Source organism: Cupressus sempervirens, chromosome 8 (assembly GCF_028749045.1).
Source record: "Cupressus sempervirens isolate cs-2001-9-10 chromosome 8, ASM2874904v1, whole genome shotgun sequence".
Classification (NCBI taxonomy): Eukaryota; Viridiplantae; Streptophyta; class Pinopsida; order Cupressales; family Cupressaceae; genus Cupressus; species Cupressus sempervirens.
Genome location: NC_143125.1, coordinates 560098227 through 560242405, shown reverse-complemented (window position 1 = coordinate 560242405; position 144179 = coordinate 560098227).

Below are 144179 nucleotides of genomic sequence, written 5' to 3'. Positions count from 1 at the left end.
TAGTGGTTAAAATAATGAAACCTTGGAAACAAAACACAGAAAAGATTAACACAACTATTGTCAATGAGGTGAACTTTGTGCAAATGAATAATTTTTTATGATTCATACAATGATATTGAGAAAGAGTAGATGGATATCTCTATAGTGAGATATACGATTCTTAAAAATTTGAAACTTGAAGATATTGAAGGCATTATGAATCAAAAGTTCTATGAGAAACTTATAGCAATGAAGGCACCAGTTAATGAAGAAGATATGGAACTCTAAAAATCCATGATAAGAACTAAGTACAAAAATAATGATGAAGGAGAAATCAAGAAATTGATGGACAAAATAGCACCTTACTTATGAAGTAAATATAAGGCCATTTTTATTTATGGAAGGTGAGAAGAATGGCATACGAAGTGAAACAAGTACAGTCACCAAAAAGATGATATTTGAGTTAAAAGCAACACCTACCACTGTAGAGAAAACTTTGGAAGTGTTAGTAAGTTGTGATACAATACAAATTGATCAAATAAATGTTACTATTAATATTGATGATGTTTCTTTTGAAAGTTTTGATCAGCCTAAGTCCCATTCTGAAAGCTTTCAAGATTAGGTAAAATTGATTGAAGAGGAGAGAAGGAAATTAGAAGAGGAAAATAAAAATAATTGAAGTAGCCAAGCTAAAGTTACTTGAGGAAGAAAAGAAAGAATATGAAAGAAAATGAAAAGAAGAGAAGGAAGAAGAAGGGAGACAAACAAGAGAGGCAAAAGAGAAGAAACTAAAGGTAGATGAGACTAAAGCATCTAGCTCATCCATGCCACTATCTCTTGTCAAACTTACAAGTGATGATGATGATTAATCTAACTTGATCTCATCTGCGACCAAGTTGATTGAGAAGAACAAGAAATTCAAAAGTCTACAAAGGACATTAATGGAGGTGACCAATAGATTGCATAGCACTCTAGCAGCCAAACATATAGAAGCAGACCCCAAACAAAGAGTCAAAACTATAGTCAAATACTTTGGTGGTGAATTTATAGATTTGTTAAGTGTTGCAGAGTTTAAGGCTCTAATTTCTCATGATGCTAATATTTTTAGCATGTTTTGTAAAAGATAAAGAACGATTTGTTGAGTCTTAATACTTTTATCAAGGAACTCTAAATATGTCAACAAGATGTCAAGGTACTATACATCAAATGTACTTTATCTCAAAAATTGACTAAATATTTGGATAATAATATTGAAGGGAAGCTAAGTAAGATAGAAGCTCTGACAAATCAGTTACAACAACCCCCTACTAGAGTTCATCATTTTGAAAGACAAGTTGTCAGTGTTCACATTAACATTAGGAAACTACAACTTTAAAAAGAGAAATTTTGAGAAGATTATCAAAATTTAGAATTATATAGATCTAAAACTATCATCTCTTGAGAGACAATTGAAGGAATATGTTAAAACAAAGGACACTTATTCCAAATTCATATATTCTGACGTTAATGTAGTTGTGATTGCATCATATGCTTATGTGCTATTCCCACTATTTCCAAAGAAACCAAGGACACATGTGAGAAAGGTATGGATAGTCTAAAGGAAAATTTAGATGAGTGCATGAAGATGATATTAGCTTGAGGTTGTGAGACAAAAATTTTGACAAGTGTTGACAGTTTTTTATAGTAGGTAGACAGATCTTTTTGAGAGTATTATTTTGGACATTTTGACCTTTGTCATTGATGTCAAAGGAGGAGAAGATGTATGAGAAAATTTTAAGTAAGTAATGCATTTTGTAGTCATATCAAAATGTGGAACATTTGTATTGAATGAAGATGGAGCATTTTTAATAAATGGTAAGTGTAGTAATGTCGTAAGTTTTGGTCAAGTATTGATACTTAACCAATTTTCCCTACTTTGTTGCCATCAATGCCAAAGGGAGAGATTTTTGAAAATTGGCTATATGTAGATGATGCAGGAGCATCCAGAGGTATAAGGGCAATCCTGTGTCACCCAAAAAAATGTACTTAGACTTAGTTTCTATTTTATGTCTTTGCATTTTTGGATACCCATTTGGCTCAAATAAAGGTTCCAACTCTCATAGTTCAACTATCAGTGCATTTAAAAATCTCAAAAAAATAGGAGCATGCAATTTGACCATCATTTTGGTGACCTAGAAGGTGTGACTTGGCCAGATGAATGTAATCAAGATTTAGAGCATTCTAGAAAAAGAATCAGGTTAAAAGGCCCCACGGTTTGAAAGTTATTGCAGTTTTTCGGGTTTTGGAGACCCCCTAAGAATGCTTCAAAGTCAGGTTTGGGGCATTAAATGACCTCGAAAAGGGTTGAAAAATGGGGGACGAGCAAAACTTGTCCATAGGGCTATAGAGCGCTTCGAGAGCTTTCCGAAAATGTAAACGGTTCATCAATCGGAGTTACGGTTCAAAAGTTATGCCTCCCGGAAGTTCGGCTACCGTTTCTAGATTCTTCTAGAATTGCACCGACTTCTAACGCAGCTTCCGGAACCTTCTATTTTGTCGGTGGATGCCTACTAGAACTTTCTAGAATGTACTCCTAGTCCTTAACCCTCCGGGGTCTATTTAAGGAGATTTCTGGCATTGTAAAAGGCAGTTCGGATTGGAGCTTGAGAGGAGGTGCTAAAAGGAGAAATATTCTCCAGATTTATGCTATTGTAAGCCCGCAGGGCATGTTTTGAGTTTATTTTCTCTGCACTGTTGTACCAGCTTTTTTTTTTAGTTAATATAATTTCCCCTTTCTATTGTGTCTATTTTGGTTGTTGGGTTGTGTCCCCATCAGTAGATATGTAAATATTGTCACTAATAGAAACACATGATGTACATGCTTGTAGAAAACCTCAAAAATAAAGATACCTAGCTTTTTGGTACTTAGAAAAATGTCTAAGTATGAAAATGGTTTACAATAGTCTATTGTTTGTATGCAACTTGTTGATGACATCATACTATGAATAGAAAGGTTACATGGAGGAAAAATGAAGTGATTTTAACATGTGGTTAATGTCACTTGTAGGAATACATACTTTAACACTTATTATATAAGTTCTAGTGAATGCAATTATGTGTTTATTAGACATGAACAAAGAGCAATATTTGAAGTATAACATATTTATATGATGTTATTTTTGAGAGACAGGTTATATGGAAAAAATATGCATGTTGACGATGATGTTTATAATTGTAGGCATCGGTACAAGTTATTTTTAAAAAGTGATATTTAAGATCTACCAGTATAACTATGTATAAATCAACAAAATATAAGGCAAAGGAATTGTTTTATTTGCAAAATAATTAATTGAGAAATTAGGGATGACATCCTATATGTTTACTCTATGTTGCATAGTTTATTTTGGTCCTAGCCAACCTAGCAACAATTTGTGAAAAGGCATGGTATTTATGAAAAGACATCTTGCAAGGTTAATTAGAAGTTGTGCATGAAAGCTATGAATGCGAAGTTTTATATCATATTTAAGAACCAAGTTTTCGATAACCTAATTTTTTGATCTTAGATTGAGTTGAGGTTAGAAATAAACTAGAAAGAAGTTAGAACATCTATACTTCTATATTTGAGGAACTTAAAGGATAAATTACTTGGTTAGGCAGTGAGCTTTTCTTCTAATTAAAAGTACATGTTTTGGCAATGATCTCTACTTGAATACATTGTACAAATTCTAATAGGGTTGGAATCTCCTAATAGGGATTCAAAGTCTACTAACAAGGACTGTTATGTACTAAATGTGTTTATAGACTCCCAACAGGGTCCATCCTCTAACAAGGAGAATATATATATGTGTGTGTGTGTGTGTGTGTGTGTGTGTGTGTGTGTATGTGTGTGTGTGTGTGTGTGTGTGTGTGTATGTGTGTGTGTGTATTTATATGTATGTATGTATATGTATATGTATGTATGTGTATGTATGTATGTATGTATATCTTTGTGTGCATTATTCCCACCAGGGTTTTCCCTTCGCTAGGGTTTTCCTAGTTAACAAAATATGGTGTTACAAGTTCTCTTTGTGCATGGTTACTCTTACTATTCATCATTACCTATCTACTTTCTTATGTATGGTTCAAAGTAATAAATAATATTTAGTTGGTAACAAAAGATTGTAGAATACTAGCTCACCACCCCTCTTAGTATTCACTAATTCTAACATATGGTGTATAAATGAAAAATGTACTTAGACCAAATAAGATATTGATCTAATATAGTGTATTGTTTATCTACTTAAGGCTGCAATGAAAGGATATATGGAAGCTAAGATTTATAGAAGGCTATGTAAAAAATCATATTTTCCAAGCTTGATAGAGAAAATAGGAGGAGCCAAGAAATCTTAGTTCAAGCCAAGCAAAAAATAAGTATGTGCTGAGAAAAAGTGAAAATCAGTACGTGCTGAGAAAAAGAGAAAATGATAGTATGTGTCTAGAAATACAGAAAAATCTTTGTGGATGTCAGGAAACTGAGTGTTGATTAAGCATTAAAGGCTAGTTATTTCTAAGTGACAACATAAAGAGTTTAATCAAATATTTGATGAATGTCAGCCGATAAAGTGGATTTCTTGAATTGTGTGAAGTGTGTAGAAGATAAGATTGATGAGATGGAGACACATAATTCAAGATAAAAAAAATTGAGATGAACCTAATGAGGGTTGTAAGAGAAGTTTCTAGAGGGAACAAAATAGAAATGAGGGAGGATTCAATGAATCTAACCTAACTCTACGCTAAACCATTTTTCTAGATTGAGTTGCAAGAGATCTAAATTTTGTATTTAAGGAGATACAAAGCTAAAAGAAAAATTCCAGGGTTAGCAAAAAGACAAGGAGTCTTAAGGTATTGCTTCACATGGTGGTTGAATGAATGGATCTGTAGTTAGCATACTAAGAAAGAAGGCTTAAGGTGATGATGTTGGATACAATTGTCTAATTGTTTGTTATCTTTGATGTTACACAAATATCATATCAATTTTCAGTTAGTGCTTACTAATCTCACTTGGTTAGCAAGATAGTTTTCCCTTATCTACTGAGTATTCTTAAAGTTTACTCTATAAAGACAGTGTCTATCGAGCTCACTTGGGTGTCAGAGGAGTTCAAGCAGAAAATAGTGTTAACCAAGTTCACATGGTTAATGAAGGAAAGTTGGTTAGAGTTAGAGCTAACTAAGTTCACTCAATTACGAAAGGATTTTTGCAAGTTTGCAATGTTAACCAAGCTTTTGTTGGTTAACATAGGAAATATTTTGAGAACTAGTTTTTACTGAGCACGGTCGGCTAATAAAGGATTTTGTTGTTTTGGCATGAGAAGGTTAATTATTTTAAGTATTAGTTCTAGCCAACTATGATAATGATTAGTGGTCATTCTAATTTCTATTGATCTGACTTCACAATCTCAAAGGTATAAATAAAAGGTCAAGCTGAGATTTCTAGTGTGTGTGCAAATGTGGTGATTAAATTAAGAAAGAAAGAGTGGGAGCAAATTTAAAGGATAAGCACGTATCCTTGTAGAGAAGAAAAGTGTTATTTGATTAGAAAGGATCAAGTATGAAATAGAATAGAGATCTGTAATCAGAAATTTAGTTACATCATAATTAGGTAATTTCATTATTACTCTCTAACCATTGTATTATTGATCTAAAATCTCTTAATAGAGTTTGTTTAACAACCAATTGTAAATCCTCTAACAATGTGACCATTCCATTGAATTTTTTTAAGACCTCTTGCAAGGCCACTCCTAAAAGGGTGATTAAATCCTCTAATAGGGTCACACATAACAATGTGTTTTCTAACCTTTAACAAGGTTGGCTCCTAATAGGGCTCACTTCAGAAGAGTGAAAAATATTGACTAGTTATATTGGTGGGTTTTTCCATATTGGGTTTTCATGTTAAATCCTAATGTCTCATGTGTTCATATTATTTCTCTTATGCATGCAATTAATTACTATCAATGTTTTAAGATCTATTAAAAGTAATTCACACTTAGCATTTACCAAATAACAACAACAATCAATTTTCTCAATCTAAATTTTATTGTTGACATCTAAGGGATCTGGGATTTATTTTAGTGGGAACTAATTCACCCCCCCCCCCCCCCCCCTCTTAGTTATTCCTTCTATATTTCCAAAAATTGGTATTAGAGTGTTTGGTGCTTATAGGAAAGGTTTCAAGGACCTAAGCTAAAGATCAAGATGTCCTATAAGAGAGAGATTCCAAAGCTAAATAAGGAAAGCTTTTCAGCATGGTAGGGACTTGTGAGACTTCATCTAGCCTCCATTAATGATTTTGAGCTTGAAATAGCTTGAGGAAGAATAGAAAACTCCTACTGGTACATTATTTGTTGGAGATCTTGCTGAGAAAAAGAACCATAACATCATAATGATTGATATTGCATCTGCTCTTAGCTATGGTGAATTTGATGAGATCATAGATTGTAAAACTACTTTCAATATGTGGAACAAGCTAAAAGACATATATGGTGGTGATGAAAATGTAAGGAGAGCCAAAGTATAAATCCTTAGAGGATAGTTTGATCAGATGAAAATGAGAGAAGACAAAAAAATTGGCAAATATGTGGAAAGAATCAAAGCTAGTGTTAATGCAATCAAAGCTTCTAGAGGAGAAATCAAGGAAGAAACTATTGTAAGTAAAGTTCTCAAAATATTTCTTCCTATCTATGCAATTAGAGTATCTACTATTCAAGTAAAGAGGTCTAATCCAAATCACAAGTGAATTTTGGATGCCTTAGTAGGAAGATTGACAGGCTTTGAGCTAGACAACTTTGACAATTATGTTCCAACCTCCAAAAACATTGAGTCTACATTTGAAGCTAAACTTTCACTCAAAGAGAAAGGCAAGAAAATAAAGGACATTTAATCTAAAAGTGAAGAGGAAACAAAGGAAAGTTTTGATAGTGATCGTGAAGTTGTTGAAGTTTTACTTGCAAAGAAATATTCTAGAGGTAGAGGCAAGTACAAAGGGAAAGTTCCTTTAACTTATTTTTCATGTGAAGAGATTCGTCATATTGCTACCTAGTTCCCAAATAGAGAGAGCAAGGATGAGAAGAAAAGTCACAAGTAAAAAGGCAAAAATGATTTCAAAAATCACAAATTATACAAGTACAAAGGTAAGAAGACTTATTTTATGGCTAAAGATTCTAATAAAAATGAAGATGAGATAGCATACATTGTTGTACAAGATGAATCCAATGAAGAAGAAGATAAGATGGAGCTTATCTTTCATGTTACTGAAAATGATACATGCATCATAGATTGTGGATATTCACATCATATGACTGGAAAAAAATTAAATTAAATTTGAATACTTTGAACATTATGACACTATGATGGAGGTAGTGTAAGGTTTGGTAACAATGAACCTTGTTGCATAAAAGGGAAAAGCCAAATATCTTTAACCAATGAACTTGTATGTGACAATGCCTATTGGGTTGAAGGACTAAAACATAATCTGCTAAGTGTATATTAGCTAATAAACATTGGATTCAAGGTAAAATTAATGCATGGAAAGGCAAGAATACTAGATGACAAAGGGAATCTAATTTGATCAGGCAAACAAATAAGAGGTAACCTATTTTATCTTGATGTTGGTGATTGCTCATGTTTTATTGCTCAAATGTAAGAAAGTTGGTTATGGCACATAAGACTATGTCATGTAAAATTTGATAATGTGATCAAGATAAGAAAATTCAAAAAAGTAAGAGGAATTCCTAGTTTGAAGAAACTAGATGTTGGATTATGCAAAAATTGTCAGATTGGCAAAATCAAAAAGACTAGTTTTAAGAGCAAAAACTGTCAATCTAAAGATGTCTTGGAAAATGTGCATACTAACCTATGTGGAACCATTGGAATAGAAATTTATAGTGGAGAAAAAATCTTTATTCTTTTTTTTGATGACTATTCTAGAATGATGACTATTATGTATCTTAAAGAAAAGTTAGAAGCATTTGAGAAATTCAAATAGTATTCGGCAAGAGTAGAAAAATAAATAGAGAAAAGATTGAAATGCTTAAGATTAGACAGAGGTGGTGAATTCATCTCTAATAAATTCAATAATTTTTGCATTGAAAGAGGAATTAAAATATAGGTATCAGCCCCTGGTACTCCTAAGTAGAATGGAATAACTAAAAGAATAAATAGATCCATCATGGATTATGCAAGGACTCTAATGATTGAAAAGAATGTTGCTATCAAACACTAGAAGGAAGCCACGAGCACTATAGTCCATACTTTGAACCAAGTTTAGTTAAAGAAGGACTCACATGAAACTCCCTATGAATTATGGTATGGCTACAAACCCTATGTAAGTTATGTAAAAGAGTTTGGAAAAGGCAATTTTGATGTGAAAGGTGATGAAGGTATATTCTTAGGATATTCTTGTAAAAGTATGGCATATAGATGTTTGGATTTGTCTACTCACAATATCATAGAAAGTGCACATGTGAGAATTGATGAGTTTGCAAAAAAGATTGAAGAAGGCAAAAGGGAACCAAAAGATTACAAAAGATTTGTCTACTTCAAACTTGATACATTTCCAGGAACATTTGACAATAAGGAGACTTCACCTCCCAAGTCTTCCTCAGCCACCAAGTTGCAAGAAGTTCAAACTAAGTTATAGAGACTCAAGTCACATTTTGAAGCTACTGAGTCTAAATGACCTGAGCTAGAAGTTGAGATTCAAAATGTAGACACTACAATTCTTTCAAAAGGAAAAGAACCTATATTGGACAAGTATGTCAAAAGGCATCATTCACTTGACAAGAAGGTACTATGACAAGAAGTAAGCTCAAAGGTACATATTTACTTGCTAACATTGAACCTAGAAGTATTAAGGATGTATTGGAAAATGAATGTTGGATTGATACTATGAATGAAGAAATAGAACAAATAGAGAAGAACAAAATTTAGACCCTTGTACCTAAACCTAAAGATAAAAATGTGATTGAAAAAATTTTGGATATTTAGAAATAAGTTGAATGAAGATGGACAAGTATCAAGAAACAAAGCCAAATTAGTGTGCAAAGGGTATTTTCAAGAAGAAGGATTTGATTATCATGATACTTTTGTTGTTGTTGCAAGATTAGAAGGTCTTAGGACTCTACTTGCATATGCAGCTCACAAAGGATTCAAAGTATATCAGATGGATGTTAAATTTGCATTTCTCAATGGTATTCTTGATGAAGAAGTCTACATTGAACAACTAGAAGGTTTTGTTGATCCAAACAAAAGGGACAAGGGTTGCAAATTATACAAATTACTATATGGTCTGAAGCATGCTACTAGAGCATGGTATGAAAGCTTACATAGCTAACTTATACAAATTGGTTTTCAAAGAACTAATGATAATAGTAGTTTTTATATTAAGGAAGGACCAGATAAAAAGATTGTATTGGTAGAGATATTTGTGAATGATACTCTATTTATAGGGAATAATGATCTATGCAAAGAATTTTTAGAAAAAATGAACAAAGAGTTTGAAATGTCCATGTTTGGTGAGATAAAATTCTTTGTTTGATTATAGATACAACAAAACAAGAATGGTATCTACATTACTCAATCTAAGTATATCAAGAAGATACTCAAGAAGTTTGGTATGGAAGATTCAAAACTAGTTGGAACCCCAATTTGTACTAGACTAAAGCTTACAAAAGATGATGACTCCAAAAAAGTAGATCAGACCTTATACAAATCAATGATTGAAAAATTATAGTATGTAGTTCACACAAGGCTTGATATTGCCTTAGCAGTTGGGATAGTGCCAAGATTCTCAGGAAACCTAGAGAAAATTACATGATGACAATCAAAAGAATCTTGAGATATTTGAAAGGCACTAAAGACTATGGTTTGTGGTACAAACTTGGAGGAAACTTAGATCTAAAGGTATTCACTAATTTTGATTGGGCAAGAAATCTTGATGATAGAAAAAGTACAAGTGGTGGAGCATTCTTTCTTGGTAAAAGGTTGGTATCTTGGACAAGCAAGAAGCAAAATGACACATCCTAATCTATAGTAGAAGTAGAATATGTTGTAGCACCAGTAAATTGTTCTAACATTGTTTGGTTCAAACAAATATTGGAAGGTATGAGGGTTGAGATCAAAGAACTAGTTGTCATATTTTGTGATAACACTAGTGCAATCAACATATCAAAGAACCCAATGATGCATTCTAAAACTAAGCACATTACTATAAAATATCATTTTGCTAGAGAATTGGTGCAAGACAAAGAAATCAAATTGGAATATGTTCATACAAAAGAATATATTGCTGATATATTCACCAAGCCATTACCTAAGGATGCATTCCTATATCTAAGAGGTAAGTTATGGGTCATTCCCTTATCTAAAGCTCACTAAATGAAGTTTTTGTGGTGTACCAATAAGAACCAAGTTGGAGATCAATCAGTTGATGTAGCATAGTCAAAGAGAATATTGCATATGAATCAGTACTCAAGGTACATTGATACTAATTTGGTATGTTTTGTCTTTGGCATGTGTTGTCAAAGAGGGAGAAGATTACTATCATCTCTTTCTAAAATTTGTCTATATCTTTCTGAGGGAGAAGTATATTATCATAGAAGTTATGTAATTCCTTCACAGAGGGATATTACTATATTAAAGAAGAAGTTTTTGTGAAAATTCTAAGAGGGAGAAAATTTCTTTCAGAAAAAGTATTGTTCTCAAATTTTATTGTGCTATGACATGTTGTGTTGCCATTAATTTCAAAGAGGGAGATTGTTGGATACAATTATCTAATTGTGTATTATCTTTAATTTTACACAAATTTCATATGAGTTGTTAATTAATTCTTACCAAGCTCACTTGGTCAATAAGACAACTTTTCCTTGTCTACTGAGCATTCCTAAAGTTTACTCTAGGAAGACAGTGTCTACGAAGCTCACTAGAGCATCAAAGGAATTCACATAGAAAAATAGTGTTAACTGAGTTCACATGGTTGATGAAGGAAAGTTGATCAAATTTAGTGCTAACTGAGTTCACTCAGATACCAAAATATTTTTGCAAGTTCCTAGTGTTAACCAAGCTTTTGCTGGTTAACACAAGAAATCGTCTCAAAACGAGTGTTTACCAAGTAAGGTCAACTAATAAAGGATTTTTTTGTTTTGGCATGAGAAGCTTAATTATTTTAAGTATTGGTTCTAGCTAACTATGGTAATGATTAGTAGTCATTGTAATTTGTATTGAGCCAACATGACAATCTAGAAGGTATAAATAAAAGGTCAAGTTGAGGTTTCTAGTGTGTGTGCAAATGTGTTGATTAAATTAAGAAGGATAGAATGGAAACAAACATAAAGGATAAGCAGGTATCCTTATGGATTAGAAAAGTGTTATTTGATCAAGAAGGATTAAGTATGAAGTAGAATAGATATTTGTAATCAGCAATTAAGTTGCATAACAATCAAGTCATTTCATTGTTACTCTCTAACTATTGTAGCAATGATCTAAAATCTCTTAATAGAGTTGGTTTATCAGCCATATGTAAATCCTCTAACAAGGTGATAGTTCCATTGAATTTTTTTAAAACCTCTTGCAAGGACACTTCTAAAAAGGTGATTAAATTCTCTAACAAGGTCACACCTAATAGTTTTTTTTGTAACCTTTAATAGGGTTGGCTCCTAATAGGTCTCACTTCAGAAGAGTGATAAATAGTAACTATTCACCTTGATGGTTTTCCCATATTGGATTTCCATGTTAAATCTTGGTTTCTCATGTGTTCATGTTATTTCTCTTATGTTTGCATTTAATAACTGTCAATGTTTTAAGATCTACTAAAAGTAATTCACACTCAACATTTACTAAGTAATAGTAGCAATTAGTTCTCTTAGTCTAAATTTTATTGTTAACATATAAGGGATCTGGGATTTAATTTAGTGGTAATTGATTCACACCCCCCCCCCAAGTTACTCATATATTTCCAATAGATGAATGTTTGAAGGCTGAACAAGCTATTAGAGATGAAGGAGATTGAATTCCAAAAAGAATGTAGAATTAAATTAGAGATCTAACATCTACAAGTGAGGTTTTTTTATTATCAGATCAAGTTTTGTTGCTTCTTTCTAACAATTGTATCAGTCTAGATAAATCCTTTGGAATAAGGATGACCTAATAGTCATGAGTAAATCCTTTAACAGGGTGATATTATAATGGAATTATCTAAAGTCCTCTAACAAGGCGTAATCCTAACCGGGTGATTGAAATCCTTTAGCAAGGTGACATTTAACATTTTGTATTGTATTCTTAAAAAAGGTTGGCTGCTCATAGGGCTCACTTCAAAAGAGTGGAAATTTGTAGCATGTTACCAGTGCTTTTTCATAAATTGGGTTTCCATGTTAAATCCTTAGTTATTTTATTATTTTATTACTTTTTTGATATATAAATTTTGATATAAAATTAGTTATTTTTTTATTTTATTCTTACGTATGGGCTTTATGTTTTCTCATTCTCTTGCTCCTTTATTTTTTTTTATTTTTACTCTTTCTATCACCTTTGTTTCTTGTTACACTTCTTTCTTCTCTCTTCCTCTTTTCTATGCATATGCTTCTTCAAGGTTTTATTTATTTTTATTTCAATTATTTTTTAACAATTATTTCTATACTTGGTGTTTTTTTTTAAACTTCCTCTCTCATATATGTATTTGCTTTCTATATCCTTTTTATTTCACTATTCTCATCTTTTTATTTCTATTTTTTTAATCCATTTACTAGTGTTCTTATTGTTGAGACTTTATCTTCTTTCTATATTTCTTGGTACCTTTTCTTCTATTTTCCTTTGTCTCAATTTGTGTGCCTTCCCTCCTTACCCTCTTTTTTTTTTAAGGAGTATTAGTGTACTTCCTTACATCTTTTTTCATTGTTGGGCTCTCTCATCCACATGATAGATCATTGAGTATGATCTAAAAGAAACTTCCACAATCTCATCCAGACGCCTAACACATAAGATCATGGATTCCAAAAATTTGTTATCATTACTAAAATATTACAATTTGTTCTTGTGAGAAACTAAAATTAATGGATTCTCATCCATTACTATACACACAACAAAAATACACATTTTTTTCTTTTTGAAAATTGAAATAAGGAGAGGGGAAAAAATTCATGAGGAGAGATGTAATAGTAAAAGTGAGGGAGTTGGATCATCATATGGGAAGAAAGAGAGATTATAATAAAAATATGAATAGATCTTTTGTAAGAGGATTAGGGACAATAATGATAGAAATATAAGTATTTGTGAATAAAAAATGAATTCACTTACTCTAAGGATGAAGCCTATTTTTTTGTTGTATTTCTTGTAAACCTGTGGACTCAAACAAGAGAAGAGATATTTAGGACATAGTATAGGTGAGTGATGAAGTTAAATAAATTATTACTTTAGCTGGTGTTATCTCCAAAATAATATATCAAAGCATGAGGTTTGATCAAATTGAGATAAATATTGTAAATAAAGTCTCATAATATAAATAACATTTGAATTGTGTCATATTGAATTTCATTAGCATTGGTATTTGTGTTGGTATTTGGTTAAAACTCATTTGGACTAACAAAACCAATGAGTTCATATTAATTAGTATAAGAGCCAAGCAAACTTCAAGGACCTAGAGGTGTAAATCCAAAGATTATATGAATAAAAAATTGTACAAAAATGTATATGCGAGAGAAAATTATGGGTATGATTGTATGATTTGAGGTAATAGAGATTACTCAAACAATATAACCTGCAATATATATAATCAAGCACAAAGAAAATTGGTTTCTAAAGGAGGTAATGTTGGCCTCAACTCATAATGTTTTAATGTGTGTAAAAGAGTCACATCACTTGTTGTGTTGTCATTCATGTCAAGTATTAATTAGTAAGATATTATACTATTTCAGGAGAGTGTTTTTTCATTTGATTAATATAGATGATTTGAAGAAAGTATGACGATGAAAGAGTTGATATGTGCATGGTATTCAATGAGCACTTGATTGAGTTACATCCTAACAATGGAATGCTAGTTTGAATATAAAATCATATAATGTTTGTGAAAAAGTATTGAAGGTCATATAGGTTCAAGTTATATCAACTCAAATGCATGGTGAATAAAATAACACAATATTAACCAAGCTACTACACTTTTCACCAAGTGTTTGGTGAAGAAATGTTAAATTATAGTGTTGACTAAGTAATTTCAATGTTAACCAAGTGATGTATTCCTTGAGTAGAGTTGTAATGTTCACCAACTATGAACATGTTAAGAACATATTTTATATGAGGACAACATTTGGTGAAAATTAAGAATGTTTATGAATTTCAAAGGATAAAGTCAAAGTTAGTTATGAGATCTATGACTAGAGAAATGCAATGGAGATCTAATGGTAAAGATCTAATAAATCTAAAATGTAAGAAGGAAGTTTGTTTTGTGAGTGACTAAATGCTATAAATTTGATATCTATAATCATAATTAAGTGGAAAAATCTAGAAGATTTTGGAATGGATTTTTTTCTATTGAATAGGATTAAATTTTTTATTTTTTTTCTGATGCTAGTATTTTTTATCAAATTCTTAAAGTCAAAATAGGACACATTGTGAACAAATCATAAAAAGTGTGGAAAGATCAAGTAGAGGAAGTGCTAACTTAAAGTGTGAGTATATAAATCAGTCAAAAAGAGATTAGAAAGAAGAAGATGGAGAAGAGAAGATATCTGAAAAAGTATGGTAGTTCTAAACCTAATCAATCAGTTTACTACAACTTTCTTACCATTGTAGTAGATAAAATATCTTAACCAAGTGGACCTAACAATTATTTGAAATCCTAATAGTTATTTTCTTGAATGATGCAAGTTTGATGATGGAAACAACTATACTACCACTAGAGAAATCTCCTAGACAAGTTGGCACTTGGACATGGTGGTGATGATAATGTATTGAGAGAAAAATAAAAAGAGTGAGAAGAAAATATTATGATAACATGATGAAAATAGGTGAAAATGTTGTGTAATATGTGAACTAAATCAAGGAAGTTGTAAGTGTTATTAAAGATGCATGAGAATTCATCAATGATATTGAAGGTACATGTAAAGTTCTCATAGCTCTCTTACCTATATGTGCTATAAAGCATGTGCAATTAAAGAATTCAAAGCTATGCCTAGTAATGATTTCATTGTTGATCATTTAGTTGGTTATTTGACTACATTTGAATTAAGTAAATTTGATAATGGTATTCCTACAATTAGGAATGATATCAAGACCTAACTAACAATAGGTGGTTTAAAAAATGAAAAGAGTAGTAAAGATGAATGTGAATCAGAACTAGGAGATGATATGGATGATATTAAATAATTGTCTACAAGGAGATTACCTTGGGGTAGAGGTAAATTCAAGAGTAACTGCCTCTAATATGTTTTAAATTCAATGAAGTAGGTCATATAATTTCAAGATGTCATAAAATGATTATGAGTGACATAAGTAATAAGAAAGATCCCAAATATAGAAAGAAAAAATCTTATAAGGATAAAGAGAAGAAATAATGCTATATTGCTAAAGAAGAGCAGACCAAGTCAAGGTATGTGCAAGATCATGGTCAACCAAAATATGCCCTTGAGTAGCAATGAAAAATAGCAAATCAGGGTTATGTCAACTTGGCATGCAATTTTCAACTTCTTATGAACTTTCTATCAAAAGGTTGAGAGAAAATAATCTCCAAGAAATTGAATTTAGTTTCTAAACTACTAGGCCTTATTATAAAAAAATTAAAATTGAGTAGTCAAAATTTTGATTTTTAACACAATAGTACAAAAAATTTAGGACAAGAATAAGTGTTAGATGTATGTATGACCACCTTAATCAAAATCAAAAGATAATATTTTTCAATAAGATTCAAGATATAAGTGTTCAAAATATTATGATAGGATAAATTATTGAGAGAGGAGGGGTAAATCAGTAACTAATAAAACCTAATCCTTTTTGGCAATTACTTCTAATGTAATTGTATGCATGAGAAATTGAAAATATTAAAGCATTCATAACACTTTTTGACACACAATTTGGTAACCTAGAAACCTAATGCAAGAGCATCCTCTATTGCCTTGTTATCCTATTTATTTTTGTTCATTATACATGTTGATGCTGAGTTCTTGTAGCTCTAATGGATGCCAAGTTACTGTAGCTCTAGTGGATGCCGAGTTACTATAGCTCTAATGGATGCCAAGCTATTGTAGCTCTAATAAATGTTGACTTACTATAGCTCTAATGGACGTCGAGTTACTATATCTCTAGTGGATGCTGAGTTACTATAGCTCTAATAGATGTTGAGTTACTGTACCTCTAGTGGATGCTAAGTTACTGTAGCTATAATGGATGTCAAGTTACTCTAGCTCTAATGGATGTCGAGTTACTATAGCTCTAATGGATGCCAAGTTACTATAGCTCTAATGGATGTCGAGTTACTATAGCAATTTAGAGTTGACTGAGTATTCCTTCATGTACCGAGTTACCAATTGTATGAAAAGTGAATCTTCATGTACTGAGTTACCTAGTGTATTCCAAGTGACTCTTCATGTGCCAAGTTACCCAATGTATGGAAAGTGACCCTTCATGTGCTTAGTTTTCCTACTTATGTTGAGTGTTAGCAATTGGACATGATTTTTGTGAGCTAACTTGCGAGATTTATTTCGATTGTAACATTTATGTTAAGATCTTTTCTTTGAATATGTCTAGACCATTGTTTGGTTGGACTTCATCTTACGTAATGTTCTAGAATGATCTATAAGCCATTTTGGCAAGTATATATAGAGTGTTTAGGTTCAAAGTTAGGCAAGTTTTATTGAAAGGGAATTGTAGAGAAGAACTAGAAAGTGCAAATTTTTAATTGGATCTTTGAATGTGAATGTATTTTTATTTTTCCATAACCCAGAAGGCCTTACAACTAGACATGTATAAAGATATTTTAATGAATGAATAGAAGTGTTTCACTCTTCTTCGTCCTTTGGTTATTGTTCTTTGTGTTCAATTCTATTGTGTTAACTCCTGGAAGGTGATTTGGATAGTTGGGTGTGCCTTTGGCCCTAGTTATTCACCCCTTCCCTGTATCAAGTGGTATCAAAGCTTGAGGTTCATCCTTGTGAAGATTGGATTGTGTAGAATCCTAATTTGGATTTGGTTGTAGGGTTGTAGATCTATATATTTGACCTATAACTAGCATAGGGTTATGATCTTGTAGGAACCTAATTTGTAAGGATGGTTTGTGGTAGAGAAAATGCTAATAATGCCATATTGGATTAGTTGAGACAAATTATAGTCAGATTAGATGTTGTAGAGACAACTCATAGGAGAGAAGCACATCTTGATGATATAAGTGATGATGAAGCAGCAACACCAAACCATAATTTAGAACCTAAAGAAGATCAAGATGAGGAAAGATTATTGTGACTATTTTCTAGGGAAAATTCAAAGCCTACTATAGAAGTTGTTCCTTATGATGAAAAATTAGATACCAATGCTATGTTGGATTAGATCTCTGATATGTAGAAATTCTTTCAATATGAAAATACTCCTAATAATAGGAAGGTGAAGATTATAGTTACTAGGCTAAAAGGTCACACTTCACTGTGGTGGGAGCATTTGCAAAATGATAGACAAAGAAGAGGAAAGGAGAAGATTAGAACTTAGCCAAAGATGGTGAGTAAGGTAAAGAACAAGTTCCTTCCTACTGATTATAAAGTTAGCTTGTTGACAAAGATGCAAAATTTAAAACAAAAGGACATGACTATGAAAGAGTATATTGAGGAATTCTATAGATTAGACATCAGATCTGGACATGTGGATGATGATGTTGAGAAAATTGCAAGGTACATAATTGGATTGAGATCTAGAATTTGAGATTAAATAATTTTTGTGAAGTTGAAAAGTGTTGAAGAAGCATATCAATATGCCTTGAACGCTAAGGAGATCTTAGCAAAGAATCATGAACAAAGACAAAGAGGTAGAGGTGGTAGATTCTAGAGAGATAGAGGTGGATCTTATGGAGGAGGTGGTAGATCTAATAGTTCTATGCATGATAAAGGAAAGTTTGAATAGAGGAATGATGACAAAGAAAATATTGAGTGGAAAGGTGGTAGCTCATACTAAGGAAGAGGTAATTCCTATTCTAGAGGTGCTTTTCATTGTAATTTTTTTAGATGTGGTAAAGAGGGACACAATTTGTTTGAATGTAGATACTCTAAAAGTGGGCAAGGTAATAGAAATGTTGTGATTCAAGGAGATGATGAGGGTTCACCAAGTGAACCTAATGCTAGAGAAAATTTGATGGTGAGAAGAACCCTATGTAATAAGGGAAGTGATGAGGAACCTATTTGAAGGAGAAGCCTTTTCAAGAAAATATGTAAGATGGCTAGAAAATGCTGCAAAGTGATCATTGATAGTGGAAGTTCTACATATTTGGCATCAAAACAGTTGGTTGCAAAGTTGCAATTGTAGAGGTTGAAGCATCCTAAACCTTATCATGTTTCATGGATCAAAGATGAGCATAAGAAATTGGTAAGTAAATAATGCCTTCTGAAGTTCAAAATTGGACATTAGTTTAATGAAGTTTTGTGTGATATTATGCCCATGGATTGTTGTCATATTTTTCTAGGTAGACCTTGGCAATATGATATATATGATGTACATTATGGAAGATTGAATCAATATACTCTTTGGGTAAATGAGAAGAAACAAACATTGCTACCTTTGATTGAAAGTCCATAGGAAGTCAATTGTACCACAATAAAACTTTGTATGGTTAATGGAAAATAATTTGAAAAGAAAGTGAAGAAGAATCAAGTCTATTTTCCATAGTTCCTAGAGGACCAAGTGTTGGTAGTAATGACCGAGCAATAGAAGCTAGTAATGACCGAGTGATAATCGATAGTGATAGCCAAGTACCAGTAGTAATTACAAAATTGTGAAATGAGTACAAGGATAGTATTGTTGAGAATATTATTAATGGTTTGCTGCCAATGAGAAATATAAGTCATTGTATGGATCTAATTCCTTGAGCTAGTTTTCCAAACAAAGAAAAATACAAATTGACACCTTCAGAGAATGAAGAACTTAATAGACAAGTGCATGAGTTGTTGCAGAAAGGTTTGATTAGAGAAAGCTTGAGTCCATGTGATGTACCTACTATATTAGCACCTAAAAAGAATGGAGAATGTGTATTGATTCTAGGGCTATTAACAAGATCACAGTGAAATATAGGTTTCCTATGCCAAGGATGGATGGCATAATGGATTGTTTGAGTGGAGCAAAGTATTTTAGCAAGATTAATTTGAAGATTTGCTATCACCAAATTAGAATCGGAGAAGGTGATGAATGGAAGATCTCTTTCAAGACAAAAGATCGTTTGTTTGAATGGTTGGTTATGCCTTTTGGTTTGACTAATGCACCTAGTACTTTCATGAAGTTGATGAATGAAGTTCTAAATTTTTTTTTGGGTAAGTTTGAGATTATTTATTTGCACAATACTCTAATATTCAGTAAGACTAAGGAAGAACATCTTGAGCATATTATAAAATTATTACAGAGGTTGAAAGAGGAAAAGTTGTTGATTAATCTGAAAAGTGTTCTTTTATGCAAGAGGAGATTGTGTTTTTGGGATTTGTGATTTTAGATGATGGATTGAAGATGGATCCTAATAAGGTTAAAGAAATTTTGGAATGGACTACACCTGAGAATGTGGGTGAGGTAAGATCATGTCATGGTTTGGCTAGTTTTTATAGAAAGTTTATAAAGAATTTTAGCGCTATTTGTAATGATATGACTAAGACAATGAGGGGAGATAAAGAAGAATTCAAGTGGACACATGGAGACAATAAGAGTTTTGAGACTTTGAAACAAAAGGTTATTGAATTACCTATATTGGCTTTGCATGATTTTAACAAAGTATTTCAAGTTGAATGTGATGCAAGTGGTAATGCAATAGGAGTTGTATTAAATCAAGAAGATAAACCCATTGCTTTCTTTAGTGAAGAGTTGAATGATGCTAAAAGGAATTATTTTGTGTATGATCAAGAGTCTTATGCTATTATTCAAGCATTGAGGAAGTGGAGACAATATTTGATTCCTAAGGAATTTGTGTTGTATAATGATCATAACGCTTTACAATACTTGGGAGGTCAACATAAATGGAATTAGAGAAATATGAAGTGGGTTGGATAATTGTAGAGTTTCACATTTTTTATATAGCATAAGAATAAAGTTACTAATAGAGTTATTCATGCATTGAGTAGAAGACATTCTTTGTTGACTAAATTGAAGGTTGAAGTTCTTGGTTTTGATGAAATGAAAGAGTTGTATGATGTTGATCTTAATTTTTATGAGGCATGGAGAGAGTGTAGAGCACCAAATCTGATAAATCACATAAATAAGTATGATGAGTATTTCATTCAAGAAGGTATGTTGTTCAAAGGCATTCAGTTGTGTATTCCTAGAAGTTCTATTAGGTTGAATCTGATTAAGGAAAAGCATAGTGGTGGATTGGCTGGACATTTTAGAATTGATAAGAAATGGAGTTTGCTAAAAGAGAAGTATTATTGGCCACAAATGTATAAGGATGTTCAAAAATTTGTAAAGAATTGTGGAGTTTGTCAAAGTGCGAAAGGAGTAAATTAAAATACTAGTTTGTATACACCGATTACTATTCCTAAGAAACTTTGGAGTGACATTAGTATGGATTTTCTTTTTGGATTACCTAAGATAGTGAAGGGGTATGATTCCATATTTGTTGTAGTGGATAGATTTTATAAGTTGGCTCATTTCATAACACATAAGAAGACATCAGATGCTGAGCATGTTGTTGAACTTTTTTTCTAAAGAGATTGTGAGATTGCATGGATTATCGAGGAGTATTATTTCTAATAGAGATAGTTAGTTTGTTGGTTACTTTTGGAAGACTTTGTGGAACATGATAGGTACTAAATTAAAGTTTAATTCTACATTCCATCTACAAATAGATGGGAAAAAAGAGGTTGTGAATAGAAGCTTAGGTAATTTGTTGTGATGTTTAGTTGGGAATAAGCCAAGTAATTGAGACATGGTATTGGCACAAGCTGAATTTGCATATAATAATTTCATGAATAGGAGTACAAGAAAGACACCTTTTGAGATTTTCACTGGAATGAAGCCTAGATGAGTATCAAATTTGAGAGATGTTGCTGGTGAAGAAAAGAGAAGTGCTACAAGAGAAGAATTTACTAATTTTATGGAGTCTTTGTAAAAGGATGTGAATTTGAGGTTGGAACAATGTAATCAAAAGTGTAACGAGAATGCTAATCAGTCTAGAAGACACTGTAATTTTTAAGTTGGTGAGGAGGTGATGGTTCATCTAAAGAAAGGAAGATTCCCAATTGGAACATATAGTAAGCTAAACATGAAGAAATTTGGACCTTGTAAGATCTTGAAAATTTTTGACAGTGGCAATGCTTATGAAGTTGAGTTACCTAATAACATGGATATATCTCCTATATTCAATATTGTTGATCTGTATAAGTACCATGAGTCAGAGGATGAAGTTGTTGTATAAACAAATTTATCCTAAGAAGCAAATTAAACAAGTTTAATAGATATTGGATCATAGAGTTGGCAAGAGCACAAGAGGAAAAAATTACTATGAATATCTGGTGAAGTGGAAAAATAGGCCTACTAAAGATACTTCATGGATTTATCAATCTTAGTTCGATTCAACTCAAATTGTGACATCTCAATGATTTAGGAGAATCATTTCTTTCAACTACAGTTGTCTAATGTAGGACCATCTTGAGTTGCCTTGTTATCCTGCTCATTTTTGTTCATTCTACATGTTGATTTTGAGTTACTATAGCTTTAATGAATGCCAAGTTACTATAGGTCTAGTGGATGCCAAGCTACTATAGCTCTAATGAATGCCAAGTTACTATAGCTCTAGTGGATTCTAAGTTACTATAGCTCTAATTGATACTGAGTTACTATAGCTCTAATGGATGCTGAGTTATTATAGCTCTAGTGGATGCTGAGTTACTATAGCTCTAATGGATGTCAAGTTACTATAGCTCTAGTGAATGCCAAGTTACTATAGCTCTAATGGATGTCAAGTTATTGTAGCTCTAATGGATGTCGAGTTACTATAGCTCTAATGGATGTCAAGTTATTGTAGCAATCTAGTGTTGACTGATTGTTTCTTAATGTTTTGAGTTACCCAATGTATGCCAAATGACTCTTCATGTGCCAAGTTACCTAGTGTATGCTAAGTGACTCTTCATGTGCTAAGTTACCTAGTGTATTTTGAGTGAGCCTTCATGTGCTGAGTTTTCTTTCTTATGTCGAGTGTTAGCATTTAGATGTGATTTTTGTGAGCTGACTTGTGGGATTTATTTTGATCACAACATTTATGTTAAAATCTTTTTTTGGGATGTGTCTAGACCATTATTGGGCTGGACTTCCTCTTATGTAATGTTCTAGAATGATCTATAAGTCATTTTGGCAAGTATATATAGAGTGTTTAGGCTCAAAGTTAAGCAAGTTTTTTGGAAAGGGAATTGTAGAGTAGAACTAGAAAGTGCAAATTTTTTGTTGGATCTTTGAATGTGAATGTATTTGTATTTTTCCATAACCTAGAAGGCCTTACAATTTGACATGCATGAGGATATTTTTATGAATCAATAAAAGTATTTCACTCTTCTTGCTCCTTTGGTTGTTGTTTATTGTGTTTGATTCTATTGTGTTATCTCTTGTAGAGTGGTTTGAATAGTTGGGTGTGCCTTTGGCCCTATTTATTTCATCTTTTACCTATGTCAAAACCTTCCAAATAGAAAGTAAAACTAGGGTGGAGATGATACCCATAAGCTTTATTACTATAATATAGAGTTGGCCTATTAAGGCTTACAATGATCACTTCTAATGACCTACCGTATTAAGAGCAATAAGGACTCCTAGGTCCATCTTGCAAAAGGATTTACAAATACACAATGAAGTATGCACTTTATAAAGATATTTACATGAGATTGTTAGGTCTACCTTGCTAAAGGATTTTTCTCATCCACCTATCAAGATGAAGCAATAGTCAATTTCTGATCCACAACTTGGTTTGCTAAATGCGATTCCTCTAAGTGTAGAAATCACCTTGCTATGATAGATAAATCTTTCCTGCTCCTCATAATATTGTAGCTTTTGTAATTCACTCTTATGTGCTTAATTCATTTATTCCTTTTTCTTCCATTGGATATGATACAATTGATTACATATATAAAAATCCTATTAAAAAATTACAAAGTTGGCCAGAATACAAGTTTATATAAAAATCACAAAGTTGGCCAAAGTGTAGAAACTCAAGTTCTGAAGACTAGATTGGTGAGGTTCTGATACTTGACATCCACTGTCAATGTTCAATGTCTTGATGTACTCAATAGATGTAAAATCTTGGTCAACATTACATTCTCTATGAGCTTGGTATAAACTAAGTGACTTGGTTAACACCAAGTAGCTCAGTTAACACTAGATTTCTATCATATTAACTATGATCTCGGTAAGCATTGTAAGACTCAATTGGCACTGGTATATTTAGTATACACTGAGATACTTGGTTTACACTATTGATCAACAACTTTGTACTAACTACTTGATGCAAACTAAAATTTGTCCAAAGGACATGGTGGCAACTCTAGAGCTTGGTAGTAATTGAAATGCTTGGTTAACACTGTTAAGTATATAAAAAACTTGGTAGACGCTCACAATCTAAATAAGTGTATGTCACTAATAGTAAACATGACTATAATGTCAACAATCTCCTCCTTTGACATTAGTTATAAAAATACTTGTAAGCCAAAATTGAATTAAAAAATCTTGAAGAACATCTTAATTCATCACCTTATTTCTCCAACTTGGTAAATTATACTCGTATTGAGATTTTTCAAATTGATTTTGTAAGAGTTATACATGCATACAAAATAGAGTATAATGCTCCCCCAATTCATAATATATAATATACTATACACTTTTTCATTTTTGATATATATAGCTTTTCTTCCTTTCTATACACCTTCTCCTCCTTTGTACAATATTCATTTTATATAATTTGAAACCTTTTCCCCTTTCTCTTTACATCTTCTCCAGTCTTCTCCCCCTTTTTGACATTAATGCCAAAGATTAATTCTATATATTTTATATAGTAATGCCAAAAAATTACACAAAATATGAATTTACCTTCAAGATAAGTGCCAAAGTCTTGTCTAAATTCTCTTGCAACACCTTGCATGTGTGTAATGGAATCAACACTTTTACTACCAATTCTATCATATGGTCTACAATGGAGAAGTTATTGTCATCAATGAGAATTTTTGCATGTGTAATTTGCTTTTGTAATGCATCCATGTTTGGGAGAATCAAATTTTGAATATATATCAATATAGCTCTTATTCTTGCCTCTCCTCTTAGTAATTATTCCTACTTCTTTGTTAGAAATCTGATCTTGTTGAGGTGGTCAGAGCTAGAACTCAGGTCAAGTTGCAACTTTTTTTCACTTTCATTCAAATCCTCATAGATTTTAGAAAGATTATCTCTTATTTTTTGGTGAAAATTGATGTATCGTAGAGTTTAGCAAAAAGTAAAGATACATTGTTGTAGGAGGTTTCTAGTGAGCCTAGAATAATAGATAATTCTACTTGATGAATAGCAATTTGTTGTGCAATAAGTTCCAAAAATTTATTCTCAAACTTATTCTCAACTCTCTATAAGAATATGTGCTATCCATTTAAATCTTTATTAAATATCTAGATTTCCTCTACCAACTAGTTCAAAATTGGTTTAGAAGTATCAACCTCTATGTGTATAGCCTCTACAAGGATAATCTTAGAATCCTCAATTATTTTGAATTCCTTGTTGCTTTCGTCTCTAAGACTCTACTGCTTAGCTTTATTTTGAAGAATTTCACTAAAAAAATGCATTTGATAGGGATTGAGATTAGAGATGTCCCAATTAGGAATGAAAATCTCCTCATCAATATCTATGGCTTCTTCCATCTCTTTTCCTTCTTCCAAAAAATTTATGGTTAGTCGAGGCTTGGTCTCAACTATCCTTGCACTTATTAGTTGCAAAGTAGGAATGGAAACAATTGTAGAAATGGTAGGATTTGTCGAAAATGTGGATACTACACTTATTGTTGAAATAAAAATAGAACAAATACCTGGTGTAGACAAAATTGATGTAGAGGGAAGTGATTGTAGCTTGGTAGATGAACTGCTATCCACTTCTATCAATGAAGTGTGGAGCTAGATAGGTGCAAACTTTGATTGAGTGACAGTGCTTTCAATGCTGGTCACAATCAATCTTGCTAAAGCTTTCTCTAGGGTTGGTCTTTTCAAATTTTTTCTTGGAGAATGAGGAAGGGACGCTCTGAGTGCTACAACAATCTTTATTGGGTCAGTCTCCTTAGTATCTGGTACATCTAGTAAGTCTTCCTTGGTAGCTTCCTACCCTTGTTCCTTTTCATCATCCACATTGTCAAAATGTGTCACCTCTTCATTATCAATCTCTTCATCTTTCTCTTGAACATCTTCATCATCCTTTTCACTTACACTAAATACAGAATCACTCAGCTTGTGAAGAAGATATATATTCTTCCATGAGTTTGTAGTGTTCTTCACAACATGGTCAATGTTCTTCAAAGATTCCTTTACCTCCTTGACTTTTGAACTTTGAATGAGTTGCCTCAATGTCTACTCATATATATCTTTTGCGATTTTCATGGCATTCTCCCATCTTGGCTAAATCTTCTCCATTAAAGAATTATGAATCTGCTAAGCTAGCAAATTTGGTGAGTACTTCCACTTACTTATCTTGGATACTAACATATCTTCTATTTGCTTCTGCTCCTCCATCGTCCTAGATTAATACTTTAGTGCCATTAAATTTTTCATGCGAGATCCTGATTCTAATTCTTTCATCTTTTCCTCAAAGGTCGGTGGAGACCTCTTGAAGATTATGTCTCCTCCTTCTTTATCTACTTTCTTCCTAGATGATCTCCTTGTGAACATAGTAGTAGATGTCTTGATAGGCTTTGTAATAATTACCTTAGTGTCAAAGTACAAACCTATGTCACCTTTCAGGCTAACTTATCATAATGACATAATTTTGAGTATTTCTATCTAAAATTCAATTTTGTTCAAATATATGATCTAGATAAATTCAGTATAGCTAAGTTATATATGGTATCACACTTTTCCAATTGGAAATATCTATTAAATACATGCTTTATACTAGTTTGTACCCAATTAGTAAAGAAATATAATTATTACAAAAAATGATGTTTCAATAACTCTTACTATTTTTTATGATGTATTTCTAATAACTCATAAACACCATTTTATAGAGCACAAAGTCAAAAATATTCACATATAAAATTTATAATGTTTTAAGTAAATATACTATATTATAATAATAAAAATCTAGAAGCACACATTTTAACACTTGAAGAGATGTCAATTTTGAGAAACAAAAAAATAATTAAATCATATAAAAAAATTAAAAGTTATATAATGTTTTAGAGGAAATAGTCCTTTTCTAGAATGCATATTTTTTATCCTTGTTAGAATAGATTTATTTTGAAAAATGTGGTGGGAGATAATAAATATCAATTTCAAGTGAGTTAAACTTTGAATGATTATAAAAGTTATAATATAATTCCAAATCCAATTTTTATTTTTGAATATTCTAGATATATATGTTATCTATAACATAGTCTGAGATCAAAGGGAAATAAACATTTTTCATATAGTTTTGTGGTGGGAACTAGACCCCTAAATTTCAACATTTTTCAGTAACTAAAAAAATATCTATAAAAATTATGAAAATGTATCAATTCTTATTCCAAATAATTGCTAAAAATTATAATCCTAAACTTGATCAATTTCTACAAATTTTATTAGTTTAGTCCATTTTCAAAATTTAATAAATAATAGCAATTGTATATCATTGAAGGTGAACAGTTACATTTTTGTCAGCCTTTTCCTTTACAAAAGGGTAACACAAGTTTGTGCTTTGACCCCTTACCTTTCTTCTTCAATGGATTTTAATCCTTTGATTTTTCTTCATCTTCTACTTCTTCATCCTCAATGTCATCTCTTTTTCCTTTGGTCAATAGAAGAGAGGTGTTGATTTTTAGTTTTGTAATTCTCTTCTTGTCCTTGTTGACTGCTTGAGGAAGTTTGGTTTCTAGTTCCATTCTAGATTAGGTGCTGAAGTATGCAACTTTAGGGTTAACACACTCATTTATCAATGTGTCAATTATTTATTTGGTTTCATCAACATTTAGCTCGTATCAAAGAGGTTTTACTTATACTATTATTGGCCTAACTACCTGAGTGTATACTTTGTCACTATCAACCATGAAATAGACATCATCTTTATAGTCATCAACAAACTTCCTTGGAATCTTGAATTTGTTATTCATCTTTTCTTTTCCTTCTTCCCAAAGTTTTGTGGTTGGTCGAGGCTTGTTCTCAACTATCCTTGTACTTATTAGTTGCATAGTAGGAATGGAAACAATTGTAGAAATGGTAGGATTTGTTGAAAATGTGGATACTAAACTTATTGTTGAAATACCAATAGAATAAATACTTGGTGTGGCTAAAATTGATGTAGAGGGAAGTGCTCGCCTCTTCTATCAATGAAGTATGGAGCTAGATAGGTGCAAACATTGATTAAGTGCTAGTGCTTTCAATGGTTGTCACAATCAATCTTGCTAAAGCTTTCTCTAGGGTTGGTCTTTTCAAAAAATTTCTTGGAGAATGAGGAAGGGAGGCTCTGAGTCCTACAACAATCTTTATTGGGTCAGTCTCCTTAGTATCTGGTACATCTAGTAAGTCTTCCTTGGTAGTTTCCTACCCTTGTTCCTTTTCATCATCCACATTGTCAAAATGTTTCACCTCTTCATTATCAATCTCTTCATTTGTCTCTTGAACATCTTCATCATCCTCGACACTTACACAAAATACAGAATCACTCAACTTGTGAAGAAGATATATATTCTTCCATGCATTTGTAGTGTTCTTCACAACATGGTCAATGTTCTTCAAAGATTCTTTTACCTCCTTGACTTCTAAACTTTTCATGAGTTGCCTTAGTGTCTACTCATATATATATCTTTTGTGGCTTTCATGGCATTCTCCCATCTTGGCTGAATCTTCTCCATTAAAGCATTATGAATCTGCTAAGCTAGAAAATCTGGTGAGTACTTCCACTTACCCATCTTGGATACTCACATATCTTCTATTTTCTTTTTCTCCTCTATAGTCCTAGATTCACTTCAGTGCCATGAAATTTTTCATGCCAGATCCTGATTCTAATTCTTTCATCCTTTCCTCAAAGGTCGGTGGAGACCTCTTGAAGATTATGTCTCCTCCTTCTTTATCTGCTTTCTTTCTAGATGATCTCCTTGTGAAAATATTAGTAGATGTCTTGATAGGCTTTGTAATAATTACCTTAGTGTCAAAGTACAAAGCTATGTCACCTTTTAGGCTAACTTATCAGAATGACATAATTTTAAGTATTTCTATCTAAAATTCAATTTTTTTCAAATATATGATCTAGATAAATTCATTATAGCTAAGTTATGTATGGTATCACACTTTTATAATTGGAAATGTCTATTAAGTGCATGCTTTATGCTAGTTTGTACCCAATTAGTAAATAAATATAATCATTACAAAAAATGATGTTTCAATAACTCTTACTATTTTTTATGATATATTTTTAATAACTTATAAACACCATTTTATAGAGCACAAAGTAAAAAATATTCACATATAAAATTTATAATGTTTTAAGTAGGTATAGTATATTATAATAATAAAAATCTAGAAACACATATTTTAACACTTGAAGAGATGTCAATTTTGAGAAACAAAAAAAATATTAAATCATTTAAAAAAATTAAAAGTTATAAGATGTTTTAGAGGAAATAGTCCTTTTCTAGAATGCATATTTTTTTTATCCTTGTTAGAATAGATTTATTTTGAAAAATGTGGTGGGAGATAAAAAAATATCAATTTCAAGTGAGTTAAACTTTGACTGGTTATAAAAGTTATAATATAATTCCAAATCCAATTTTTATTTTTGAATATTCTAGATATATATGTTATCTATAACATAGTCTGAGATCAAAGGGAAATAAATATTTTTCATATAGTTTTGTGGTGGGAACTAGACCCCTAAATTTCAACGTTTTTCAGTAACTAAAAAAATATCTATAAAAATTATGAAAATATATCAATTCTTATTCCAAATAATTGCTAAAAATTATAATCCTAAACTTGATCAATTTCTACAAATTTTATTAGTTTAGTCCATTTTCAAAAATTAATAAATAATAGCAATTGTATATCATTGAAGGTGAACAGTTACATTTTTCTCAGCCTTTTCCTTTACAAAAGGGTGACACAAGTTTGTGTTTTGACCCCTTACCTTTCTTCTTCAATGGATTTTCATCCTTTGCTTTTTCTTCATCTTCTACTTCTTCATCCTCAATGTCATCTCCTTTTCCTTTGGTCAACAGAAGAGAGGTGTTGATTTTTAGTTTTGTAATTCTCTTCTTGCCCTTGTTGACTACCTAAGGAAGTTTGGTTTCTAGTTCCATTCTAGATTAGGTGCTGAAGTATGAAACTTTAGGGTTAACATACTTATTTATCAATGTGTCGATTATTTATTTGGTTTCATCAACATTTATCTCGTATCAAAGAGGTTTTACTTATACTATTATTGGCCTAACTACCTGAGTGTATACTTTGTCACTATCAACCATGAAATAGACATCATCTTGATTCTAATTCTTTCATCCTTTCCTTGAAGGTCGGTGGAGACCTCTTGAAGATTATGTGTCCTCCTTCTTTATCTGCTTTCTTTCTAGATGATCTCCTTGTGAACATAGTAGTAGATGTCTTGACAGGCTTTGTAATAATTACCTTAGTGTCAAAGTACAAACCTATGTCACCTTTTAGGCTAACTTATCAGAATGACATAATTTTAAGTATTTCTATCTAAAATTCAAAAATTTTCAAATATATGATCTAGATAAATTTATTATAGCTAAGTTATATATGGTATCACACTTTTCTAACTGGAAATGTCTATTAAATGCATGCTTTATACTAGTTTGTAGCCAATTAGTAAAGAAATATAATCATTACAAAAAATGATGTTTCAATAAATCTAAATATTTTTTATGATATATTTTTAATAACATATAAACAACATTTTATAGAGCACAAAGTCAAAAATATTCACATATAAATTTTATAATGTTTTAAGTAGATATACTATATTATAATAATAGAAGTCTAGAAGCACATATTTTAACACTTGAAGAGATGTCAATTTTGAGAAACAAAAAAATATTAAATCATATAAAAAAAATTAAAAGTTTTATGATGTTTTAGAGGAAATAGTCCTTTTCTAGAATGAATATTTTTTATCCTTGTTAGAATAGATTTATTTTGAAAAATGTGGTGGGAGATAAAAAATATCAATTTCAGGTGAGTTTAACTTTGAATGATTTTAAAAGTGATAATATAATTCCAAATCCAATTTTTATTTTTGAATATTCTAGATATATATGTTATCTATAACATAATCTGAGATCAAAGGAAAATAAATATTTTTCATATAGTTTTGTGGTGGGAACTAGACCCCTAATTTTCAACATTTTTCAATAACTATAAAATTATCTATAATTTTTTTGAAAATATATCAATTCTTATTCCAAATAATTGTTAAAAATTATAGTCCTAAACTTGATCAATTTCTACAAATTTTATTAGTTTAGTTCATTTTCAAAATTTAATAAACAATAGCAATTTTATATCATTGAAGGTGAATAGTTATATTTTTGTGAGCCTTTTCCTTTACAAAAGGGTGACACAATTTTGCGCTTTGACCCCTTACCTTTCTTCTTCAATGGATTTTCATCCTTTGCTTTTTCTTCATCTTCTACTTCTTCATCCTCAATGTCATCTCCTTTTCCTTTGGTCAACAGAAGAGAGGTGTTGATTTTTAGTTTTGTAATTCTCTTCTTGCCCTTGTTGACTGCCTGAGGAAGTTTGGTTTCTAGTTCCATTCTAGATTAGGTGCTGAAGTATGCAACTTTAGGGTTAACACACTCATTTATCAATGTGTCAATTATTTATTTGGTTGCATCAACATTTATCTCGTATCAAAGAGGTTTTACTTATACTATTATTGGCCTAACTACCTGAGTGTATACTTTGTCACTATCAACCATGAAATAGACACCATCTTGATTCTAATTCTTTCATCCTTTCCTCAAAGGTCGGTGGAGACCTCTTGAAGATTATGTCTCCTCCTTCTTTATCTGCTTTCTTTCTAGATGATCTCCTTGTGAACATAGTAGTAGATGTCTTGACAGGCTTTGTAATAATTACCTTAGTGTCAAAGTACAAACCTATGTCACCTTTTAGGCTAACTTATCAGAATGACATAATTTTAAGTATTTCGATCTAAAATTCAAATTTTTTCAAATATATGATCTAGATAAATTTATTATAGCTAAGTTATATACGGTATCACACTTTTCTAATTGGAAATGTCTATTAAATGCATGCTTTATACTAGTTTGTAGCCAATTAGTAAAGAAATATAATCATTACAAAAAATGATGTTTCAATAACTCTAACTATTTTTTATGATATATTTTTAATAACTTATAAACACCATTTTATAGAGCACAAAGTCAAAAATATTCACATATAAATTTTATAATGTTTTAAGTAGATATACTATATTATAATAATAGAAGTCTAGAAGCATATATTTTAACACTTGAAGAGATGTCAATTTTGAGAAACAAAAAAAATATTAAATCATATAAAAAAATTAAAAGTTTTATGATGTTTTAGAGGAAATAGTCCTTTTCTAGAATGCATATTTTTTTATCCTTGTTAGAATAGATTTATTTTGAAAAATGTGGTGGGAGATAAAAAATATCAATTTCGGGTGAGTTTAACTTTGAATGATTTCAAAAGTTATAATATAATTCCAAATCCAATTTTTATTTTTGAATATTTTAGATATATATGTTATCTATAACATAATCTGAGATCAAAGGGAAATAAATATTTTTCATATAGTTTTGTGGTGGGAACTAGACCCCTAATTTTCAACATTTTTCAGTAACTAAAAAATTATCTATAAAATTTTTGAAAATATATCAATTCTTATTCCAAATAATTTTTAAAAATTATACTCCTAAACTTGATCAATTTCTACAAATTTTATTATTTTAGTTCATTTTCAAAATTTAATAAACAATAGCAATTTTATATCATTGAAGGTGAATAGTTATATTTTTGTGAGCCTTTTCCTTTACAAAAGGGTGACACAAGTTTGCGCTTTGACCCCTTACCTTTCTTCTTCAATGGCCTTTCATCCTTTGATTTTTCTTCATCTTCTACTTCTTCATCCTCAATGTCATCTCCTTCTTCTTTGGTCAACAAAAGAGAGGTGTTGATTTTTAGTTTTGCAATTCTCTTCTTCCCCTTGTTGATTGCCTAATGAAGTTTGATTTCTAGTTCCATTCTAGATTAGGTGCTGAAGTATGTAGCTTTAGGGTTAACACACTCATTTATCAATGTCTCAATTATTTCTTTTGTTTCATCAACATTTACCTCATATCCAAGAGGGTTTACTTATACAATTCTTGGCCTAACTACCTGAATGTATACTTTGTCACTATCAACCATGAAATAGACATCATCTTTATAGTCATCGACAAACTTCCTTGGAATCTTGAATTTACGATTCATCTTTTCTTTGAATGCATCAAAGTATATGTCCATAATACTTGCATAGGTTTCTCCTATTTCAACAATATATTCATTAATTTGATATAGAATAGGTACATCTTTTCTCCGAACTACTATACCTTTTGATGTGATGAACTTTTGAACATTGAAAAATAAACAAGTTAAGAGCCAACTGAACTTACATGGATTGTTCTTGGAAGTTCTAATGCTCTCCATGTTCTTTTTGAATTGATTCAACAATAACTTGGCAAGGTCAAGTGATAGATTGTTTTTTATTACCTTGTATGCCAAATCAACTGCTTCACAAGATGCATTGTTCAACCTACTTGAGCTATATATTTTGTGGTCGATGACATGAATACCAAACTTCAATTCTATGTCAGTGACATAACTTATCTTCATTCCCCTTCCATCCTAGTCAGTAAGGGTTTTCTTTGCCAGTTCAACCTATTCTAGGGGTTTTGTTGTTTTTTCTTTTGCCAAGATTGGAAGATCAGTGATCATATGGATCATCTTCTTGGTTGTTAAAACTAGTTGATCTAACCATAGCTGACCATCGTGTACATGATTGAGGATAAAACTTATCTATTTTATTTGGAAATCCTATGGAATATGAGGAATGTGAGTTAAACCTTTTTTCTTGAGATGTTGATGCTCAAGTTTCAACACACCATCAATGCACAACTCCTTCAAACATTCATCCATCTTTAGTGTTCTAATATCTTAAATAGTGTCATGCCCAACTGTGTGGCAAAACCACACAAATATTTTTTTATTTTTTTTAATAATTAAATTGCTCTAAGTTTTGAAATGATTGTGATAGCAGTCTAAGTAAAGGTTCCATACATTACGTCTTAAGTTTAAAACTCAGGTGGAGGAACACATTGCCAAGATTTTAAAGTTTTTCATTATTAGATCCATATCAATGTTTATTTGATTTGATATTACATTGCTTAAACAATCATGTGAAAATTATTTTAATAACAATCCAAATGAAATTGGGTTCAGATTAATCATAAAATCCAATCAAATAAACCCGAATACAAACCTATTTCAAATACCCAATTTACCTTCCATACTTTATCTAAATAGAACGAACTAAAACAATTATAACAATTAAAAACGAAACTGTAATCCCAAACTTTAAACTAAAGGTTATTAATGTGAAAAACCAAACTAGTCAAAATTTTAATTTACTAACAACTAACTAATTTAAAACATGAAATTAAACTAATACTACTAAAGAAATATATATAAAATTTAAAGCAAATATCTTTTAACAACTAGCAATTAATCAACAAAATTAAAACATTAAAACTTAAATAAAATTAAAACTAAATCTAAATTTTAACATTACTAACTACTGATACTTTTAACACATACTAATTCTTATAAGAATTCTATTAAATTACTAATAAAATTAAAGACTAACAATTTAACAGAAGCTAACTAGAACATAACTAAAAAAAAGTAATCTAACAAAATAAACTAATATACTAATAATTACCAAACAAAATAAATTAAATAAACTAAACTAACATGCTAAAACATATCTAAACTAACTTAACCCTAACTTACTTTCTAAAACACATTACCATAATTTAATTTTTAACCTACTAACTTACTAACCAACTATCAAATATAATAACAAAACACACTCCCCCACCAAAACTAATATCTACCTATGACAAGGGGGCCTGTCTACAAGGATAGTGTGCTGCCCCATGGCCTTATAGGCTGACGCAGGCCTGTCTTCATTCACCCTGCATGATCCCCGAGCGAATGATGGAGAAGGGGATTGGAGGGTGTGAATGGAAGTTTTTCCAAATACTTTTTCTTTTAAAAATTTCACTTGCCCTCTCAATGCAAAGCAGGGTCAACGCATCAGGTGGGGAGGAGGAATTATATGCAAGAGTTAAAGTTTATATATAACATTAAACACATTTTCTTCTCTCCTCCCACGCGATTTGACACAAGTCAAATCCATCACATGTTTTAGAAAGCAAAGTTACCATACGTATCTCAAGGAATTTATGCTTATGTAAATTGTTGACATTCACATTCCCCAAAATTTAATGTTGATTGGATGGCCTTGGTGAAGGATTCGACTTGGCAGGTGCATGAAGAAATATTATGCATTACAAATCACATTTATTGTGCAACTATCCCACAAATGGAGTTGCATCATGGAGGGATTAAAGTCTAACTTTGTTATTTAAATTAGGTAAGTTTTTTTTTTTTTTTTTTTCTTGAAAAGAATATCTTCCACTTGCCATCAAAGTAATGATATTTTATACAGCCTATTATTTTATATGTCTGTAATAGTCTGAGTTTCCCTTTATGACAACCCATACATTTTGTAGAATGTTAAATATACTTCTACAGGTCTCTACTATATATATATATTTGATAAAACTTACTTTTCTTATCACCTCCTCTCCCTGTGACCAAATTAATTTTCAAGTTGTTAATGTTCTAACATTGCATTAATGATAGAAGTCTCATTTTAATTAAGAAATCTTAATGTAAACCATTATTGAAATTTCAACCTAACTCTACATGGATCTTACAAGAATTTATGGTTAACAAATTTCATGAAACATCAAAAGTAATGTACTTCAATGATATCCATATAACCAGTTTAAGTATCTACATATCCATTAACTATTTGTTATGACTGATTGAACACATAACTAGACAACATTGTAACTGAACCTATTCTTAAGAAAACTAAGAAAATAAAAGAATATCAAGATGATAATGTTTTGATTATTCTTAAAGGAGTATCAAGGTACACGGTTCTTCTTTCAAATTACTCTCAACACAATATCAAGCATAAACTAGGTTGGTGTAAAGACATAATCACTCACATATGGGAAGACCATGAGTGACATAGATATATCACCTTCTCTTCCTAGGGACAACATGCTCATACCAAAAGGTGAATATTTTTATTCTTATTTCTTTCTATAATTTATGTTTTTAACAAGTATCATATAACAAAAGTATATTTTCCTTATCTTAGAATACAAAGTGGTGTAGAGTTTCTTAATCAAATTCGATTGTGTCAACTATGAAACTTAACAATGAGAGAATTAACTTTGTGCTTACAATGTAGTATTTCCATTTCCTCTTAATACCTATAACATCAAATTGAAAGCTTTAGCATAACCAATTGCTTTTCATTACATAATTGAAACTTGGAAATTTAGAATTCAAGGGCATGATCTATTATTCCATTTCCTCACCTATATATGCAAAAAATTTTGAAATCACATGAGAACAATGCAAGGAGATTTCCATAATCTTTTCTTTTCTCTATTATTCATCCTAGTTCAAGGCTCCATCAAGAAAGAACCAATAAGAAAACCCGATGTCTTTTCCACCAATACATCAAAATTCAATTATATTTTACGTAATTTTTTTAAATCAATTGAAATATCTTCAAAAAATTTCACAAGTGCTTTCCCCCAATACTTCAAAACTTCAGGGAAAATAATGAGAACAAGGGCTGAACCCAGGTGAATCATCACAACATCAAGAACAATTCAAGCATACGCCCTAACCCGATTTTACATAATAGATTCAAACATAGCACCTGACTAGGGGGGAGGTGGATTTTCTCAATGGGAGATGTCAATCACCATACCTTACCATAACCCTTTCGGGGCTAAAACTTGAAGAATTTCCATTCTTTTACAAGGATGTTCATTCCTTTCCATATTCAAGATTTCTCAATATCAACAAGGTATGTGATGACCAGTAGGGGCCCATACACCCTACCCTTTTTCCCTCCTCTCACCATGAAAGGAGAGTCTTCACCATTGAGGTCCAACTAAGGCCCTACCCCCATACATGGCCACTTCTTCCCTATCCAAGGGTGAGTGATGCCAAAACAATTCCCCATGAAATTCTCTCAAAACACAAAACATCAAGAAAAGTATAAGAATGCATCAAGAAACAACAAGAATCTCTCCAACCCATCCCAACACACAAGCAAGCACAAACAAAGAACTACACATCAACTTGTACATGGTTCAAGCATAGACAACATGAAGAAAAATACAAAGGAGTGAAGAATCCCTACCTTCACCAAAGAGTTATGGTAAATGATCAAATTGAGAAGAACTCTTTCCTTCCTCCAATCTTCCAAGAATCCTCTCTAAATGTAAAGATTGGGTAACAACCTCCACAAGTCCAAGAAAGGCCTCTAAATAAGCCTCTCACTCAACCACCAAAAGGATCAATAACTACTCCCACCAACTTACAATTCTAGAAACTCCTAACTCGACCTACACCATGGTTAAACACTAAGAGGAGGTGGGGTGAGGTAACTCAAGATAACCGCATGAAATTTTCGCACAAAGGCAAAAAGGGACTTTTTGAGTGGCCTCAAAAGTCAACAAAAGGGGCTTAGGGGTTGGAAAAGACCCCTAACCCATACCCATACCCCTTGGGTATAATTATTTCATGTTTTGAAGCCTAAGGAATAGTTTTAGAGCCAACCAAAAGCTAAGAAATAATTAAGGCCATCTAACAACACTAAAATGCAAATTAAGCTCTAAATCGGATTAAGGATGACTAAACTCGATTAAGAACCTAAATTAGCAACTGACACTAACTTAAACCAACTAAGGTTCCTGGGTTACATAGCTAATCCTAACTAGCATGCTAAGGAGCACAAATAATTCACGAGTGTCAAGCGACACTGAAAGAACATAGTTACAAACATTAACATTTACTGAACACAAAGAGATACATACATACATCTCACAATACAATACTTCAATTAGGAACAACAAGGTTTCCAAAATTAGCACATAGAGATCAGTTATGTTCCTTTGTCGGTTTCCTTGACTAAAAATATGCACACTCATTGCACGCATCAGTAGTCCTAAAAATCACATGTACATATATACGTATCAAAAATTTACATAAATTGAAACATACATAAATCATGGTTTCTTGCATCCTACTTATATCCTTAATCATAAAGATTCCAAAATCAATGTGTTAATCCTACATTTTACTTAATTCATCACATACATATACATAAACCATTAAATGACGAACATCAATATCTGAAAACAACATCACACAACATGAAATAATATGATATGTTCAAGTATCTGATAATGTCTCGACCATCTCGAGTCATGAGTAAAAAAAACATAAAGTAACACTAAGGCTATGAAGGGTCAGGGCGAGGCCTCACATTCTCCCCCACTAAGCATGAACTTCCTCCTGGAGTTCATCAAAAGACAAGGGTATAGAGATTGCATCTGTTCTGCATCCTCCCAAGAAATTGTGACCTCATCGTAACATTCCCACTAGACCCTATCTTGGTCTAGCTCTCGACCTCGAGGAGCTAGGGTCTATTGGGCAATAATATGGATAGTCTCTAGTGCTAACTAGCTGAAAAACTCCACTTGTAGCCTGATGCTCAGTCTGGCGGTTGTCAACTGCTGTAAAAACTCTATGGGACCTACCCATGTCTCCAACTGTTGGCTCTGAAAAAGCCCATCTCTGACCACTAGATGACTATCCCTGCGGACACTCTCTAGCTATATGACCCATGCCACCACAAGTGTAGCATGGCCCTTAGGTATAAGATCATGTATCCTGTGATCCTAACTTTTGTGGGCCTCCTGACCTACTAGACCCACTGTATCCACCCCTGGAAGACTGTTGAGTCTGTATTGACTGTGACTGTGGCGTATGTACTTTTTGATCTTGCTGTAACTGCCACTGCTTGGGCCTGGAGTCCTGGTAACCCTATGAGAATTCTTGCTACTGCTACTGAGGTTGTTGGCCCTTAGAGGGACCTGGTGTATAATTCTGATTCCCTTTCCAAGGGGGTTTCTATTGGGTAGAGTTTCAATTCTGAGACCGATCTTGTGATTCATGTCTGCCTCAAGTATCCTCTACCACTAGTGCTATCTCCACTACCTGTCTAAAGGTGATAGGTAAGGCCATCCAAACTGGACCCTGAAGTGAGAAATTCAGCCCCATGATAAAGCGATGTACCCATAGTTTCTCGTCCTTCTTGTATTCCACATAAGGAAGGAGCTCAAGAAACTTGCTCTCATACTGTGCCACTGTAAGACCTCTCTGATAAAGAGAATGGAACTCCTCTATCTGTTTCTGTCAAAAATTCTCTGACAAGTACCTCTCTTGGAATATTTCTAGGAATGATTCCCATGTGAGGGTATCTATCCTCACTCCACCTATGATCTCCACCTGATGCCACCAATTGGAGGCATCCCCTCTCAAATAATGAACTGCTAGGAGTGCCTTTAGATTACTCCCATAGGGTAGTAATCCAAAGCACCACTGTAGGCTCTGCAACCATGCCTCTACTACTGTTCCCTCAATGGAATCCATAAATAATGGTGGCCCAAGTCGAATCAATTCCCTGATATCATCTCCTACATGTCTAGGAGGTCTGTCAAATGGGGGTCCTCTTTGGTGTATTGACTCTCCTTCATGGTCATCCTGCCCCTCTAACTATCTTAGTGGGGGACTCCTAGTCCTCTCTCTACCTCTGGGCCCGCCTCCTCCGGGTCCCTCTACTTCCACTACTGGAATCTGCTGAACTGGCTGAACTATTGGTACTACCCTCTGCTGAACTACATCGATCAAAGTCTAAAGTGCATCAATAATGTCCTGATTCAGGTTCAGTGGTGGTGGAGGTGGAGGTGGTCCATCCCCCTATCCCGCTCTACAACCTCTCGCCCTGCAACCTCTGTCTCATGGGTTTCTTCGAGTAACAGGATGCATCTTACATAATTTAATGTTTAGTTTTAAGTTTCAGAAGCGTAAGGGTTTAAGGTTCCTAGTGTTGAAACATGAGCTTTGATACCAAAATGTCATGCCCAACTACGTGGAAAAAACACACAAATATTTTTTAAATTTTTTTAATAATTAAATTGCTCTAAGTTTTGAAATGATTGTGATAGCAGTCTAAGTAAAGGTTCCATACATTACGTCTTAAGTTTAAAACTATGGTGGAGGAACACATTGCCAGGATTTTAAAGCTCTTCGTTATTAGATTGATATCAATGTTTATTTGATTCGATATTACATTGCTTAAAAAATCATGTGAAAATTATTTTAATAACAATCCAAATGAAATTGGGTTTAGATTAATCGTAAAATCCAATCAAATAAACTCGAATACAAACCTATTCAAATAGCCAATTTACCTTCCATACTTTATCTAAATAGAACGAACTAAAACAATTATAACAATTAAAAACGAAACTATAATCCCAAACTTTAAACTAAAGGTTATTAATGTGAAAAACAAACTAGTCAAAATTTTAATTTACTAACAACTAACTAATTTAAAACATGAAATTAAACTAATACTACTAAAGAAATATATATAAAATTTAAAGCAAATATCTTTTAACAACTAGCAATTAATCAACAAAATTAAAACATTAAAACTTAAATAAAATTAAAACTAAATCTAAATTTTAACATTACTAACTACTGATACTTTTAACACATACTAATTCTTATAAGAATTCTATTAAATTACTAATAAAATTAAAGACTACCAATTTAACATAAGCTAACTAGAACATAACTAAAAAAAAGTAATCTAACAAAATAAACTAATATACTAATAATTACCACAAAAAATAAATTAAATAAACTAAACTAACATGCTAAAACATATCTAAACTAACTTAACCCTAACTTACTTTCTAAAACACATTACCATAATCTAATTTTTAACCTACTAACTTACTAACCAACTATAAAATATAATAACAAAACACACTCCCCCACCAAAACTAATATCTACCTATGACAAGGGGGCCTGTCTACAAGGACAGTGTGCTGCCCCATGGCCTTATAGGCTGATGCAGGCCTGTCTTCATTCACCCTGCATGATCCCCGAGCACATGATGGAGAAGGGGATTGGAGGGTGTGAATGGAATTTTTTACAAATACTTTTTCTTGTTAAAATTTCACTTGCCCTCTCAATGCAAAGCAGGGTCAACACATTGGGTGGGGAGGAGGAATTATATGCAAGAGTTAAAGTTTATATATAACATTAAACACATTTTCTTCTCTCCTCCCACAAGATTTGACACAAGTCAAATCCATCACATTTTTTAGAAAGCAAAGTTACCATACGTATCTCAAGGCATTTATGCTTATGTAAATTGTTGACATTCACATTCCCCAAAATTTAATGTTGATTGGATGGCCTTGGAGAAGGATTTGACTTGGCAGGTGCATGAAGAAACATTATGCATTACAAATCACATTTATTGTGCAACTATCCCACAAATGGAGTCGCATTATGGAGGGATTAAAGTCTAACTTTGTTATTTAAATTAGGTGAGTTGTTTTTTTTTTTTTCTTGAAAAGAATATCTTCCACTTGCCATCAAAGTAATGATATTTTATACAGCCTATTATTTTATGTCTGTAATAGTTTGAGTTTCCCTTTTTGACAACCCATACATTTTCTAGAATGTTAAATATACTTCTACAAGTCTCTACTATATATATATTTGATAAAAATTACATTGCTTATCCCCTCCTCTCCCTATGACCAAATTAATTTTCAAGTTGTTAATGTTCTAACATTGCATTAACGATAGAAGTCTCATTTTAATTAAGAAATCTTAATGTAAACCATTATTGAAATTTCAACCTAAGTCTACATGGATCTTACAAGAATTTATGGTTAACAAATTTCATGAAACATCAAAAGTAATGCACTTCAATGATATCCATATAACCAGTTTAACTATCTACATATCCATTAACTATTTGTTATGACTGATTGAACACATAACTAGACAACATTGTAACTGAACCTATTCCTAAGAAAACTAAGAAAATAAAAGAATATCAAGATGATAATGTTTTGATTATTCTTAAAGGAGAATCAAGGTACACGGTTCTTCTTTCAAATTACTCTCAACACAATATCAAGCATAAACTAGGTTGGTGTAAAGACATAATCACTCACATATGGGAAGACCATGAGTGACATAGATATATCACCTTCTCTTCCTAGGGACAACATGCTCATACCAGAAGGTGAATATGGTTATTCTTATTTCTTTCTATAATTTATGTTTTTAACAAGCATCATATAACAAAAGTATATGGTCCTTATCTTAGAATACAAAGTGGTGCAGAGTTTCTTAATCAAATTCGATTGTTTCAACTATGAAACTTAACAATGAGAGAATTAACTTTGTGCTTACAATGTAGTATTTCCATATCCTCTTTATACCTATAACATCAAATTGAAAGCTTTAACATAACCAATTGTTTTTCATTACATAATTGAAACTTGGAAATTCAGAATTCAAGGGCATGATCTATTATTCCATTTCCTCACCTATATATGCAATTTTTTTTGAAATCACATGAGAACAATGCAAGGAGATTTTCATAATATTTTATTTTCTCTATTATTCATCCTGGTTCAAGGCTCCATTAGGAAAGAACCAACAAGAAAACTCGATGTCTTTGCCACCAATACATCAAAATTCAATTATATTTTACATAATTTTTTTAAATCAATTGAAATCTCTTCAAAAACTTTCACAAGTTCTTTCCCCCAATACTTCAAAACTTCAAGGAAAAAAATGAGAACAAGGGCTGAACTCGGGTGAATCATCACAACATCAAGAACAATTCAAGCATACACCCTAAACATTTTTACAGAATAGATCCAAACATACGACCTGACTAGAGGGGAGGTGGATTTTTTCAATGGGAGATGTCAATCACCATACCTTACCATAACCCTTTCGGGGCTAAAACTTGAAGAATTTCCATTCTTTTACAAGGCCCTTTCGAGGAAACTGTCACAAGGATGTTCATTCCTCTCCATATTAAAGATTTCTCAATATCAACAAGGTATGTGATGACCAGTAGGGGCCCATACACCCTACCCTTTTTTCCTCCTCTCACCATGAAAGGAGACTCTTCACCATTGAGGTCCAACTAAGGCCCTACCCCTGTACATGGCCACTTCTTCCCTATCCAAGGGTGAGTGATGCCAAAACAATTCCCCATGAAATTCTCTCAAAACACAAAACATCAAGACAAGTATAAGAATGCGTCAAGAAACAAAAAGAATCCCTCCAACCCATCCCAACACACAAGCAAGCACAAACAAAGAACTACACATCAACTTGTACATGGTTCAAGCATAGACAACATGAAGAACAATACAAAGGAGTGAAGAATCCCTACCTTCACCAAAGAGTTATGGTAAATGATCAAATTGAGAAGAACTCTTTCCTTCCTTCTTCCAATCTTCCAAGACTCCTCTCTAAATGTACAGATTGGGTAACAACCTCCACAAGTCCAAGAAAGGCCTCTAAATAAGCCTCTCACTCAACCACCAAAAGGATCAATAACTAATCCCACTGACTTACAATTCTAGAAACTCTTAACTCGACCTACACCATGGTTAAACACTATGAGGAGGTGGGGTGAGGTAACTCAAGATAACCGCATGAAATTTTTGCACAAAGGCAAAAAGGGACTTTTTGAGTGGCCTCAAAAGTCAACAAAAGGGGATTAGGGGTTGGAAAAGACCCCTAACCCATACCCATACCCCTTGGGTATAATTATTTCATGTTTTGAAGCCTAAGGAATAGTTTTAGAGCCAACCAAAAGCTAAGAAATAATTAGGACCATCTAACAACACTAAAATGCAAATTAAGCTCTAAACAAGATTAAGGATGACTAAACTTGATTAAGAACCTAAATTAGCAACTGACACTAACTTAAACCAACTATAGTCCTTGGGTTACATAGCTAATCCTAACTAGCATGCTAAGGAGCACAAACAATTCACGAGTGTTAAGCGACACTGAAAGAACATAGTTACAAACACTAACATTTACTGAACACAAAGAGATACATACATACATCTCACAATACAATACTTCAATTACGAACAACAAGGTTTCCAAAATTAGCACATAGAGATCAGTTATGTTCCTCCGTTAGTTTCCTTGACTGAAATATCTGCACACTCATTGCACGCATCAGTAGTCCCAAAAAGCACATGTACATATATACGTATCAGAAATTTACATAAATTGAAACATACATAAATCAGGGTTTCTTGCATCCTACTTATATCCTTAATCATAAAGATTCCAAAATCAATGTGTTAATCCTACATTTTAATTAATTCATCACATACATATACATAAAGCATTAAATGAAGGACATCAATATCTGAAAACAACATCACACAACATGAAATAATATGATATGTTCAAGTATCTGATAATGTCTCGACCATCTCGAGTCATGAGTAACAAAAAGATAAATTAACACTCAGGCTACGAAGGGTCAGGGCAAGGCCTCACAAATAGCACATTTGAAATGAGAATGAATATCATTGATTAATATTACCTTTGGTGGAATTTATAACTGCACTCCACTGGGATCTACGGTTTCCTCAACTATAGAGCTTAGCTTGAAATCTAGTGCTTTCCATTCCATGCCTCGAACCAACATGTTTGAATCTTTCTTTTACTTTCTATTGGTGGATGCCATCTTCACTTGGTAGGGTTTGAGAGAAAAAAAACTTTTAATAACAATTTGCTCAAATTGCTTGACTGCTTAGAAGATCACTCTGTGCATATAGCTCTCAAAAATTCACAGTGAGAAATGACTTTCATTTCACCCCTTTTTGTCAAAATTTTCCATAAATTCTTAGTACAATCATTTTCTAAAACTATAAACTATCATCCACTTCACTTGCATGAAATGCTTGATAGAGTCTTTCATGATTCGATAACCACACAAAACTTAGTTACTCTTGACCTTGATCGATAGGGTCTACAACCCGACCTTGCTTGGTATGATAGTAACCTAACCTCACTCAATAATGAATGACATCATTTACTTAGTGATCCCTTTGCATCTTTGAATGCTGATTTGGATCTTTTGATCTATCAATTAGAACTGATGTTAGATGTCTTCTCCAATAACCTAGTTCTAGTTCTCCTATCAAAGATCAAGTGGAAATGTTGGAGTCACCCAATTCTTGAATGACTTCACCATCATTTCTTAGACTTTCATTCTCAGTAGGTTTTCAAACCCATTGTTGTCTCATTTACTTTCTGATTTTATCATCTTTTTCCTTCTTTTCATCTTCAATTATTCCAATACTAATATAGTTCTTGGCAAGATGACCAAGTTTTGTACAAATAAAACATCTTCTACAAGTATCTCTTTTCCTCATGTGATGCTTCTCACAATTCATTCCAATGTATCCAAATTATCCATACTAATAATATCTACACCAAGTCTTATAGTCCTAACCAAATATAGCTTTCACAATTTGCTCTGCTAGATTCATTACCTTAGTTTTTCATTCTAATGACTTGTGCCCATGCTTCTTACATTTGTGACATTTTCCTTCAAACTTAGGTTTCTCTTACCATTCATTTTCCCTATGTCCATGTTGATTGCAATTGTAGTACTTCCCATTGAATTTTTCTTTTCCATTGCTCCAACATTTGTTTGATGTATGACCTATTTTATCACATTGACTACAAGTAGGTTTTTGATTTGTTTGAGCTTCTTGCTTGGATGATTCACCTTCTTCTATATATCCAATTATTTCTTTTCCTTTTTTTTTATAATGGCTTTGATCATTCAATTGATTCATATCTACTTGAGATTTCATCATTGTCCCATTGGTTTTCCTTTTAATGTTTAGACCATTCTACAATTATTCATTCTTTGATCTTAGATTCAAGATTTTCATCATTTGCATTGCTGATCTAATCAATGAAGTCTTTTTGTTGGAAGGATAGATGATGTATTTCATTATTTCATGCTTCTATCTCTTCTCTTATCTTGTTTTTGTCTTCCATGACTTCATACAATCTAACTAACTAAATTTCTTGCTTTCTTCTTATTTTTCTTACTTCTTCTTGAAGAGTACTATTCTTTTCAAATAGTTCTTTGATTGCTTCATTAGATTCATTTAAATTGCTTGAGTGAATGTCTTTAATTCTTTCTTCTATGTATAGCTAATCATTCATCTAGATTGTAAGATCTTTTCTTCTTTTCAAAGATTGAGAGAGTTGCTCATTTGCTTTCTTGAGTTGTCAAATAGCTAATTCCAAATCTAGCTTCTCATTTTCAATAGCCTTGCCAAGTTTGAATACCTCGATAGCCTTTGATCTTTGCTCAAGTTGTTAAACTTATCTTTGAGAACCACAAAGCTCTGATACCAATTGTTAAAAATATTATTATAGGCTATGATATTGAGAGGGGAGGGGTGAATTAGTAACTAATAAAACATAATCCTTAATAGCAATTAATTTTGATCTAGTTGCATGCATGAGAAACTAAAAACATTAAAGCATTCATAACACATTTGATACATAATTTGGTGACTCAGAGAGCTTCCAAATAGAGAGTAAAACAAGGGTGGGGATGATACCAATAAACATTATTACTATAGTATAAATTTGGCCTATTAAGGCTTATAATGATCACTTCTGATGATTTTCACTATTAGGAGCAATACGGATAGCTAGGTCCACCTTGGAAAAGGATTGAAAAACATACAATGAATTATGCACTCCATAAAGAGATTTACACAAGACTACTAGGTCTACCTTGTTAAATGATTTGGTTGATCCACCTATTAGAATGAAATAGTAGTTGATCTCTGATCTACAACTTGGTTTGTTGAATGAGATTCCTCTAAGTGTAAAAATTACCTTTCTATGATACATAAATCTTTTCTACTCCTTATATTGTTGTAGCCTTTGCAATTTTCTCTTCTCTACTTAACTCATTTGTTCCTATTTCATCTATTGGATATGATACAATGCATTACATATATACCAATCTAATTGCAAAATTACAAATATGACCATAATATAAGTTTACATAAATATCACAAAGTCAACCAAACTGTAGAAACTCAAATTCTGAAGATTGGCTTGATGAGGTTTTGATACTCAGCATCCACTATCAATGCTCAGCATCATCATGCACTCAATAGACATAGAAGATCAGTCCATGTTGATCAATTTTAGGTAGTCTTGAACTTGTCTACATTGGTGACTCAATGAATACTATGAAATTCAACATATAAACTGAATCACTTGATTCTCACTACTTAGCTTAGTCAACACTAGATTCTTTGTGATCTCAGTATAAACTAAGTCACTTGGTTAACATTTAGTAGCTTGATTAACACTATACTAGCATCACATCAACTACAAACTTAGTAAGCACTGCATGACTTGGTTTGCATTGCTAGACTTGAGATACACTGAGATACTCAATTTACACTATTGATCAATAACTTTGTAGTAACTACTCGATGCAAACTAAAATCTATCCAAAGGACTCAGTGGCAACTCTAGAGCTTGGTAGCAACTAAAATGCCTCTTTAACACTATTAACTATAATAAGCTTTGTAGATGCTCACAATCTAAATAACTATGTGTCACTAATAACAAACATGATTGTAATGTCAACAATAAGAAGTAGAGTCATGCCTAGATGTGATGCATATTTTTTGGCATTTTTTTTCTAAATAATTAATTAATTATGAATTTTCTAATATACTATTTTCAAAATAAAAAATTCTTATGTTTGACCACCTTAACTAATTAAAAAATCTAAATTTTTTAATTTTTTTAAAATTTCATTAAAGTAGAAGCATAGAATGTGATGCATCTTTTGGATTTCAAAAATGTTGTTTTACAATCAATGTGTCAATTGGGACTTTATATGTAACTCCATTAGAAGATAAGCAATAATTACTTACTAAACTCATAAGCTAACAAATAATGCTTTTATGGAAAGCTAAGACCATTCTAATGAAATCCTTTTAATTTCATCAAATTTGGGTGAAAAGATAGTTGTTAGATACATTTTTGAAGTAAAAAAACACACAAGAATAGGCCAAAAACATATTTTCAAGACATTTTTAAATTTGACCATGTAGGGTTGGTATAGAAAGATATACTAGGCCTTATAGAGGTATTAATATTTTGGTTTGGTATCTAGATGATTAGGAAGAAAGCTGGAATATATTTTGAAATGCTTTGAGGAATTTAAGAACTAAATATTTTTTAGATTGCCACATTTTGGCACACCATGATCTGGAACATACCCATCACACACTAAAGATGATAGAGGAGTAGAAGGTGTGTATTATGATGCTAACGAAGATCCTCATGAGGAAACTATATGAGGATGGGAATTCATTTTTTTCTCATTTTATTTAGAATGACACATGGATCATTGATAGCGGATGTTCACATCACATAACTATAGACATTAGTAAGTTTGATAAACTTGAGGAATATGATAGTGGTGTCAGAGTGGGGTTGTCATTGCACCAAATGATTGATCTATTAATGCCTAATAGAACCACTCAACTTATATTTCATAGGAGGTGATTAAGCCCTTGCCATGAATCCCAAGGGGAGAGCTAGACATTTTCCAATAATCTCCCCCTCAGCATTACTCGAGGGTCTGAGGATTTAAACCTATGAGTAACCTCTGATACCACTTGTTAGAGTGAGCTTATCAGTGTAAAAAAAGACAAATCTATCAATGCCCGATACAACCAATCAACTTATAGTACATAAGAGGTGGTTAAGCCCTTGTCATGATTCCTAAGGGGAGTGCCATACTTTTTTCCAAGAGATGTATTGGTTAAACTAGCAAATCATATTCCATTTCTATTGAAAGATAGAGGTTCATTGATTTCAAATGATAATATCAAATATGATGATGCATATTGGGTGCAAGGATGAAAATATAATCTATTGAGTATTTCTTTGTTCACATTAGTTAAAAGCTTGAGTTTTAGAACATGAAAGTCAAGATCTATGATGATGGTGGTGGAAATATGATTGGTACTAGAGAGAAAACAAAAGTTAATCTATTTTATCTTGATCCTACAATTGATAAATTCTTGTTTGTGAAAAATTTGAAGATGTGTCATTGTGGCATAGGAAACTATGTCACATCAATTTTGAGAATATAATTGTTGGTAGAAAGAAAAGTGTTAGAGGCTTATCAAATTTGCATAAACCTAAGAATGCTATGTGCCAATAATGTTGACTCACTAAGATGACCAAGATAAGTTTTTCAAGAAAGACACATACTTCTAACGATAATATAAAATTAGTGCATCTACATTTATGTGAATCAATGAGAGTAAAAAATTATTATGGTGATAGATACCTCATACTATTTATTCATGATTATTCTAGGATGATGAAAATTATGTTTATGAAGTTAAAAGTCACATAATTTTGATATGTTCAAGTGGTGCATAGATAGAGTTGAAAAATAAATTGGTAAACAACTGAAACGCTTGATATTTGTTTAAGGTGGTGAGCTCATGTCTATTTAATTCACTAACTTTTGTGCTGAGTATGGAATTAAAATGCAGTTATTAGCATCAGGGTACAACATAATGGGATTGTCGAGAGAAGGAACATGTCAACCATGGATTTTGCAAGGACATTGCTAATTCAAAAGGAAATTTATCAAGTGTTTTGGAGAGAAGCCATTAGAAGTGTAGTTTACACTCTCAATTGAGTTCAACTAAAGAAAGGAACAAACAATACTCCTTATGAAATATGGTATGGTCATACACCTAATGTAAGTCATTTCAAGACATTTTGATGTAGATGTTACATTCATAAAGATGAAAGGAATGAGTAATTGAATTCTAAAGTCAATGAAGGTATTTTCCTTGGTTATTCATTCAAGAGAAAAGACTATAAATGTTTATACAAGGCTACTAACACAATGACTAAAATTGTAAATGTGAGAATCGATGAGTTTGCAAATAAGAATGAGGGGGAAAGAAAAAAAAAAAAACCAATGACTAAAAAAAATTTGTCAATGTATATTAGGATGTTTCAAGTGTAACACTTTTGAAATAACATAGATGTATCAAGCATCAACTTGCATTACCAAAGCCAAAGATAGAACAACCTGAGAAGGATGCTAAGCCCCAATTGACTAAAGGTAATGTTGGAAATGAAATAACATAATGTGTCCTAGAAAAATATGTGAGAAAAACCATTCACCTAAACAAATAATTGAAGATTAAAGTGTTGGAGTCATGAAAAGAAGGAAGATGAAAGACAATACATGTTTAATTGTTGAGTTTGAGCCAATAACTTTAAAACATGCACTTGGAAATGAAGATTCGATTAATGCTATGAATGATGAGATTTATGAGATTGAGAAAAGTAATACATGAAAACTATTGTCAAAAATTGTTGATAAGAATGTTATTGGAAAAAAATGGGTTTTTAGAAACAAATGAATGAGAATGGTTAGGTTATAAGGAACAAGGATAGATTGGTTTGTAAAGGTTTTGCCTAAGAAGGAAATTTTTATGGTGAGAATTTTTCACCTAAAGCAAGATTAGAATGAGTCAAAACTCTATTGGCATATTCAACTCTCAAAAAAATCAAGGTATGTCAAATGGATGTTAAGTCAATTTTCTAAATGGAATTCTTAAAGAGGAATTATACATTAAACAAAATGGAAGGTTTTGTTTGAGTTCGACCAAAAGCATCTGATTTGCAAATTGAACAGAGCATTGTATAGATTAAAGCAAGCACCAAGAGCATGATATTAAAGGTTGCATTCATACATGATTAAGATTAGATTTATGAGAACAAGTGAAAACAATAATCTATAACCAAAAATTCAAATTTAATACATGGTATTGATTGCTAAAATATTTGTGGATGATATTATAGTTGGTGTTAATTTTTTTTTTGCAAATCATTTTCTAATCAAATTAGTAATGATTTTGAACTGTCTATGTTTTGTGAGATCATATTTTCATTGGATTACAAGTTCATAAAAACATTGTATACAAGTCAATCAATCTAAGTATATAAAGGAAATCTTGAAGACATTGGTATGATGAGATAAGGTTGGTACACCAATGGTGTTTCATTGTAAATTATCTAAGGATGATACTACTATTCAAGTGAATGTAAAATAATATTAGTCCAATTTTGAAAGGTTAAGATATATTGTGCATAGTAGACCTGATATTGCACATGTAATTGGAATGGTTGCAAGGTTTTACTATAACACTAAGGAAATACACATGGATTCTATTAAAGGGATATTTCAATATTAAAAAGGAACTAAAAAATTTGAATTATGGTACAAATAAGATGACAATTCCAAACTTAGAGTCTACATTAATGTTGATTGGTATAGAAATATTGATAAAAGGAAAAGTACGATGGTCATACATTCTTCTTAGGAGAAAGACTAATTACATAGTTAGGAAATAAAAAAAGCTACATATCAAAATATCTTGTTGAGGGTGAGTATGTCATTGTTGCTGTCAACTATTTAAATATTTCCTCAAAGCATTTCAAAATATTTTCCAACTTATTTCCCACTCATCCTGATACTAAAAGAAAACAATTAATACCTTTATAAGTGCTACTATATCTTTTGATACCAACCCTATATGGTAAATTTTAAAAATGTCTTGAAAATGTGTTTTTGGCCCTATTCTTGTGTAGTTTTTACTTCAAACATATAGCTGACAATTTTTTTTTACTACAATTTAATGAAATGAAAAGCATTTCTTAATAATTTTTACAAGTTTCCATTAATGTAAGGTTTGTCAAATTACATTTTTAGCAAGGAATTATTACTTATCTTCTAATGGAGTTACACATAAAGTGTTGATTGAAACATTACTTGAAAAACAAATATAAATTTCAAATGGTACAACATTTTTGAAATCTAAAAGATGCATCACATTCTATGCTTCTACTATATGGAAAAGAAAGAAATTTTGGATTTTGTAGAGTTTTGAATTAGTTAAGGTGTTCAAGCACAAGAATTTTTTTGTTACAAAAATAAAAAAGAAGAAAATTAATACTTATTTATTTATGTACAACAAAAATACACAAAAATATGTGTCACATCCAAGCATGAGTCTACTTCTTCTATTTAAAACATTATTTAAATATATTTCATTTGATTTTGATTAAGGTGGTTAAACATACATCTACTTCTTATTTTTGTCCTAAAATTTATGTGCTATTGCATTAAAATTCAAAATTTTAACCAATCAATTTTTGTTTTTATTTTTTTCAAATAAGGCCTAGTAATTTAGAAACTAAATTCAATTTCCCATAGATTATTTTTTCTCAATTTCTTGTCATTTGTTTTATAACAAGTGGGAAATTGCACATCAAGTTGACATAATCCTAATTTGATATATTTTTATTGCCGCTTAAGAGTATAGTTTGGTTGAACATGATCCTGTACCCCCTCATATATACATACATACATACATACATACATACACACATAAATACATACATACATATATATATATATATATATATATATATATATATATATATATATATATATATATATATATATATATATATATATATATTTGAGAGATAAAGTAAAAGTGAAGAAAGTGAGGCTAGAATATGTGAAATCAAAGGAATACCTTGTAGACATATTTACCAAGCCATTACCTAAGGATTCTTTTGAGTATCTAAGAGGTAAGTTAGGGGTCCTTCCATTATCCAATATCAATTAAGAAAATATTCATTTTGTACCAATTCATGAATGATTAGATATATTTTTCTAGATTTGATGCAAGACTTCACTCTTTAGGGATTATTTTCTAAATTTGTGAAAAGTGATTGTAATGAAACTAACATAAATAGTACATGCAAGGAGCACGTCTTTATAAGTTTCACATTGGAACTTATATTTACCTTTGACATTGATGTCAAAGTGGGAGACAAACTACTTAGGGGGAGAGATTGTGATATGAATAAGAGAGAATATAATAGACAAAAGATGTAAAGATGATAGTAAGTAGAGAATTACATCCAAAGGGGGTGATTTTATTATAGAATAAGTGAACTTGATGTTAAATTTATTTTAGAGAACCTAAATGACATTAGAGAGTTATAGATTTGTATTATTGTCAATGCATATATTTGATTATCTTATGTGTAATGAATTTTTATGTAAATTCATATGTTTATCTATTTCTATTAATGTCAAAGAGGAGATTATTAGCCCCAATTGATAATGTTGTTTATGTATATAAAAGAGTCATATAAGTTGTTACATTGTCATTGACATCAAAACTTAATTGGTAATACATTATGCTAGATCAATAGAGTGTCATACCATTTTATTGATGAAGAGGATTTGATTGATGAAGATGATTTGAACAAAGTATGATGATAAAATAGTTGATAACTTTATGGCATTCAATGTGCACTTGAAGGAGTTAGATCCTAATAGCATAATTTTGGAGGCAAAGTATTGAAGATCATGTATGTTCAAGTTGCAATGCTTGAACTGTATGGTGAATGAAGGAACATAATATTAATCAAGATATAATAGTTGTCACTAAGCACCTGATAAAGAAATGTTCAAATCTAATTTTAATTAAGAAATTTCAGTGTTAATTGAGTGATGTATTCCCTGAGTAACATTGTAATGTTCACTAATTATGAAAAAGAAGAATAATTAAGGAAAAATATTATCTGAGGTCGTCATTTGGTAAAAATTAAGAATCTTTGAGAAGTTTAAAGGATAAAGTCAAAGTTATTTATTAGATCTACAATTATAGAAATATAATGGAGATCTACAGGTGAAGATTTAACAAATCTAAAATGGAAGAAGTAAGTGTTGTGATGTGGAGCCTAATTAGACTCAAAATTTTATTTAGTGCAATTTTTTCCCCTGATTATTTCTATGGGGGTTTGAGGGCAGCACCCTGAAGATGGGCTCAAGGGGAAGCCCCTTTGTGGGGTCTTGGGAAAACACCCTAATGCCAAAAATGCCCTTATATTATAAAAGGCATCAACTATTATTGATGTAGGAGCATCCAGAGGTATAAGGGCAATCCTGTGTCAACCAACAAATGTACTTAGACTTAGTTTCTATTTCATGTGTTTTCATTTTTGGATACCCATTTGGGTCAAATAAAGGCTCCAACTCTCATAGTTCCACTATCAGTGTTCTAGGATAGAGTATTTAAACACCTTGGGATACGTGTAAATGCCAAAAAAATAGGAGTATGTAATTGAGCCATCATTTTGGTGAACTAGGAGGTGTAAATTGGTCAGATGATTTTAATTGTACTTTAGAGAATTCTACAAAAAGAATCAGATCAAAACGGCCCACAGTTTGAAAGTTATTGCAATTTTTTGATTTTTGGAGACCTCCTAAGAATGCTTCAAAGTTAGGTTAGGGGCATTAAATGACCTCAAATAGGGCCAAAAAATGGGGGACGAGCAAAGCTGGTCCATAGGGCTATAGAGCGCTTTGAGAGCTTTCCAAAAATGTAAATGGTTCGTTAATTGGAGCTACAAGTTCAAAAGTTATGCCTCTCGAAAGTTTGGTTACCGTTTTTGGATTCTTCTAATTTTGTGCTGACTTCTAATGTGACTTCTAGAGCCTTCTATTTGGTCAATGGATGCCAACTAGCACTTTCTAGATTATATTCCTAATCCTTAACCCTCCGAGGTCTATTTAAGAACATTTCTAGCATTGTAAAAGGTAGTTTGGAGTGGAGTTTGAGAAGACGTATTGGGAGAAGAAATTATCTCTAGATTTATGCTATTGTAAGCCCTTAGGGCATGTTTTGGAGTCTAATTCTCTGCAATAAGTGTACTAACATATTTTTACAGTTAATAAAATTTTTCCTTTTTTGTTGTGTCCATTCTATGCTTGGGTTGTGTCCCCATCAATTATTTTCTATTATTCTAGCCCTAATTTTGTAACCGACAAAAGCTTGCATAAAAAGGCTGAGGGTTAGGGATTTCATAATATGATGGTGATATAGTAGCTTCTTGTGGTGGTATTCAGATATAAGGGATTACGGATTGTAATCAAGTCATAATCACTGGCTATAATACTATTCAACTTGTTGTTGGTAGACATAGCCTAAGGATTGGGTGAACCATGTTAGATCTTGGTGCCTCGTGTTCTCTTCTATGTGATCTACTATTTTCTAGTATTGGTTATATGTGCATGTAACTATTATTTTTGTTTGAGGTTAATACTAACAAGTGGTATTAGAGCCAGACGATCATTTTTTTTTTAATTATCCAGACCATCATCATTTTTTTTAGCGATCCTCTACAAGAAGGTCTCAAGGTTGAGTGGGAGCAATGGGAGATGAGGGTAAGCTAAGGGTTGACAAGTTTAATGGGAAAAACTTTCAATTATGGAAGATGCAAATTGAGGACTTTCTTTCTCAGAAGGATTTATTGAAGCCATTGGAAGGAAAAACTAAGATTTAGGGATCTATGTCAAATGATGAATGTGATCTTTCGGATAGAAAGGCACTTGAAAGCATTCAATTATGTCTGGCACCATCAGGAGCATTTAATATTACAAAAGAGAAAACAACAAAAGAGTTTATGCTAAACCTAGTGAGACTGTATGAAAAGCCCTCCACTTCAAATAAGGTATTTCTCATGAAGCTTTTATTTAATAAGAAAATGCTAGAAAGTGGATCTATTGTAGATCATTTAAAAGAATTGAATACTATTACTAGTCAGTTATCTTCTATGGGTATCAATTTTGATGACTAAATTGGGGCTCTCTAAAAAATATTTCTTTGCCTAAAAGTTGGAATGGCTTGGTAATGGCTATGAGTAGTTCTATTCCTGAATCTAGTACCCTAAATTATGATGATGTGATCAGTGTTATTTTGAGTGAGGAAACTCATAGGAAATCCTTTGTTGGGAATAAAGATAGAATAACTGAGAGAGGGGTAAATTAATTACTAACAAAAATTAATCCAAAATCCCTTAGATGTCTTAAAGACCTAGTTACTGTTGATACTTGATAAACAAATGTTGTAACTTGGTAAATTAAATTATTACTTATTATCAAGAATTCATGCATATAACTAAAAAAAAAGTGAACACAAAAGACACGGGATTTAATGTGGAAACCGAATATGGGAAAAAACACCAAGTAACTAGTCACCAATTTTTCACTCTTCTAAAGTGAGTCCTATTAGGAGCCAACCCTGTTAAAGGTTACAATACACACTGTTAGGTGTGAACCTGTTAGACGATTTAATCACCCTATTAGGAGTGACCTTGCTAGAGGTCTTAATAACAATTCAACTGAACTATTACCTTGTTAGAGGATTTACAAAGTGGTTGTTAAACCAACTGTATTAAGAGATTTGAAATCACAGTTACAATGGTTAGAAAGAAATAATGAATTAACCTGAACAAGATGCAACTGAATTTGATAATTACAAGTCTCTATTTTTCTTCATTAGATCCTTCTTGATCAAATATGGCTCTGCTACTCCTCAATGGTCTCTGATCATCCTTCAAATTTGCTTCCACAATAATCAATCCTCATATCTCATTAATTTCATGCTTCCATCTTACACTTACTTAGAATTTGCAACTTGACCTCTTACTTATACCATTCAGATTTTCAGGTTGGCTCATTCACATGTTACATTTACCAATAAACCATACTTTAGTCAACTACAGATATTACTCTAAACAAATAAACGTTATTTCATAAAACAATGAAATCCTTTATTGGTCGACCCTACTTGGTAAATACTACTTCCATAAATTTCCTGAGTTAACCTTCTTGATTTGGTTAACTTTGCAATATCCTTAAAATCCTTTGGCTTCCTAGTTTACTCGGTAAGAACTAAATCCCTTCATAAGAGCTCAGTAAGAACCGCTTCTTCCATATTACCTTTGATGACCGAGTGAGCTCAGTAAGAACTTCTTATTTTCTTTACTGACCTTCTAAACTCAGTAGACACTATGCTTTGTCTTGCTAACCTTTTGAGCTTGGTAGACTTTGTCATTTGTCTAGCTAACCTTCTGAGCTCAGTAGACAATATCCTTTGTCTAGCTGACCTTCTGAGCTTGGTAGACACTATCATTTTTCTAGCTAACCTTCTAAGCTCGGTAAACACTATCTAATGACTGATATGATATTTGTGTGACATCAAAGACAACACACAATTGAACAATTGTATCCAACAATTTTATAGTAGAATGAAATTTGAAAACAAGTCTTTTACCGATAGAATACTTTACTTTCTTTCTTCAAATATAGAAAACTCCCTCTTTGATAATAATCTCTCCTTTTTATACAACACTTATTATTTTGCAAGCAAGTTTCAGAAAGATATGACAACAGTATATTCTCCCTCTTTGACAACACATGCGAAAGACAACTCAAAACATCTAAATAGAATTGTACCTGATGTACTGATTCATATGCAATGTCTTCATTGGTTTTTTGCATCAACTGATAGATCTTCAATTCTGTTCCTGTTGATGCATCACTAAAACTATATTTTAGTGAGCTTCAGATAGGGGAATGACCCCTAACTTACCTCTTAGATACAAGAATGCATCCTTAGGTAAAGGTTTTGTGAATATGTTAGCAATTTGTTCCTTTGTATGCACATATTCCAATCTTATTTCCTTTTCTTGCACCAATTCTTTAACAAAGTGATATTTTATGGCAATATGCTTGGTTTTTGAATGCATCACTGGATTCTTGGAGATGTTAATTGCACTTGTGCTATCACAAAATATAACAAGTGGTTCTTTGATTTCTTGCTTCATACCTTGCAATAATTGTTTAAACCACATAATGTTTGAGCAATTTACTGTTGCTGCAACATACTCAGCCTCTGCTATAGATTAAGATGTACAATTCTTCTCTTTTCTTGTCCAAGAAACCAACATTTTTCTAAGAAAGAAAGCTCCTCCACTTGTGCTCTTTCTATCATCAATATTTATTGCCAAATATGCATCAGTGAACACCTTTAAATCCAATTTTCCTCCAACTTTATACCATAATCCATAATCTTCAGTTTCTTTTAAGTATCTCATGATCTTTTTTGATTGCCATCGTATGATTTTCTTTTGGTTTTTCCAAGAATCTTTCTACAATTCCTACTGCAAGGGCAATGTTTGGTCTTGTGTGCACTACATATTGCAACTTTCCAATCATAGATCTATACATTGCTTGATCCACGTCTTTTGATTGATCATTCTTGGTAAGTTTTAATCTAGTACACATAGGAGTCCCAACTAGTTTGCAGTCTTTCATCCCAAACTTTTTCAGTATCTCCTTGATGTATTTAGATTGAGTGATGTAGATGCCATTCTTATTCTATTAAATTTGAAGACCAACAAAGAATTTGATTCCACCAAACATTGATATTTCAAATTCCTTGTTCATTTGTTCTAAAAATTCTTTGCAAAGATCATCATTTCCTATGAACAAAGTATCATCTACAAATATTTTTACCAAAACAATCTTATTATTTGGTCCTTCCTTTATGTAAAAACTATTGATGTCATTAGTTCTTTGAAAACCATTCTGAATAAGATAGTTATGCAATCTTTCATACCATGCTCTAGGGGCTTATTTCAGACCATATAATGCTTTACGCAATTTGTAGACCATGTCCTTCCTGTCTGGATCAACAAAACCTTTAGGTTGCTCATTGTAAACCTCTTCCTCCAATATGCCATTGAGAAATGCTATCTTGATATCCATCTGATAAGCTTCTCATCCATTGAATGCAACATATGGAAGTAAGGTTCTGACGCCTTCCAATCTTGCAATAGGAGCAAAAGTTTCTCCATAGTCTACATCTTCTTCTTGCGAATATTCTTTGCATAGGAGTCTAGTTTTATTCCTTGATACCTTACCATCTTCATTTAGTTTGTTTCTACATACCCACTTTGTTCCAATCACATTCTTGTCTTTGGGCCTAGGTACAAGAGTCCATGTTTTGTTTTTCTCTATCTATTCTATCTCTTCATTCATAGCTTCAATTCAACTTTCATTTTCTAGTACATCTTTGAAATTTCTAGGTTCAAAATTAGCAAGTAAACAAGTGCCTCTAAACTTACTTCTTGTCATTGTTCCTTTTGATTTTTCACCAATGATATGATCTGGTGCATGATGCTTTTTGACATACCTGGCTAACATGGGCTCATTGCCTTTTGAATGACTTGCATTTTTATCCTTCTATGTCTCAACTTTTGGTTCTAATTCTAGTTGCTCAGGCTTGGTAGATGCTAACTTAGTAACTTCTATTTGCAACTCGAGTTCTTGCAGCTCAACAGATGCTGACTCAGTTTGAACTTCTTGTGACTCGATTAATGAAGACTTTGGAGTTGAGGATTCCTGATTAATAGGTATACTTGGCATTGTATTAGGTTCAATGTAAAAAAATCTTCTATAGTCTTCAAGTTCCATTTTTCTTTCTTCTTCTATTCTTTCTGCAAACTCATCAACTTTCACATGTGCACTTTCTATGACTTTGTGAGTAGATAAGTTCAAACATCTATATGCTTTGTTTTTGCAAGAGTATTCCAAAAAATTCCTTCATCACTTTTTACATCAAATTTACCTTTTCTAGATTCTTTCAAAATGTAACATTATCTTCCAAATACTTTTAGATAACTTACATTGGGTTTGTAGCCATACCACAACTCATAGGGTGTTTTGAATGAGTCTTTTTTCAGCTGTACTTGGTTCAAGGTATGAACTATAGTGTTGATGGCTTCCTTGTAGTATTTGATAGCAATGCCTTTCTCAGTCATTAAGGTTCTTGCACAATCCATTATAGATCTATTCTTTCTTTTTGCTATTCCATTTTGTTCAAGAGTTCCAAGTGCTGAAACCTTTCATTTGATTCCCCTTTCAATGAAAAAGTTGTTGAACTCATTTGAAATGAATTCACCACCTCTACTAGAAGTTAAGCATTTCAGTCTTTTTCCTATTTCCTTTTCTGCTTTGGCCAAATACCATTTGAAATTTTCAAATGCTTTTGATTTCTCTCTTAGGTACATGACAATCATCATTCTTGAATAATCATCAACAAATAGAATGAAGAATTTTTCACCTATATAAATTTCAATGCAAATAGGTCCACACAAATCAGTATGCACAATTTCTAGAACTTCTTTAGTCTGATAGTTCTTGCTCTTAAAACTAGTCTTTCCCATTTTACCAAATTGACAATTCTTGCATAGACCAACCTCAGGTTTCTTTATGTAAGGAATACCTCTTACTTTCCTAAATTTACTAATTTTTATTAAGTTGTCAAAGTTTACATGACACAACCTCCTATGCCATAATTAGCTTTCTTCAATTTGAGCAATGAAACATGAACATTCACCAAGTTCAAGATAAAATAAGTTACCTTTTGTTTGAGTGCCTGATCCAATCAGCTTTCCTTTGCCATCCAGCAATCTTGCTTTCCATGCATAAATTCTACTTTGAATCCATTATTGAGTAGCTGTGCCACACTCAAAAAATTATGCTTTAGTCCTTCTACCCAATATGCATTATCACATACAAGTTCCTTGGTTAGTGAGATTCTTTCTTTTCCTCTTATACAACAAGGTTCATTGTTAACAAATCTTACACTGCCACCATCATAGTCTTCAAAATATTCAAACTTAGTTTTATCACTAGTCATGTGATGAGAACAACAACTATCTATGATCCATGTATCATTTTTGCTCATATGAGAAATGAGTACCATTTCCTCATCATTATCAAACTCATCTTTCACAGCAATGTAGACAATTTCATCTTCTTCTTCATCATCTAAATCATTAGAATCTTTTTCCATAAAATATGTTTTCTTACCTTTATCCTTGAATGATTTGAAGTCTTTCTTGCCATTGTACTTGTGACCTTTCTTCTCATCTTTTTTTTACTTATTTGGGCACCTAGCAGCAATATGTTCAATTTCTTCACAAGAGAAACAAATTAGAGGAATCTTACCTTTGTATTTTCCTTTGCCTCTTGAATATTTTCTTGCTAGTAGAGCTTCAACCACTTCAAGATCACTATATAAACTTTTTTTGGATTCTTTATCACTGTATTATTGTGGATCCTTCATCTTTTTCCCTTTTTCTTTGAGTGAAAGCTTGGCTTCAAATTCTGATTCAATGTTCTTGGCAGCTAGAACATAATTTTCATAGTTGTCTAGCTCAAATGTAGTCAATCTTCCAACTATGGCCTCTAAATTTATTTTATGATTTGCCTCACATCTCCTTTCTTGAATTGCAGAGACTCTGATCGCATAAATGGGAAGTAGAGTTCTAAGAACTTTACTTATAACTATCTCCTCACTAATATCTCCTCTAGATGCTTTGATTGCACCGACACATGCTTTAACTCTTTCAACATACTTTAAAATATTTTCATCCTCTCTCATCCTCATTTGATCAAATTTCCCTCTCAAACTTTTTTGTTTGGCTCTTCTCACATTATCATCTCCTCCATAGATCTCCTTCAACTTGTTCTACATTTCAAAGGCAATTTTGCAATCCTTGATGTCATCAAATTCTTCATAACTCAGAGAATATGCTATATCTATCATCATGTTATTGTGAGTCTTTTTATTTGCAATATCATTGATAGATAATATACCAAAAGGTTCTTCATATTTTTCATCAAGGTACTTTAGCCCTGTATCACCAATAGAAGCCAGATGAAGCCTCATCAATCCTTGCCATGTTGAGAAGTTATCTTTGTCAAGTCTTGGAATTTCCCTTTTGTAAGACATCCCGATCTTTAGCTTAGATCATTGAATTTTTTTTCTGTAAGCACCAATGGCTCTGATACCAATTGTTGAGATTAAAGATAGAGTAACTGAGAGGGGGGTGAATCAGTTACTAACAAAAATTAATCCACAGTTCCCTTAGATGTCTTAAAGACCTAGTTACTGTTGATACTTGGTAAAAAAATATTGTAACTTGGTAAATTAAATTATTACTTCAAGCATTCATGCATGTAATTGAAAACAAAGTGAACATAAGAGACACTAGATTTAACATGGAAACCCAATATGAAAAAAACCACCAAGTAACTAGTCACCAATTTTTCAGTCTTTTGAAGTGAGCCCTGCTAGGAGCCAACCCTGTTAAAGGTTACAATACACATTGTTAGTTGTGACCCTATTAGATGATTTAATCACCCTATTAGGAGTGGCCTTGCTAGAAGTCTTTAGAACAATTCAACTAAACTATTACCTTGTTAGAGGATTTACAAAATGGTTGTTAAACCAACTCTGTTAAGAGATTTGGAATCACTACTACAATGGTTAGAAAGTAACAATGAATTAACCTGAACAAGATGCAACTAAATTTGCTAATTACAGGTCCTTGTTTTGCTTCATTAGATCCTTCTTGATCAAATATGGCTCTATTGCTCCTCAATGGTCTCTAATCATCCTTCAAATTCACTTCCACAATAATCAGTCCTCGTATCTCGTTAATTCCACACTTCCATCTTACACTTACTTATACCATTCAAATTGTCAGGTTGGCTCATTCACATGTTACATTTACCAATAAACCATACATTAGTCGACTAAAAATACTAATTTGAACAAATAAATATTATTTCATAAAATAATGAAATCCTTTACTGGCTGACCCTACTCAATAAATACTTCTTGCAAAAATTTCTTGAGTTAACCTTCTTGACTCGGTTAACATTGCAATATCCTTAAAATCCTTTGGATATCAAGTTTACTCGGTAAGAACTAAATCCCTTTATGAGAGCTCAGTAAGAACTACTTCTTCCAAATTACCTTTGATGACCGAGTGAGCTTGGTAAGAACTACTTCTTCTAAATTACCTTTGATGACTGAGTGAGCTCGATAAGAATTGCTTCTTTGCTTTGCTGACCTTCTAAACTCGGTAGACACTATCATTTTCCTTGCTAACCTTTTGAGCTTGGTAGACTTTTTCATTTGTCTAGCTGACCTTCTGAGCTTGATAGACACTATCCTTTTTCTAGCTGACCTTCTCAGCTTAGTAGACAATATCCTTTTTCTAGCTAACCTTCTAAGCTCAGTAGACACTATCTGATGACTGATATGATATGTGTGTGACACAAAAGACAACACACAATTGAACAATTATATCCAAAAATCCTTAGGTGGATCTATATCAAGAAGTGCTTTGAATGCACAAAGTAGAGACAAAATGACTACGAGAGGAAATAATTCTAGAAATTGTGACAAATCAAGAGGAAAGTCAAAGGGAAAGATGTCTCAATCTAGAGGACTGAGGGATTGCTTGTACTATGAGAAATCAAGCCACACGAAGAGACATTGTTGGACCTGAAAGAAAAATAAAGGAGATAAACTAGATAGAGACAAGGAGGAAAATATGGTAAATAAAAAATCTAAAGAGGATGCTTTGCATCTGTCTTTAGAAAGTGTTGATGATTCATGGGTTTTAGATTCTGCTATTTCATTTCATGCTACACCTCATAGAGGTTATTTTATTGATTATGTCTAAAGGGATTTTAGGCTTGTTTATTTGGGGAATAATGAACCCTATCAAATTGTTGGAAAAGGAAAATTCAAGATTAAGTTCTAGAATGGGAATCATTGGCTACTACATGAGGTAATACATGTTCTAAGGCTAAGTAGGAATTTAATTTTAGTAGGGCAACTCAGTGATGAAGGTTGTGTAGTTACTTTTAATGACAAAAATTGGAAGGTTTCAAAAAGTTCCCTTGTAGTAACAAAAGGTGTGAATGTAGGCACCTTATATCTTTATACAAGTCATATTGTTCCTTCTACTTTGATTGTTTTAGAGAAAGATGAATGTTCAAGAACAATTGTTGTAGTTGAGCGGGGGGGACAAATAGCTATTGTCGATTGTAATATAATACTATGGTACAATTGACTTGGACACATGTGTGAGAAAGGTGTGAAATGACTTCATTCAAAGAATGTTTTACCAGGTCTAAAATGTGTTAATATGGATTTATGTGAAAGTTGTGTTTATAAAAAACAAAAGAGAGTGATTTTGTGAAGACTACAATGAAAAGAAAAGGGAGAAATTAGAGCTTATGCATAAAAATGTATGGGGACTAGCTCAAGTATCTTCCCTTGGTGTATCTCATTATTATGTTACATTTATTGATGATGCAACTAGAAAACTATCAATTTATTTCCTTAGACAAAAATTTGATATATTTCAAACTTTTAAGAAATGGAAATGCTTGGTTGAAAATGAGACTGGAAAGAAATTAAAATGTCTCATATCTAATAATGGTGTTGTGTATTGCAATCATCAATTTGAAGATTATTTCTCTGGTAATTTATTATTCCTAGACTATTCCAAGGACTCCACAGGAAAATGGAGTGGCTGAACACATGAACAAGATAATAATGGAGCATGCAAGAAGCATGAGGTTGCATGTAGAGTTTCCCTTAAAAATGTGGGTGGAGGCTATCAATACTACTATATATTTGATTAATAGAGGTCCCTCTACTCCTTTGGGCTGTGTTATTCTAGAGGAAGCATGGACTAGTAAGAAGGTGAGTTATTATTTTCTCAAAACCTTGGGTTGTGAAGCATTTTCTCATATAGATTCTAAAAATAAAACCAAGCTGGAATATAAGTGAAAGAAATGTATATTTGTTGGACATGGCATTAATGAATTTGGTTATAGGTTTTGAGATTTTGAAAATCATAAAATTATAAGTAGGGATGTCATATTCAATGAGAAAGTGTTGTACAAAGATCTGTTGTGGTAATTGGAGAAGAAAGAAAATGATTATGTAGTGCTAGATGATATTCCAAAGGTTCATGTTCCAACAATTCCTCATGATGTGCAAAAATTGCAACAAAAAATACCACACACCCCAATAAATGGTAGATGGTCAACAAGGATGAGTAGACCTTCGAAAAGAATTTCTCCTTCCTTGTATTCTATTTTACTTACTGATGTTGGTGAACCTGAACGTTATGATGAAGCTATGCAAGTGGATACAAAGATTCAGTGGGAGTCTAAAATGAAAAAAAAAATGGACTCTTTGCTAAAAAATAAGACATGGGATTTATGCAAGTTGATTGTAGGTAAAAAGGCTTTATAAAATAAGTGGGTTTGCAAGTTGGAAGAAGAGGATGGAGGTAAGAAAAGATCTAAAGCTAGGTTAGTTGTAAAAGGATTTTCACATAAAAAGGGCATTGATTTTAATGAGATATTTTTTCTTTTTATTAAAATGACTTCTATTCACATTGTTTTAAGTACTTTGACTACTGAAGATTTGCATTTGGAGTAGCTTGATGTTAAAACAACCTTTCTTTATGGTGATTTTGATGAAGAGATATTAATGGGTCAGCCACATGGATCTAAGGTCATAGTTAAAGAGAACTTAGTGTGCATATTGAAGAAAAGTTTATATGGCTTGAAGCAAGCACCTTGACAATGGTATCTAAATTTTGATAGGTTTATGCATGACCATGGATATAGTAGGTGTCACTTAGACCATTGTGTTTATTTTAATAGGTTGGATGGTGATACCCACATTATTTTATGTTTATATGTTGATGATATGCTTGTAGCTAGGTCTAACATGGATCATATTAAGGCACTCAAATGCTACTTAGCACATGCATTTTCTATGAAGGATTTGGCGATAGCAAAACAAATTGTTGGTATGAAGATTTGTAGAGATAGAAAGAATAGGAAATTGACACTATCTTAGGCTATTTATGTTGAGAAGATGTTGCAATGTTTCTCTATGGAGAATGCTAAAGTTGTCAAAACACTTTTACCTAGTCATTTGAAGTTGACTAAGGAGATGTGTCTTAAGACACAAGAAAAGGAGGACAAGATGTCTAAGGTACCTTATGCTTTAACTATAGGAAGCTTGATGTGTGCTATGGTATGTACTAGGCCAAATATTGCACTAGCAGTCGGAGTTGTTCAAATGTATATGAGTCATCCAAGAATTGAGCATTAGAATGCAGTCAAATAGATTCACAGGTACTTGAGAGGAACATCTACTAAGTGTTTACACTTTGGGGGCTCTACTACTCATTTATAGGGATACATTGACTCAAATTTGGTAGGAGATATTTATACTAGGAATAGTACTATAGGTAATGTATTTACTATTATTGGGGCAACCATGAGCTAGGTTTCTCAATTAGAGAAGGTTAATGCTTTATCCACTATAGATGTAGCCATGGAAATGATATGGCTTTAGTTCTTTGGAAGAATTTGGACACCCTCAGAAGGATAATTATTTTTTTATAGATAGTCAGAGTGTCATTCATCTTGCAAGGAATTGAGCTCTACATCCAAAGAAAAAACACATTTAGTTGTGGTACTATTTCATTTGATCAGTTTTGGATGATGGATAGCTAAAGTTGGACAAGATATATATAGATGAGAATCTAGCAAATATGTCTACAAAGATATTGACAAGGGAGAAGATGACTTCCTCTTCAACTTCAATTGGTCTTCTTGATTGAACATAATAAATGAATAGCAAAGTTCATGTTGGTTTGATATTCTAGTGGGAGATATGGGTTTTGTTGTGATTAGTCTCTAAGTGGGAGGTTATTGTTGTGGAGTCTAGTCAGTCTCCAATTGAGAGATTGTTGTGATGTGGAGCCTAATCAGACTCAGAGGTCTATTCGGTGAGGTTTATATCCCATATTATTTCCATGGAAGTTTAGGGTTAGTGCCCCAAAAATGCCCTTATATTGTAAAAGGCATTAGCTACTATTTACCAATTATTATAGCCCTAATTTTGTAAGTACCAAAAGCTTGTATAAAAAGGATGAGGGTTAGGTATTTCATAATATGATGGTGATATTATAGCTCCTTGTTGTGGTACTAAGCTATAAGGGATTATAGAATGTGTAACTTCTTGTGGTGATATTGAGCTATAAGGGATTATAGATTGTAATTAAGTTGTAATCATTGGATAATAATAATACTATACTTGTTGTTGGTGGACATAGCCCAAGGATTGGGTGAGCCAAATTAAATCTTGGTGTCTTGTGTTCTCTTTTATGTGATCTATTATTTTCTGGTATTGGTTATATTTGCATGTAACTATTATTTCTATTTAAGGTTAATCCTAATAGTAAGTCTATTTTTGGAGTGACTAAATGAAATGAATCTAGGACCCACAATCTTGATTAACTAGAAAATTTAGAATGACAAATTTTTCTATTTAAGGGGATGAACACGATTTATTTATTAAGTTTTCTCTATTTATTGATCAAGTTGTTAAATTTAAAGGAAGACAAAAGGTGGATTGAGTAGAAAAAACGTGGAAAGATCAAGCAGAGGAAGTGCAAAGTTAAAGTGTGAGTGTATAAATCAACTAGAAGGAGATTAGAAGGAAGAAGACATAGTAGGGCATAGATCTAAACAAACAAGGTAGTGCTAAGTCTAATAGATCAATTCATTGTTACTTTATTAGCATTGTAGAACATAAATCTCTTAACCAAGTTAACATAACAAGTCTTTTAAATTATATATAGTAGCATCCATTAGTGATGTTTGTAAGTCATTTAGAGAAGGCCACTCTTTAGAAATTTCAATGAGTGATAAGGTATAAATGATCTTTGGTTGGAATCCTCTAACCAAGTCTCACTATTACTTTGCATGTAACCTTTAACAATGTTGTCTCTTAATAGAGAAAACTTAACTTTTGAACTGTGAAATTATTTGGGTTTCTAGTTCCCAGGTGTTTTTTTTTCCTTTATAGGGTTTCCATGTTAAATATTTGTGTCAAATGTGTAATTCTTATTGTGTTACAATTTTATTTTCATCTTGTTTAGTTAATACTACAACTTGGTATACAAGCTAAGTGATTACCCTAATACTTAGTACAGTAATAAACAATAAGACAATGGTTTGACACAAAAAGTTTACAAGTATGATTTGGGATGTTGGATGTGGTTATTGAGTAATTGACATGAAAGTGTATGAAGTTTTAATTGGTACTAAAGTGTTTTCAAGGCTGGTAGGATAACTATATAGAATTAATTTACCCCCCTATGAGTTATCTAATAGGTGGAGGGATAAATAATCTTGGACTTGATCTAGGAAAAAAGAGATCATTGAAGGAATTTAAAAAGTAAATTCCAAACCGCATTTTGATCCACCAAACTATATTGAAGGACAAAATGCAAAATAATTGTTGGATTGGACTATTGAGATTCACAAATATTTTTAAAATGACAACACAAAAGAAGACTAAAAGGTGAAATATGCATGCACAAAGCTAACAAGATAGGCTTCCCTATGATGGGAAATTTTCTAGATGGATATGAAGCAAAGAGGAAAAATAAAATCAAAAGCTATGATCAAATGGTGAAAAGATTAACAAATATTTTGAAAATGACAAGACGAAATAAAACTAAATGGTGAAATATGCATCCACAAAGCTAACAAGACATGATTCACTATGATGGAAACATTTTTAAATGGATGAAACAAAGAGAAAAAATAAAATTAAAACCTATGATCAAATGGTGAAAAGATTAAATCAAAATATTTTCCAACAAATTACACAATTAATTTGATAAAGAATCATAAAAATTGAAGGCAAGAGAAAAATGGCGTAGTTGAGCATATCAAAAAAATTTATTAGTTAAGAATACCTACCAATTAGGTTGAAGAAGATATTAAGAAATTTCAAAGATATTACATCCAGCCAAGATACATAAGTTTGATGAATAAGAAGTACAATGATGTTTGTTTCCTAGTGGATGTAGATTACACATATGTGCAAGAAGCCATACCTAGGGTCAAATGATTAAAGCCCTTTCCATATGAGATCAATGTAGATGTGGCATCTACAGCCATCACAACTTTACTAACATAAGACATTGATAAGAGTTCCACCTTATTTGGGAATTATGAGGAAACTAAATCTAGGATCACTATGACCTTGTAGACAACTTTAGTGGGTACAAAAAAGAATAAATTGGTAAAGAAAATAAAGGAGAGATTTGGTGAAGGGGGAGACAAAGAAGATGCACAATGTCTAGCTCCACTTGCTCTAGCATAAGGCCTTGGAGAAGATCAAGGAAAATATGCAGAAGGTGTCAAGGGAGAAGAAGCCAAGGAAGCAACTAAAGTAAGCCAAAGGAGCTAGAAGTGGAAAAACCAAAGAAAGTTGTGAAATATGCACAATAGGATATAACAGTACCTATAAATAGGTCTAGCACAATGGAAACCACAACATAAACAAAGGAAGTTGAACAACCTAAGGGAAAAAGAGCTATTGCAATAGCAAAGTTGAGCCATCCTACAAAGAAGACATACAATAGATTAAGGAGGAAGTATACACAACTAGTCAATTTAGATGAGGAGAGGATTCAGTTTGATGACTTAATTCAATTTAAGGTGGTCATTCATAATCCATCCTTGGATATAGACAATTTGTGTGATAATGTATAGCCAAATACAGATTTATCTATTTTACAAACATAAATTTTGATAATTTAGGGAAAGTTGATTAGAATAAAGTGTAAGAATCCATTTATGCTATGATGTTTACATTCGAGTCTACTACACTAGAGATTGTTGACTCATTACCTAAGAGTCTATATGATCGAGTTGAGTAGAAATGGAAATATAGTTTGAAAATAGAGAGACAACTAAGGAAGGATACATTAACTAGTGTAATGCCTACTATGGATAAGAAGATGATGGAAAATGCCATGAATAAATACAAATGGAGATTCTCACCCAAATATAGAAACTACTATATTTGGACCTGATTTATGATGGTAGGATGTCATAATAGTAATGGGAACCTATCACCCAAGTGACTCTGATAGAAATTGGCTCCTATTTGATAGGCATCAGACTTTTTCCATTGGAAGTTGTGGAAAAAAGGTCTCTCATCACTATTATGATTCCTTAAACTATTGTAAATTGAATCCACATGTGGTAATATACTGTCAAAGGTTGCATCACATGCGCAACATCCAAGTGACAAGAATGTTGTGGATTTGACAATTAGTCATCATACCTATCTATCACAATAGTGATGGATAAGTGGTGGCAATGTTGTGGAACTAACGGCTAGTCATAAAAGTTGCAATGACTACATGGTAGGAAAAAAAAATAGAATGTGTGATGTTGGAGAGTGCACTTTCCTAATAAATCTATTTCTAAAATTCAACTTTAGTTGTGAACATTATCAAGACACTACAATTCTCTTACCCCTATAACTAGTTTTCCTATTTTTTAAATTTTTTTGGAGAGACTAGATAATTCTTGTAAGTGTAAGAGCATTGCAATATCCTAATAATGTTCATAACCAAAGTTTAATTTTAGAAATAGATTTTTTAGAAAACAACTCTCTCCAACATCACACATTGCATTTCTTTTCTATTACAATTACAAAATAGGTTGACATTAAGTTTCACTTCGTTTCGAGAATAGTTTTACATTCTCTACTAATTAGGGCCAACCACATGAAGGTGGAAGCTCTGCCCCCTTCCCCCCACCCCTCTTGCTAACATATGAATTCCCTATTAACATCTAAAATCTTTAACAAATGATCCATGTTTAAAGTACAAAAAAGGTTTCCTACCTGCAAAAGTGACATTATTTTTTGATCTTCTCATGCATGTCATTTTTCCATATCATCCACAATAATATTCTACCACTTTGAATTGAGAGTGCATCTTGCATTCAAATACATGGATAGAAGGAAAAGCTAATAAAATACAAGCTGATTACATATATTCATTGCCTAATTAAAGACCTTAAACAAAAATGCATGCATTTGAAAATCTTCATTGCTCCACCTATTGTCCTTACATTTGAACATCATCATTACTCATGTGTAATTCATCAAATGGGTACATCCAAAAATTTCCTCATCACCTCCTACATAAAATGAATCCAATATTAGAAAATGCCCCTTAAGAAATAATAGTTCAAGTGAAATAAACACATGAAAACTAAGAGAGAGAAAAGAGGAATCTACTTACCAATAGGCATTGCAATCACATCTATGGCCATGCTACCTATTGAGTGATTTTTATTGTTTTTCTATTGTCCCAAGATCTCTCTATTTATATAAATATTTACATACATACATATATAGAGATTACAAGGGCACGCCAATAAAATGCAATGATCACAAGGGTACAGTAACAAAATCCTATATCTCCACATGATACATACATACATATAGACATATACATACACAAAATCATACATACATACATGTATGTATGTATATATAGAGATATTTTTTAAGGTGCCAAGTGATAACTTACCTCAAGATCCTCCATAAAAATAATGCAAACTAGGAAAAAGGGGTAGAGTTCACAACAAATCTTACAAAAAAAATCATAGAATATATTTTTAGAAAGAAACAAGCCATTCAAGCAGTGAGAATAGTTGTTGCAACTCTTAGGGAGTCAAGTGTTGAGATAATGGGTGTTACACACATTGCATAGTATTGTTATATTGTATTATTATATTTTATTATGTAATGTTACACCTAGATGGATGTGAAACATATAAAGATTCTCATGGGATATACTTGATGAGTTGTATTGTAACATTGTGATAATATTTAATGTAATTATTTAATATTGGGGAAAATAATTAAATTTCCAATATCAAATGTGGGGTCAATGGCTTAGGTAGCACATGGTTTTAGCATATTGTTTATGTAAAAACCCTTTGGTGGTTTTTTGGGACTTACTACTATATAAGAAACCACAAGGGTAATTGTTGATCTGAGAAAATAACAATATAGAAGGAAAAAAAGGAAAGATTTGAGCTGGACAAGGCTTGACAAGATAGCCAAGGGAGCATATGGGAAGGTTCAAAGCATGGCATGGGATGTGTGGACTCATGCTTGTTCACATTGATTTCTTGGTTGTGGCTATGGATTTGAATGCTTCCATAGTTTTATTGAAATTGTGTTTTTGTTGAATAATACATGGTGATGGATGGTTTTGGAGGTTGGGTTATTCCCCTCAATGAGGGTTTCCAAGGATATATCTTGTGTCATAATTTTTGGGGGTATGTTTTCTATTCTCTTGAATGTGGGTTTTAATTGTATATTTTTTTCAGATCTATTATGGGTTATGTGAAAATGGTTATATTCTTTCTCACTAATTTCCTTACACCAAGGGACCTTTAACCTATGCTACATTTTATGGAGACAACGGAGAAATTACTACTGACTTATGTATTTCATAACATTCTAGATCATATAGTGATGCCCAAATTAATAGTAGTAGCAGATACTTTGGATGTAGATATCACAAGCGCATGACAATAAAATTGTATAGAACTATCATCATATTGGGTACAATAAAATGAATGAGATACCAAGATCATAAGGGCACCACAATTAAATGTAGTGATCATAAGGTCACGGCAACAAAATCTTAGGTCTCCACATGATATATACATACATACATACATATATATATATATATATATATATATATATATATATACATACATATATATATATATATATATATATATATACATACATATATATATATATATATACATACATATATATATATATATATATATACATACATTCATATATACATACATACATCTACATAAATATATTCATATACATACATACATACATATGCATATATGTATGTGTGTATATAGAGAGAGATCTTTTTTAAGGTGCTTATTACATCTTAGTACAATAGAAAAATTAATCCAGCTACATACATATTCTAGAATCCAAATAATTTAAAAATAAAACTAACTCAACCCATGCCAAATGACTTAGCTCAAGATCCTGCACAAAAATAATGTAGAGTTAATGGGCAATATGTATGTATGTAAGGGAAATATAATGGCCATTAACAATGACATTAACTTTTCCAATACATGCATGGTTACATCCTTGGTTTCCATTATTGGGCTATTGTATGGAGACTTTATATCCAACCATTTATTATAATATGGGGAATATTCTTCATGCCTGATATTCAAGTGATGCATCTGCATATGCAATTTTATTAGCTTGGAAAACTATATTTGGTCCTGCTAGCTGAGAACAACTAATTGTTTGTTTTAGTGTACCTAATATAATGATGGTTCTATAGAAATTTTTTATCAACCCAACTAATCAAAAACTAGATCAATTTAACTAGGTTATGGCTCGGGGATGTGATATTCCCATTTATTGTATGGTTGCAATGTTGGAGGCAACATTTATTATTTATGCAGGATATGGAGGAAGAGCAATGGTGATAGCAAACATGAAAATTTATTAATGCCAAGTAACCTTGAAGAACTTGTATATGCTCTTGGTAAACATGTCATCAAAAATTTTCATCATAACCATTTTTTTTCTACATGTTTTTCATGGACCCTTCACACACCTAGTGCTCACAAATGTCTACTTAAGAATGTATTCGAACTTGCAGGATCTAGTTTGAAGCCATAGTTTTCTAACTCAAATTCCATCATTTCATTCCACATTAATCACTTGTATAGTAATATCATAAGAAAGAAAATACATAATCTCAAGGAGCTAACACTCCATTACATATCCCCAATAGTTTTATGGTTTAATTTTTGAAGATACTTTAATGATAAAATATGATCAAAAGTGATGTATTGATAACTTGTATATGCTATTCAAATGGTAGTGTTAGATTTCCTATCTCTTTTCTTCTATCTATTATAAAATTGAAGTATCATTCCTAGGATATTACTTTTGAAGGTTGGCGGGGGGGGGGGGGGGGGATGTGTGAATCAGAAGTAACAATATTTTACCCTCTAAAACTTTTAACTAAAATTAATGACATGCATCTAACATCTCTAATAAACATGAAAGTAAAGACATGCATGAAAATAGATAACACAAGATTTGATCACCCAGAAACCTTCCAAAATGAGAAGGTAAAACTAGGGTGGGGATGACACCCATAACTTATCACTACAACAATATGTAACTAGTTAAGGTTACAAAGTCTGACCATTATCAATGGTTTGTCATGTGAAAGGCATGCCTTGTTGAATGCTTTACAACTTGTTAAAAATGACCTATCTAAAGAATTTACAAACATTCACTTAGAATGTCACCCTACTAAAGGATTTATAACCTTGTTAAGGATTTACAATATGGCTACTAAACTAACTGACCATCATAGGATTTTCATTCTTCTAATACAATGGTTAGAAAGTAGAGTAGAATGTCTTGACTTGATAACTTACAATCTTCAATTTCTGATTCCACATCATTTTTCTATCCAAACTGATCTGATCCTTCTTGATCTAATATGAATCTTGTTTGAAATGTTGATATTCTATTTTTATAACCTGATTCTACAATACTGCTCTTCTTCTAAGTCTTCACATCCCTTTAAACTTCCTTCAAAACTTTGCAAGAATTCTCTCATGCATTCCCTTTTTTCAACACTGAATTATGGGACTTTGACCTCCTTATCAAGGTTTCAAGATTGAGGGTTAGGTATGAATCTATGATTGAGATTCATCCACCTTTCTTGCTCAAATCTATCCAATTTTTTGATTGGTTGCATGCTCTTTCCAATTTTTTGATTGGTTGGATGTTGATTGCATAGGGAATATAATAGATTCAATCTTATCTTTTATATCCTTTGAGATTCATCTTGAGTTAGCTCAAAAATGGCTTACATATGAGTTTGTGAAGGCACAAACACTTATGCTAATTCTATGTTACTCGACACTTATTGTTTGTTGATGCTCGACACATATAAGAATTTTGTCTTGCTCAGCTCCTATAGTAACTTTTTCTTGCTTGACACCTATAGTAACTCTATCTTGCCTAGCACATATATTGGCTCGGCATTTATTATCACTCAACACTTGAAACTTTCTTGACACTTGAATAACTTAGCACCTATTGAATTTATGGCTTGATACATATAGTAGCTCAACATCTATATTATACTCGACATCAACCTTAGAATTTTCTAACTGTGTTGACACTCAATTGTCAAAACCAATCTGAGACCAACAATCTCCCCCTTTGACATGAGTGTCAAAAACACTTAACTAAGCACTATGAATTTGATCTCTATGAGTATATAATTCATCTTGTTCGGCATATGTACAAAACTTCAAAAACTTGTTCAAAATTTTGTAGAAGACTATATACCTCAAAAGCTTGTAACTTCCCTTGAGCTAATGTGCCATTTCTATATCCAAAAATAATTGTGTTTGATTTATCTCATGCTGATTATTTTGATACTTTTTATCTCTTTCTTGTCATTACTTCCCTTGTCTTCCCTTTTTCTATCTTCTTTGTCTTTTTCTCTCCCTTTCACAAATCTTCCCTTGTAGTTTTTATATCCTTTTGGCTTTATATCCTTATCTCCTCAAAACTCAAAATTTTATTATCTTCCCCCCCAATTTATTATATCTCCCCCTTTTTCAAGTGTCTCCCCCTTTGGGTGTCTTAAATTATTATCTCCCTCAAAATGTATTATCTCCCCCTTTTTGACATTTATGTCAAAGGGATCTAGGAATGAATTGAATACTAAGCCAAAAAAGATTTGTTTACCTCCATAATGATCTTTAGAGAAACATCCCAATTGTCTAATCCAATTTCTAGTGCCTTAAGCTAGATGGGTGTCTCTACTACAAGGTGTACTAGGCCTTCCAATGTAAAAATATTAGGATCTTTCTTCAAGACATTCTCTGCATAGGCCATTTCTTTGTGCAAAACTTCCATGTGAGGGGTTATGGTAGACTGGATTTGTATTAGCTTGGCCTTGATGTTTGCCTCATCTATTGTGAGTACAGCTAATTCCTTTTGTGTGTGAAGCATTATAGAAAAATGCTTCTCACTTTGAGCTAGATCCTTAGGTATCTGCATGCTAGATACTTTAAGGTTCCTCTCCAAGTTCAATATCCTCTAGCCGTTTTCTTGTGTGAAGTATGAGGAATCACACAATTTGGAGTATAGTAAGAATATATTCTCAAGTACTACTTTCACCTTTACAACCTTTTTAGCCAGCTCCACCTAAGAAAGTGCTATCTCACTAGATATTTTCTTGTTTACCTTCATTTGGAATTTCTTTTCAAACCATTCAATCAATTTGGCATTAGTGTCTAGATCTTCATTTTGTACCTAGTCCACTATGTTGGATAATTGGTCCATTATGGACTTTGTCTCATCAGGTGCTTGCAAGTTGAATGCATCAAGAAAGATGTCTTTGATTTCAATTAGAGCTTGCCTTTCCCTATACTCATTGTTGAGTATCTCTTGTTTCTTCTTCTTTTCTAGTGCCTCTTACACTTCATTAATCTAATAAATACTCATAGTTTTATAGCCATATCTTGGAATGGCTATCTCCTCATCAAGTGCAGGGTCTAAATAGTGAATTACCATTGCTACCTTGGTAGAGCTTGAGCTTGGTGCTAATATTTGTAGAGGTACTACATCAATACTCGGCTATTGTGTTGTTCCAGTGGGAGTCCCTATAGTAGCCAAATTTATCAATGTTTTAATTGCATCTTGCTCCTATTCCTTAGGGCTCTCTTCCTTGATCAATTATAGTGTTGTAAGGAGGTGCACCTTGTACTTGTGTTGTGATGACAGAGATATCTTTCTGTCCTATTTTCTCCTTTGCTTTCTCCTCAATAGTTGAAGTCACTATGAATCTGGTGTCAACCCTAGCTAATGCATCCTATGTTGTTTGCTCTTGTGGTTGTCCAATTGTGGCTATCAGAGTTTGTGAAGGTGGTTCTTGTGGAGTCACCTTATCCTTTGTTATCTTAGCTACTACCTCTTGTAGTTGCTCCACACTCACCAATACTAGATTGGTACATAATTATGATTGCAAAGTAGTTTGGTGAAGGATCTTTCTAAGATCCTCTACAGTTAGTGGGTTGATGTTCTAACCAGATGTGTCAAGAACATCCTTTACAATTACTATTTCTATAGGTGTGGGTGTTTCATCTAGAGGACTAGGAGGTGGCATTTGAGTGTCTTGCACACTCTAGTGTCTTGCATTTGAGTTTCTTGCACACTCTATTCTTGTTCCTTAACTATCATGAGCTCATAAATTAGTTTCCACATGAGAGTGGACTTCTTCACAACATCATCAATTTTATTTTTCAAAATACTAAATGCTCTATATTTGGGTACAAATTGTCTCCCATGTTTCTTACTTGCCTTACTTATTTGACCTTTTATGAGTTTAGGCATCACATGAGCCAATATTGACTCTCTTATTTATTTTTCCATGTTTACGCAATAATGTCATTTATTTTCTATAATGGAATATAACTTCTTAGGCATAGTATTATTAAGTTCTAGTGGAGTTTTCTTGAACTTTGCCATCATAGTCTATACTGATTCTTCCATTGTGTTTTTTGTTCTCTACTTAACTTATTAAAGTCAATAATTTTCAATCTAGACAAGTCTACATTATCTCTTATATTGTCACATATATTCTCTAGATCAGACTTAGTGATGTGACTTACCACTCTGAATTGTCCATTTTCATCTAACTCTAGACGTGCCACATATTTTCTCCTCTATTTCTCTACTAGTTCAACCTGTTCTATGGCTTTCTTCTTTTCTTATTCTTTGGATAGCTTTGTTGTAGCCCTTGTATTTTCTCTAGTGGTAGGTTTTGCTAGGCTTAGCTTAGTTTTCTTTTTTCCTTTAGGCTAAGCAACAAGTTGTTTCTATGCTTTCCTCTTCTTAGGCTCTACCTTAGGTGCTTCCTCTTCTTCCTCGACACCTTATTCTTCTTCAACATCTTCATCCATGCCTTGGGTTAGTACTAGGGGTCCTTGCCCTTATTCCTCTTCTTCTTCTTCTTCTTCTTCTTCTTGTTGAGATAATGGGTGTTGCACACATTGCATAATATTGTTATTTTATTTTTTTATTTTTTATTATGTAATGTTGTACCTAGATGGACATGCAACATGTAAAGATTCCCATGGAATATTCTTGATGAGTTGTATTGTAACATTGTGATAATATTTTATGTAATTATTTAATATTGGGGAAAAGAATTAAGTGCCTAATATTAAATGGGGGGTCAGTGGGTTAGGTAGCACATGGTTTTAGCACATGGTTTATGTAATACCACTTAGTGGTTTTGTGGGACTTGCTACTATATAAGAATCCATAAGGGTAGTTGTTGTAGACAAGAGAGAGAGAAAGAGTGACAAGGAGAAGACAAAATGCAAGAGTCAAGCGGGACAAGGCTTGACAGGTTAGCCAAGGGAGCATTTGTGAAGGTTGAAAGCATGGCATGGGATGTGTGGATTCATGCTTGTTCACATAGTTTGCTCGGTTGTGGCTATGGCCATGAAAGCTTCCATGGTTGTATGGCAATGGTATTTTTGCTGAATAATACATGGTGATGGATGCTTTTGGAGGCTGGGTTTTCCCTTAATGAGGGTTTCCCAGGGTATATCTTGTGTCATAATTTTGTGGGTATGTTGTCTATTCTCTTGCATGTGGATTTTTAATTTCGTGTTTATTTTAGATCTATTATGGGTTATGTGGAAACGGTTATATTCTTTGTTGCCAAGTTTCCTTTCAAGTGGTATCAGAGCTATGGTTTTATTATTGTAACCCTAGATTGAATCCATGGGAATGCATGAGAGGATATAAGAAATGACAAGATATATGAATAATTATTGCAGATCTGAGGGTTTTGGGTTTGCTGTTATGATGGGATGTTAAAAGATTTGGGCATGTGAAATTGTTGGACAAAAAGTTTTTTTTTGGATGTTTCATTTAAATGAGGGTTTTGGGGGGTAGCTTGCAGAAATGACATCTTGGGTAAAAATAGACCTCACCATTGGATCCGGGTCAACGTTTCCATAAATTTTGATATATAATATGTCCTAGTTTGGCCATGTTCAGAGGAAATGAAAGAGTTTTTTTGGTTTCAGCGCATGATGGCTGTCAAATTTAATCCTGTCAGAATTTTCGTCACTGAAAGAAAAAAATTAAAATTAAAATTAAAAATGAAAAATCATACTGAAAATGTTAAAAAGACTGTCTTAGTAAAATGGCCATAACTTTCTTTCAGAATATCAGATTTCAGAGTTCTTATAGGCGTTGGAAAGCTAATTCAGAGCACTACAAGATGGTGTAGGTTTGGTTCTGTGATTTTAAAATTTTATCATATTTTCAAAGCCCTAAAGTCAGATGTTGTTTATTTTGAGCACGGATTGGGGCATAACTTGGGCATACGGAGTCAGATTTTGGACTTCAAGTAGTCAACGAAAAGCTCTTGGAGAGCTCTACACATTGGTTTAGATTTGGTACAGGTTTGACATGATTTATTTGGTGATATATTGATCTAAATAGTTTATTAATATATTTTGACTATGGTAACATTGTGAGTTTATGGCATTGAAGATTTAAGATTTGATGTCATTGTATACTCAGTTCATATTTCAGATTGGTCTCATGATAATATTGTTATCAATGTTTGGTTTGGATATGCATGATGACTTGTTGGATCTACAAGTTATGCAGTGTTGTAAGTGGTCTATACTTACAGGTTGCATTTATGGCTTAGTTATGGGTTATCTTTTCCCATTGACCTTTCATTATTGATGCATATTCAGATTGGTGGCTTGGTTTTGGGTTGTCTATGCCCTAAGTCACATGATTTATTATTTTCTTCATGTAGAAGGGATGAGATGTTGTTACCAGGGACAGTCATGGTGGAGGATTTTGGTTGACTATGCTGATAGGTTGGACACTTTGAGAGACAGATGCTCAGTTCATGGTGCCATGGATTTTGGCATGACATGATTGGATATACAGGTACATCTTTGATGTTCATTAGCTTGGATTTTCTGATTTGGTTATGTTGGTATATCTTCTTGGTTGAGGATCATGGTTATTTTGGTTTCTTTTGAGGAGCTCATGATGTGCACTTTGAGTTCTTTTATGGTTTGATACCTTGGTTGATTCTCATGGTTAGAAGATGGTTTTTCATCATTATGTCATGGATAGCTTGGATACACAGTTTAGTGGGAGCTTGTGATAGTGATAGGGTGACAGTGCAGGATTAGTTCTTGGTTTGGTTTGGATCTTCATATAGAAGATGGATTTTATGATGCCTTGGTACCATAGTTGAGTGGGAGTTGTTGGCATTGATATATTTATTGAGTGTTTGCAGATGTTGGAGGTTTGTCTTAGATCCTATTGCTGTAGAAGCGTCTTTGGAATTTGCATGGTGCACTTGTTATCTTCATGGTGTATGAAGATGGTTAGATCTTGAGGACTCATGGAGTTCTTGATTATCTTCATGGTATGTGAAGATGGTTCTTCCTGGTATGTAGAGATGGTTGCATCTTGAGGACTCATAGGGTTCTTGGCAAAGGTGTGGTTTATGCTTTTATTTGGCATGTTATCCTTGGTGTGAGGATGGTTTCATTATTATGTCATGGTATACTCTTGATACACTTTTAGAGTTGTGACATGTTATGGTATGTTCATATGGAGCATGTTATCTCTTTAGTTGAGATGGTAAGATCATGTTGTCATGTTTATGTTCTTGAGGCCATGGCTGGAACTTTGACATTGATCTTGGTTTAGTTTCTTGGTATTGAGTACACTAATCATAAGTTGGATACTTCATGATATTGCTATGTTTCATTTGGAGTTGGCATGAATTGATTGGTTACAGGTGCTCATGGATACTTGGAGACGGTGGTGACGCTGATTTCTCTTGGATTAGAGAAGTATTTGTTGGGATGGCTAATGGTTTTAGCAGGAAGTTTGAGGGGCAGTCACCTGATATGGACTTGAGAGGAGATTATTCTTAGATAAGTCTTGGTTGGAGACTTGGGTATCTTGATGAGCATTCTCATTCCCCACTCTTGGTCTACTCGGCGATTTGCTACTTGAGAGGTATAGCCCATTGTTTCTCTCAGTTGCATTATATTTATGCTTGTCTTTCATGGATATGGATCTTGAGCTATGGTACATGAGTTAGTTTTGGAGGGTTCATTTGAGAGATGGTTTAGCATTGGTTATCTCCATTTGCATATGTTGTTATGCTGGTTGAGTTTGGGAGATGGTTTTATATTGGGCATTTTCCTTGGATTAGGAATGGTTATTCCTTGGTTTAGGAATGGTTTATTGAGTTTGATCTTCTTGTGAGAGGCTTACATCCATGATTAGTTATATGGTATGGTTTGGGTGTTGTTGAGGCTTCTTGTTGGGGTTTTTTATGGAGGAGATCATACTTGCACAGTTTACATCTAGAGGTGTGTGTAGAAGGACATGATACATGTTATGATTTGCATGGTTTCTCTGGTCTTGGTTATCTTTCTGGATGTTCAATTTTGCCTACATTGGATTTGAGATTAGTTGGAGATTGTGATCACTGGTTTGTGCTCATGTATGTCATGTGAGAGATGACATGGTTATTCCTTTATCTCTTTCCTCTGTTGGTTGTGGTGAACTTGGGAGAGCATTGGAGACTTGTTATGAGAGTTATTCTTGCAGGATATTGGATTATGTATTGTGGATGTCCTTGATACTACATGGATTCACTTCTTTGAGATGTGTTGAGTGAATTGGTTATAGATTTGACATTATCTTTTGCAGTGGGAGCTTCTTGGTATATATGTGGCAGGTATTACTCTTGAGGCTTGTGATTGCAGCTTATAGATTGGATATGTTGATGATATGAGATTCACTTGTTATACCTTTGAGGTATGGATAGTTTGATGGGTTTGGCACTTTTCTATGGGTGCTATTTCAGCTATGGATATTTTGACAACTACGGATACATGTGATTACCTTTGGATCAGGTTATTTGTGCTTGGAATTTCAGTTGGTATAGGATTTTATGATCTTCTAATGCGACAGGTTGGGTGGTTTTCTCTTGGGATGGCTTCTATGTATGTCCAGTGGGAGTGGCATAATAGGAGGTGAGATCATTCATGTTCGAGATGCTGGATACTTTGATTTTTTTGTGGGTACCAAGATGGAGCACTTGGTGTTTTTTGATCCATGATGGTGGATGTGCTGGGAGGGATTGTTCCCTTGTTCATTTATGTGGCTACGGATTGACCCTATGCAATGTATACAACAAGTGGGAGATTGTTGAGATAATGGGTGTTGCACACATTGCATAATATTGTTATTTTATTATTATTATTTTTTATTATGTAATGTTGTACCTAGATGGATGTGAAACATGTAAAGATTCCCATGGAATATTCTTGATGAGTTGTATTGTAACATTGTGATAATATTTTATGTAATTATTTAATATTGGAGAAAAGAATTAAATGCCCAATATTAAATGGGGGGTCAATGGATTAGGTAGCACATGGTTTTAGCACATGGTTTATGTAATACCACTTAGTGGTTTTGTGGGACTTGCTACTATATAAGAATCCATAAGGGTAGTTGTTGTAGACAAGAGAGAGAGAAAGAGTTACAAGGAGAAGACAAAAGGAAAGAGTCAAGCGGGACAAGGCTTGACAGGTTAGCCAAGGGAGCATTTGTGAAGGTTGAAAGCATGGCATGGGATGTGTGGATTCATGCTTGTTCACATAGTTTGCTCAGTTGTGGCTATGGCCATGAACGCTTTCATGGTTGTATGGCAATGGTATTTTTGCTGAATAATACATGGTGATGGATGCTTTTGGAGGCTGGGTTTTTCCCTCAATGAGGGTTTCCCAGGGTATATCTTGTGTCACAATTTTGTGGGTATGTTGTCTATTCTCTTGCATGTGGATTTTTAATTCCGTGTTTATTTTAGATCTATTATGGGTTATGTGGAAATGGTTATATTCTTTGTTGCCAAGTTTCCTTACACTTCTTCTCCTTCTTCTGCCTCTAAAGCCTTCACCAATTTTTTCCTTAAGCTTCTTCACTAATTTTTCCTTTTTCTTTAGTGTTGAAGCAGTCTTTAATTCCATATCCACTTTGGGCTTGACAACACCATATGTGCCAAAGAGTTTGGCACTTTTTTCTTGTTCTTGTACAAGTAGAGCTATTATTTTCATAGATGCTTCATCAGTATTTATCTCATAACCAAGTGGTCTAAGCCATATTACCCTTGGTATGGCTACTTGGATGTAGGTGTAGTCAACATCAAAAAGAAAAAAAAAATGTCATTTATGTGATGCTCCACAAGTGAGACTAGAGTCCTAAGTCCTTGTTTCATTGATTTCTTGAAATCTTCAAAGTAGCTGGTCATGAGTGTCTCAAAATTTTCACCCATTTGTTCAATGTATTCATTCACCTTGGCTACTATGGACCTATTTGTCTTCTAGATAACCTTTCCAAAATAAGGAAATTCATTTAGTACATAAAATAATATACATATTAAAATTTCTCCAAACTAACACTGAGCTCCCTTTGTTCTTCTTATAGCTCCCAAATTTTCATTGATCTATTGTAATTGCAATTCTGCTAGATCATAAGTATGATCCCTTTTAGCAAGTTTATAACCAACATCCACTGCAATACAAGGAACACTATTAAGTCTACTAGATTGATAGAATTTATGGTAAATAAATCTAACAGAACAATCAACAAGAGGATCCTTAATGGTATCAATCATCATGTCTCTCTTGTTCCACTTGGCTCTAGTATTCTTCTCAATAGCTTCTTTCGAGTCACTCCTAAGGGTTTTAGGCAGATCTAGGGTTGGATACCCTATTATCCTATGAATATCCTTTTTGATATTTTAACTAGCCCATCTTCTAACCATGAACTACCATCATGAATCCTACTCAACACAATTCTAATCCATTTGGTTCTTAACACAATAGGAAACTCTAAGGCATGGGTTAAACCCTTCTTCTCAACAATTTTAAACTCTTCTTTTTAAGACTCTATTTTCACATAATTTATTGTATGCCTCCTTGATTTCCATGTCTCCAATAGCACCTATCTTATAATTATAGCATCTCCTAACATCCTGTACCATTACAACCTTAGGAGGAATTAAGGATAGGGCTTTGGTAGGGTCATTCTTATAAACAACTTTAGGGATGGGTCAAATATTGGGTTGCTAAATTTCATATGATAAAAGCTAGAATTAAAATGACTCTTGATCTTGAGGCTTTCTAGAGCTAGAGGCCATTTCTTCTAACTAGGGTTTAAAAACAAAGAAATTTTGAAACTACATAGCTTAGCACAAGTATAAATACCTTGAATTGTTCAAATTATTCTAAATATTTGTTATAATCTACTCAAATGCTTCAAACTCTTCTTGGAAATTTTTCTACGCTCTTCTTTTCTTTTTCTCTTTTCTTGTGATGTTGAAAAATGATTCAAAATGAGATCATATACCCTTGTTTCATAGCATTTAATTCTTAGTGCATTTACAACTATCCACTGGGCTCCTTAAGTAATTTTTCTTAACTCAACTTCCATTGTCTTTCCAACACTTGGCATACACTAAAGTTTCACTTACTCAGCTTCAACTAGAATTTTTCTTCACTTGGTATTTACTACTAACTTGATTGTAACTAACCACTTGAATTCTACTAATTTTGGCAGACAACTCAGCATATACTATGCTTTTGCTCAGGTTTTAAAGGCAACTTGGTAACACTTGTAAAAACTTGAAATTTTAACTTTGCATCTCTATTCATGTTGATCTCTCCTTTTCAATACTTACTTGTCTTGGAACTGATGTATGATAAAGCTTTGTATATTAGCTCCATGTAACTTCTTTTGCTTAGTTAGATGAAGTGTGAACAATTGACCTTTTGGGTGAAGTGATCCCTTCATTGGATGTGTTGCCTCCGTATTTTGTCTTCCATGTTTTATTCATTTCTCTTGTGATGTGTTCAACATCTACCTTCCCTTTTCCTTTGTTGAACTTTGAGTTGGGTGCCTTTGACCTTGTTGGGAAATTCTTGTTGACATGACTAGTCTTCAAACAACTAAAGTATGTAGTTTGGCTCAACCATCTACTATAGTTTCCATTGAAATGTGTTCTTATGTAATTTTTAGGGATGTGTCCATACTCTTGATAGTAGTGATAACTTTGCCTAGTATTGTAGTCCCAATGATAGTGATGTCCATGAATCTTGGTCTTTTTTGGTTGATTTGGTGTCCACATAGGCTTTGATCTGCACTCAAAGGCTCTATGTCCATACTTCTTGCAATTGAAGTAGTGACATTCAAATCTTGGTTTTCTAATGGTTCTAGTCTTGCAGTCATGTGGTTGATGTCCTTGCTTGTTGCACTTTTGATGGTGACCCATGTTCTTAGGTTTTTTAAGTTGATTAGCATTCTTGCTCTTGTACACATTAGAGGTATGTCCCTTTTTACCACAAAAATGACAAGTGGGTTAAGCATTCTTACCTTTCTCACTTCTTTCTTCTACAGCCTTGGATGACTCTTCTTTTTTAGTGCTAGTGTATCCTAATCCTAAAGTGTTATTATTAGATCTTGGTGATTTTATAAGCTATTCAAAGTAATTGATGGCTTCATTCGGTTTGTTGAAGGTTTCTAAAATTTCCTTTTCTCTTCTTAAGTCATTTTGTAGTTGTTCATTTTGCATCTATAGTGTGGAGATCTCAATGTCTTTGAGATTTAGCTCATGATGTGCATTCATCATTTGGCTTGGGGTGTCTAGCTACATGTTGGAAATTCTTACAAGTTCAATTGACTTTTCCTCCAATCTTTGGGTAGGATTTCTCTTGTCATCTTCTATCATAGACTTATTTTCAATAGCTCTTTTCTTCTATTCAATCACTTCACAAAGCATCATGGCTTGAGATTCTTGTTCAATCTTGAGAGTTTTGATCTCTTCTACTTGAGCTCTATTCTTATCCATTAGATCTATTGTTGCTACATCAATCTCCTTGGAATCTCCATTTGCAAAAACTTTTGAGGTGTCAATCTCTTTGTATTCTGTATTATTCTCAACTATGATAATCTCTCTTCTTCTCATTAGGGATTTCGTCAATTGTTCCTCGGCTTCTTCCAAAGAATGTAGAATGAGATGTATCTCATCTCTTGGTTGTCTATGATCTTCCAAGTATGTAGATTTCCATTTCTAGATCTTTTTCTCCAAGCTATAAGGCTTCTCCTTGTGAGAACTCAGCTCTAAAACCAATTGTAAGAATTTACAAGTAGGAAGATTTACTTCTAAGCGGGGGGCGGGGGGGGTGGGGGGTGAATAAGAAATAACAATATTTTACCCTCTAAAACTTTTAGTTGAAATTAATGAAATGCATCTAACATGTCTAATAAACATGAAAGCAAAGACATGCATGAAAATAGAAAACACAAGATTTGATCACCTAGAAACCCTCCAAAATGAGAAGGTAAAACTAGGGTAGGGATGAGACCCACACCTTATCACTAGAGAAATATACAATTGGTTAAGGTTACAATGGTCTGCCCTATGAGAGGCCTACTCTATTAAAGGCTTTATACTCTGTTAAAAGTGACCTGTTTAAAGGATTTACAAACATTCACTTGGAATATCACCATGCTAAAGGATTTACAACCCTATTAAGGATTTACAATATGGCTACTAAACCAACCTATCATCATAGGATTTTCATTATTCTAATATAATGGTTAGAAAGTATAGTAGAATGTCTTGACCTGATAACTTACAATCTTTAATTTTTGATTCTAGATCCGTGTTTTGTCTAAACTGATATGATCCTTCTTGATTTGATATGACTCTTGTTTGAAATACTAATATTCAATTTTGATAACCTAATTCTGCAATATTTCTCTTCTTCTATGTCTTTACACCCCTTTAAACTTCATTCAAAACTTTTCAAGAATTATGTCATGCATTCCCTTTTTTCAACACTAAATTATGGGGTTGCGACCTCCTTATAAATTTTTCAAGACTTAGGGTTAGATATGAATCTTTCCAATTTTTTGATTGGTTGCATGCTCTTTCTATTTTTTCATTGATTTCATGTTGATTGCATAGGGAATATAATAGATTCGATCTTATCTTTTAGATCCTTTGATATTCATCTTGAGTCTACTCAAAAATGGTTTACATCTGAGTTTGTGAAGGCACAAAAACTTATGTTGATTCTATGCTAATGGATACTTACTATTTGCTGATGCTCAACACATTTAGGAATTTTGTCTTGCTTATCTCCTATAGTAACTCCATCTTACTCGACACCTATAGTAACTCTATCTTGTTTGGCACATATATTTGCTCGGCATCTATTATCACTCAACACTTGAATAACTCAGCACCTATTGAATTTTTGGCTCTGTACATACTATAGCTGAACATCTATATTATAATGGGCATTAACCTTTGAATTTTCTTAAGTGTGTTGACACTCAATTATCAAAACCAATCTAAGAACAACATAAAAAACACTCCATTACATATCATCACAATAGACCAAACCTGTAAAATTAAGGAACTAGGTATCTAATCCCATTGCCAACTGAAATCACCCTAGCAGAGACTTTAGCGAGGAAAAGATCATCCTTTTCTTGGAAAAATGTTTCAAAATTACTTGAAAATTATGTTCTTTTGCAACCCCAAATTTGACAAGTGACCAAGCTATCTTCATCTTTTCCTTCTTTCCCTCAATTTCAAGAAAGAAAACACTTAGAAGACCCCCTCCAACAAAGTTTGTATATATTAGATCCAGAGAATTCATCACTTCCAAATAGAGATTTTCAGCAATCATCCTCATAGCCACACCATATGTAGAAATAGGATGGCCCAAAATTTGTATTATAGGCTTGAATAAGTCAAATACCACCCTTTCATTATGAACATTACCATCAAACCAATAATCTACTCCTAGGAGCATAATGATCATATCTGTTAATGGTTAAGATTTTCTAGAAGAGGCTTCTTGGAGCCTTCCATTGTACAACTGAGATTAGATGTAGAACATTCTGGGATATAGAATACTCTACAAAATGAGTTTCTAGATTCTGGTATTATCTATATAAATATGTGATGTCCACATACAAGTTGGTCATTTTTAGAAGACATTTGAAGGTCTAATGTATTTAAGCAAGCTAGACTAATATATTGTTGTTTATTAGTTAGGCATCTCTAATTTTCCGTACTTTCTACATTACAACAGTTATTACTTTTGTTTTTATGTTGTTTATGGCCTATTTTAACATGCTATCAGATCTTAGGCTTAGCTACAAATAGATTTTTCTATGATTCAACTAGAGATTCATTTAGAGGTTCAATTAGAAATTCAACTATAAATATCTCTAGAGAGATTTGGTTGAGAAAATACATTGCTAGAAGCAGCTTGTTTGTAACGCTGATTTTTTTCCTAACATGGGCTCTTCAAATGAAGTTTTTCCTATAATTGATGGAAGTGGTTTTATAGATTGTAAAATTGCACCCAAGAATTCTTTGAGAGAGAAGGCCTTATGGAGGATAGTGAATAAGGAGATTGGAGAACCTCAAACTAATAAAGAAAAAGAGAATTGGAAATGCAAGTTGGAACAAGCTAGAGGTATTATTGGTAAAGCTTTAAGCCCCAATCTCAATAGAAGGTTTGTTGATATTGATGATCCCATAGTGTTGTGGGATACTTTAGAAAATTATTATAAAGATGCTAATATTGTTAGCCTATTTACTATAGAGGAAAAATTGGTGAACTTGGATCCATCCTATTTTTTAAAATTGACTGATTATTTCAATGAAAATTCTTTTTTAAATGCTCAACTGAAGAAAATATGTGTTGAATGTGCAAAGAAATTTTTATAGTTGATTGCAATGGTTGAAAGTAAGCTCCCCTAGCCATACAAGGTATTTAAGTAATCAAGGAAAAGGTTTATTTAGCTAAATCCTAATACTCCACAATAAACTTTTTACTAAATTTGTAAGTCTATTATAGATGAAGAAGCCCAACTTATTAAAGAAGAGTATATTAAGAAAAATCATTCATGTATAGCTAGAAGTAAGTTTGTTATTAATATGGAAAGAAGAATTGGAGAGGATATAATAAATTTTAGAATAATGAGAGTTCTAAGAATTTTTTAGAAATGATGGTGTAGAGAAACAAGATGGAAGAAAAATCATTATTTGTAGGTATTGTGGTGGTGAAATCACATGGAGAAATTTGTTTGAAAAAGGACAACAAAAGGTAGCAAAACAATCCCAAGCAAGGAAAGTCTAATGATGGCAAGAAGGATAGATACAACTTTGTAGCCATCTCCCGAAGAGGAGAAGATAAAACAAGGAAGGAGGTAACTACTACACCTAAAATAAAATCTAATGTCAGTGGTGGTGGTGGGGGGGGGGGGGGGGTGTTGGTGGGTACTTTGCTTCACATTCTATTAAAGAATGGATTTTAGATTCAAGTGAATCATTTTACATGACTAGAGATAGATCTTTTCTTACTAATTTTTATGAAGGAAAGAATTTAGATCAAGAGATTGCTATTGGAAATAAAATGAAACTATCCGTTATAGGTATAGGAACTATTAATGTAAGAAATGGATCTTTGAAAAATGTTTTATTGGTTGAAGGATTAGGGGTGAATCTAGTTTTAGTATAGAAAATAGTTCAAGCTAGATATGATTTTTTTATTACTACTAATCAAGTCATTTTTAGAGATAGAAAAGAGCCAACCAATATAATTTTCATTGGTAGAGTTGATCATGAAGAAAATCTTTTTAAGTTTGTGGGATTTGCTAATGAAGAATTTAAACATTATCGTGGTTATATTTCTCAAGCTAATTTGAACATATCAATTATGGAATTGCAAGATATGGTTATAATGGATATGGTTAGAGGGTTAAAAAAAATCTCACCACTTGAAGGAGTTTGTGAAGGATGTGTGCTAGGGAAACATCATCGAGATCCTTTTGACTCAGGTAAAACATGGATAGCTAATCATCCATTCAGGTGTTGGGTATCTCCTCACTTTTATTGATGATTATAGTAGGAGAGTATGGGTTTATTTCATTGAAAGAAAGAATGACATACTTGAAGTTTTCCAAAAATTTAAGGCTTTAGTTTAGAATCAATGTGGGAAAAAAATTAAATACTCAAGAATAGATAATGGGGGTAAGTATTGTAACTATGCATTTAAGTCATTTTGTGAGAATTGTGGAATTAAATTGCAAGTAATAGTACCATATACTCCTCAACAAAATGGGGTGGCTAAAAGAATGAATATAACTCTTCTAGAAATGGCTAATTATATGTTGCATTTTAGAAGTTTACATAACAAATTTTGGGGTTTGGTTTTTTCTTGTGCTACATATATTTTGAATAGAGTACTAACCAAATCCCTTGCAAATATCACTCCTAAAGAAGCTTGGACTGGTAGAAAACCCCACATTAGTTATTTTAAAGTATTTGTGTTGCTTAGGCAGATATCTTTGATGAAAAGAGGAAAAAGTTAGAAGCAAAGAGTTACAAGTATTTGTTTATGCGTTATAGTGAAGAATCAAAGGCTTACAAGTTATATGATTTGATAACAAATAAGGTATTTGTTAGTAGAGATGTAAAGTTTTATGAGCATTCAAAACTTACAAAAATAATTGCTTCTCTTAGTCTAGAAAAAGGTGAAGACTGTATTCATGAGGATGATGTATGCATTGCTAATACAAATGAAACTATTAATGCTTTTGATCAACTTTTATCTATAGGTAGTGATAATGAAGAATATGTTTCTCCACTTAGACAAAAGATAAGAAGTGTTGAAGAAATCTATACGCAAGGCTCAAAAATCTAAGGAAGGGATAGTTGTGCCCTGATGGCCAAAGCATTACAAAAAAATGATCCAAAATCCTATGAGGAAGCTTGAGGGAAGAAAGAATTAGAGAAAGCCATGAAAGAAGAATATAATGCATTAATGGAAAATAAAAATTGGGAATTTGTACCTCAACCCCAAAGTAAGAATTTTATTGGTTGCAAGTGGTTTACAAAACAAAATTTAGATCAAATGGTAATATGTAGAAATTCAAGGTTAGATTGGTTGCTAAAGGATTTAATCAAAAAGAGGGTGTTGATTATGAAGAAACATTTTCTCCTATCATTAAAATGAATACAATTAGAGTTATTTTATTTTTGGTTGCATGTCTTGGGTGGCATTTTCATCAATGGACATGTAAAAAATGCTTTTTGAAATGGAGATTTATCTGGAGAAATCTATATGGATCAACCTCTAGGTTTTATAGATTAGAAACATCCTAATCATGTTTGTAGATTAAAGAAGTCACTCTATGGACTTAGACAAGCAAAAAGAGCATGAAATGAGAAGATTGATAGGTATTTTCAACTTCATGGGTTTATAAAATGTAAATCAAATACAAATCTTTATGTGAAGAAGGTGAAAGATGACATCATCATTGTTGAGTTATTGTAGATGATTTAATCATTGCTAGAACAAATATTAGTTTAATCAATCATTTCAAATTGACTATCAAAGGGGCATTCTATATCACTAATTTGCATGAGCTAACTTATTTTCTTGGCTTGCAAATTACTAGGCTTCCTAATGGGTTATTCATCTCTCAAAAAAAATATGTTTTGGATCTTTTAGAGAAATTTAATATGCTTGATTGCAAGCTAACCCCTACTCCTTTCCAATCTGGAGTCAAGATTGCTAAGGAATACACCTCCAAAAAATTAGATCCTACTCTATATACACAACTTGTTGGTAGCTTGGTTTATCTAACTCATTCTAGACTAGACATTTGTTTTGTAATCAATCTGGTATCTCAATTTTTGTAGGAACCTAAAGAAAGTCATTAGATGGGTGCCAAGAGAATATCTTGATATATTCATTGAACAATGTATTATGGCATACATTACAATTATAAGTCCCCAATTTCTTTCCTTGGCTTTATAGATTTAGACTGGTGTGTTCATATTGATGATAGAAAATCTACTAGAGGCTATATTTTTCAACTTGGTTCAAATCCAATCACATGGAGCAGCAAACAACAAGCCACTACATCATTATCTTCATTTGAAGAAAAATATAGAGCAATAACAGAAGTGGGAAAAGAAGTAGTTTGGCTTTGACATCTTTTATGTGAGTTTGGCTTTTAACAAAGTTTAGCTATTACTTTGTATTGTGATAATCAAAGTGCTCTACAAGTTGTAAGCAATCTTGTTTTTCATGACACAAAAAAGAACATTGAAATTCATGTTCACAATATTAGGGATCTTGTTCAAGAAAATATTTTTAATCTTCAATTTTGTCCAAGTGAAGATCAAACAATAGGTATATTTACTAAGAGTATGATTGAGGCTAAATTTGTCAAGCTACAAAGTATGCTTGATATGATTGAGGTGAACATTAAGGGGGGATAGTCATATAATGTTCCCCTCTTACCCTCTCTTTTGTTATTTTTTGTAGCCAGTGTTAAGGGGGGGATGTTAAGGGTTAAGACTGTCTAGAATAATCCAAAGAAGAGGCTTCCTAGAGCCCTTCATTGTATAGTCCAGATTAGATGTATAACATTTTAGGATATAGAATACTCTAGATATAAATTTCTAGATTTTGGTATTACATGCATAAATATGTTATGTGCACATTCAATTTGTACATTGTTAGAAGATATTTTAGGTCTGATGTATGTAAGAAGCTAGATTAATATATTATTGTTTACCACTTATATATCTCTATTTTTTGCTACTTTTTACATTACAATAGTTATTACTTTGCATTTTATGTTGTTTATGGCCTATTTTAGCAGTACTCCTCTCCTGCTCATTGGCTTTTTTGAAGATCCAGGCCACTTGAGCTTTCAATGCCTCCTCGACTACTATAACTTGTTTGCACCTATTGGCTCCTAATTTAATAGAGTTTGAATAACCAGGTATGCAAATAAATGTTGCATCTATGGGCAGCTACCTCCAATAATGGACACAATTTACCAAGAACCTGAGCCAACTATAAGGCTACACTCCTTCTACACTTTAGGCTCTGCAAAACCTAGGTGGGTGAACCTCTTAGGATCCAGTTATGTGACCAGTGCAATGAGCATAATCAAAATCTAGAATAATAAATAAAACCCCTAATTCTTCTATACTTAACCAAGAAATCACAAGGATGAAATAACTAAGGACATAACTCATGAAAATGGCAAGCTAAGTGTGGGTTAAACTTTGAATAGCTTTCAACATAAAAGGGAAAATTGATTTGATATGTTGAGAATAGCAAGACCCAGGCATGAGCAACAAAACATAATGATCCTATCTTTGATCAGTGCCTTATCTATTAGGCAATTAAATGAATTACAACCATAAACCTTCTGGAAATCTTTGACATAATTCCTACATCAAGATCCCAAATCTATCTTTCACCTTGTGAACAAACATCTACTATAGAATGAATCTCATACTCAGATAATCCTTTCATGAAATCTACAAACCCTATGACAAACATCAGGCAATTACATGGCTATTTGTTCCACTAGCAAGATATTTCAATCACATACATTTCTAAATGAAATGCAACCCAATTTATGTTCTTTGATCACAAACTAGAAAATACTACAGATCCATAAACAGGAGACATCATTCAAACTAAATTTAAATCCCTTTGCTACTCTTCATTTGTTTTCCTTGAAACCAAATACATGAAAGATGTACAAAAATGACTCACAAATCACCTAACAGACAAGAACTATCTACATAAAATAATAATTATTGTTCAATAACAGAGAAATGCTAGGTGTGTAGTTTTCACAGCTTGAGTAGAGCTCCTAGAACTAAAAAATGAAAACCAACCAACAACCTTTTTAAGAGGAAAAGCAAGAATATATATGAAGAGGGAAATTCTTGGATTGAATTTTCAATTGACATCTCTCCACATGAAATTCCCTCTCTTTGCCATGGAAAGACTCTCTCTAATCTCTCTCCTCAACTACCAAAATTAAATCCTCATCATTTGATTTCAAAAAGAAAGAAATAGCTGAGACATCTGATTCAACATCATAACTGATTTTGAAGCCATATTTTAATCAAATTGAAGCCAAAACATCATAGTGTCAAAACATAGTGCATATAAAACCTTCTTAGCATGTTTTAAATGTTTTGTTACCAAATTCAACAACTGGATAATCAGAACACCCCTTAGAATACACAAACCATTCTAAAAGACAAAAACTCTTGTAGCATGTACTAGGCAACACCTATGCAAAAACTAACCACATATTCAGAAAGTTTGTCTTGTTTTGGTTCTGGTGGTATATTGGAGCACTCATTTGGGTTAAAAATTTCTCTTGTTATGGCCTTCTAAAGATCGAAACTCTGTCATGGCTTTGCACAAATAAAAGAATGAAAATGAAATATTTAAAATATCCTATAATTTGAAATATAGAAATTTGACATTTCAAATCAAAATTTCACAATGGACATGAACATGCAAGGATATTTTTGATTTTAGAATTCCTTTTCCTCCCTAGGCCAACTGGGTGCCACTTGGGTTGCCACATGGCATTCCCTAATGGGCTGCCTAGTTACTCTGTCATCATGTAGTCACTGCCCAGTCACTGAAATTTCATTATGTGCAGGGACCTCCCATGATGTGGCACTTGCCCGCATGCCCACAATATTTATCTAGTGCACATCTTGGAAATGCAAGATTACGTCATCCATCAGATCATGACATGTGTCACAATCTGAGTGCTTCCCACCTGAGCCTATTTTGGAATGCCACCTCACCACTCCTGGGAGAATTCTAGTTAACCACATTTCTTAAACAATGTGTATCTTATTATTATGGGCTTGCGCCAACCCTCGGATATGGACATGTGGTAAGATCTCATGCAATTTTTCCATATCATTATACTTGTCAATTCGTTCAAAATTATGCATTTATTTCCTCTGGCTGACATCATCCATGGGGTCCCTCACATGGGTTAGGCTTCCAAAAGCCTCTCTCTTGAAGTCACTTGTGTATTGAGTAGTTTTCTATTTAAATTGTTATGAAAGCCCTCCCCTCCCCAATGTGGGATAATGGTTTTAAACTATTTCTACTCTATTCATCGCTAAACTCCACTACTTCCTCCCGTATGATATAGCTTCTTCTTCATCTTCATTCCCTTTCAATGTGGAGTTTATATACTGCGATTATAACTTGCATGCATGATCTTCCATTCAAACAATAGCTTCTTCTCTTAGCATGAAGCTTTTTATATATAATGTTTTTCTTTTGGTGTGCTTTCTTTGTCTCTTGCTACCACTTCCTAGTTTCTCCCATTTTAGCATTGACTACTATTGCTTTGCCAATCAATGTAATCTTTCACAAAGATTCTCACTTCTAGCACTTCTTATGTTTTATGCTTGTAAAAAAATTTGACCATCATAAAACTTGTAATTCCATCTGCTACATGAATCGACCTTCTGCTCACACCTCAGGTTCTTCAACACATGTCTGCTCTTTGAATGTGTGTGGGTCCCTTGTGATTTTATGCTCTATTGGTTGTCTTGGTGCAATTTTTCACAGTGTAGAAAAAATCTGAAATTCTGGTGAAAAATCATTGAGGTCTTTTGATTTAAGCAAATTAGGGTTTTCTTTCCTCATATTTCTCATAAAATTTAGTTTTTCCCTAGTTGTGCCTTGGTTCTTGTGTTGTCAAATTCCATTAACTTCTCAAGGTTGGTCTCTTAACTTAGCCATGAAAATACCCTAAATTTGAAAACCCTAGGTTCGCCATCAATTTTTTGAAAAGGATTTGTAAAGGGTTTAAAGTTTATCCTTTACGATCTTACGGTGTAAGGTTTCACATAAGAGCAGAGTACCTTATTCCTTTTGTTCTTGTGATCATGTTTCATAGTGCAGTGAAGAAGTGTAAAGGATTTCATGTTTTTCAGGGATACACTTTTGTATTTTGTAGTAGTGAAATGGTTTGGCCAAAGGCTTCTCGATCATACGAATGGCTATGTAAGCGAAAAAGAAAAAAGGTCTATTGTGCTTTGAGAAATCTTGTTACAGAGCTACGAGTAAGTTGTTTGAGCGAAGGGGTGGAGAGGTATTAAGTTGTGATCTACACATATATGTTTCAATGGATAGCGTAAAGGTGTAATACCTTGGCATGGCATAAAGCTTGATCTAAAAGGTGCATGAAAGGTTTTACGATTCTACGAGTAAAAGGTTTCTATAAGAGTGAAAGTAAGGTTCAAATGTGATTGCGTGCATACATTCTTGGCTTAGCGGACGACCATAAAGCCTTATCTTAGCAGTAAAGGCATCAAGTGGGACCTGTTGAAGGGTCAGATGGGCCCAGTTGCAACAAATTAGATGAAGGCATGACATCCACGTTAGATGGGCCTAGCTCGTGTGGCATATAACTTAAGGTATGAATTTTGCATGTGCAAGAAATCAACGACGATGTTTTTTTTGTTTTTCTAAGATCAAATCTAGGTCATTAGTATTTGAAAAGGTTAGTTGTGTCATTACGTCCTTACGCTTGCAAGGTAAGCATCTGAACGAAGGGTTGTTTTATCCTTTCTCCATGGTTATGAGTTTAGTTTCAGTTTGTAAACATAAAATGGTAAATAGAGAAAGACAAAGGAGAAGGCTTTACACTTTTACGAGAAAGGGTAAATGTGAGAATGGGATGTCAGTTGAGAAGGCTCTCTGAGCATACGAGGTAAAGGTAACCCGTAAAGACATAAAGGATTAACAAAAGAGAGCCATAAGGTAATTTGATGCTATGGATATAGTTAAGAGCGTAGGAGCGCAAGATAAAATTTGAAGTCTTACAGTGTTCTAGGAAATGAAGTAAGTAGAGCGGTGTATGAGAAATTTTTAGGGTTTCTATTGGTACGAGGATGTGTGAGCGTAAAAGGGAAAAAGGAAAACCTTAGCAAGGGTTTTTATGCACATATGAGGAGTAATGAATCATGAGATCAAAGGTGATGGTAAAAAGGCTTCTAATCCTATAGTGTGAAGGGTTGCATAGAAGCGTAAAAGGTCAAGAAGGCTAGGATAAGGGTTTTATGCCTATACAATAGAATTTTGAATTGTAAAAATGGAAGTATGTAGTGAAAAGGTTTGAGATCCTATAGGGTAAAGGGTTTCATAAGAATGTAAAAGGGATTTTCAAAACAGTGCTAAGATGTCATTACATTCTTACAATTAGGGCATGCTGAAATGTCTTCGAGTAAACGTAGAGATCCATCATGGGCATTTTCGACATTATGAAGATTGAAGGTTTGACTCAGCATAAGAACATAAGACACTCATTTGAGAGAAAATAGTTGATGTGTCACACTAGGTAAGAAAGAAAGACAAAATCACTATAGCTAAGTAAAATAAAGCTATGAAAAGTACATCAAAATCAAATTTTGCGACTGATATACCTTGATGACAACTTGCATTAATGGTTTTAAAGCTCATGCATGCTAAATTTATTTTTAAAAATTTGTAGATGTATGATTAAAATGTCAAGGATTTGATTGAATGTTAACATATTTGCCACTGTGAAGAACCTTGTTTTTTGTTCCATTCTAAAATTTGAAAGTTATAGAGTTATGTGTGTTTTGTGCTATTGCGAAAGAATACAAAATACAGTTTGAAGAGAACATGGCTGACAAAGAAATTGAAGAGATACATGAAGAAGAGGTGGAATTCAAAGATGAGGGTGATGATTTTGTAGAAGTCACACCAGAAGGAAAAAGGAAAAAATCTACTACTATGACAGAAGAGAAGACAAGGGTCAAAAAATTGAACAAGCATGCAGAAGACTGGCAAAAACTCCTTCTAGGGTCGTCAAATGCAATTTCTGCAAATGACCATATTTTCAAAGATCCTTATTTTTTTTCTGAGATGTTGAGTGCCCTAGAGTGACTGGCTAGGATTTTTTCATGTAATTTTATCAGAACAAAACAGAGAATGTACCAGTGTGTAACCCCTAGAACAGAAATATGGCAAAATTGATATTTCCAGAAGTATTCGTTGATGTTGATTAGTTAAAGGCCCTAATAAACTCCTACAATCTAGTAACCAGGACTCTCCATAGGCATAATGGGAGTGTATTATGTACATTGGATAGAACTTTATGTACATTGGATAGAACTTCTTTTGTTGAGGCCTTTGCATTAATGGGGCAAATGGATGTACCTATTAACATTGCAAATTTTTAGGGAAATTTTGAGAGAAATAAAACTTATTTTGTGAACAATGTTATGCTGCCACATATTCCTTACAAGGTAAAAAAGGAAAGATTAATTCCAAAAAAGGTGGGAGACTTTCTACCTTTGAGTAGGTTCAAGAATTATTTCAAAAATATAGTGTATGGGTTGCACAAAGTATTGGGAAGTGATGGTACAGAAGATTGTGTGTATGGTTCTCTTTTTTTGATGGCATGTGATATACAAGACCCTTTCCACCATAAGGAGTATGATTATGTGGCCTTCATTATTGATAGTATGCACATGCAGATTTGTGATGCTAAGAAGGGAGAGATGAAAGACTTCAAGTTCCACCATTATTCATTATTGATGCACCTTATCCTATACAACAACATTGGATACATCAGCAAAGATTTCATTGATCAAACTTCTAATGAATTTTGTGAGTTACCTGTGCAACTCTAGACTCGTATTTGGCATAAGGATTTCTTTTATTCAAATTCCCTTATGTTCTTTAATTTCTTCAGTTCTGCTATCATGAGGCAATTAAATCATACTTTCTTTAGGGCACCCAATGTTTTGAAGACTCTACTTAGGACCTCTTTCTTAGATGAAAAAACAAAATTAGATCATAACTAGGGGAGTATCTTTTTGTTTAAAGAATGTACTTTAATGAGAGTATTTGCATGCCCACAACCTCCTCATCTACTACCTAAATATTTACCCTCTAGATTGGCTATTATTGAATTGTTTTGGAAATTCATATTGGCGAATAAAGAAATGATCCCTCCCTCTTTGCATAAGCCTACTTTCGTCTGTAGAACTTTTAAAGTAGGAGATTTTGAGATAGGAAAAAATGCATTTTAGGAATTTAATGAGTATTTAGGTCAATACAAATTTGCTATTGGGCCCTATAGGATGTATGACCTTGACAGTTACATTGCAAATGAGGTTAAGGCCATTAGGGGTTTTATTCTACCTCCAAGAAAGACAATCCATGTAGAGGACCTAATTGCCCACATAGTAGCAATAGGGGAGGCAAATGAGTTATTAAGGAAATATGAGGAAATAAGGAGAGTGGAAAATTCTTTGAAGAGGACCAACCCTGATTTTAGGGGTTTCTATATAGAGATTCCATACGCTAATAATTTAAGAATGATGGTGGAAAATTTTGACAACATTATGTCACAGATGCCTCATGAGCCAAAGGGAGAGGAAGCCATTGTGAATAGAGAATCCCTTGAGCCAGATACACAATTGGAGATTCAGTTAGAAGAAGAGCAACCATCAACTTTAGCCTGTGTGCCACAAGGAAATAAGAGACAAAAGATAATGCACATCCTTGAAAAGGTGGCAAGCAGAGCCATACAAGTAATGTCTCGAAATAGTGAGTATTTTACTGATATTAGGCAAAACCATTTTCACCAAAGGGCTACAGAAGCAGGGAAGGCTTCTACTGATTTACAAGCTACAGCATCAAGATTGGATGATAGGCTTATTCAATCTAAAAAGTTCATGGAAGATGATCATTTCATTAAATCATCAGAGTTTAAAAGTTTTCTTTACAAAATCAAGCAAAATGAGCTCACATTGAGTCTCATGCTAGGAGAGGATCCAAAGAAGAATAAGGAATTGGTTGAAGCATTATTGGCTTATGATCCTGAGAGTGAAACAATGACTGCCACAAAAGCTAGAGAATTGGTACATAGGAGTGGTATGATTCTAATACCACATTGGGATATTTAGAAGGCCTTTGTGCTGGATCAAATGAGAAAACAAGACAAGGCCATTAGTTATGAAGCCACTAGCAGTGAAGGCTTCAAAAGAAGGTTAGGTTTTAAAGTAGACACATAAATCCTAGTAGTATGGAGTACAGCCCCTGACACCAAGAAGCCAAAAATGATGGATATAGAAGAGACTGTGAAGGGCAATATGATTGTGTGGACATTGGAGAGCACTACTAGGAAAGAAATTTCAAGTTTGGTTAAACACTTTGCTCTCATGGATGAGGAAAAGGTTGATGAAATTGAGGATAAGCTAGCTACAATGTGCAATGAATGCCTTGATATTAGAAGAATATATGAAGAAAAGCTCAAAATGAGCCATGTACAGAAGCAAAGAATAGAAGATTTGGAGGAAAAAACTAAAATTTTGGAAACAGAAATAAAATACCTCAAAGAACAACTCAAGGTAGCAGTGGAGGCAGAACATGCACCAAGGCAAGAAGAAATACATATAGGAGTAACAATGTTAGTGCCTGTGATTAGTGTGGAAACAAAATTTTCCCAATCTAACAGTAACACCAAGAAGAATGCCTTGATGAATGTATTAAATCATAGAATAAGCATTCTAAAAAGAATATCTCAAGATGCTTAAATACAATCATCAATCTACAATCTACAAAATAGGTATGCAAGGATGCAGTTTGATGGCTTGAGCCTATTTTTCAACAATGGGGGCCATATATGCAATTCTTTGACAGGTTGATACCCTTGTTAGCCAAGAAGCCATATCTCCTAGATAAATTTATTACTATGAAGGAGGGTATGGATAAAGTAAAAGACTTATTGCAAATCTTCACAGGGAAGCTGGCAATAATTCAAAGAAAATTGAAAGTGTTGACAAATGGTTTCTATTCTTTAATTCTTTCTGTTACTAATTCTGATGACAAGCTAAAAGATTTTAATGAGTGGTCTAGTTCTTTTGATCGCATTATAGACTTGCCACAAGTGGTATCTATTTTCCAAGATGCTATTGATGAATGTCTTTTCAATGAACTAGTTGATACCCTTTTCAAGGTTGAAACTGAAATGAATAGGTTTACCATAGAAGGAAGGTTGATTATTGATGCCAGGTGACATGGAATGGCCCACCAAAAGAGAAATATTTGTTTCGAAAGCAATTGCAGAGATCAAAGTATTACCAATAGGGAGTAGTTAGAGAAAAAGACAAAGCTAAAGATTTTATGCTCTAGCTATCATCTGCTACTATTTTTATTGTTCCTTTTTGTGTTAAGGTGTCCAGTTTCTTTTGTAAAGGGGTAATATACCCAATTTTGTAGAAGGACAGCTATCAATTTTCTCTTAGCCTGAAGATTGTACATCTCACACTATATAAGTGAGATTGTAGGGCTAGAGAAAGGGGTTTGAATTCTATTTTTCTAAGTGACATACTTAGTCTTTTTTTGGTCCATCATTTTCAGCAAAAAATTTGTGGTGTATTTTCTATGTCAGATCTTAAGAATACATGAATATAGAATGAGTTATGTCTCTTCTGAAGGTCATTCTGAGTTTACTATAAATTGTATACAATTTTCAAGGAAAATGAATACAAATTATGAATTGTCCCCATATCAGTTATTTCTGAACTTTATCTCCTTTTGATTACTTGGTAATCTTGATGTTGTATAGGTAAAAGTTTATGCAATTGAATGCAATCCAGTTAGGCTGTATATCTATTTATCACTGTTGTTAATTCAATGGATTAAGTAAAAGCTCTGATGAATATGATAAGATTTCTATGGTAGTGGAAAGGATTTTGAATCATGAGTTCTAATAAGAATTGTTGATGAATTTTTTTGTAAGGCAACAAATTAGATCTAGAAAATTGTAGTAGACTCTGAGCCCCAATGGATTAGGCACTGATCAAATTTGATCTAGTTCAAAGAGAAATATGTCACAAATGGTTGTCAAAAATGTAGAATTAAATCAATTTTACTTTTATTTCCTATAGATCTTAAAAGTTGACCAGTACTTTTCTGCATGGAATATTTTAGCTTCAGTTAGCCACTTTTACTAAGAACACCTACAAATCTATAGAATCATTTTTGGCCATATCTATTGTATGGGATGTGTTTATCAAGTTATCAAGAATTGTGTATATATTTGAGGATTGGAGATGAGAATTAGAATGAAACTCAAAATAATCCTCATACAATTTTTCTAGTCTTGAATCATCCCTAGGTATACCCACCCTAGTTTTGCAGAGCTAGAAGAGTAGAAAACCACCTGTGGTTTTGTTGAAGTTGGGGCCAAAAGCTTTGCACATACAATTGTTATTAAGAGTTGGCTAGTCTTTAGATTGTGTGAGTATTGTCATCTTGGTATTAAGCATTTTGTTTCTTAGTAGTTTTGGTAGTTTTAAAACACCAACAAAATGGTGACTGTACTGGGGAGTTCTCTAACATATCAGTGAGAAGTATTACAATTTCTTTGGTCCTATTGTGTATGTGTGTGTCAGGTTATCTAAGTTTTGATCGTGATTATAAAAAAATATTTTAGTGAAAAACCTTGAGAATTTATAGAGAGAATAGCCCAAGTACCACAACTACACACTGACATATCCAGCCTATCTGAGTGTCTTATCTAACAAGTAAGAGTTGCAGTCTTACGAAATCAGTGATTGGTCTACCTATGGTAGATATTTTTTTTTCTATTTGTGTGTTGTTTCCTTCGAGTCAAAAATAAATTTCATTGTGTATTTTTTTGAGAATAGGGTGGCGACTCAGTCAAGGTTTTGAAGCTAGTGCTGATTTTAACAAAAGGTGAGTATGGCTAACAAGAGAAAGAACACAAGAGCTTACACGAGAGACAATCTTGATGTACCAATTTATACTGATTTACCCCAAGGTGGTAGGAAGAACCAAAATAAGAAAAGGATAGATCCAAATCCCACCTGGAAACCCAGAGGTAGTGCATCTATCAATTCCTAGTATCAGCCAGTATTAGGGAGAGAGTCTTCTTCACTCAGTTCTGAATCTAAAACTACAAGACTCTTAGGAGGCATTTTTAGTACCCTGTTACCAGATGAGAGAGTCTTTTAGGACAAAGATGTGTCCATGGTAGGAATTTCTTCATCAAGGCCTGATCATGTAGCAAATATGAACTATAGGCTAGGATTTAGGAGTTCATTTGATCATTTGTTTAATCCCAAAGCAACCCCATACATGGAGCCCAATCTTATAGATCTAGATGATCCTATTTATTCAAAAGCTACTTCTACAGATCCTAAAGAAGTGCATTCTGAGATAGGAGTTTTGAAGAAATGGATTGCCTTAAAGGAGAAGAATAAAAAGTTAGAAGAAAATACCACAACTCTCCATACTGATGTATTTGGATATGTAGACAATCTAAGAGCTAAAATTTAGGAACAAGAAAAATACCTAAATCAAAGGCAAGAACTAGTCATTGCTCAAGTCCAAGCCTATAAACTTATTCAAGTGGACCCTATAGAGCCCACTGTAAAAGCTCCAGATAAAGGGAAAGGAAAAGCTATAGGAATCCAAATAAATGACCCTCAAGCTATACCAAGAAAAACCATATAACCTTCCATGTCAAAATTAGATCTAGATCTGGAGAAGGCTAGAAAAGAAATGGAAGATCTTGCAAAAGAACTTGAGAAGGTTGAGAATGAAGCTCAAGCTTCAGAAACTAGGAGAAAAATCCAATTCATAAAATCTAATTCTGCATTGGCTTCATGGCCCAATTTTTCCATACCACCTGCAACTCCTACACTAGCTACTAGTCCAATAATCTCAACTCAGGGAATATCCCAATCTGCCCATGCCTCATCATCCACTATTAGCACCCAAGTCCCCTTTGTTCAACCTCAACAATCCAAAGCTGCTCCTCTAAGCCAAGCTAACATAGCGAGTAACCCAAATTTTCCTGGTTTCTAGAAGAAACCTGTATACCTAGAAAAGTATAGAAAAATATCATTTGATGGTATTCCTAGTGCCCCACATCCCATATCATTTGATTTAAGGGACAAAGTGGTTAAGTTCTCTAGGAATAATGCTGTTACTGGTGAAGAACATTTGAGAATTTTCATTGATATGTTGAATGATTATGAAGTTGAACATGAAGACATGGTAATGAAATTTTTTGTGCATTCACTAACTGAGGATGCAAGGGATTGGTTTAGGAGGTTTCCTAATGATAGTATCACCTCGTGTAGTGACTTGGAGAAATTATTCAAGGAGCAATATGGAGACAACACTAATGCAAGATTCATGTTAAATGAATTCAACAACATCAAGAAGAATCCAAATGAGTCCACATTCAATTTCAATGTAAGATTCCAAAAAGGTATGTATAGACTATTTCAAGTTATGAGATTAAATGAGGATGTCTATCTTACAACGTATTTCAATGCTTTTGATAGGAAAATAGCTTATTAATTGAGGGATAAGGATCCCAAGACTTCAAGGGATGCCTATAAAATTGTAGTAAATATAGAGAATAATAGGAAGGCATCTGGTAAACTAGGTAGAAGGGATGATCCAAAGCATTTTAACCCTAAGAATAATAACAAAAGGGAGGGTGATAAAACTCCTATAGGAAAGAAGCCAGAAGAACCCACTATAGGCCAAGTTTTGGAATTGCTCAAGAAGATGAATCCCACTAATTTCAATAAGCCAAATGTTGCTGAGAGAACCCCTATGAATAAAAATAGTTTCAATAGGCAATCTAGAATGCAAAATTACCCTTACACCACCTAGTGGAAAGATGGTAAGCCAGTCCCCAACTAGACACAAAATATGAAAGATAAGGGTACCCTGGATCCCCTGCAAAGGAACACTATGAATATGAATGATGATGTACCATGGTGAATTGTATTTCAATCACCTCATTCTATTGATTATTGTGCTATTGCTCAGTCATTTTCCCAAGATCAAGTCGTGCAGCCTGAAGAAGGAAGTGAAGAGAAAATCCATGATGATATAAGTTGCAATATGGTGAGCATGTGTGATGACCTTGTAGATTCTAATTCTGAGGAACCTGAAAATGATATTACCAGTCAAATAATTTCTTATCATTTACATCATCAAAAAATGCTTTTAGATGATGGAGGTTATGATATAAATAAGGTATGTGTTACATCCTCTGATGTAGGTCACACAAGCTTAAAAATTCCCTCTAAAGAAGAGGTTGACATAATTATAGCATAAATCATTTCCCAAGTCCATATTAACTACAATTTGAGGAATAGAACATGAATAATGATGCAAGAAAGCTATCCAGTGTATTCATCAAAGATATCACCCATAAGATGAAGGATGAAAGTAAGAAAGTCAATATAGATGTTCCTAAGATCAATGAAAACAACGGTAAGAAGTGGGAACCAAAAAATAAAGTTTAGTTTTAGATAAATGAAACAACAAAAATAGTTGTGCAACCAAAGAAATCAGAACCTGATACCATTAAGCAAACACTGGAGTCTTCTGTCCAAAAGGTTTCAACTCTAGGTACTCTTGTAAAACCCACTATTGTTGAACCTATTGATATGATATCTATGTTGTCCCAAATTACTGTAAAAGATCCCTTTTTTGAACTTCTTAGAATTGAAGAGCATAAGAGTAAGGCATTATCATGGTTGGGTGGGATAGGAAACAATAATACTGTTGTAGATCAAATTGTTGCCCAAAAAACCCCATTAGTAGTAGAGGATAGTGGTATCATATCCCAAATTCTCCAAATGTTTTTAGATGATTCTTTAGTGGCATTTATAGAAGATATTGACCCTTTTTTCCTTAGTCTAATAATAAAAGGGAAGACCCTAAAAAATTCTATGATACACTCAGGAGCTTCCAACACCATAATGCCTTTCAAAGTAATGGAAGCCTCAGGATTAATAGTGGATACCAAGCAGGGTAGATGCAGAGGAATGGATGCTAGGGAAGTCCCAGTCATAGGTATTATAAATGCTTTACCATTCAAATTAGTTGCATATCCTGAAGTAGAGTCCTTGTAGTGGATATACCTCCACACTATGGAATGTTGCTCTCTCACAAATGAAGTGTTGCCATGGGGGAAAGTCTGCAATGTGATTCAACCTATGCCACTTTCCACATTGGGGATAAAGCTATTAGGGTAAATAGAGAGCCAAGGGTTAATCACATTTTAGGGGAAGAAATTGACAAAGATGCCACTTGTTTCTTAGATACTGGTGTCAATGCTTTTAGAGCTGAATTGATTATTCAAGAAGTTGAGAATTTACCTGCTATCATTGAGCATGAAGTTGAATGTTGTACTAACTCACCAGTGTTATGGACAATGTTTTTTGATGGGGAAAGTTTAAAAGAGGGTGCAGGGGCAGGTGTAGTTTTTGTTTCCCTTAAGAAAAATACTTTTAGATATTCATTCACTACGAAATTTTCTTGCACAAATAATATTGTAGAACATGAGGCATTGTTGCTAGGATTGAAAGTTTCCACACATCATGGAATTAAGAAATTACATGTCATAGGGGATTCTAAATTAGTCATCTCATAGATAAAAGAAACTTATGCATCCAAGAATAGGAGATTAAAGCAGTATAGAAATGCAATTTGGAATCAAATAGAATCTTTTGATGCATTTGGTATCTCATGGAGAGATAGGACTCAAAATAAGATGGCTGATTTGTTAGCAAATGTAGAGATTAAGCCTAAGGAGATATCATTTGCAGCAATATCTCAAATTGAGGTACAAAATAGACCTTCCATACCTAATAACATTGAAAATTGGCAATTCTTTGAAGATGACAAAGACATTACAAATTTTTTGTTAAATGAGAATAAGTACCATGGTCAAGAAATGGATTGCAGTGAACTAATTGAAACCATAGATGGTAAGGAAACCATTTTTGGTCAGGAGATTATGCAATTAAAAACCAATAAGGACCCTAAGGTGTTAGTGGTCTTGGAAAAAAATTTTAATAACCAGGATAGAGAAAAACTAGGAGTTGAGGACCCTAAGTTTCATGAATTAGAAGAGATAAACCTGGGTACTAATAAAGCTCCCAAAAAGGTTTATATTGGCCAAAATCTGCATGCTAAAATCAAAAAAACATTGATTGACTTGCCTAGGAAGTATTGACATGTTTTTGCATGGTCATATGATGACCTTAAGACTTATAGGGAAGATTTTTTCCAGCATGTCATACCATTAAAAGACAATGTAAAACCTTTATGACAGAAACAAAGACTAGTAAACCCTACCCTGGCTCCAAAAATGCAAGAAGAGTTGATGAAACTAAGGGATGGGGGGATAATCAAACCAATTAGGTATTCTACATAGGTTTCAAATTTGGTACCTATCAGAAAGAAGAATGGAGATATAATATTATGCATGGATTTTAGGAATTTGAACATTGCATCTTTGAAGGACAATTATGGATTACCCAATATGGAAGCCATGTTGCAGCAAGTGACTAGTTCTGAGCTAATGTCAATGATGGATGGTTTCTCTCGATATAGTCAAGTTCTATTAAAGGAAAGTGAACAACTCAAGATAGCCTTCACAACCCCATGGGGAACATATGTATATGTAAGGATGCCATTTGACCTAATTAACATAGGAGCTACTTTCCAAAGAGCCATGGATGTGGCATTTCATGATTATATTGAAAAATTTATGGTTGTATACCAAGATGATCTTATAGCATATTCTAAGAAGGCTGAGGATCACTACAGGAATTTGGAAAATTTTTTTATCAAAGTTCTAGAATATGGAGTATATTTGAACCCAAATAAATGCACATTTGGGGTGACAAAAAGTAAATTACTAGGACATATAGTGTCCAAGGATGGGGTGAAAATAGATCCTGAGAGAGTAGCAACTATTGATAAAGTCCCCAAGCCAAAAAATGTAAAAGTAATTCAATCCTTTTTTGGCCAAGTTAATTTTCTTAGAAGGTTTGTTACCAATTTTGCTGAAATCAGTAGACCTATCTCAAAAATGCTCAAGAAGGGAGCTACTATAGATTGGAATGGTGAGCCTTCACAAGTATTCCAAGATATTAAAACTATAATAAAAAATGCTCCAATACTAAGAACTCTAGATTATTCAAAGCCTATTCATATTTTTTCTTTTGCATCCTTTCACACTATATCTACAGTCTTGTTGCAAAAAAATGAAGAAGGATATGAGTAGCCCATTGCCTTTTTTAGTAAGTCACTACAACCTGCTGAATTGAAATATGAGATAAATGAAAAATAGGCATATGCTTTAGTGAAGGCTGTAAAGGCTTTTAGATGCTACCTAGTAGGTGCTACTCTCATTTCCTTTGTATCTAGTGCTGCAATGAAATATATATTTTCTCAATAGGAAGTATCAGGCAGAAGATGTAGATGGATCAATAGGATCTAAGAATTTAATATTGAAATGTAGATAACTAAGTCGGTAAGAGGTCAAGGTTTGGCTAAACTCATGGCTGAATATAATTTAGATGCCAATAAGATAAATGTGGTAGTTGATGACTTCAGACCTGGCTTATGTGACATGGATCATTGTGATTGGTACACCAATGTTATATATTACCTGCAACACATGGAAGCTCCTCCCCATTTTCTTGAAAATGAAAGGAGGAGTATGAAATTACAAGCCATCAGATACATAATTGTCCAAGACATTTTATGGTGGAGAAACTTTGAAGGGGTATTGTTGAAGTGTGTTGATCAAGAAAAAGAAAAAGAAGTCTCAGAGGAAATGTATGCTGCAGTGTGTGGAGGACACTATATGGCCAAGACCATTGCACATAAAGTGATGAGGGCTGGATTTTGGTGGTCCCTCCCTTTTCAAGGATGCCTAAATTACAGAGGTTTGCTAGAAAATTGAAGTTCTCAAACCTTACTCCATTGAAGCTAGTGGAGGTTCAAGCACCTTTTCAATAGTGGGGTATGGATTTCATAGGAGAGATTTCCCCCAAGTCTAGCACTAGCTATTCTTGGATTCTAATGGCTACTGACTACTTTAAAAAGTGGGTAGAGGCTATTCCCACAAGAAATGAAACAAGTAAAATTGTCAATAACTTCCTACTAAATAATATTATCTCTAGATTTGATTGCCCTCATAAAATTGTAACAAAAAATGCAATGTGCTTCAGGTCTAAGGAATTTATTAAATTTTGTGATAAATATGGAACAACAAGGTCATCATCTTCTCCTTATCATCCACAAGTGAATGGACAAGTTGAATCCACAAATAAGAGCCTATTAAAGGTTATTAAGAGAACTGTGGATGATAACAAAAAAACATGTGATTCCAAGTTATAGTTAGCAATATGGGCTGACAGGGTAACTATGAAGAAAGCCATTGGTATAGCTCCATTTGATATAGTGTATGGAATTGAAGCCAAAATTCCTCGGAACAACTTGATAGGACTCTACAATTTCATTCAAATATATCATGAGGACATCATTGATGATATGCAAGAAAGGTTGGATAAAATGGTAGGACTGACAGAAACCAGAAGAGAAACATCTCTTAAGAACAAAAAGTTGCAACTACAAGTTAAGACACGCTATGATAGAAGAACAATAAGTAGAAAGTTTCAAGATGGAGACCCAGTCTTAATGTGGAATGCCAGAATTGAGGATAAAGGAAAACATGGCAAATTTGATCCTATCTAGTTAGGCCCTTATTTGATCGAAACTACTTGGGGTGAGGATTCTTATGTACTCAAAGATCTATCAAACAATATTCTTGAACTGCAAGTTCATGGATAGTTCTTGAAGAGGTATTTTTATTAAAAAATACTTGTTTTCTCCATGAATAGTAGTTTTAGGGTCTAAACATTTTGTATATTCTATAAATCCTTGTAAATATCCCTGTACAGTCTAGTTTCTTGTTTCTGTTTTTTGCTCTATGCACTCTGAAGAAGTTTTCATTTTTGCACCAAGTATGTGGTTTTCTCTCCCATAGATTCTAAATTCTTTCATAGACTCAAGTAGTCTATCATCCCCAGAAAAAGCCACTTTGGTCCGATTTTTCACAGTGTAGAAAACCTCTAAAATTCTAGTGAAAAATCATTGAGGTCTTTTGATTTAAGCAAATTAGGGTTTTCTTTCCTCATATTTCTCAAAAAATTTAGGTTGCCCTATTGTGCCTTGTTTCGTGTGTTGTCAGATTCTATTAACTTCTCAAGGTTGATCTCTTAACTTAGCCACGAAAATGCCCTAAATCTGAAAACCCTAGTTTCCCCATCAATTTTTTGAAAAGGATTTATAAAGGGTTTAAAGTTTGTCCTTTACAGTCTTACAGTATAAGGTTTCATGTAAGAGCAAAGTACCATATTCCTTTTGTTCCCATGGTCATGTTTCCTAGTGCAATGAAGAAGCATAAAGGATTTCATGTTCTACGGGGATACGCTTTTTTTCATAGTAGTGGAATGGTTTGGCCAGAGGCTTCCCGATCATACAAATCATTTTGTAAGAAAAGAATTGTAAAGGTCTATTGTGCTTTGAGAAATCTTATTACGAGGCTACGAGTAAGCAGTTTGAGTGAAGGGGCAGAGAGGTATTAAGTTGTGATCTACACATATATGTTTCAATGGATAACATAAAGGTGTAATACCCCGACATGGCATAAAGCTTGATTTAAAATGTGCATGAAAGGTTTTACAGTTCTACGGGTAAAAGGTTTCTGTAAGAGTGAAAGTAAGGTTCAAATGTGATTACGTGCATATGTTCTTGAGTTACTGAACAACCATAAAGCCCTATCTTAGAAGTAAAGGCATTGAGTGGGACCTGTTGAAGTGTCAGATGGGCCTAGTTGTAGCGAATCAGATGAAGGCACGACATCCACTTCAGATGGGCCTAACCCACATGGCACATAACTTAATGTATGAATTTTGCATGTGCCCAAAATCAACGGTGATGTTATGTTTGTTATTCTAAGATCAAATATGGGTCATTGGTATTCAAAAAGGGTAGTTGTGTCATTATGTCCTTACGCTTGCAAGGTAAGTGTATGAACGAAGGTTTATTTTATCCTTTCTCCATGGTTATGAGTTCAGTTTTAGTGTGTAAGCATAAAATGGTAAATAGAGAAAGAAAAAGGAGAAGGCTTTACGCTTTTACAAGAAAGGGTAAACATGAGAATGGAATGTCAGCTGAGAAGGTTCTCTGAGCATTCAAGGTAAAGGTAACTTGTCAAGACGTAAAGGATTAATAAAAGAGAACCATAAGGTAATTCGATGCTACGAGTAAAGTTAAGAGCATAGGAGTGCAGGATAAAATTTGAAGTCTTATGGTGTTTTGGGAAATGAAGTAAGCGAAGCAACCTAGGAGAAAATTTCAAGGTTTTTGCTGGTATGAGGACGTGTGAGCGTAAAAGGGAAAAAGGAAAAGCTTAGCAAGGCTTTTTATGCTCATACGAGGATTAATGAATCATGAGATTGAAGGTAACAATAAAAAGGCTTCCGATCCTACGGTGTGAAGGGTTGCATATAAGCGTAAAGGGTGAAGAAGGCTAGGAGAAGGGTTTAACACTTATATGACAGAATTTTGAATCGTAAAAAAGGAAGTATGCAGTGAAAAGTTTTGAGATCCTATAGGGTAAAGGGCATCGTAAGAACGTAAAAGGGAATTTCAAAATAGTGCTAAGATGTCATTATGTTCTTATTATTAGGGCATGCTGAAACGTCTTCGAGTAAATGTAGAGATCCATCAAGGGCATTTTCAGCATTACAAAATTTGAAGGTTTGACTCAGCATAAGAATGGAAGATAGTCATTTGAGAGAAAATAGCTTATGTATCATGCCAAGTAAGCAAGAAAGACAAAATCACTGTAGCCAAGTAAAATAAAGTTGTGAAAAGTACATCAGAATCAAATTTTGTGGCTGATATACCTTGATGATGACTTGTATTAATGGTTTTAAAGCTCATGCATGCTAAATTTATTTAAAAAAATTGGTACATGTATGATTAAAATTTCACAGATTTGATTGAATGTCAGCGTATTTTGTGACTATGCAGAAGCTTGTTTTCTGTTCCATTCTAAAATTTGAAAGTTATAGAGTTCTGTGTGTTTTGTGCTATTGCGAAAGAATACAAAATACAGTTTGAAGAGAACATGGCTAACAAAGAAATTGAAGAGATACATGAAGAAGAGGTGGAAGTTGAAGATGAGGGTATTGACATTGTAGAAGTCACACTAGAAGCAAAAAGGAAAAAATCTGCTGCTAAGATATAAAAGAAGACAAGGGTCATAAAATCAAACAAGCATGCAAAAGACTGGCTAAAACTCCTTCCAGGGTCGTCAAATGCAATTTTTGCAAATGACCATGTTTTCAAAGACCCTTATGTTTTTTTCTGAGATGCTGAGTGCCCTAGAGTGACTAGCTAGGATCTTTTCATGTACTTTTATTAGAATAGAATAGAGAATGTACCAGTGTGTAACCCTTGGAACAGAATTATGGAAAAATTGATATTTCCAAAAGTATTCATTGATGTTGATTTGTTAAAGGCCCTAATAAACTCCTACAATCTAGTAACCAAGACTTTCCATAGGCATAATGGGAGTGTATTATGTACATTGGATAGAACTTCTTTTCTTGAGGCCTTTGGATTAATGGGGAAAATGGATGTACCTATTGACATCGTAGATTTGCAGGGAAAGTTTGAGAGAAATAAAACTTATTTTGTGAAAAATGTTATGCTACCACATATTTCTTACAGGGTAGAAAAGGAAGGATTAATTGCAAAAAAGGTGGGAGACTTTCTACCTTTGAGTAGGTTCAAGAATTATTTTAAAATACAGTATATGGGTTGCACAAAGTATTGGGAAGTGATGGTGTAGAAGATTGTGTGTATGGTTCTCTTTTTTTGATGGCATATGATATACAAGACCCTTTCCACCATAAGGAGAATGATTATGTGGCCTTCATTATTGACATTATGCACATACAGATTATGTGGCCTTCATTATTGATAGTATGCACATGCAGATTTTTGATGCTAAGAAGGGAGAGATGAAAGACTCCAAGTTCCACCATTATTTGTTGTTGATGCACCTTATCCTATACAACAACAGTGGATACATAAGCAGAGATTTCATTGATAAAACTTCTAAAGAATTTGGTGAGTTACCTATGCAACTCTAGACTTATGTTTGGCATAAGGATTTCTTTTATTTAAATGCCATTGTGTTCTATAATTTCTTTAGTTTTTCTATCATGAGGCAATTAGATCATACTTTCTTTAGGGCACCCAATGTTTTGAAGACTCTACTTAAGTCCTCTTCCTTCAATAAAAAAAAAAAAAAAATAGATCATAACTGGGGGAGTATCTTTTTGTTTAAAGAATGTACTTTAATCAGAGTATTTGCATGCCCACAGCCTCCTCATCTATTGCCTAAATATTTACCCCCTAGATTGGCTATTATTGAATTCATTTGACAATTCCTATTGATGAATAAAGAAATGACCCCTCCCTCTTTGCATAAGCCTACTTTCATCTATAGAACTTTTAAAGTAGGAGATTTTGAGATAGGAAAAAATGCATTTTAGGAATTAAATGAGTATTTAGGTCTGTACAAATTTGCTACTGGGCCCTATAGGATGTATGACCCTAAAAATTACATTGCAAATGAGGTTAAGGCCATTAGAGGTTTTATTCTGCCTCAAAGCAAGCCAATCCCTATAGAGGACCTAATTGCCAACATAGTAGCAACAGGGGAGGTAGATGAGTTTATAAGGAAATATGAGGAAATAAGGAGAGTGGAGAATTCTTTGAAGAGGACCAACCCTGATTTTAGGGGTTTCTATATAGATATTCCATACCCTAATAATTTGAGAAAGATGGTGGACAATTTTGACTACATTATGTCATAGATGTCTGATGAGCTAGAGGGAGATGAAGCCATTGTGAATAGAGAATCCCCTGAGCTAGATACACAATTGGAAATTGAGTTAGAAGAAGAGAAACCATCAACTTCAGTCTGCATGCCACAAGGAAATAAGAGACAAAAGACAATGCACATCCTTGAAAAGGTGGTAAGAAGAGCCATACAAGTAATGTCTAGGAATAGTGAGTATTTTGCTGATATCTGGCAAAATTATTTTCACCAAAGGGCTACAGAAGTAGGGAAGGCCTCTACTAATTTACAAGTTGCAGCATCAAGATTGGATGACAAGATCATTTAATCTAAAAAGTTCATGGAAGATGATGATTTCATTAAATCATCAAAGTTTAAAAGTTTTCTTTACAAAATCAAGAAAAATGAGCTCACATTGAGTATCATGCTAGGAGAGGATCCAAAGAAGAATAAGGAATTAGTTGAAAAATTATTGTCTTATGATCTTTAGAGTAAAACAATGACTACCGCAGAAGCCAGAGAATTGCTACATAGGATTGGTATGATTCTAATACCACATTGGAAGATTGAGAAAGCCTTTGTGCTGGATCAAATGAGAAGACAAGACAAGGCCATTAGTTATGAAGCCACTAGAAATGAAGGCTTTAAAAGGGGGTCAAGTTTTAATAGACACAAAAACCCTAGTAGTATGGAGTGTAGCCCTGACATGAAGAAGCCCAAAATGATGGATATAGAAGAGACCGCGTAGGGCAATATGATTGTGTGGACATTGGAGAGCACTGCTGAGAAAGAAATTTCAAGTCTAGTTAAACACTTTTCTCTCATGAATAAGGAAAAGGTTGATACAATTGAGGATAAGCTAGCTACAATGTGCAATGAATGCCTTGATATTAGAAGAATATATGAATAAAAGCTCAAAATGAGCCATGTACAGAAGCAAAGAATAGAAGAGTTGGAGGAAAAAATTAAAATTCTAGAAACAAAAATAAACTCCCTCAAAGAACAACTCAAGGTAGGAGTGGAGGCTGAACATACATCAAGGAAAGAGGAAGAAAGAAGGCACATGATAGAAGCAAAGGCCTAAACAGAAGAAATACCTATAGGAGTAACATTGTCAGTGCTTGTGACTAGTGTGTAAATAGAAGTTTCCCAATCTGACAGTAACACCAAGAAGAATGCCTTGATGAATGTATTAAATCATAGAATAAGCATTCTAAAAAGAATATCTCAAGATGCTTATAATACACTCATCAATCTACAATCTGTAGAACAGGTATGCAAGGATGCAGTTTGATGGCTTGATCCTATTTTTCAACAATGGGGGCCATATATACAATTCTTTGATAGGTTAATACCCTTGTTAGCCAAGAAGCCAGATCTCCCAGATAAAGTTATTACTATGAACAAGGGTATGGATAAATTAAAAGACTTATTGCAAATCTTCACAGGGAGGATGGCAGTAATTCAAAGCTAATTGAAAGTGCTGACAAATGGTTTCTATTCTTTAATTCTTTTTGTTACTAATTATGATGACAAGCTAAAATATTTTAATGAGTGGTCTAGTTCTTTTGATCGCATTATAGACTTGCCACAAGTGGTATCTATTTTCCAAGATGCTATTGATGAATGTCTTTTCAATGAACTAGTTGATACCCTTTTCAGGGTTGAAACTGAAATGAATCGGTTTACCATAGAAGGAAGGGTGATTACTGATGCCAGGTGGCAGAAAAATATTGATGAACTAACGAGAGTTAAGGAATGTGAATGGCCCACCAAAAGAGAAGTATTTGTTTGGAAAGCAATCGTAGAGATCAAAGCATTACCAAAAGCGAGCAGTTAGAGAAAAAGACAAAGTTAAAGATTTTATGCTCCACCTGTCATCTGCTACTATTTTTATTGTTCCTTTTTTAGTTAAGATGTCTGGTTTCTTTTGTAAAGGGGTAATATACCCAATTTTTTAAAATGACACCTATCAATTTACTTTTAGCCTAAAGCTTGTGCATCTCACACTATATAAGTGAGATTCCAGGGCTAGAGAAAGGGGTCCAAATTCTATTTTTCTAAATGACATACTTATTCTATTTTTGGTGCATCATTTAGAGCAAAAAATTAATGTTGTATTTTTTGTGTTAGATCTTAAGAATACATGAATATAGAATGAGTTGTGTCTCTTCTGAAGGTCATTTTGAATTTAATGTAAATTGTATACAATTTTCAAGGAAAATGATTACAAATTATGAACTATCCCCATATCAGTTCTTTCTAAACTTTGTCTCCTTTTGATTACTTGGTTATCTTGATGTTGTATAGGTAAAGGTTTATGCAATTGAATGCAATCCAAATAGGTTTTATATCTATTTATGGCTACTATTAATTTAATGTATTAAGTAAAAGCTCTGATGAATATGATACGGTTTCTATAGTAGTGGAAAGGATTTTGAATGATGAGTTCTGATAAGAATTGCTAATGAAATTTGTTGTAAGGCAACAAATTAGACCTAGAAATTTGTAGTAGACTCTGAGCCCCAATGGATTAGGCACTAATCAAATTTGATCCAGCTAAAAGAGAAATAGGTCACAAATGGTTGTCAAAAATGTATAATTAAATCAATTTTACTTTTATTTCCTATAGATCTTAAAATTTGGCAAGTACTTGTCTACATGGAATATCTTAGCTTCAGTTAGCCACTATTGCTATGAACACCTGTACATCTATAGAAGAATTTTTGGCCATATCTATTGTATGGGATTTGTTTATCAAGTTATCAAGAATTGTGTATATATTTGAGGATTGGAGATGAGAATCAGAATGAAACTTAAAATAATCCTCATACATTTTTCCCAGTCTTGAATCATCCCTAGGTATACCCACTCTAGTTTTGCAGAGCTAGAAGAGTTAAAAAGCACCCATGGTTTTGTTGAAGTTGGGCCCAAATTCTTTGCACATACAATTGTTATTAAGATTTGGCTAGTCTTTAGATTGTGTGAGTATTTTCATCTTGGTATTAAGCGTTTTATTGTTTAGTAGTTTTGGTAGTTTTAAAACACCAACAGGTTGATCCTAGACATTAGCATTGTTATAATCTATGTGCATGATTTCATTCCTTTGTCTCTTCAATTTTTTGAGAAAACTAGTCTGTGCTTCAATCTATATGGGCTGGTTTTAGAGCAATACTTTCATGTACAAGAGAATTGAGTTTCTTAGATGAAGACTATGGACATTTTCTAGTATCTGTGAGTTGGTCAATGATTATCTCCAAGATGCATGCTTCATCTAGAGATTTCAGCAACTTGGCCTTGACAAAAGCTAACAAAATCAAATTTTTTGGAGAAGACCTATGATATTGACAAGCATCAACATATTAGGCTTCCAAAGTGACAATCTCCATCCTAGTTAAGTCAAACACAAGACCTTCAAACCCACCATTTAATTAAGAGTCCATGCCTTGACCTTGAGATTCTATAAACTCAACTTTAACTAAGCAAGAAAAGTAAATATCCTCCTTAAAAATCTTTGACTTGCACACATTTTATCAGTTCTGATGGAAACAGCCAGACCCCAAGTGGGTCCGGCTAAAAAAAAATTCATTTTCAAACAACTGAATCTTTATATTGACCTATTGATCATCTCAAACTGATTAGAATCAAGTTTGATTACTGAATGATCATTTAAAACTCATTTTACCATTAATCTGCAAACTGTCAATTTAATGCTAGAGGCTCTTTTGATCGGCTTTAAATACTAACCCAAACATCTGACCGAGCTCTGGAATCCAACCCATTGATTCTCTCTTCTGCATTTCTTACCTTGTCGAATATTGTCTCATGATGAATTCAAGGTCAAAAGATATTCGCTGTCAAAGTTGAACTTTCAAAACTTTCTACAAGAAAACATGTCAGAAAACACTAAAATGGGTTTGGATTTGACTTTGAAAATTAAGAAAACTGACACTTTGGGGCACGAAAACTGGCGCACTGATTCTTTATCATGAGGAGAGTATAAAACTATGATTTGGGCTCATGATGAATAACAACATGTGTTTGGAAAGTGGTCAAAGTGGGCTGCTCAAATTTCGTAGATTGGAGACAAATGACAAAAAAACATATTTTGCAAATGGAATTGACCTAGAAAAGTGTTCAGACAGATTCACCATTACTTGAAAACTTGTACACTTAAAGTACTTTTGGAGGACAATACAGTGGTACAATCCATTCGATCTAAGCTATCACATATCTCAAATTATAACATCCTGAATAGGGGTTCCAACAAATCTGGAAATGTTGCCACTAGTAAAAAGATAGAAATTGCATTTGGAATCACGTTTGAAAATTGATCAAAAGGATTCATCATAAGCTCAAACTTGAAAAATAACAAGTCTCTAACATCTATAATGTAAAACAAAAGGAATTTTATCATTTTGATCAACTAGTCAAAATTTATTATAGGTCAAACAGGGCTTCCTAGAATTCAGAACTAATTGCATCAGCATGACAACATTAAAAGACCAAATTTGAGGGATTCGAAACCTAGTCAAACGAACTCAAAATGACTCAAAATCTGAAACATAGGTTCTCAAGTATGAACAATAAACACTCTCAAAATGAAAAATCATGAAAAAAAATTTCATGTGAGATATCTAGATGCAAACAAGGCCTCCTGTCGCTATTTGACACAAGCAAAAAATGCAAAATTGACAATTGCTCAAAACGGGATTTTACGGAATGGCTTGGAATGGAAATTTAATTTAGTGCAACAAGTAGCCATACTGAATGAAAGGTTCTAGAAGCATTAAACACCTCCTAGGCCTTAGACTGATAGCTGGGTACACATGCATTGAAAAGCTTTTTATAGGGCTCAAAATATGAATGGTACTCAAAATTGACCATGCAACTTTTAGTCCAAATATTGGCTCTATCTTGACATGCATGTCCCTTGTGGGCATGGAAAGGATTCATATCTCTGGAAGAAGCAGGCCACACACCTAACTTCAAAAAATTCCTCTCTTGATCAGCTTTATTGAAAGCAAAAACAACTACCTCTACTATGTACAAATGAGGGCCCCAAGCCAACAAATTTCAACAAAACTTCTTACCTTTTTCATATACCTGATTTCAATTCTTTTCATCATGAGTTAAGTTGAAGTTCTCATTCATATTAGTTTAACCAATCTTATTAACATCTTGAAACACACCACTTAGCAAAACTCAATTTACAACTTCACTTCCATAATGCATATAAAAACTAGCTTCACTTTCAACAACTTTCTTATTATGAAAGTTCTGATTAGCATGCTCAAAAATATCAAACTAAAACTGAAAATCCTCTTCAATGAATTAATCATGCACACTATTAACTTTCAATATGAAGGCTTCATACTCAACTTGGGTAAAGGGATCACAAATACCTTGACAATTTGTATCCTTATGCATAACTAGATGATACTCAAATGAGCAATCAGATTTGTAATCACAAATGTCATCAATGTCAGAATCTGAAACTAATCTTGGATCTTCAAATGATTCTTTGAAATCAGCATGTGGATTAGCCATCACATTAGAATATTCATCATAAAATTCATTACAAGGTGCATGCTGATTTTCAATATCACCTTCATCAAACACCTTGTCATCCATATCGTGAGATGTGACATCATCATCTTAATCACTATCATACTTGAAAGAAGAACAATCTGACCTCTCACAATAGTAGGATCCCTTTTGAACATCTTGACAAAAAATGGGCTGATCATCATTAGGATTCTCATCATATAAAGTGTTAGTATACATTTTAAAACCATTACCAATTTTGTCATCATGCAGACTTTTAGCAGGTGAAGACAAATTAGAATCATTACCCGAAGCCACACTATTAACTCCATCAACAACACATGCAGAATATGAATCAATATTACTTGCATTGTCTCCGTTAAGGTGATTTAAATGTCTTCCAAAAAAATCATCTTTAGGTGCTGATGCATTAACCACAAAATCTTTTATTTACTATTGGTTACTACTGCATATATCTTCAAGACATTCATCTACACAACTAACCAATCCATCTTTGTAAATAATCTTTTTATCCTCATATTTTGTAGACAACTCTTCTTCATAACTTTCACCTTCAAACTAATTTACACAATTTTGAAATGGAATTTGATTTCTAGATTTAAGAGAAGAACTCATACCTCTACTCACATTAGAGTACTTACTTTCATCATTTCTTTCTTCTTCCCAATTTGCATCTGATTCACATGAAGAGGAATATGCACTAGCACTGTCCTCTTCTTGACTTGAATAAAAAACCTCACCATCAGCTTCATATGATGCTTCTTTGTAAACATTGGATCAGCAACTTCAACTTCAGCACTTGATCCATCACTTCTAGATTCTTCATCCTCATACTGAGATGAATACCTTTCCTCTTCCTAATTCATTATGTTTTCAACATAGTGCAAATCACCAATGGGAGATGAATGATTGAATTTATATCTTGCATGCATAACTCATCATGTGAATCAACTCTATCATCTGCTATTGTAATACCATAAACATGTGCATTCAATTAAGCCAGAATGGAATCATTTCTTCTTCACAAAAAAGAAACCTCATCTATACATGTTTTTAATTCTTAAAATTCAACAAGATTTATTGCAACAACATGGGTACTTATTTGCTGATATGAAATTGAACATTCTATATGAATTTGATTTTTCCTTTGTACCTCATCTTCTCGGCAAAAATTTCTAGAGAAGTGACTCTGGGTTAAGCAAAATTTTATATTATTTTCAATCTCTATCACTGTCATGAATGCTTGATGCAAAGTCTCAGGTTCCTTATCTCTCAATAGGTAACTCATCTTCTTATCAAATGCATCAAGATAAACAACTAGATGTAGTTGATCATTCGTCTTATCACTTTTAGGAATATCATTTAAAACCTTTGCAAATCTGATATTAAAGTCAAGAACTAATTCACCATTCCTTATTTGAATTTTCAAGAACTTATCAAAATGATTAGAGATGCTTACTCTTTCCCCGAATTTCTTCATGAAGGCTAAAATTAATTCATCCCAAAATGAAATTGAGCATCTTGGAAGAAAAGAAAACCAATCCCTAGCATCTCCTTCTAAATTCTAAACAAACAACTTCATATGAACATCTTCATGAGAAATCTCATAGTCACCCATCAAGTCACTAAACAACTGAACATGATGACTCGCTGAATTTTAATGATTTCCCACTAAAGATAGGTAAATACTTTCTATGATCATATGACATAGTATTCAGGAAACCATGGATGCCATTGACATTTAATGACATGTATCTCTTGCTAGAAATAGATCTATAATTCTCACTAACCAGCTGCATACTTGATGAAAAGAAATTTGACATTCTTCAAACTTAAAACTCATTCACCATTAATACTTCTAGAATTCATTACTTGCAGCAGATCTATACAATCTTCTACCAAATAACTCTCTTCAAATACACTTCACAAACTTAAATATAACAAGCTGAAATTTGGTCCAATGAAGTGTATCAAAATTTTTAAACTATTCTCCTCTTCTTAGTGCTGAAACTCACTTGATTTAGAACATGTATGTAAAGCTTAATTTCATGGAAAAAAATCAAATGAAAGTGTAAAATACCTTTAGTGTTGCTATATGAAAACAATGATCTGCTGATTGGGAAAGGTGCTAGTCTCAATTCTTCACACCACTGATCAAATCCTTATAGAGTTTCCATCTCCTTGAGGAGAAACAAATGATACCACTACTGTGATAAATTTTTATCATTCAAAATTCTTATGAAAATAGATCGAACAACACTTAAAAACTCATTAGTCAAGAATTTATATAGATCTCTCTTCTTGTCTGAGACTTCACATAACTTTCAGATCTGCCTGATTTAGTTGAAAACTCTTTGAAAATATTTATACATATAACCAATCTACATTTTTATAGAAATCCTTTAGAAAGTCACCACTCACAATTGTGAAAAATATTTAAAACATATGATTTAAAACATGACAAATCTGAATCGGATTTTCAATTTGTAGAATTTGCAAATCATTAAACACTTAAAAGAGAGAAACCATTGTTAAACAATTCTAACTCTAAAATTACAACAGCACTTTGAAAACAAGATCCAGTTGAACCAATTAAAAATGAAACTTAAGAACAACACAATTTGCACTCAACCTCAAAGCTGCTATTGCAAATGGATAAAACTTCACTGGGGTGCATGATTTGGAATAATAAAACTAGAAAGAACAATAGAGAACTTATTGCTGAAACATTTTAATGCACTTCTCTTGCTGTATTGAATCTTTTCTTTTCAAATTCTCAAGGTTTGTCTCAAATTTGATTCAATACAGTCCCCAGTAGAGTTGCCCTTTTTTTGGTGACCTGGATGGGTAAAACCATACTGAACAAATAGGACTGAGATATTCAATTCACACTAGGGATTCTTGTCCTTTTAACAAGGTTTATTTTCCATCTTATCTCCCTAGCAAAGTCACCATTTTGTTGGCTCCTAATTTAATAGAGTTTGAATAACCAAGAATTCAAATAAATTTTTAATCTATGGGAAACTACCTCCAATAATGGACACAATTCACCAAGAAACCGAGCCAACTATAAGGCGACACTCCTTCTACACTTCAGGCTCTGCAAAACCTAGGTGGGTGAACCTCTTAGGATCCAATTATGTGACCAATACAATGAGCATCATAAGAATCTAGAATAATAGATAAAACCCCTAATTCTTCTATACTTAACCAAGAAATCAAAAGCATGAAATAGCTAAGGACATAACTCATGAAAATGGAAAACTAAGTGTGGTTTAAGTTTTGAATAGGTTTCAACATAAAAGGGAAAATTGATTTAATATGTTGATAATAACAAGACCCAAGTATGAGTGACAAAACCTAATGATCCTATCTCTGATCTGTGCCATATGTATTGGGAAATTAAATGAATTACAACCATACACCTTCTGGAAATCTTTGACATAATTCCGACACCAAGATCCTTGATCTATCTTTCACCTTGTGAATAGACATCTACTACAAAATGAATCTCATACTCATACAATCCTTTCATGAAATTTGCAAACCCTGTGACAAACATAAGGCAATTACATGGCTCTTTTTTCCACTAGCAAGATATTTCAATCACATACATTTCTAAATGAAATGCAACCCAATTAATGCTCTTTTTTCACAAACTAGAAAAGATTGCAGATCCACAAATAGGAGACATGATTCATACTAAATTTAAATCCATTTTCTACTCTTTATTTGTCTTCCTTGAAACTAAATACATGAAAGATGTACAGAAATGATTCACAAATCACCTAACAGACAAGAACTATCTGTATAAAACATAAATTAAATTGTTCAATACAAGAGAAATATTGGGTGTGTAGTTTTCACGACCTAAGTAGAGCTCCTAGAACTAAAAATTCAAAACCAACTAGCAACCTTTTTCAAAGGAAAGGAAAGGATATATGTGAAGAGGGAAATTCTCAGAGTAAATTTGTAATTTACATCTATCCACATGAAATTCCCTCTCTTTTCCATGAAAAGACTCTCTCTAATCTCTCTCCTAAACTACCAGAATCAAATCCTCATCATTTGATTTCAAAAAGAAAGAAATATTTGAGACATTTGATTCAACATCATAACTGATTTTGATGCCAAATTTTAATCAAATTGAAGCCAAACCATCATAGAGTTGAAACATGCTTCATATAAAACCTTTTGAGCATGTTTTAAATGTTTTGTCATAGAATTCTGCAATTGGATAATCAGAACACCCCTTAGAATACACAAATCATTTTGAAAGACAAAAACTCTTGTAGCATGTTCTAGGCAACATCTATGCAAAAACCAACCACATATTTGAAAAGTTCATCTCATTTCAATTCTGGTGGTATATTGAAGCACCCATTTCAGTTAAAAATTTCTCCTATGATCGCCTTCTAAAAATCGAAACTCTATCATGGCTTTGCACAAATAAAAGAATAAAAATGAAATATTTAAAATATTTGATTGATTAAACTATATAAATTTCACATTTCAAATCAAATTTTTCACAATGGGCATGAATGTGCTAGGATATTTTTAATTTGAGAACTCCTTTTCCTCCCTAGGCCCACTGATCGCCACCTAGGCTACCATGTGGCATCCTCTAATTGGCTTCCTGGTTGATCCATCATCACCCAATCATTGCCTAGTCACTGACATGTCACCACATGTTGGGACCCACTACCATGTGGCACTTTCCTGCATGCTGACAATATTTATCTAGTGTGTATCTTAGAAATGTAGGATTGCATCATTTGTCAGATCGTGACACATGTCATGATTTGAGAACTTCTTGCATGAGCCTATTCTAGAATGCCACCTAACCACTCTTGGGACCCACTACCATGTGGCAAAATTTTTCTTACCTGCTTTGCTTAAACATTGTGCATCTTATTATTGTAGGCTTGCACTAGCCCTCGAATCTAGACATGTGGCAAGATCTCAGGCAATGGCCTCCAATTCTGCCATATCATCACACTTGCTAGTTCGTTCAAAATTATGCATTTATTTTCTTTGGCTGACATCATCCATAAGGTCCCTCACATGGGTTGGGCATCCAAAATCCTCTCTCTTGAAGTCACTTGCTTATTGAGTAGTTTTGTATTTAAATTGTTATGAAAGCCCTCCCCTCCCCAGTGTGGAATAATGGTTTTAAACAATTTCTACTATATTCATCACTTAACTCCACTACTTCCTCCTACTTACTATATTCCGCTTCATCTTTGCTGCCCTTCAGCATGGAGTTTATATGCTAAGATTGTAACTTGCATTCATGATCTTCCATTCAAACATTGGCTTCTTCTCTTAGCATGAAGCTTTTTATATATAATGCTTTGCTTTTGGCATGGATTCTTTGTCTCTTGCTACCACTTCCTAGTTTCTCCCATTTTAGCATCAACTGTTATTGCTTTTCCCATCGACACAATCCTTCAAAAAGATTCTCACTTCTGGCACTTCCTATGTTTTATGCTTGTAAACAAACTTGACCATCATAAAACTTGTAATTCCATCTACAAGATGAATCGACCTTCTACTCACACCTCAGGTTCATCAATAAATGTTTTCTCTCTGAGTGTATGCAGGCCCCTTGTGATTTTACGCTCTATTGGTTGCTCCTAGACATTGGCATTGTTATAATCTATGTGCATGATTTCATTTCTCTGTCTTTTCAAATTTTTGAGAAAACCAGTCTATCCTCCAATCTTTATGGGATGGTTTTAGAGCAATACTTTCATGTACAAGAGAATTGAGTTTCTTAGATTAAGATTGTGGACATTTTCTAGTATTTGTGATATGGGTGATGATTATCTCTAGGATGCATGCTTCATCTAGAGATTTTAGCAAATTGGCCTTGACAAACACTGACAAAATCAAGTTGTTTGGAGAAGACCCATGAGACTGATAGGCATCAACATACTATGCTTCCAAAGTGATAATCTCCATCCCAGTTAAGTTAGACACAAGACCTTCAAACTCGCCATTTAATTAAGAGCCCCTGCCTTGACCTTGGGATTGAATAAACTCAACTTTAATCAAGAAAGCAAACTAAATATCCTCCTTAAAAATCTTTGACTTGCACACATTTTATCAGTTCTAATGGAAATAGCTGGACCCCAAGTGGGTCTGGCTAAAAAAAAATTATTTTCGAACAACTAAATCTTTAAATTGACCTATTGATCATCTTGGACTAATTAGAATCAAGTTTGATTACTAAATGATCATTTAAAACTCATTTTACCATTAACTTGCAAATTGTCAATTTAATGTTAGAGGGTCTTTTGATCGGCTTTAAAAACTGACCCAAACATCTGACCAAGCTTTGGAATCTAACCCATTGATTCTCTCTTATGCATACTCTTACCCTATTGAATCTGATCTAAAGAAAAATTTGAGGTCAAAAGATATTCGCTATCAAAGTTGACCTTTCAGAACTTCCTGCAAGAAAACATGTTAGAAAACACTAAAATGGGTTCAAATTTGGCTTTAAAAATTGGGTAAACTGACACTTGGGTGTAAGAAAAATGGGGCACTGATTCTTTTTCATGAGGAGAGTATAAATCTACAATTTAAGCTCATGATGAATAACAAGATGCATTTGGCAAGTTCTCAAAGTGGGCCACTCAGATTTAGCAAACTGGAGACAATTGACAAAAAAGTGATTTTTCCAAATGGAATTGACCTGGAAACGTGTGCAGATGGATTTTCCATGACTTAAAAACTAGCACACTTAAATTACTTTTGGAGGAAAATATAGTGATACAATACAATTGATCTAGGCAATCACGGATCTAGAATTATAGCATCACAAACAATTGTTTCGACAAATCTGCAAATGCTGACACTAGTAAAAAGATAGAAATTGCTTTTGGAATTGCATTTTAAAATAGATCAAATGGATTCATCATAAGCTCAAAATTGAAACATAACAAGTCTCTGATGTCTATAATGCAACACAAAAGAAATTTTAGTATTTTGGTCAACTAGTCAGAATTTATTACAGGTCAAACAGGGCTTCCTAGAATTCAGAACTAATTGCATCAGCATGACAACATTAAAAGACCAACTTTGAGGGACTCGAAACCTACTTAAATGAACTTGAAACAACTCAAAATATGAAACATAGGTTCTTAGATATAGACACTAAACACTCCCAAAGTGAAAAATCATGAAACATTTCTAGGTGCAAGATATTTAGATGCAGACAAGGCCTCCTATCACTATTTGACACTTGGGCAAAAAATGCAGCATTGACAATTGCTCAAAACAGGATTTAACGGAATGGGTCAGAATGGAAATTTAAATTCATGGAACAAGTAGGCATACTGAATGAAAGGTGCTAGAAGAATTAAACACCTTTTAGGCCTCAAACTGACAGTCGGGTACACATGCATTTAAAAGCTTTTTATATGGCTCAAAATCTAAATGGTACTCAAAATTGACCATGCAATTTTTAGTCCCAACCGTGGCTCTATCTAGGGATTCATGTCCCTTGTTGGAATGGAAAGGTTTTAGATCTCTAGAAGAAACATACCACACACCTAACTTAAAAAAATTCCTCTCTTGAACAACTTTATTGAAAGAAAAAACAACTACCTCTACTATGTACAAATTATGGCCCCAAGCCACCGAACTTAACAAAACTTCTTACCTCTGTCATATACCTAATTTTCATTCCTTTCATAATGAGGTAAGCTAAAACTCTTATTCATATCAGTTTCACCAATCATATTAACATCTTGAAACACACCACTTAGCAAAACTGAATTTACAACTTCACTTTCATAATGCATATAAAAACTAGCTTCAGTTTCAACAACTTGTTCATTATGAAAGTTCTGATCAGCATGCTCAAACATATTAGACTAAAACTGAAAATCCTCTTCAATGAATGAATAATGCATGCTATTAACTTTTTATACGAAGGCTCCATACTCAACTTGGGGAAAGGGATCACACATACCTTGACAATGTGTATCATTATGCATAACCGGATGATACTCAAATGAGCAATCAGATTTGTACTCACAAATGTCATCAATGTCAGAATCTAAAACTAATCCAAGACCATCAAATGATTCTTTGAAATAAGCAAGTGGATTAGTCATCAAATTAGAATATTCATCATAAATTCATTACAAGGTGCATGCTAATTTTTAATAACACCTTTATCAAACATCTTGTCATCCATATTGTGAGATGCAACATCATCATCATATTAACTGTCATACTTAGAACAAGAAAAATCTAACCTCTCACAGTAGTAGGATAAAGTATGATCATTAAACTCATCCTCAACTAAATCTGAATATTCCATGTGTTCTTCAAACAGTGTTTTGACAACTCCATGTAATGATCCCTTTTGAACATCTTGACAAAAAATGAGCTTATCATAATTAGGATTCTCATCATATAAAGCATTAGTATACATTTTAAAACCATTTCCCATTTTGTCTTCATGGAGACTTTCAACATGTCAAGACAAATTAGAATAATTACCTGAAGCCACACTATTAACTCCATCAATGAAGCATGCAAAATATGAATCAACATTACTTGCATTGTCTCCATTAAGGTGATTCAAATCTCTTGCAAAAAAATCATCTTTAGGTGCTGGTGTATTAACCTCAAAATCTTTTATATACTACTGGTTACTAGTGCATATATCTTCAAGACATTCATCTACACAACTAACCAATCCATCTTTATAAATAATCTTTTTATCCTCATACTGTGTAGACAACTCTTCTTCATAACTTTCAACCTCAAACTGATTTACACAATTCTGAAATGGAATTTCATTTTCAGATTTAAGAGAAGAACTCATACCTTTACTTACATTACAGTACTTACTTTATTCATTACTTTCTTCTTCCCAATTTGCATCTAATTCACATGACAAATATGTACTAGCATTGTCCTCTTTTTGACTTGAATAATAAATCTCATCTTCAGCTTCATATGATGCTTCTGCATATTTATTGGATTAGAAACTTCAATTTCATCACTTGATACATCACTTCCAGCTTCTTCATCCTCATACTAGTTTGAATACCTTTCCTCTTCTTGATTCATTATGTTTTCAACATAATGTGAATCACCAATGGGAGAATGAATGACTGAATTTAGATCTTGCATGCATAACTCATCAAGTCAATCAACTCTATCATCTACTATTGTAGTATGACAAACATGTGCATTCAATTCAGCAACAATGGAATCATTTATTCTTTGCAAAAAAGAAACCTCATCTATACATGTTTTTAATTCTGAAAATTCAACAAGATTTTTCGAAATAGCAGGGTTACTTATTTGTTGATCTAAAATTGAACATTCTATATGAAATTGATTTTTCCTTTGGACCTCATCTTGCTAGCAAACATTTCTAGAGAAGTGACTCTAGGTTAAGCCATATTTTATATTGTTTTTAATATTTATCATTGTCATGAATGCCAGATGCAAAGTCTCAGGTTTCTTATCTCTCAATAGGTAACTCATCTTCTTATCAAATGTATCAAGATAAAAAACTAGACATAGTTGATCATTCAGCTTATGGCTTTCAGGAATGTCATTTAAAACCTTTGCAAATCTGATATTAAAGTCAGGAACTAATTCACCATTCCTAATTTGGATTTTCAAGAACTTATCAAAATGATCAGAGATACTTACGCTTTCCCCAAACTACTTCATGAAGGCTGAAAGTAATTCATCCCAAGATGAAATTGAGCATGCTGGCAGAAAAGAAAACCAATCCCTAGCATCCCCTTCTGAAGACTAAATAAACAACTTCATATGAACATCTTTATGAGCAATCTCAAAGTTGCCCATCAAGTTACTAAACAACTGAACATGATGACTAGCTAAATTTTCATGGTTTCCAATAAACTTAGGTAAATACTTTTTGAGATCATACGACATAGTATTCAGGACACCATGGATGTCATTGAAATTTAATGGCATGTATCTCTTGGTAGAAATAGATCTATAATTCTCACTAGCCAGATGCATACTTGATGAAAACAAATTTGACATTCTTCAAACTTCAAAATCATTCACCATTAATGCTTCTAGAATTAATTACTTGTAGTAGATCTATACAACCTTCTACCAAATAACTCTCTTCAAATACACTTCACAAACTTAAATATAACAAGCTGAAATTTTGTCCAATGAAGTGTATGAAACTTTTTAAACTATTCTCCTCTTCTTAGTGTTGAAACTCACTTGACGGAAAACACATATGTAAAGCTTATGTTCATGGAAACAAAATTAGATGAAAGTGTAAAATACCTTTAGTGTTGCTATACGAAAACAATGATCTACTAATTAGCAAAGGTGCCGGTCTCAATTCTTTACACCACTGATTAAATCCTTAAAGAGTTGCTATCTCCTTGAGGAGAAACAAATGATCACACTACTGTGATTCATTTTTATCATTCAAAATTGTTATGAAAATAGATCAAATAACACTTTAAAACTCATTAGTCAAGAACTTATATAGATCTCTCTTCTTGTTTGAGACTTCACATAACTTTCAGATCTGCCTGATTTTGTTGAAAACTCTTTGAAAATATTTATACATATAACCAATCTGCACTTGTACAGAGATCCTTTAGAGAGTTGCCACTTACAATTGTGAGAAAGATTTATAACATATGATTTATAACATGACAGATCTAAACTGGATGTTCAATTTGTAGAATTTGCAAATCATTAAACTCTTAGAAGAGAGAAACCATTGTTAAACAATTCTAAATTTGAAATTATAACAACACTTTGAAAACTAGATCCAATTGAACCAATTGAAAATGAAACTTAAGAACAACAAAACCTACATTTAACCTCAAAGCTGCTACTACAAATGGATAAAACTTCACTGGGGTGCATGATTTGGAGTAAGAAAATTGGAAAGAACATTAGAGAGCTTATTGCTGAAACTTTTTAATGCACTTCTTTTGCTCTATTGAATCTTTTCTTTTCAAATTCTCAAGGTTTGTCTCAAATCTGATTCAATACAGTCCCTACTAGTGTCACCATTTTTTTTGTGAATCAGATGGGAAAAACAATACTGAAAAATAGGATTAAGATATTCAATTCACACTAGAGATTCCTTTCCTTTTAACAAGGTTTATTTTCTATCTTATCTCCCCAATAGAGTCACCATTTTGTTGGCTCCTGATTTAACTAGGTATGCAAAGAAATATTGCATCTATGGGCAGCTACGTCCAATAATGGACACAATTCACCAAGAACCTGGGCCAACTATAAGGCTACACTCCTTCTACACTTCAGGCTCTGCAAAACCTAGGTGAGTGAATGTCCTACGATCCAATTATGTGACCAGTGCAATGAGCATAATCAGAATCTAGAATAATAGATAAAAACCCTAATTCTTCTATACTTAACCAAGAAATCACATGCATGAAATAGCTAAGGACATAACTCATGAAAATGGAAAGCTAGGTGCGGGTTAAACTTTGAATAGCTTTCAATTTAAAAGGGAAAATTGATTTAATATATTGATAACAGCAAGATCCAAGCATGAGCAAAAAAACCTAATGATCCTATCTCTAATTAGTGCCTTATCTATTAGGCAATCAAATGAATTACAACCATACACATTCTGGAAATCTTTGACATAATTCCTACATCAAGATCCCTGATCTATCTTTCAGCTTGTGAACAGAATCTTATACTTAGACAATCCTTTCATGAAATCTTCAAACCCTGTGACAAACATCAAGAAGTTACATGTCTCTTTGTTCCACCAACAAGATATTTCAGTCACATACATTTCTAAATGAAATGCAACCCAATTTATGCTCTTTGATCACAAACTAGAATAGATTATAGATCCACAAATAGGAGACGTGATTCAAACTGAATTTAAATCCCTTTGCTACTCTTTATTTGTTTTCTTTGAAACCAAATACATGAAAGATGTATAGAAGTGACTCATAAATCACCTAACAAACAAGAACTATATGCATAAAACATAAATTTCTATTCTATACAAGAGAAATGTTGGGTGTGTAGTTTTCACAACCTAAATAGAGCTCCTAGAACTGAAAATTGAAAACCAACCAACAACCTTTTTCAGAGGAAAAGAAAGACAATATATGAAGAGGGAAATTCCCATATTGAATTTTCAATTTACATCTATCCACATGAAATTCCCTCTCTTTGCTATGAAAAGACTCTCTCTAATCTCTCTCCTCAACTGCTAGAATCAAATCCTCATCATTTGATTTCGAAAAGCAAGAAATATCTAAGACATTTGATTCAACATCATAACTAATTTTGACACCAAATTTTAATCAAATTGAAGCCAAAACATCACAGAGTTGAAACATAAAAGATATAAGACATTCTGAGCATGTTTTAAATGTTTTGTCACTAAATTCTACAACTAGATAATCAAAACACCCCTTAGAATACACAAACCATTCTAAAAGAAAAAAACTCTTATAGCATGTACCAGGAAACACTTATGCAAAAACAAAAAATACATTCAAAAAATTCATCTCCTTTTGGTTTCAGTGGTATATTTGAGCACCCAATTTGGTTAAAAAATTATCCTGTTATGGCCTTCTGAAGATTAGAACTCTATCATGGCTTTGCAAAAATAAAAGAATGAAAATGAAATATTTAAAATATCATATAGTTTGAACTATATAAATTTGACATTTCAAATCATTTTTTTTATAATGGGCGTGAACGTGTAGGGATATTTTTAATTTTAGAACTCCTTTTCCTCCCTGGGCCCACTGGGCACCAACCGAGCTGCCATGTGGCATCCCCTAATTGGCTACCTGGTTACTCCATCATCACCCAATCATGACATGTCACCATGTGCCAGGACCCACCACCATGTGCTACTTGCCTGCATACTCACAATATTTATCTAGTGCCCATCTTGGAAATGCAAGATTGCATTGTCCATCAGATCATGACACATGCCACAATCTGAGCACCTCTTGCCTGAGCCTATTCTAGAATACCACCTCATCACTCCTAGGACCCGATGCCACATGGAAAAATTTTACTTACCTGCATTTCTTAAATAGTGTGCATCTTATTATTGTAGGCTTCCACCAGCCCTCAAATTCGGACACGCGGGAAGATCTCATGCAATGGTCCCCAATTCTACCACATCATCGTACTTGCTAGTTCTTTAATAATTATGCATTTATTTCCTTTGGCTGACATCATCTATGTGGTCCCTCACATGGGTCATTCTTCCAACAGCCTCTCTCTTGAAGTCACTTGCTTATTGAGTGGTTTTGTATTTACATTGTTATGAAATCCCTCCCCTCCCCAATGTGGGATAATGGTTTTAAACTATTTCTATTGTATTCATCACTAAACTCCACTACTTCCTCCTTTATTATATGGCTTCCTCTTCATCTTCATTGTCTTTCAGTGTGGAGTTTATATGCTGAGATTATAACTTGCATGTGTGATCTTCCATTCAAATAGTGGCTTCTTCTCTTTGCGTGAAGCTTTTTAAATATAATGATTTGCTTTTGGCATGGATTCTCTATCTCTTGGTTTCATTTCCTGGTTTCTCCCATTTTAGTGTTGACTACTATTGCTTTGCTCATTGATGTAATATTTCACAAAGATTCTCACTTCTGGCACTACGTATGTTTTATGTTTGTAAACAAACTTGACCATCATAAAATTTGTAATTCCATCTGCTAGATGAATTGACCTTCTACTCACACCTCAAGTTCATCAACACATGTCTACTCTCTAAATGTATGTAGGTCCCTTGTGATTTGATGCTCCATTGGTTGCTCCTAGACATTGGCATTGTTATAATCTATGTGCACGATTTCATTTCTTTGTCTTTTCAATTTTTTGAGAAAACCAGTATGTGCTCCAATATTTATGGGTTGGTTTTAGAGCAATACTTTCATGTACAAGAGAATTGAGTTTCTTAGATGAAGACTATGGACATTTTCTAGTATCTGTGAATTAATCGGTGATTATCTCCAAGATGCATACTTCATCCAGAGATTTCAGCAACTTGGCCTTGACAAAAGTTGACAAAATCAAGTTGTTTGGAGAAGACCTGTCAGACTAACAAGCATCAACATATTAGGCTTCCAAAGTGACAATCTCCATCCTAGTTATGTCAGACACAACACCTTCAAACTTTCCATTTAATTAAGAGCCCATGCCTTGACCTTGAGATTGAATAAACTCAACTTTAATCAATCAAGAAAAGTAAATATCCTCCTTAAAAATCTTTGACTTGCACACATTTTACTAGTTGTGATGGAAACAGCCAGACCCCAAGTAGGTACGGCTAAAAAAAATTTCATTTCCAAAAAATTGAATATTTAAATTGACCTATTGATCATCTCGGACTAATTAGAATCAAGTTTGATTACTAAATGATCATTTAAAACTCATTTTACCATTAATTTGCAAACTGTCAATTTAATGCGAAAGGGTCTTTTGACTGGCTTTAAAAATTGACCCAAACATCTTACCAAGCTTTGGAATCTTACCCATTGATTCTCTCTTATGCATACTCTTACCCTATTGAATCTTGTCTAATGATGAATTTGAGGTCAAATGATATTCACTATAAAATTTGACCTTTCAAAACTTCCTACAAGAAAACATGTGAGAAAACACTAAAATGGGTTCAGATTTGGCTTTGAAAACTAGGTAAACTAACACTTAGGGGCACAAAAACTAGGGCATTGATTCTCTATCATGAGGAGAGTATAAATCTGCAATTTAGGCTCATGAAAAATAACAAGATTCATTTGACAAGCGGTCAAAGTGGGCTACTCAAATTTAGCAGACTGGAGAACTAACAAAAAAGTGATTTTTGCAAATGGAATTGACCTGAAAAAGTGTGCAGACAGATTCGCCATGACTTTAAAACTAGCACAATTAAAGTAATTTTGGAGGATAATATAGTGCTGCAATACATTTGATCTAGGCAATCATGAATCTAAAATTGTAACATCACAAACAGGGGTTTCGACAAATCTCCAAATGTTGACACTAGTAAAAAGATAGAAATTGCTTTTGGAATCGCGCTTGAGAAAAGATCAAACGAATTCATCATAAGCTCAAACTTGAAACATAAAAAGTATCTAATTTCTATAATGCAACACAAAAGAAATTTTAGTATTTTGGTCAACTGGTCAAAATTTATTACAGGTCAAATAGGGCTTCCTAGAATTAAGAACTAATTCCATCAGCATGACAACATTAAAAGACCAACTTTGAGGGACTCATAACCTAGTTAAACAAAATTGAAACAACTCAAAATTTGAAACATAGGTTATTAGGTATGGACACTAAACACTCCCAAAGAAAAAAATCATGAAACATTTCTGGGTGCGAGTTATTCAGATGCAAACAAGGCCTCTTATCACTATTTGACACGGGCAGAAAATACAGAATTGACAATTGCTCAAAATAGGATTTCACAGAATGGCTCAGAATGGAAATTTAACTTCATGGAATAAGTAGGCATACTAAATGAAAGGTGCTAGAAGCATTAAAAAACTCTTAGGCCTCAGACTGATAGTTGGGTACACATGCATTTAAAAGCTTTTTATAGGGCTCAAAATCTCAATGGTACTCAAAATTGACCATGCAATTTTTAGTTCCAATAGTGGCTTTGTCTAGGGATGCATGTCCCTTGTAGGCATGGCAAGGATTTAGATCTCTACAAGACGTAGACCACACACCTGACTTCAAAAACTTCCTCTCTTAAACAACTTTATTGAAAGCAAAAACAACTACCTCTACTATGTACAAATGATGGCCCTGGGCCACTAAACTTCAACAAAACTTCTTACCTCTTTCATATACCTAATTTTCATTCCTTTAATCATGAGGTAAGCTGAAACTCTTAGTCATATTAGTTTCATCAATTAGTTTAACATCCTGAAACACACCACTTAGCAAAACTGAATTTACAACTTCACTTTCATAATGCATATAAAAACTAGCTTCACTTTCAACAACTTGCTCATTATGAAACTTTTGATCAGCATGTTCAAACATATTAGACTGAAACTGAAAATCCTCTTCAATGAATGAATCATTTATGCTATTAACTTTGAATATGAAGGCTCCATACTGAACTTCGGGAAAGGGATCACACATACCTTGGCAATGTGTTTCCTTATGCATAACCGGATGATACTCAAACGAGCAATCAAATTTTTACTCACAAATGTCATCAATGTCAAACTCTAAAACTAATCTTCAATCTTCAAATGATTCTCTAAAATCAACAAGTGGATTAGTCATCATGTTAGAATATTCATCATAAAATTCATTACAAGGTGCATGCTAATTTTCAATAACACTTTAATCAAACACCTTGTCATCCATATTGTGAGATATGAAATCATCATCATAATCACTTTCATACTTAGAAGAAGAACAATCTGACCTCTCACAGTATTACGATAAGGTATCATCATTAAACTCATCCTTAACTAAATATAAATATTACATGTGTCCTTCAAATAGTGGGTTGACAACTCCATGTAATGATCTCTTTTCAACATCTTGACAAAAAATAGGCTAATCATCATTAGGATTCTGATTATATAAAGTATTAGTATACATTTTAAAACCATTACCCATTTTGTCTTCATGGAGACTTTCAGCATATGAAGAAAAATTAGAATCATTACCCGAAGCCATACTATTAACTCCACCAATGAAGCATGCAAAATATGAATCAATATTACTTGCATTGTCTCCATTAAGGTGATTCAAATGTGTTGCAAAAAAATCATCTTTAGGTGCTGATGCATTAACCTCAAAATCTTTTATATACTACTAGTTACTATTGCATATATCTTCAAGACATTCATCTACACAACTAACCAATCCATCTTTATAAATAATCTTTTTATCCTCATATTGTGTAGACAACTCTTCTTTGTCACTTTCAACCTCGAACTAATTTACACAATTCTAAAATGGAATTTCATTTTCAGATTTAAGAGAAGAACTCATACCTTTACTCACATCAAAGTACCTACTTTTTTCCTTTCTTTTTTCTTCCCAATTTGCATCTGATTCACATGAAGATGAATATGCACCAGCACTATCCTCTTCTTGACTTGAATAAAAAATCTCATTGTTAGCTTCATATGATGCTTCTTCATAATACATTGGATCAGAAACTTCAACTTCATCACTTGATACATCACTTCAAGCTTCTTCATCCTCATTCTGAGATGAATACCTTTCCTCTTCCTAATTCATTATGTTTTCAACATAATGCAAATCACCAATGGGAGAATGAATGACTGAATGTATATCTTGCATGCATAACTCATCAAGTGAATCAACTCTATCATCTATTGTTTTAATACCATAAACCTGTGCATTCAATTCAGCAAGAATGGAATCATTTCTTCTTTGCAACAAAGAAACCTCATCTATACATGTTTTTAATTTTGCAAATTCAACAAGATTTTTTGCAATAGCAGGGTTACATATTTTTTGATTTGAAATTGAACATTCTATATGACATTGATTTGTCCTTTGCACCTCATCTTGCCGGAAAACATTTCTAGAGAAGTGACTCCAGGTTAATCCATATTTTATATTGTTTTCAATCTCTATCATTGTCATGAATGCCTAATGCAAAGTCTTAGGTTCCTTATCTCTTAATAGGTAACTCATATTCTTATCAAATGCATCGAGATAAACAACTAGACACAATTGATCATCCCGCTTATGACTTTTAGGAATATCATTTAAAACCTTTGTAAATATGATGTTAAAGTCAAGAACTAAGTCACCAATCCTAATTTGGATTTTCAAGAACTTATCATAATTAGTTATCCTTGAATCTGACCAAATCTATTATATATGAACAAGAGATATGTGTTCAGAAGGAAAAGAAAAGAACATCTATAGAGTTACCTCTCCTCCCCTTGAAAAAAATCATAGAGAAAGGGCATGAATATCACAAGAGAACTATAACAAAATCCGAGATCTCCACTGATTTTGACCAATATGCAGAGCTCTCCACCCTCATTTAAAGCTTTCCACCCTCTTTTACATGTAGCTCTCCACAATCAATCAGAACAAATGGGAAATGATTAGTGTCAATTTTTTTGTGTATAATCCACAACCCACAAGATCATTTGTAGACATACATACATACATACATGAAAACAAAAATGCACTTTCTAAGAGTTCACAATTTTGCAAAAAAAATAATGTTCTACAAGAAAATGCATCTTGAGATACTATTACATTAGAAACAATAGTTAAATTGGTGTAGTTGTTGATTAACTTGTTTGACTACTTCATTATTGTACAATCCAATGGTAATCTTATTTATTATTTGGACATACATGAATACATTATTTTTATTTATTATTATATACACATGTACATACATGAATATAACAATGCACTTTCTAAGAATTTAGAATTGTTCAACAAAATTAATGTTTTACAAGAAAATGCACCTAAAGAACTATTAGCTCAAAAGCAAGAACATAATGTTGAAACTATGCAGAATGTCCTAGACTTGAGAGGTATGAAAGTGAGAGTGTTAACCAATCTTGAAAATTTCAAAGATGAAATGAAAGCTATTGAAGATCAAACACTTATGCTAGTGTTAGAACACAATGTGAAGTTTATTTTAGATAAGGTGGAGGCAAATATTCAAATGTTTGATAATCAAAATATAAGCCATGAGAGCAAAGGAGAAAGAGAAGGAGAAGTGCCTTTAGGAAGAGGCCACATGATATAAATAATAGGTCTATAGCATATAGGATATTATGGGAGCCATTGGATAGAATCTAGGAAAGTGTTGTGGTAGGTACTATGACCTTGGAATCACTTGCAAGTGTATTTGAGAATTCATAATCCAAATATCAAATGATTATAAGAGTGTTTCAATGTTTGTAACCACTTCAACATCCTTTGCATGGGTTAGAGGTAATGTCATTTTGCTAGAGGCTTCTGAAAGGGAATGAGCCTCGTGATCATGCCATTTATAAAGAAGGAGAACTTGTTTCTTCAACTCCTTACACTTAACTCTTCATTGAAGTTATTCTTCAATTCCTTGCATATGCAATTTTATCACCTTGGAAAACTATATTTGATCTTGCTAGCTAGGAACAACCCATTGTTCATTTTATTGTACCTAATATGATGAAAACTCTATATGAATTTGTAATAAACCCAAAAAATCAGAAAATAAACCCATTTAACTCATTATGGCTAGTTTCTATCTAGAAATATGTGCTATGATATGTTTTTGTAAAATTTCTTGTGAACTCTACACATTTTTCCTAGTCTGCATTATTTTTTGGAGGATCTTAAGGTAAGTCACTTACCATGGGTTAAATGGAATTTATTGATTTACTATTTGGATTTTGGAATATGTATGAAGTTTGATCAATTTTTCTATTCTTTAGCTAATATGTAATAAGCACTATTGGCCAAATTTGCCTTCCTACCAAAATCACCACATTTGAATTTAAAAGATAAGCAAACACTTCCCATGCTTTTTATTTTTTAAATATCATGGAAATATATTATTGTAAGGTCAAGAGCTAGAAGTCAAGGGCTTATGATCCTACAAAATTTCATAAGATTGCATGAGGAAAGTATGAAGTGTTGTGATGTTACAATGGTCGTAACATCAAGGAACCTAAATTGTAAAGGTAAGATGCTATGACAAGAGGTCCATCGTAAGATCATAATATTGAAATGATATTAAAGGTCATCATAAAATGTATAAAGTGAAACATGAGGTCCTCTAATATTAGATTATGGCACAAAATTGGTAAAGTGAAAAATAAGGTTCATGATGTTGCGATGTGGTGTAGAGTCGAGGATGTGAAATATAAGGTTTGCAATGTTACACCAGACTTGTAAGAGCAAGGGTCATAAGATCATGGAATTATAGGATTAGGAGAAGAGAGAGAAAGGCCTAAGATTCTATGTTGGTCAAGTTATCAGATTCCTTAAACGAAACATTTTTGATGTTATGATAGAAGCCTTAATTGTAACATCTAGAGGAAAAAATATTAGTGATACAATGCTAAAAATATTAGAGAATATTAAGGCAAACATTGAAGATATGAGATATTGTGAAGTTTTCAGATTCTGTGACATCATAAAGAAAAATTTACTTGATTTCAATCTTATACTTGAGAGACACATGTCCTTGTTGGTCTAGGGAGATGACACTATAATTGGCTTTGGCAATTGCATTGACACTTTTTTTGTTAACCACCATGGTTAAGTCTGAAGGAGGTGCAGTTAGTTAAAGTGATATGGTCAATCACATGGAGACATTGCATGGTGCCAAAATGAAATGATGTTATTGGCCATGTGGCCCATCTTGGTTGTAGGATTCAGTTGACCTATTGACTATGTTGGCTCGTCAAGCCAACTATGAAGAAGAGATGTTTTTTGTAGAATCTAATCTTCATGATCAATTTTAACCACTCTCTAATGAATGCCATGCATAGTGAATGGTAGAAAAGACTCCACCATCTCTTGTTTTATCCATCTACTTGGTCTAAATGACTTAATGGAACCATTCTATCTTCTCAAGGCTCTATGTTGAGAAAATATTGGATTTCATTGTATTTGAATCTATACCAAGATTAGATTTTCCCTAGAACAATATGATTATTCTTTGAAGCATTTAAGAAAATGGTTGGGGAGTAACTTTAGTTAGAAATATCTCAGTTATGCTTGAGCTATAAAGGTTGATTTTGTAATCTTTGTAAGTGTTGATATTTTTTTTATTCTTTAGTATTGCTTTCATGAATACTACTATAATTTCTCATGCCTTTGAATCAGTGTAATCCTCTGCTAAGTCTTTTTTCGTCATTAACACACTGTGCAAGGTTCTTTTCCTCTAGTTAATGTTTATGTCTGTGTTCTACAATTTACATGATTATATCTACTTTTGACATTCAAATGATATTAAGTGGAGTTTCTTCTTATAGAATTCTTTTGTTGTCTAATCTACATGTAATTATTTAATTAAGCAAGCTCTAAATCTATATTCTTTGAGATTACAACTGGTTGACTATGGATTCATGGGAAGAGATAAGTTCAAACACTCTATTTTGGTGCATCCTAGTATCAAAGGAAGCCAACCTTCTCTAGAGGTTCAACCTGATACTTCAAGTCCTACAGCTTGGAGGTTGTTCCATAGTTCACAAGGTTGTCCTTAGATAAAAGCTTTAGACAAGAGTGCAAAATTTTGTGACAATAGCTTTTGGCATGCTTGATGAGACTAAGTTCAAGAAGATTTCAAGTTGATGCTAAGGAAATAGTGTTGATCCTAGTATTCCAAGCCTTATAAGGCTCATTTCCATAAGCACTTGGCGACTCTACACCCTTGATATCTAGTTCTAGACTAAAGCTATTTTGATTCATCCCCAAAGATGAACCAACAACATCTTTTAGAGATAATTTTCAATATCAATAACTCTCATTTTCAAATCCTAGAAGAAGAAATACTAGATTATCTCTATCAACAATTAGGAGTACAAAATTAATACATACCCTTGCGAGGTCAATTTCCACTCCTCCTATTGAGAGATCTCAACCTAGAAGGTCATCAACTCATATTAATAGACTACTTGTTTATATGTCTAGAGTTCATGCTTTTGCCAACTTTAATGGTGGAAGTCCTCTTTTATTGGCCTAAATCCATGACATACTAGTAGCTGTACTCAAAAGAATACCTAAATTTACTAGTGAAACTTCCATCTCTCCCTTGGAACGTATTCAAGAGATCGCAAATGTATATAATATCCATGGTATTATGGAAGATGATGTGGCCATTAGACTCCTAGCTTCATCTCTAAAAGGAACTTCCCTACAATGGTAAAGGAGTCTATCACATGGTTCTATAATAGATTGGGGTGAATTAGGAGTAGGACTATGTAAACACGTTGAAGACAAAAGTGACTTTTTGTCACTTTTAGAATAGCTAGCTACTATAAGAGGAGCACCCCATGAATGTATCACTGATTTTGATTATAGATTTTAGAAAACATGGGACAAAATACCTAGTTCAGTGAAGCCTACCCCTAATAATGCCTTCTTACATTACCTCAAAGCTTTTAACAGTGACATTGCCACCATAATCCAAACCATGGGAGGAGACACTTTACCTAATTCTTATGAAATCACAATAAGGGCATAAAACATATTGATACAATGAGGAATGTTAGCCCCAAGGCTTACTATTCCCTTCTTCCATGATGTCACAAATAACCAACTAACAATGGCCCCTATTCCCATAACTTCCACATCACAATCCCTTTCTCTAGTCCCTCAAGCTTCCACATCTTCAAATCAAATATATGAAATCAAGGAGATGATGTAGTCTATGATTTCAAAAATAGAGAAAAGATCAAAAGGCCAAGAGAAGAAATTGCAGGATAACTTCTCTATGATACAAAAGGTTGGCAATAAGGTATTAACTTTCGAAAGACAACAAGCTCAAGGTATTAAGGATCATCAATTGCAATATCAAATTTCAAACCATGTTAGGCCTCCAAATGATAATTATGGAAAATATTATTTTGATCAGAGTAGGTAGAGTAGTCATGCTTCAACCTCAAATGTAAACCAAAGTAGTTCCATAGTCCCTCAAAATAATATGGCCCAAGATCAAGATTTGTGTCCCTCCTATAACTATGCCTATGCCTATTGCATGTGTTAGAAAGCTAAATCTTATTTGCCTTTGACCATTCAAGATCTTATAGTAGTACAATCATTCAAGGAGAACCAATCCAAAGATGCCTCATATATGAAAAGATAAGGTGATTGCTCCTTTATGAATCATCAGGTGGAGGAACATTGTAATGTAAACCAAGATTCCATTTCTCACAACATTGGGAGCAAAAGAAGAGCTATTGAAGATGCTACCCCTCATCCTCCTAATTAAGCTTCAATGTCAAATGTAGTGCCTCATGTACAAGCAATAGATGATCAAGCAAATGCTCCTCTACAACAAAAATATAGTAATTCTAGAGATGTGAATAATAACTAAGTTATTCAAACTCAACCTCCTACACATGTAGTTCCCAAGGCTTCTAAAAAAGTACCTAATGCCTCATATAGTGTGGTATAATAGATGAAGAAGAAAAATATGAATATTTTCCTTTTGGGATGTTGTTGCTATTATACCCACACAAAAGAAGTTGCTAGAGCAAGAATTGGAAAGTATTGAACCAAAGGATTAACCACCTCGCATGGAAAGTACCAAAAGCCTAGTACAACCATCAAAGGAGGTATAAAAAAGTAAAAAGGTTAGACCTCCTCCATTTTATTTTTCTCTAATTATAAGGGATAAGCTAATCCACAATTGCATGATTGATTTAGGGGCTACTAGTTGAGTGATGCCTAAGTGTCTTGCTAATGCTTTAGAAATGAAATATGAGCCCATTATTAGGGATGTACTAAAATTGGATGGTATTACTATCAAGATAGTATGGATCCTTAAGAAATTGGAAATATCCCTACATGCATACCCTAGTTACAGTATGACTCAAGATATATCCGTTGTTGAAATCAAGCCACATTTTGCCATTTGTCTATCAAGAGACTTCACTAACCAAATAGGTGGTTACACATCTTCTAATTGGTCATATATTCTTTAGAACAAGATATGGGACCAAGTCTTCAATCATAGTAGAGCCTCTAGCCATCCATAATATTGAACCCTACACCCTTTATCTCATCAATATGAATTGCACTATCTTAGAAATGGATGAGAATGACATAGTGAATGAACCTACCAATTCTCTAGTAGAGAGACTTGATTTTCTCTTAAATGAATGGGCTAATTCATATCAATTTTATTTGATATCAAAAACCCTTGAGATAGGTCTTGGTACATATTGTGTGTTAGAAAAGGATGATCTTGTCCCGAGCCTTATGAAAACCAAAGAAGATGTGAGTGGGATATGGAGAATGTATTTTGATGGATCAAGGAATAAAAATGGATTAGGGGTGAGTATGATGTTGATTTCTTCTACACAAGTAAGGTATTACTTCTCTCTTAGGCTCTAGTTTAGTTGTACCAATAATGTGGCCTAGTACAAGTCCTTGATTCAAGGTCTTCTACTAGCTCATAGAAGAGGAATTCAAGCTTTAAGTGTATATGGAGATAGTGAGTTTTTGGTTAATCAAGTGAGAAATAAAAATATTACTAAGAATGGATTGCTCAATTCTTATAAACATAGAGTATGGGATTTTCTTGAAATTTTCAATGCATTTAATATTCAAAGCATCCCTAGAAAAGAGAATATATATGGTAATAGGCTTGCAATAGTGGGTGCATCTTACAATGTGTTAAATTATGGTGACTAATTAGGAAAGTACTATACATACTTCATTATAACCCTAAAGTGGTAAAAATACTTGTATATAAGAGCTTATGTTTAGGGATTGTTTTTGTTGTGATGAAAAATTGGTTCTTTTGGTCGTATTCAGCTATAAGGGATTACAAGTTGTAAGCAAGTTGTAATCACTAGATTGTAAAAATATTAGACTTGCTATTTGGTGGATGTAGCCTAGGGATTGGGTGAACCATGTTAAATCTTGGTGTCTTGTGTTCTTTATTGTGTGATCTAGTATTTTTTTTATTGGTTATATTTGCATGTAATTTTTATTTATGTCCATGGGTTAATCCTAACAAGTGGTATCAAAGCTAGGCTATTTTTAGTTATCCTCTATAGGAAAGTCTCACAGTTGAGTGGGAGCGATGGCAAAAAAGGGTAAGCTAAGGGTTTATAGGTTTAATGGGAAGAACTTTCAGTTGTGGAAGATGCAAATGGAGGACTATCTTTATCAGAAAGATTTATGGAAGCCATTAGAAGGCAAAGCTAGGAATCAAGGATCTATGTCAAATGATGAATGGAATCTTTTGGATAGGAAAGCACTTGGAAGCATTTGACTATGCTTGGCTCCATTAGTGTCATTTAATATTACAAAAGTGAAGATGATAGAAGAATTGATGCAAACCCTAGAAAAACTATATGAAAAGCCCTCTACTTTAAACAAGGTATTTCTCATGAAACATCTATTTAATATGAAAATGGAAGAAGGTGGATCTATTGCAGATCATTTAAATGAGTATAATACTATTACTAGTTAGTTATCTTTTGTGGGTATCAATTTTGAGGAGGAAATTAGGGCTCTCTTGATTTTGTATTCTTTTCCTAAAAGTTGGAATGGCTTGGTAATGGTTGTGACTAATTCTATTCCTAGATCTAGTAC